At 44.8% G+C, this 144179-nt stretch overlaps 1 protein-coding gene and 1 pseudogene across 2 annotated transcripts; one reads left to right on the forward strand and one right to left on the reverse strand.

Annotated features, from left to right (window-relative positions):
* Positions 1 to 6909: 6909 nt before the first annotated feature.
* LOC147880053 (uncharacterized) lies at positions 6910 to 92331 on the reverse strand. Of its 2 annotated transcripts, XM_087372023.1 has the most exons (12): positions 92224 to 92331; positions 91940 to 92024; positions 91477 to 91599; positions 69304 to 69586; positions 25535 to 25653; positions 19600 to 19732; positions 19390 to 19466; positions 19074 to 19271; positions 18760 to 18949; positions 7658 to 7863; positions 7487 to 7572; positions 6910 to 7353 (listed from the first exon to the last, which is right to left on the reverse strand). In XM_087372023.1, the coding sequence occupies exons 2-12, from the start codon at positions 92012 to 92014 to the stop codon at positions 7224 to 7226; spliced, it is 1620 nt and encodes a 539-aa protein (XP_087228149.1). In that variant the 5' UTR covers positions 92015 to 92024; positions 92224 to 92331; the 3' UTR covers positions 6910 to 7223. The 2 variants fall into 2 exon arrangements, with proteins under 2 accessions (XP_087228149.1, XP_087228148.1); XM_087372022.1 differs by having other exon boundaries at positions 91940 to 92315.
* On the forward strand, positions 86483 to 89299 carry LOC147880054 (uncharacterized; annotated as a pseudogene).
* Positions 92332 to 144179: the final 51848 nt, after the last annotated feature.

Consider the following 144179-nt stretch of genomic DNA (forward strand, 5'->3'; position numbering starts at 1 on the left):
ACAACCTACAGTTGCCTTGTCGAGCACAGAGGCTGAGTACAGGGGTGCAACAATGGCTGCATGTGAGGTAGCTTGGTTGCATAAGCTACTTTATGATATGCATCAGTCTACAGATGGGCCACTTGTCATTTATTGTGACAACATGAGCAGTATACACTTGGTAAATAACCCAGTCTATCATGCTAGAACAAAGCACATTGAAGCGCATTTACACTATGTGTGAGAGAAGGCTCTAGTAGGTTTTATTGATCTAGTTTATGTCAGCACAGAGGATCAGATAGCTAACATATTCACGAAGGCATTCGGTGCAGAGAAGCTCGCAAGTTCAAAGACCTGCTTAGTGTGTAGGAATCGGGATTAAGCTTGAGGGAGAGTGTTGAGATATCAAGCTCCAATCGTGATATGCCAAGGTGACCCTTGTGCATTTGTCACCGACTTGTTAGTTGCAGATGCGGTTGGTACACCGCCCATGAATAATATGCATGACAGATATCTTCATGTACTCTAGTTAGTGGCTCAATTAGTATGCCACCTTAGTTAGCTGAGTTTGGTTTGAGACCCACATATAGGGTTCACCTATTCTTTTGTTCTTTTGGCTTTCACAACTAAGAAGAGGAAAACTCTTTTCAGCCTCCACCTTTGTGTATATTCTCCCATTGTGTATGTGAGAAAGCTGCAAGTGAGACTCCTTCCTTCGTCATTCTAGAATGAGCTTGGATCTCCAAGGAGGTACACTCTGGCTCAAATTTAATTCTGTATTTTTTGACCGTCCCAGAGCGTAGAGATAGAACTAAGGCGACAGGCGTTGGGATAGAACAAAGGCAACAGGCGTTGGGATAGAACTAAGGTGATAGGCATAGGGATAGAAAGTAGACATGTATCGACGGGATGGGATGTAGATGGTATATCCATGATTGTGGGGTTAGTGCTAAGGCTACGTGCGATGGGATGCTCAGGTCGACAGGATGTGATTATGGCAAGGATGTATGGCAACAGATGTGGGCTTGACAATAGGCCGATGGGTCTTTGGTGGGCATAAGCTCAAGACCATGAGTCAATACTTGTCAGACCGGCGGGATAGCAGATTTTGACATGTATTAATTAGGGCAACAGGTTAGATGGCAATCAACAGTTAGGTCATGGGGATAGGGGCTAAGCCAATGAGTCAATGAATTTTTAACCGAGGGGGTAGCACTATGGTAACAGGTTGGCGGGATAGCGCTGTGGCGACGACCCATGGGGATAGGAAATGTTTGACAACACCAATTGTTCCGACTTCTATTTGGTGATTTCTAGTGATTTTTGAGTTTTTGTTCTAAAGCTCTGACTATTTGTGGGTGCTATGCACTACCTAAACTACCTATGATAAACAAAAAGGAGCAAAAAACATTAACTTTTAGTGCATGAATGAGAAATTTCTACAAGTGGGGCTGTCCACCCTCACAAACCATTTTGAAATTGAGCTTCCATCCCCATTTTTTGGTGTTCTTGGTGGAGTTTACTATCATACACACCTTAGCAATCTTTTAAACTACCTTCCTATCACTTCAAAACACTAACAAACATAAAAAACAAGCTTCCCATGGTCAAAAATTATTTTCAAAAGAAAATGATATTTTTTCACCTTTTTTCCATCCACACACACTTCTTTACTCATTCCTCTCCTACAATTCCACTAACAAAGCTCCAAGTTAAGCTTGAAACAATGAGCAATGTATAGATGACGAGAGAAGGCAAATGCAATGCAAAAACATACCTTGAATTTCCTGGCAACATCAAAGATGTGGTCTCAACGGTGACTCACGTGTCGTGGGGATCTTGAAGGAATGCCGATGGAGCCTCCACTCCAAGCTACTCCTTGTGAGAGCAATGCAAAGCATGAGCTGTCCGCATGTGTCACTCAAGCAACTCCCCCGGATTATTGCAACATGTTTTCATGAGAGAAAGAGGGAAGGGGGAGAAGGAAGAAGAGAGAGGAGAAGGGAGGGAGAAGAAAAGATGAGAGTGAAGGGGAATGGAGTGGCAAACATAAAGGCACTACAAGGGAAACAAGAGCACACCCAAAGAAACTCTTAAAAGAGAAGAGGGAGCTTGTATTCCAAACTTGTGCATACAACAATGAAGACCAAAGTCAACCATTTGGCCTTTTATACAAGTCACCTTTTAAAGGGAGGGCTAACCCTTTTCCTTTTTGCACTCTCCCTCTCTTTACATTCACAAGGCTCTTGGGCCCATATGGTACCAAGGCATCTTCTCTATCCTTATCGTTCCTCTTTCTATTGCAGCTCTTGTAGTTATGCTTCTCCGTGTGTCAAAAATACCACTTTTGTTAACCATATAATAGCGCTTGGGACAATCCTAGAATTACGAGGTGCTCCTACCAAGGCTTTTGGGACAATCTTGGCATTAGGAGGTGCTCTTGCCTGAGTACCAAATAGCGCTTGTGTCAAAATCCATCAACAAAAAAATCATTCCACACAATATCGGTTAAATGTAGCTCTCATCCTAAGGGGGGACTGTGAGAGGGATTCTTTGATAGATCAAAATTTTTGGACAATTAATAACATGAGGGCAAAGGACAAAAGGTCTTTTAATATAGGAATCCATGAAGATCGATTGTATGCTCGGTCACTCTTCATCGCCTATGTAAGAAGTGTAGATCTAAATCTATTAAGTAAAGAAGATCCTTCCAAGTCTTTCTCCTAGTAAGGATTACTTTGATGAAAAACCTATCATCTAAACTATGCATTGGATGTCAATTCTAATAATGTTAAGGCCTCCCTTATCTTTAGTGTATGATGATAGTACTCTAGGCCGCCCTAGCTCTTGTGTCATGTTTGTCATCTAATTTAAACAAAAGGTAATCTCATACTAGTATCTTGAGCCAATGACCAATAGCAGGTGATAGACCATGTAGAAGCTAATAAATCCTAATCTACACAAGATCTCCAAAGGCTAATTCTCGAAGGTACTAGAGATCCAATATAGTAGATTCCTCTTCACACACACACACGCGCGCGCACACTTTTTTTTTGTGAAAAGATTTTGCTTTTATATGACAGCATCACAATCCCAAAGCAGGATGTGCTCAAGTATATCAAGAGAAGATATCAAGATATAACAAATATACATCATGATCAAAAGTCCATGTTTGCAAGCAATCAAAAAAAGGTTACTGCAAAGAGTGCCTGAAGAAAGAGTATAGGGGGAAAATGGGATCACCAAAGACTCTATGATTTCTATGTTTCCAAAGAGTCCATAGTGCCCAATATTGAACCTATACAAAAAACAAATCAAAACCATGTCTGTGTGGATGAATCCCAAATAACCAGAAAATTTCCAAAAGCAACATTGGAAAATCTGGTATGTAAACGTTGGCGCAACAATCCCAAAAAATCACATGTGAGGGCAATGCCAAAGAAGATGAGGCAATCAAAAAATGATTGCTACACAGAATGTTTGAGAAAAGGAAAAGTTAGGATCACACCAGACTATGATTTCGATCCTACCATACAGTCCAAAATGCCTAGTAACAAACCCAAAAGAAAAATAAATTGAAGCCTTGTCTTCAAGAGTGGATCCCAAAAAGCCAGAATTGTCTGCTAAAGGTAGTAGTAGAAAATCTAGCTCTCAAATACTACTGAAGAAGACCCAAAAAATCTCGGGTGTGAAACAATGCCTAAGGAAATGAGGCACGGATTCCAGTGGAGCCAAACATCTATGACAAATAGCATGAGCAGTGTGTCTACGTGCTAAGAGCTATCCTCATGGAAAAAACCCCAGCATCACCCCCCACAAAAAAACCTTTTGTCAAAGAGTAACTTTGGATCTTTAAAGCTGCCGCAATCTCTTCCTCCACCACTTTATTCGATGATTCATGTGCCAAAGTTGATTTCCCTTATCAAAAACCCAAGGTGGGGCCAAATGAATTTTTGCACAGTGATCAACCTGCTTCTGCACATCACTACCTCTACTTTTGGTTATTGGTAGCCCACCCAAATGGGATTTTCTACTTGGCAGTATTGATGGCAAGATAGTGACTCACATACACACACATTTTAAAGTTGTTTTTTTAATATCTTCTTGAGAGAGTTTTCAAAGGCTTTGGTTTATACTATAAATGTTGAGTGGAAACCAACTCTCTTACAAGGAGAATACTAGTATATTGCTAAAGTATACAGAGTCTTGTAAATAGAGAGGCATGATGCATAAACACAATTCAAACTTAAACCACAAGTATCTAAACAACAAAAGTGTAAAAAAGAAAAGATGGCAAGAAAGGAAACTACTCTTTGGTGCAAAACGGGACAAAAGCACATACATATAGCTGATAGGTCAGTCCTTGAAACATCAAAGCTGAAACAGTCAGTGAAGAGTTCTTGGGACTATTCAAATTTTGGCTATTACTAACTCTGAATCGTTAATATTCTAAATTCCAAATCACCAAATAGGGATGTTAAGATCATGCCTAACACTTAGCACACCTAGTAGGAAGCTTTGAAGAGATGCACCTAAACCTAATATAGGTAAAAGGATTGCATAGCCAAATGTTGAAGCATTAAAGAAAGAAATTTATGGCATCATAGTTCCTATGCAATCGACACAAATGTTTCAGCAAAAACACTTGGTTGGTTCTAATCTGGGTCCTCATTTTCAAGTTCAACTACAATTTCTCTCTAACATTGCAGACACTGTTTGACATAATTTAATACATCTCTAAAAATTGTTGCCACCAAAGGCCAGCCTATATGATTTTCTCGCCCGTAATGTTTTCTAAGGAATGGCCTAGTAATACACCTTGATGGACTTCTGACAATACTACTTGTTTTTCAAAATTAGGGACACATCTCCTAAGTACCTGCTCTGCTTCAGACCACAAACTTTTTCTTGATATTTAGATAAAGATTCTTAAAATAAATCATCATTCTGAAAAAGAAGCATTTAATCATATCACTTGTCTGAGTTCAATGGGCTGAATTTAAATAATGGTGCATCATGTAAGTGATTATATACACCTTCAAGCACTTCTCTTGATTCCAATCTGCGTAAATAATCTGCAATTGCATGTTGTCTTCTTGGGTATGAGTCATTGAGTAATCAAACTCTTATAATAGAAGAATCCATCTGGCTAATGTCCCTAATAGGTACCTCCTCATGAACTTTATGGGATGCTAATTCAACTATAAGGTGACATCTTTTTCTTGCTCTTTCGGGGATGCTTTGGCGCACCCCATAGCCCACCCGTGGAAGATTCTCCTTGTTTCCTCGTATGGCATTGACATCTGCATAGGATAAGTATAGTTCGAGTAATTCAACATTATCCAATCCATACATGCTATAAGAATTCATTCATAGGAATTGTCTCCAAGCCATCAAAATTGTTCGGCATAAACTCCACCAAACTGCTAAAACCCTAAGATGTCACCCTTTCTCTACTAGCACTAGACATATCTCATCGTGATCACCCAAAATGTCTAAGGTGGGGCCTAGTACTCTTCAAAAGTAGCATCAACATCCCAAGGCTAGTAATGGGAGGAGTCTTTCCCATTGTGTTAACATCTTACTCATGCAAGTTGCACAGAAGGTGCTATGGCGCATATGTACAAGAAGTATTGAGGTGGAATGGAGGACAGTATCGTTCAAGTGAAAAAAAAAAATCACGAAGTGCCAAGTCCTATGTGAAACAAAACACATGCTACATATCTACACAAAAATGATGGACTATAGCTCTGCACTCAATGATAAGCCAGTATGAAGGAAAACCACATTTGCCATGAACCGTAAGTAGAACACTTACACAGGCAAGCTAGTAGCTCTAGCCTCTTATCCTCTCCCATGCCACATTGACCAATCCCTTCTCCCATTGGTGGAATGTCCTTCCCAACTCCCACTGGTCATTGTGTTCCACCGCTCGGATCCTTGATGACCTTGGGATTTTGGAGCGGCTAGAAGCCCAGCAATGCTCCAGCTCTTCCATAGCATCATAAAACATCCATAGCCTGGCAGTGCACTTCCATAGCCCTGCAGTGCTCCGGCTCTTCCATAGCATCATAAAACCTCCATGTGCAGCTCTTTGTAAAGAGCTTCCACCATTGAGAATTGGGACAAGTGGATCCCTGGTGGTATCACTTGATAACTCGCGGTGGATCAAGTGCCCTCCAGTGCCAACTCACCTTGGATGTCACCAATCTTGTCATTGTTGTGATCTTTGATGTCACCATCTGCATCCTCGTCACCTCTTGGTCAACATCACCACTGATGTACCATGGGCTGCTTGGTCAGTCAGATGTACCAGAGTTTACCTGGTCACCTCAGAAGTACCATTGTTTGCTGGTGTACCTCGGGTTGCCTCGTCACCCCAGATGTACCGCCATTGCTTGATTACCTCAAATTGTTGCCTGGTCACCTCAGATTGTACCACAGGTTCATATATTATAACACTAGTGTTCCTTCCATTATCAACAATTATGAAGAAAGGAAGATGATGACATTGGACTTTTACTGAAGCAACCAGGTAGAATAGCAGCTTGCAGGGGATTTGAAGAGGCTAAATTACTTGTATGGCGGAGCGTTGTTCTACATTGAAAGAGAATGGCTATTCTTAAACAATATACATTGCTCAGTTTTAAATATGCAAATTATAACTGAGTTTGCTTCAAAGACGGTAGGAGTCAGAGAGGGGCAGAGCTGGCCTATGCACTGATTACAAAACAATTTATTTACTGATGGAAAATTAATGTGATTGAGGCTCTCCCCAGAATATATGGAAATAGCAAAAGAGGAAAGAGAAAGCTAAATTCTGTTTCAAGTATGGATAGGATACAGTGCAAATGGCGTCAAGGCGTTCAAGAATATGTGAATGAATGAACACTAAGATTATCATCCTACTGGAGATTGCACTTTCAGGTAAAGGCCTTCGCCTTCTCACCAAGCACTCGTATTGAGGAGCATTCATAGGTCCCATTGTACTATATATGGAAGACGCATGGGCTAGCAAAACATTCTAAGGATCCATTGATTTGTATTATGCCAGGTCAAGGGCCGTGAGCTGCAAACCTCTCTTGGGGAAAGCTTCCCACAACACACAGTCTATTTTCTTACAGCTAGTCTTTCAACTTGTTACAATTTCTTGGGGAGACCAAAATGAGGTGAATTTGGCAGCCTAAATAGAAAACATGTAAAATGAAATAAATTGCATTCATTAGCTTGTGTTTTAAGCTACTTTATAATGTTAAGGCCTTCAATGACATAGAACAGGATCTACATACAGACTGAATTAATTTCCTTTGGCCATCCTTGAAAGCCATTGCTAGAGTCGCATCCCATGCACATGTATCTGCATCTTCAGAGAAACTGGATTCGCAAAAAAACCAAAGCAAATGAGTCTTTATAAAGCAGAATATATTATATTGCAAAACTTGAAAAGATCACAGATTTCCTACCGAACCATAGTTTACAACAAATATTCGCAAGGATCCATTTCTACCTGGATGATTGTTCAATAGAATCTAGCATAGGGGTCAAGATTGATAAAAGGGTTTCATGTGCTTTGATCTCATTCTCAGCACCTACCTGCACAAATTAAGGAAACACAAAATTGTAGCAAATAAGTTTACGATCGCAATTTGGATAATTTTGATTTAATCTTTTGACTCACCACAGCATGCCTTCGGAGAAAGCACAAGTCTTCAGCTTCATCGTCCTCCAGAAGAGCAATCCGGATTGTCGCTAACAGACGACTTGGCAATCCAAACGGGCTCAGCTGAGTCATTGAGAACCAGCTTCCTCGTATCATGTGCGAGAACCCCAGATTTGACTTCTCAACCAGTGCATACCGCAGTGGAGCATCCGATAGATCGATATCTATTGAGAAAAGAGAAAAGGAAAAAGAAATGGAATGAAGAATCATAAATATCTGCAGTTGTTGCCATGCCAGCTTACAATGGTAGTATTATATAGTACCATCGTCTTTTCCATGTTCAAAACTTCAAAATTAGTAAAGATACACATTGTAACTTCAACCTTGAGGTAAAATGTCAAGAACTGTAGTATTGGCTTATTGAAACAGTTTTGGTAAGGTAAAATCACACATCCGAATGAACTCTGACTTGCATTTTATGGGACATTCCGGAAAAAATAAAGTCTTAGATCAAGTAGGTACACAAGAATTTTTCTAATAAGTAGACAGTGGGCTATTCAGAGAGGACCAGATTTGCAATTGAAAAGGGGGACTTACATTTTCCATGGACTGGAAACTCTGTACTGCATGAACTAAACCTATGTATATGCTTTTTGGTACATGCCTTAATGCCAAAAAATCATTTGTGCCCTGAAAAAGTTCTCTGATTTTCTGCAGCAATGAGAAGAGGGCCACTCGATGCTTTCTTATTTCGTCTTACCATGGGTTAAGAAACCTATGTTTCTGGCTCACTGCTTTGTTTCCTAAAAAGTGCTCTGGGAGTTCTGAAGTAGTGAGAGGAAGAATCATTTGATTTTTTATTAATTGTTCACCAGAAGATAAGAGGGATGACTGTGGGATTGTGGCACCTTTTTGGCTGTCTTGGATAGGATCAGGAACCCCATATGTTGATTTTCGCCTTGACTTGGTCGCATGATTCTCTGCTTTGATGTACTCTGTTTTTCTAAAGGTTCCAGGATTGCTCATGCCAGCCCTCTCAGCAGTCATACTTCCTAATATATTCCAAACTTTCAAAACTCTGAGCGTTAAGGGAACCTCTAAAGTTTTTTATCATACTGTGCTATAAGAGAGGCTGTTAGGCAAAAGGATCCAATCCTGGTGGATGCTGTTCTCCTATCGATCTACTACAACCTGCTTGAAATTTGCCTTCACCTCCCTCACCGTCTTCCTTATCACACCCCTTGTATCTCTTCACTTCTTTTCAGGGAGGTTTTCCAGCATGTGCCTCTATTTTCATCCATTACCCCTGCTTTGTTGAATTATTTCTGGGGCCCTCCTCTGTGGTCCCTTTCTGCTCCCATTCACCCCCCTCTATCCTTTCTGTTTTCCCATTTGCCCTTCTTTTCCTTCTCTATGCCTCCCTCTCATCACCTTTCATGTTTTCTCCATTCTACTCATTCTCCCCTCTGTCACCCCTTTGCCCCTGTCATTTTCTGTCTGTCAGAGACAATCTGTACCTGTCAGAAAACAACAGAAAAATCAGAAAAAATCACAGAAATGCTGAGTTGAAAGAATGCATGCCTTTGCACAGAAAAAGGAGAAAACATATGCATCTTGAGTGCTTTCTACAGTAGCCAGGAAAGGGGCAATGCAATTTTGGGGATTCTTGCATTGAGCTGACAGCCCGTCACTGGCACAAGTTGTGAATGCAATATACCTCTTGTTGAGGTATTTCCTCGACTCCTGTCTGTCCTAGCCTATCTCCTCCACTCCCGCATGCAATGGGAAAGGAGGGAAGAGGAAGAGATTCTGAGAAGGAAAAAGACAAACCTCAACAGGTGCAGGCGAAGCTTGAGGATGTCAACAGACGCCTCAACCGGAGTGGGCTTGGAGGGGGCTTGGAGGGGAGCCGAGCGATCCATAAAGGGTCTTCATCATCATCATCATCATCATCAGCCACCACAGCCATATCTGCTCCCACAGGAGTTGTCCCACCGACATCTACACCTCCGCCTAGAGGGCCTGCTTCAACCCTCCCACTGAAGTCAACTTCGACCTCGACTACCCCAATCAAATCCACTCCTTCGACACCCCTTCCCATGACAGTCGTCGTTTTTTTGGGGTCCTCCTCACCCGCTGCTCTAGAGACCCCAGCCGCTCCACCACCCATGTCACCCCCACAAGAGGTGAAGCAGGCAAGGCCACTGTTCTCGACTTTCCCATCCCCTCTCCCGCTCAGCCAGCCACCTCTCCCTCATACCACTCGGATTGCTTTGCCATTGACTCAGCCCCCTACCTCCTATCCGATTGGGACCATTGAGACCCCTGTATCTATACCTCAGGTATCCGCCATCTTTGCTCTGATGGCACGACCACCACCCACTATCTTGCCACACACCCCTACCTTTGTACCTCAGCCCTTTCAGTTTCAGCTAGGACAGGGTCTCATCGACCCACCGGACAAATGAGAGACTTTACTCACGGAGGTACATAGTATATGGGCCAGGAGGTGGAGTTGACAGGTTCACTCAGGACTTGGCTAAAGTGGTTCAAGAGCAGGCTCGTCATATCCAAGAGCAGGCCAATATCATCTAGGTGCTGAGGCAGGACATAGTTCAGCTCAGGAAGGAGTTCTCCTCTACTCGTACAGTTACAAGGAGTACACCGGTAGTAGAGGCCCAGATTGCAAGCATGCAATTTGTGATCGAGGAGACTTCCAGATGGGTCAACGTAGCCAAACGGGAACCCGCAAGGGCCACTGTTTTGGCTACCCTCGTGGAGCAACAACAGAGAGTCAATAAGGCTCTCAACATCAGAGTCCGTGGGATCCCACGCACTGAAGCTACGCCAATGATGTTAGATGCAACGGCTTTCGTGGCCACTACTTTGGGTGTAGCTGAGCACAGGATCAAGAGGGTGTGGAGGGTGGGGAGAGATCCCCACCGAGAGCAGCCCTTGATCATATGGTTCCATGACGCTCACGCCCGACTTTCGATTTTAAGACACAGGTCAGTACTACGAGATCAGTCAGGGATCTCCATGGATGAGGATGATTGGACATGTGATGTCCAAGATCTATGCATCCATGCTTGATTCCGAGATTAGCCGATTTGTGGAGTGTCGAGGACTTAGAGCAGCAGGACAGGCTAGTGTTTGACGTGATCATGGCACTATGGATCATATTCTCATGCTCACGGGTGTCATCGAAGAGGCGAGGGCAAGAAAACAAAGGGTCTATTGTTGCTTTGTGCAAGGCATTTGACACAGTCCCGAGAACCCACCTCATATGTCGCCTATAGGATTTGGAGTATGACCAAGAGATCATTTGGGCTGTCATGGCACTTTACCAGCGAGTTGCAGATAGAGCCCGGGCAGGGGCTGGGTGGACAGATGAGATCACGAGTACTATTGGGGTCAAACAGGGGTGTCCATTATCACCCACTACGTTTGGCCTTTACATAGATGAGCTCGAGACAATGATGCAGGCACAGGGGGGGGCTGGTTGCTCCCTCGCTGGCACATTGATCCGGATATTGCTTTATGCAGACGATGTGGCTCTTCTGTCTTCCTCTGCAGAGGGACTTTAGAGACACCTTGACGCACTTCAGTATTTTCGTGACTCCCATGATTTGAAGGTCAACCTGGGTAAAACCAAGGTTATTATCTTCAATACATCTCGAGCCGTCATGTGCCAGGAGCAGTTCACGTTTGATGGGTCTCTTGTTAAGATAGTTTCATCATATACATATCTGGAGGTTGTCTTCTCCAAGATGACTCTTACGAGTGCAAAGGAGAGACCAAGAGCCCCCACCATCCGAGTCCACAAGTCTCTGGTCACTCAACTAAGAGGCAACAAGGGATAGGACACCTCCGGGACCCAAAGAACACAACACGATAGACTCGCAACCCTTGCATGAGGGCTGAAGGCATATCCTCTTTACTATTTGACTTGGGGAGACCAAGCAACTAGAGTAATGGTAGCACTAGTCAAGACTCAAAGAACAAGCTAACTCCCAGAGGCTACAAAGGAGGAAAGGGGTCCAAATAAACTAATCAGGCCGAGCAACTATAACGCTCTACTACTGATTTCTTTCCTCAACGGTACCAGCCCTCACCGGATCTAGAGCCAATGTCATCCAAGATCATCTCTTCTATCCTTAGTTGACCGATGGAGTTGGTCCCATAGACAACATATATAGGTTCCATAAATTAGATGGTCAGCTAATAGGACGGCCCACCGACGGGAATGTTCCCTTCTTCCCTTTGCATCTATGTACTCTCCTGAAGCCATAGCGTAGTGTATTTCTCTATTGATATTGTAGTCTAATACATCAGCCTTTTGATGTGCATGAACACTTTAACTGCCCCTCCCCTTAGCCTTTATTGTATTTGGTTTTTTGAGTTTCATAGACCATTCGGTATTTAAAAGCCTCTATGTGTGTGTGTGTGTGTGTGTGTGTGTGTGTGGATTGGCAGTTTGATTGTGAGACTCCAAGGTACTCTTCATTTTCATTTGTGGATCTTTCTGCCAAGAAGTCCACGGCTTTAGATTCAGGACCATCGGCATCACTTTTGACATTTGAATAAGTCTCTTTCTTGGTGGAGAACTTCTCTTTGACGCATCTGAAGCAATACGCTACCTCTCAAGCAAAGAGTCTTCCTATGGCGTTGTTGTTAGAAATGACCCAACAGAGGGTACGCACAACGGAAGACTGATAGTAATGCCCAGGAGCTCACACAGTGTGGTGTGGGGTGTGGAATCACAAACTTCTTAACTTAATGTGCATAGAATAGATGTGCATACTCATAAATAGACAATAAACCAGCCAGATAAAAAATAATATATTTCCGTCCAAAGCTATGGACACAATACAAAAGAGAGAGATCCAGAGTCCCACCAATGGTGTGGTCCTCTTATCTTACCACAAGGTCCTTCTCCTATCTGCTGGCTATCTCTAGACTCGAGCCCGCGTGCTCCACCTCGAGCCCACGTGCTCCACCCGCTTGCTGTCTTTGCACCAGCCTAGGTGGGCAGCACTCTGAGCTAGGTCTGCAGCTCTACAGCCCACTTGAATCCTCCTGGATAGAAGCCCACAGGTGCCTATTCTGCAGCTCCTTCTGCTCCCTGAACTGCTGCTGCAAGTGGTAAGTTATGAGGGCACAAAGGCCCTCCTTATATAGGCCCAAGAGCCTGGCCAGCCAACCAACCCAGCAGCCCTAGAAAGAGCTGACTACTGGTCAGTTCAGCCCCCTGCCCCTGGCCCACCAAAACCGACCCCCTTGGGGTCAACCTACTGACCAGGCCGGGGGGTTTGCCAGCCCATTTGCTGGCCTCTGCTCCCCCGCCTTGCCACGTGGCCCTGCGCCACTGTTTGCCTCCATGCGAGGCCTGTTCCAGCCTGCTATGCTGGCCCGCCATGTGCTTCTAGTAGGCGCCTATGAGCCCGGCATGTATCGCCTCCTGCCACGTTACTTTCCAGGCCCCAAAGTGCTCCTGTTCCTGCTGATGTCATTGTGCCTCGTCCAGGGCTTGCTGCAGGTCGAGATCCTGACTGCAACCCTTGCCATCCGGGTCGTCTATTACGTGACTGCATCCCGCCATGAAGGCGCCTTGAGCTGCCTCTGCCAGGCCCTTCACTGGCACCTAGGTGCCATGCTTTTGTGCTTAGGTTCACCCCCCCCATGCTCTCCTCATATGGGGGCTTACAGATGGGGAGGTGACCATTCCAACACCCCCTCTCACCGACACATCCAGGCCCAATGTCAACACGTCTATGAAGATGCTCCAGTAACTCCCTGGTCGTAGTCCTCTAGAACTTTTCGATGTCGAAATCTTTTCCTAACTTTTCATCCAGTGGCTCCTGCTCCACCAGGTCTGGTTCCACTTCCGCACAGCATCCTGGTACACAGGTCCATCTTTGGTAGCACCTCCTGGCACCATCATCTTCCGTCACATTCCTGCCTTCGAACTCGAGCAATCCAACCGTCACAATCTTCCAGTTGTCCCCCTCATAATGAGTGAACAACCTGGAGTCTTCTAGGCACCATGCCCTTAGGGTCTATTTCAACCCGTCCTTCCTTTAGGCAAGGTCTGTAACCAATGAATATTTCCAGATAACCTGGACCATGAACTCTCGCTGAGTTCTCAAGTAGGTACTCTTCTGGCTTCAGTACTCTTTGTCCATCACCTTCTAGCAATCTGCATCCTAGATTTGAAGAAGCACCAATACTTCCCCTTCTTCCTTTGAAGAAGGCCAATTCCTTCCAATCTCGTATCACCTGAGACAAATGAAGAGCAGAGTCTCTCCACAGCATGCTATAAAGGCTCAAATGCAAAATATCAAGCACATACCAGACTGTTGTACTGCCTGTGTATTTGCCTTGAAAGCAAACCCTATACCTCATCAAGGCACCTACCAAGAGCTTGTGTAATCCTGTACTGTCCCCTTTTGAAGTACACCATCCATCTGACCATGAGACCCCAGGGCCTTCCATGGAATCCAAACTCATGTTAGTGTCAATAGCGACAAACCTGGAAGGTACCAAGTGCTCCATGCTGTCCTTCACCTTCACAAAGGCATCGGACTCCTTGTCGACCCACATCTCTATGTCAGACATCCTCACTGTGATTTCTGGATCAACATATCTAACACGGTAACACTCGGTGATGTCACCAGAAACAACTCTTTGATTACCACATTTGCTTTGGCCTCTCCCTCTGAATTTGAGTCGGACTCCTTTTTGTTTTTTTGATCTGCCTTTTTCTTTTTGCAATCCTTTGCAAAATGTCCTCGCATATCACACTAAAAGCACGTCTTCTTCTGCTTCCTCTTAGAAGTCTCCTCGTCTTCAGAGTCGTCTTTCTTGGACTTGCCACCGCTAGGCTTGCCCTTTCCTTTGCTAGCGTAATCCTTCACCAACATCGCCTTGTCATCTTTATCCTCGTTGTAGAGCTTCTCCCGAGCTTCCTCCTGTAGCAGTAATGGGCCCCACTCCTTAAATGTTAGAGGTTTTGTCCTCTGTCCTGCTATCACAGTCGTAACAAAGCTCTTGAAACTCCGAGGTAGTCTCCTCAGTACCATCAAGGCCAAATGGCATGAGTCTGTCTTCTGACCAACTGCTGCCAGCTGATCCCTCACCACCTTGACCTTCGTAAAGTGGCTATGTACCGTATCTCCTTCTTCCATATCAAGATTGTAGAGTTGATGCTGAAGAAGCAAAATCCGGGAGGTGTTGTCCGTCTCTTACAGATCCTTTAGAGTGGCCCACGCCTCTACTGACGTCTTGGCCATCTGGATATGTGGAAGAATAGAATCCGCCGTAGTCCCTATGATTAAAGCTAGGGCATGGGCATCTCTGTCTTCCCAAGCTTCGAGCTCCTTTGTATCTACTGCCATGACTATCTCCCCTTGCCTATCCACCATGTCCTCCAGCTTCACCTCCACTCCTGTGGTCAGCTTCCACAACTTCCGAGCCACAAAATGACTCCGGATCTTCACTTTCCAGATCGGGTAGTTGGTCCCGTCCAGTTTCCCAAACTCTCCAAAGTTAGCGATAGCGAATGAGAGAAAATTGGGGGAGGAGGAAGGGAGAGCAGGGGCTGAAGAGGCTGTAGAGGTCGACATCTCTGCTGTTTATACCACACAGAATAGTCAACCAAACTCAATTTCAGTAGACCAGAACTCTGAATGCACCTGACTGGAGTCACCCTCCTTCTCGCAAGGGCACAATCCTCCAGTCGTGGAAGTTGATTCCCAAGAGCTTCTGAATCAAGGTCGTCCTTCAGCAAGGTCCCTGCCTTCAGGCTCCCACACCTGTGAGCCTCCTACTTGGGCTCTGATACCATGTTAGAAATGACCCGACAGAGGGTACGCACAGCGGAAGATTGATAGTAATGCCCAGGAGCTCGTGGTGTGGGGTGTGGAATCACAAACTTCTTAACTTAATGTGCATAGAATAGATGTGCAGACTCATCAATAGACAATGAACCAGCCAGATAGAGAAACCACCAAAAATAATATATTTCCGTCCAAAGCTATGGACACAATACAAAAGAGATAGATCCAGGGTCCCACCAATGGTGTGGTCCTCTGATCTTACCACAAGGTCCTTCTCCTATCTGCTGGCTATCTCTAGACTCGAGCCCACGTGCTCCACCTCAAGCTTCTATAGACTATCCGTCCACATCCCTTCCACCTTGCTGTCTTTGCACCAGCCTAGGTGGGCAGCACTCTGAGCTAGGTCTGCAGCTCTACAGCCCACTTGAATCCTCCTAGATAGAAGCCAACAGGTGCTTGTTCTACTGCTCCTTCTGGTCCCTGAACTGCTGCTGCAAGTGATAAGTTATGAGGGCACCCTCCTTATATAGGCCCAAGAGCATGGCCAGACAACCAACCCAGCAGCCCTAGAAAGAGCCGACTGCTGGTCGGTTCAGCCCCCTGCCCCTGGCCCACCAAAACTGACCCCCTTGGGGTCAACCTACTGACCAGGCCGGGGGGTTTGCCAGCCCATTTGCTGGCCTCTGCTCCCCCGCCTTGCCACCTGGCCCTGCGCCACTGTTTGCCTCCATGTGAGGCCTGTTCCAGCCTGCTGTGCTGGCCCGCCATGTGCTTCTAGTAGGCGCCTATGAGCCCTGCATGTATCGCCTCCTGCCAAGTTACTTTCCAGGCCCCAAAGCGCTGCTGTTCCTGCTGATGTCATTGTGCCTCGTCCAGGGCTTGCTGCAGGTCGAGATCCTGCCTGCAACCCTTGCCATCCGGGTCGCCTATTACGTGACTGCATCCCGCCATGAAGGCGCCTTGAGCTGCCTCTGTCAGGCCCTTCACTGGCACCTGGGTGCCATGCTTTTGTGCTTAGGTTCACCCCCCCCATGCTCTCCTCATATGGGGGCTTACAGATGGGGAGGTGACCATTCCAATAGTTGTTTGGTTGGGACTTTACCACTTGGATTTTTTCTTGTTTGCTAGGCGCATCGCTTCTTCAGCTTGCCCACTTGTTCTCATTCACGAGAGATGGTCTTATCACGAGAGATGGTCTTACGTCTATTTTGGACCTGTCCTCTCGCCCGAGATTTCTTTTTCATATTGATGATAGGGCTTCGAGCTCGTTTTCCCTCAACTTCCTTTGGGAAGCAGTTTTCGTTGTTTGGAAGACATGCTCCCATCCGTGTCATTGTATCATGCTCGTAACATTCGACTGTATGAGCCCTACTTTTGAGCTCCTTTGCTTCGGTCTCTACAGGATGCTCATTCCCTTGGAGACCTTCCTCACGTACATACGTAGATGAATCCATGAACATTCCCGAATTCTCTAAAAACACAACATAGTGCAGTTTCAATCTCACGATAGTCACTCATAAGATTGAAAACCATAAACTCCATCACGCATAGCAGGGACTAGCTACTATGACATCCCCACTGACATCATCAGCGCCGAACAATGGGTGTAGACAATAGCATAAAAATATGCTCTCACACATACAAATCCACACACCCACAGATACTTGAGCATCCATTTATACAAAGTCTTCGTACTGAGTTTCTGTCGGCACTCCGGAGGTGAAGGGAAAACTCAGCCATGATGAAGGCTAGCACTAAAGGAGAAGGGTAATCAAACAGTAGTCCAAATCTCTTTAGTCAAGCCACAACTGCTTGTGAAGTCTAAACAATTTCATTTTAGTCTCTCCCAAACGAGCATCTAAATCCAGTTGATAGGGCAACGCACCAATTAAGATAGAAAGAATTATCGCATTACCAGCAGGCCGCAACTTGGACGAAAACTTCACAAGGTGAAATTTGCATGTCTAGATGAATCCAGGAACATTCCCAAACTCATCCTCTAAAAACACAACATAGTGCAGTTTCAATCTCACGATAGTCACTCATAAGATTGAAAACCATAAACTCCATCATGCATAGCAGGGACTAGCTACTATGACATCCCCACTGATTTCATCAGCATCCAACAGTGGGTGTAGACCATAGTATAAAAATATGCTCTCACACATACAAATCTGCACACCCACACATACTTGAGCATCCATTTATACAAAGTCTTCGTACTGAGTTTCTGTCGGCACTCCGGAGGTGAAGGGCAAACTCAGCCATGAGAAAGGCTAGCACTAAAGGAGAAGGCTAATCAAAAAGTAGTCCAAATCTCTTCATTCAAGCTACAACTACTTGTGAAGTCTAAACAATTCCATTTTAGTCTCTCCCAAACAAGCATCTAAATCTAGCTGATAGGGCAACGTTTTAAATCTTCCTCACGCACAATTGTAAGTTTTTTATTACTGTTTTTAGTTTTGGGTAGTAGGGACAGCTATGAATGTTATTTTCCTCTTAATGCATTCTATAAAAAGGCAAAGTGTGTGTTTGTCAGATCTCTATAATATGTAATGAAAGGAAACTACAAAACAGATACTGAAAAGGTACATCCCATAGATGGAGAGTGCAGAGGATCAGCACACAGGCATCTAGGCCCGTGATAAATGACACAAGCAGACTATTAAGCTAAGTATAAAGTGTATAAAACATTAAACTTTGGCCAAAAACCATTGCACCACTTTTGCAGACTGTATAGATATATTATAGCTTAGCTTCTCAAAAGACTTGTCTGTCCATTTCCACAAGGTGATGATGAAAGCTAACTTTTGGGAGTTGATTTGTATGAGAACGCACAAAAACTTCACATGAACAAAAACTTCCTAACATCAAACATCCTAATAAAGAGGTCTTTACTAAACCCAAACCTTAAAATGCTGGCCAAAAAATGAAAGAACACTTTTCAATATGCATTCTAAACATGCATGCTATTTGAACTTATTACTTGTATAAAAGTCTCTGTAGTTCTCCATCGTCCCATGAAGTGGCACATTGGATAAAAAGATTTGTTTTTATTCCTTCTTCCAAATATAACATTTATGCTTTGATTAAATGTCCTCTTGTACAACATATATGAAAATGATTATGCAAAGCTGTGGAATTGAACGACATTCTTGCCTAAATTTTCTTCTTTCGATTCAAATAAGTATAAATCAAACAGTTGAAATTGAAGAGACAAAAAAGAAATGAACAGGGTTTAAATAATGTTGTAGCTTAAAGCCAAAATAAATTGACTCCTACCAATTGGGACATTGTCAAATGGATTGTCACTGCCAAGCAGGAAGCCATAGAATGTCAACAGATGTGAATTTGAAAATGCTCCATAACTTAAAAAACACTGCTGCCCAGTTTTGCAAGGTCTAGCTGCGCGCAAAGTCAATTTTTTGCTTGTGGAGTCGACCTTGCTAAAATGAGTGATGTGAGGATACAGCTGCAGAACAAAATAGATATCCCTATCACGAATGAGTAAAATATCGATAACATGAGAAAAATCCAAATACAATTAAACAGCTCAGATGATCTCGCAACTGAATTTTACATAGATAGTGGCATACCCCATGATTCAAAAGTCCTGCCACAGGTACTAGGCAAGTTTTAATGGTACCATCTGGAAAGGCAATCTTTAGTCCATTGGAGTACCACAATTCACAGGCCCAAAGAAATAGCTCCCATGTGTAAGTCTTTTCAGGAAACAAAAGGGGATAAAGTGCAGTCAAGGCTGGAAAAAGAGTATTGTACTGCAACTGCAGATGCTGCATGAACCATTGCAGAATAAAGCCACAGTCAATTGGAGCAATACACAAAAGCATATTTTCTAGGAGCTTCAAGCTGACATAACAGAGCTTTGATGTGAAGTTGAACAAGATACACCTGCCTCGCCTGTAGTATCTCCTCGAGGACCATGGTACCATCAAGGGCTTTGAGGCCAGCAGGCCCAAAGCTCAAGCCTGCAAAACTAATTAAGTTAGACAAGCCTTATACAAGCTTTTTCGTCATCAAGGATCAACCCTTGCCTTGCATTGAGTCAAGTTCTTTCCAGTCACGTACAAACAAGACAGCGCTTTGGCATACAACACATACCAGTATTGAAAAATTCTGGCAAGGATGCAAAGTATGTTGCAAACTTTGATTGTGCATTATGCCGCTCTCTCATGCTCCAAAGCAAAGCCATAGTTTCACTACTGATCCCTTCCACATTTCTCAAAGCCAGAAACTGTGAACAAGAGCTTGTCAAGCTACACACTTTACTGAAAAAGTACAAAATTGTATCCATAGTGTAAAATCATGCAACAAAACAATGACAACAGGACAGAGGAGAGACCAAGGGAGAATGGTCGACAGGGATCGTAAAAATAAAACTTTCATGAACCTCCACTAAACTTTGATACTAAGGTGTAACCAACTTGATCTCTTTTTTTCTCCTCTCTGTTCGACCCTTCCCCTTTTCCCAAGTTGTTTGCTCTCTCCTTCCTGCCTGCCACTGATATCTTCCATCCGCCCAGAGTCTACCACCTGCTGCCTCCCTCCAAAAAGCTCATCTGATGACCCATGCTGCCCATCTGCTGCAGTATGTATCGTCTCCCTTCCTGCTCCTGGCCACCACCACTGGTTCTTGCTGCAGAACATGTGCACCCCCCATTCCTGTCAAGAAATTGAGCTGGAGAAGACTGGTTACCAGAAGAATAGCCCTTTGACACCAAAGAATAGGGAGTTCAAAGACCCCCCGTGAGGCTGCACAACTGGGATAAAAAGCCAGACTGAGCACCAGTCTGGAAGTTGGAGTTAGACCATACTATAAGCATAGGCTCTCACACATACATAACCACACCACTGTTGCAATCAAACGTGTTTGGTAAAATACCAAACACGTTCAAACATTTGGATGTTTCCACACACCACACTTTTTTTGCAGGTCCCATCAAAAGAGGACAAAATGTAATTTGGGGAATGGCAATTGCTACCTCTTGTAAATTTACTAAATGAAATTGAGGAATGATTGGTTGCTCCCAGACTGGCATTCGCACAGATCAGATAAATGGGTTTCAATGGACAACTAGGTGTCACTAGAAGCATCATTAGCATATTTGCAAATAAAAGCACAGTAAAATGTATATTGCCATGTTTCATTGATGAGGAACACTCTATAGTTGTTGGAATCAAAAATTAAATGGATGAGAAAACGCAATTGGAAAAGTATCCTTATGAAAGCATTGAACTCTCTTGTCAAAGCACCATTGCATTATTTCATACCGCACCTTTCTATATGACCTGGGGTTCAATGGCTTGGTTATCTCTTACTGGCCCACAGATGTTCTTCGAGGGACATGATACAGATCCATCTTTGATTGTACGGCGACACTCAGTGGAGTCGTGTTCCCTCCAGGATGTTCCCTTCACTCCTTTCAGAGCTGCTCATGCCTCAATAGACCCGTCTTGGGAGATTTTGGCTAGCATTGCAGCTTGGCATATTTGGAGAGCCAGATGTACAGAGGCGATGGAGAGTATCCAGGTTCACCCTTCCCAGACTATGGCCAATATTTGGACCGACACAGTACACACTCTAATGGCCATTTGGGCGAGCATGCATGGATCCTCCAGAGCAGCCACAGCCAAGAGAGTTACTTTTTTCAGAGTTTAAAGAGGATCTCCCTTCTTCTATGAGTCTCCTTCAAGGTTGAGATGGCCTTTTCAGCCTCCGCCTTGGATCTTTATTAGCTCATTTTGAGCTGAGTTTTTTCCTCATGCATTGCATGATGTACTCCCGCATTTGAGCTTGCTCTCACGTTTTTCTTTCATACTTAATGAAGTAATCTTCTTGAAAAAAACACCATTGTATAAGGCTAATAAAGTCATTATAAAACTGCAAAAAGGTGGTGGCTTCAGGGTGATCTAATCAAATATCTATGGCTTTGTGAATTGAAGAACTTAGGAAGTAGCTAGACCTCTATATGCAAGTCAACATGAGTGAGAAGTCTGTCTTGTTTAAGCATCTTCAATGAAAATGTGCAGTACATGCATGTGCAAAAAACATGAATTTTTTTTTTTGAATTTCCAAGCATTTGGAAAACATACCAAACGTTTTGCAATCGCTTGCTTTCCAAAAGTGTGGCGACTATGCTCCACATGCCCACACATATTTAAGCATCCATTGATACAAAGGTCTTCGTATTGAGTTTCAATCAACACTCTGGTGGTGAAGGGAAGACTCAGCCGTGACAAAGAGTAGCACAAAAGAAGAAGGCTATTCAAAAAGTAGTCCGCGTTCTCTTCATTTCAGCTACAACCGCTTGTGAAGACTATACAATTTCATTTTAGCCTCTCCGAAACGAGCATTTCCAAGCACAAGACAATCTATTTGATGATGAACAACACACCACTTAACATAGAAAGAATTTATCGCAATATCAGCAAGTCGCAACATGGACGGAAACTTCACAAGGTGAAACTTGCATGTCTGCTAGCAAGGTGGAAACATACATCTAAATGAATCCAAGAACATGCCCAAACTCATGCTTTGAAAACACAACACGGTTGAATTTCAATCTCATGACAGTCACAAGGTTGAAAACCATAAGCTCCATCATGCATAGGAGAGATTAGCTATTTTGACATAGATATATACCATAACATAAATATATCTTCTCACACATACAGATTTACACACCCACACATACTTGAGCATCCATTTATACAAAGGTCTTTGTGCTAAGTTTCTTTCAATCCTCTGGAGGTGAAGGATAGACTCAACCATGACAACAAAGGCTAGCACTGAAGGAGAAGGCTTATCAAAATTAGTCCATGTTATCTGCATTCAAGCTACAACTCCTTGTGAAGAATATATAATTTCATTTTGGTTTCCTAAACTAGCCTTTTGAAGCAAAACATGCTTAGACAGTGTAGCTGATAGGACAATGAGTTTGCTTGGGTTATGGTGGAAGCGTACTGCAATGGGGTGGTTGTGTCAACAGCTTTAATTTTTGGAATGTCTACTTTTTGGTTACATAAAGCTGCTCTTTTGTGGTGTTGCATGCATTAAGAGGGTGGTCACGTTGTGGCTCTAAGAAAAAAAATTCTCCCTATGTTTATATCCTACCATGATAGTGTTCTCATTGCTCTCATTGGTGTGCAAGTTCAATTTGTTGTGAGCGTATGGAGTCCACTTTTCTTTTGTGAAATGGTTTTTTTCACAATGGTGTATTTTTGTATAGAAGGATGGTGTCTGGACATCCTTGCCTAGACACGTGTATGGTGGAAGGGTCTTGAGGGCCTCCAATAGCTCCTCTGAACAGGGCATCTGCTAATTGCGAATGCACAAAAAGATCACTGTAGGAGCGGATGCCCAAACCGACTCCTTGAGTACAAGAACCCATGTAGACACCTCCTTTGATTGAAAAGGAGGACGTAGTCATCACAAGAATCTCCTGAGGTCCAAGCGGATCTTGCTCTCATCACATAGATATTGACGTTGGGTCCCTACTGAGCACATGCCAGTGGCCTAGAAAAACTACCTGGTCATCATATCCTCTTGTTACATCCAACGTGCTATGGAAGAGTGATAGGAGAACTCTATTCTATGAATGTGTGGCTAACAGGCTAGGTATTGCTCCCTAAGCCTCTCTATAGAGGTCGAATACTATCTAAATGCTCTCTCCTACTCCTAAAAAGATTGCCCGACTCTGAAGTGCCTGCGATTGAAGCTCAGCACCATCGCCTCCACTACCTAGTTGGCCCATGCGGAAGGAACATCAATCGCTGCCAAATCTTGGCTATGGCCTGCTAGACCTCCTTCTGGACCAATCATCGGGGATTCACACCCCTTCAAGGCCAGTCCACGACAAAGATGCTCCAAGTGAATAAGTGAAGCATAATCTAAAATTATCAAGCATCGTCATCCTTACCAAAATCCCCATGGCTCTGTCTATCGTCGCCCAATGCGCCCAGGTAAAATCTATCTAGTCTCTCAAGAAATCCATCATGCCATCAATGGAAGGAGTGGCTGAGGCTACTCTGAGGAGTCTAGGGAAGGTGTCTGGAGATTTGGTCTCCACAATGGACGAGCAGGGGTGTGTATATTCCTGTAGTCTAGACTCTGGCCCCAGACATGTTTGAACAAGGAGAGCTCATTGGAGGATATACGTAGTGGATTGGATCGAGGATGGGAGACTTCAAGATTGGGATCTTGAATGTGCATGCATATGCTTGCCCACAATAGTGACCTTCTTTCTGGAGTCGGCTTAATGAGAGCCTTCCTGATTGAAACTTTTGGATTGAATCTAGAATTCGAGAAGGACAAGCAGGGTGGAGGCTCCTTCTCAGCGATGTCTTTGTTAGGGCACAACACGTTAGAGTACCTCATCTTCACGATTAGTGGCTGAGATCCTCCTTGGAGTGAGAAAAGAAGACGAGACCATTGTCTAGTGTCCGAATCTGAGAACATGTGCTCCTGAATCATGAGGATGTCCTTGACTGTTGCACCCAAGCCCATTATACCTCTTGATGAAATACCAGCTGATGCAGAGTATTGACGTGCCCAGTCTACATGACCATGCATGTTTCAACTCACCACCATGATCAAACTCAAGGATTGAGATGGCACTATCAGCCTCAATCCTTCCTTTTTGGCTCTTGAGCTTTTCATGCATTGCATGTTGTATCCCGTATGTGGCTTGCTCTAATGGTTTTTCTTTAATACTTAATAGAAGTCTCTTTTTGCAAAAAAAAAAAAAACTCAAGAGGGGGGGGGGCAAACAAGGCCTTTCTGTGTGTACCGAAACAAGCTCGAATGGAAAACCATATAGGCCGATACTCCTTCGGAAGCTCTAGAAAATGAAGCGTCATTAGGAGCCATGGAACATGGTGTGTCGTATCCTATCATCCACTGTGAAACCATGATATTATGGTATAAAGAATACCAAATAAGGACCAAGGAAAATAGGACTCTACTCCACAAGGCCTAGGTAGTGTCGAGAGAACTCAACTGGAGAAAAAAGACCTCTTTGCGATCACCCTCTAACATTTGCCTGGATCCGGTGGGTGTGAGGCCAAAAATATGACCCAAGTTTTATTTTTTTTCCATGAAAGAGACTTCTATTAAAGTATGAAAAAAACCTGCCAGAGCAAATTCTCTTTCGGCGCCTCAAGTATCTCACGAAAGGCATAACTCTTCTTGGACTCTGGTTGAGTCATGCTTTCTGGATTATGTTGACTCAAATCTTGGGTGATGAAACACTATTAGCGGCTCTCCCTCAGACGGGCACATGCCTTACTGGATACTTCCTGGGAAATCCTGGCGAGCATTTTGGCGTGGCAAGTTTGGAGATCCAGATGCACAGTGGCTTTGGATGGCTCCCACATCCATCCTTCACACACATTGGCCAATATTTGGACAGATACTGAACACACATTGACAACCATTTGGGTGAGCATGCAAGGGTATTCCTGGGCAGCTTTTGCAAGGAGCACTGTTTTTCTTACTGAGTGGAGATACCCGTTTTCTTGGAGTCCTCCATAGGGTTGAGGTGGCACTTTCAGCCTCAACCTTAGATTTTTCCTAGCTCTCTTTTGGGGTGTTTGGTTTCTCATGCTTCACATGATGTATTTCTGACATGATCTTTGCTCTTGGAGTTTGTTTCATACTTTGTAGAAGTCTTTTCTTCTTTTTTTAATGATAACAATACAAAAGTCAGCGTCAAGGATAATAAAGCAAAATATCATAAAACTCTGTAACCTTTCTATCTCTACTTAGTACTATTTAAGCCATTGCTATGCTTGATAGTAGCTACAAGGCCAACAATATCATGTCTTATATGCTCACTTTTGCTTCCTTTTGGAACTATCAACACCCAACTTAGGATGGCATTAGGACCAAAAGCATTAACATTTTAAAAAATTTAACAGCATAAGGTTGATTAGAATTATTGGTGTTTATCATTGAACACACATTGTAAAACATACTTGGAATGTCATCTAGAGTTTCTTCCCGATTGATTGCAAAAAACAAGCAACTGATTCTTACCATGTCTGTGTTCACAACTGTATCTTCACATATTATAGCATGTTGGGGGATCTCTAAAATAATGTCACCTATTGATATTTCTTCAGCAGCTCTTGCACCTCTTCCAAACCCTTCAAACACTGCCAAAGGCATGGTTAAATTGTGGCGTTAAATATTTGTTATATTTAGCAAATTCCCATCCAAAAAAAAAAGGGGGGGGGGGGGTATAAGATCATTTTGTACCATTACTACAAAGAAAATGGAAAGCCCATACAATAAATAAAAATCACAACTTTGAGAAATTTTTCTAAGAATATTTGTGTAAGAGAAGCCCCACCTAAATTCGAAAGATTTTTCTCGATATCTCTAGAAAATCTTTGGGGCTCCTTTGATAGAAACCCTACATGTGTAATGTAATGCCAAAAGTCTCCCAATGTGCTCTCTCGGCATGTATCCATTGTAGATTCCAAGTCTAGGCTCATTGAGCATCCTGGCCGCATTGTCAAATAAGGGGAATGTCTTGTGGGGAGATGTTACATCGCTCCATCGACACTCTGGAGACAACCATGCCATCCACAGTGAAAGACTATGTGTACATCTTTGGCTGCCGATTGCTACCTCTCGAAGGTACTGGGAGCCACACGCTTCAGATTCCCAAGCAATCACCTCGTCAACTAACGTTTTGGGTAAGTCGTTATGCCAAATTGTAGTAGTGTGACCTAAAACTTCCAATGTAGACTGGATATCCAATAGAATTAAGAATATTGGTCAGCTTATCCCTTGCTCTTTGGTTAGTTGAGTCGACATTTGTGCGAACCAATTTGCATAATAGCTGATTCATTTGTCTTTAGCCATCTCATAGGACTGCATGATCATTTTGCCCTTATATTGAGATTATAAAATCTAGATCATATGTCTACCGTAAATTCATCTCAAACATAGATCGACTAATCTGATAGTTCATTGGTGCAATTGACAAGCCGTTATACCACCATGCGATTGCTTTATCATTTAGGTGTATGGAGAACAAATATACCTATCAATGCTTAATTTGGGAGAAGGAAAAATAAAGCTAAAATTAATTATGACTAGCAGCTCTGACATACATCTACAATGTGATCTTCTTCCAGAAAGATACTTAATGACTCTCTGTAGCTCGTTTATGGATGAGGAACAGTACGGTTTCCTATTACACTCCTTTTGACATTGCCAACTAGAGATCCCACTCCCTTTTGCTTCTAGAGCTAGAGAATCCCACTCTGCTGGCGTGTTCTTGGGTCCATTGATTTCTTTCTTCATGAGATTCCCATTCTAAAGGCTTTGCTTCTCTAAGGAAGGGTGGGGGTCTGTGTTTTGGGGCAAGGGGCAGTGCGGCAAGGGGGAGAAGGGGGGGAAGTTAATATAACATGCACCAAAGGTCCTATGCACAACACATACATGTCTACTCTTCACAGCAAAAGGCTTGCATGTATGCTAACTACTTACATCTTTATTGCTTATAGCCTTGGCAATCACCAAGTGTAAAAACGATACGAAAAGCCACTAAGGATGGAGATAAAGATTATTAGTTTCCCTTGGAATTAAGCCAAGGGGAGGCTGAACTAAGGAGCCAGCTTCTGCACTGAAAACTGAGTTGCTTTGTTGGACTGCTGACGAACGATTACAAGGCTGAGCCTAAATCTATTGTAGGCTGTTGATGTAGACAGAAACCATGTGCTACTATTGACCAAGCAGCAGCACTGATTAGAGAATTCAAATCTACAGTGAAGGACAAGCACTGATTAGAGAATTCAAATCTAAAGCCCTACGACTCTCAGTCTTAAACTAATGTAATGAAGGCTACACAATGATAATACTAGATTATAGATATAACTAAGAGCTACTTTATGCACTCTCTAGGAGATACCTTGTGCACTCCCTCTCTCCTTGGAGATGTAGTAGTTTTCTTTTTTTGGATGTGTATTTTGTCTCATAGGCCTATGAGGCCCTCTACATACATTAATACAACTTTCTTTCTCTCTCTGTGTGCAACAGAAGCTATCCTTAGTATTCCTCCTCGCTGCCAATCCTCACAAGATCCAGAGCCATTGTCAGACAAAGCTGCTCTTGGCCATGTGCATGTATCGTATCTGGCGTGTGCTTTAAGTGCACAGAACTAGCTCAAGAAATTTGGGAAGGCTTTGGGCTAGGCAAGCGATTCTCGGGTTGAGTTGCAAAACGACTCGATTAGGGTTCAAATTAGGGTTTTTGATATTTTTCAATGCACTGGACTTGAGCCTATATGAGGAGCCCATGGGTTCAATTTTCAGTGGTTCATGTTAGAGCAAGTTCAGCTCTTCCTTGCCGGTCTGGATCTTGGATCGTGTTGTAGACGTGCACCTATTTCCTAGCATAGCCCAAGACCCAACAGCTGATCCAAGGCCCATGGGGCGCTACTTGGTGGTATATGGCCAGCTGGTTGGGATCTGATTAGGAGATGTGCCAGCAGCTCAACTCGTGGCTCAGAGGGGACATCCCAAGTTTCTCGAGTCTTTTCCTCCCAGATGTCATGGTTGGTGGTAAGATAACCTGCACCCATCTTTGTTGTTTCCATGGTTGTTCCTTTGTGCTTGTTTTGCAGGTTCCGGTTTTCAGGAGCCTTGGGGTCGTGTCAGTGGGTATCAGAGCTATTCTTGAAAGTCAAGTTTCTATACAAGGAAACGTTGGCCAGGGTCTCCTAGGAAATTCACAATTTTGTTGACTCACTAATTTGAACCCTAATCGAATTCTCCATAGGCTCACTCAATTTGTCTATCAATGTCTAGGGAAATTTTTGTTTTTGAGTAGAAAATTTGGATTTTAGTACAAGATTACCCTGAACAGGGAAGGTGGAAAATTCGTGTTTCCAGTAGAAAAGGGTGGAATTTCGTTTTTGAATTGAAATCAGCCAAGAAACGTAGGGGCAAGAGCTTGAATTCGTTTAGGAAATCTGATCCAAGACTGCCAAAGGGAAGGCGAATTGTTGTAGGCTTGTGAATTCCAATTTCTGGAAGGCTATTTGTGGTTCAATGTTGCTGCGCATACACTGGTAGAGTTACCATTCACCTTGGGAAATTATGATATACAACATTAAATTCAGTCAGCAACTTCTTTAATTCCATTTGTTCAAACACACTTAATTCATTCTTGTCATCGTGAATAGAGACAACAAATGAAGAAAGTGAAATCAATGAGAAGATGTTTTCAATATACTTTGTTGTTGCATAGTAGATATAAAAGATCGCTAGGAGGGATGAACATCATCACACTATGATCTTTCCAACCAATCTGGACCGTGTGGGTTTTAAAGTACTCAATCCTCCTTGACCCAAACCCCCGGCTTCTCTCTACCGGATCTTGGAGGCATTGGATCTACAGTGGAGTTCCCATTAGGTATTTGCAGTGGGACCCTGTAGAGTGGAAGTGGATTGACGCAGGGCATCGACAGAAGAGCATCCCGTTGAAGGATAAAATCTGTATATATTTTTCTCCACATAGATTGTGCATGAGGGTAGACACTGAACACATGATAGTGTTAATTTGCGGGTTGTGTGTGAATAAGCCAATGTAACTGGCTGCACATGTAAAAGACCTTTTTGTTTTGAGCTTGAAAGACTAAGAGTTTTTTTGCAGGGACTTATTAGGGAAATGATGAAATGCAATGTGGTTGTACCAAACTTCCAGAGCAAGGTGGCCCAGTGTGTGGTCAAGTGAAATGTTTTTGGGGTCATGAAAATCAAGTCATGAAGGTTTAATTTTATTTTCCTGAGTCAATGTGTACTTGGATGTTACCCATGTCAAGGGGCTTTTCATTTCTGTGTACGGGGGAGCATGTAAGCTTTGATGTGCATGCTAATGTGTGTGGGAATTGTGTGACTAAAGGTCCAAAATGTGCATCTAATGTGATTTGGGGGAAATGTCTTGAGAGTGGTAAAATGTCACTGGTGAGGTAGCTGGACTGATTGAGAAGGCATCGTGCTCATACATGTGGCTATGTAATAGAAGAGGGAAGCTTCTGGTTGATGAGCGAGCATGGTACGTGGAGTCTTGGGCTTGCAGATAAAGGAGAAGAGGGACGAGCTGTACAGGGAGCGGATGCGATGGTGGGAGGCTCCGAGAGTGAAGAGGAGGAAGCAGTGCAAGGATCACAGCGGTGTTGATTGAAGGGCTCCACTGTAGGAGAGGGATTCCGTAGATGAAAGAGGCTGTGTGTGTGCATAAGCGAAGGGCTGAGCGCCTATGAAGAATACGGGCTAGTACGTGGTGAGAAGGGAGCTTTGGAAACAAGCGTAGCCTTGCATCGGATGGCGTGCATTGATTGAAGGCTGGAAAGAGCCGTACGGCTGGTACGGAATCCGAAGCGTGGGTTTTGTACGGGCTGCAGTACGTGGTTGTACGGGTTGTAATTGTTAATTAGTACGGGCTGGTAGTACGGTGCCTTCAGAACAGGCACGTACGGGTCATTAAAGATGTCTTCTACGAGTTGTACGAAAGATGGTCGTCATTAAATCCAGACTGTACGGACTATTGTGTGGTGTATGGGCATGCTGTCGTACGTATAATTGTACGACTGCTTGTACGGTGAATATATCTGCAGGTTTACAGATGATGGTACCCACCAGTTCTTCTTTTGAACAACTTGTGGCCTAGGGAGTAGTGCTGGCCATTGAGCAGTGGGCTGTGGGTTCATAGTGTTCTGAGGCTGACTGCTTTCTGAGTTTTTTTTTTTAAAGGAAAAGTGCAGTTCTAAGTTCAATTTGTTTCGGGTTGTGTAGTCTCTCCCCTCTTTCAAAGAGTCTGGGTGTGTTCTAGTCAGATTGTGTGGGAGGTTGACTTGTTACTTACGTGCTCTGGGTACCCACTCTGAAAATCGGTGCATAAGCTCTACCTTGAGAGCTACCACATTATAGTACTGATCCCGGAGAAGTCCTGAAGATACGATTTTGTCTCTAGAGTTGGATTCTGAAGAAGTGGATATGATTGTATGGGGTCAGCAATAAAGTACTGAGTCATTTTGCGTTTGTCTGAGGACAGTCCTGTGTTTCTTTTTTTTTCATATCATTGTTATGGCGATCCTGCTAGGGACAGAGTCTTTGTTTTGGTGAGTGAAAGTCCACCCAAGTCAAGGAGTACTCAGTGATCTTGGAAAATGGCTCAAGAATTTGCAAGATTTTATGGTTTACCCAATGAAGACCCCGAAAAGTTTATTGAGAGTATGGAGTTCACAGCTCTCATAAAAGACAGAAATGCACCCTAGTGTTGCTGCAAATTTTATTTTTTTGCTTAATGGGAGAAGCCCGTACATGGTTGCAGGAATTTCAGGCCAGTTTTCAAAATGAGCAAGGAGAACGCAGGAATCTCACTTATGGAGAGGTAAGAAGTGGTTTTTTAGCACAGTTTGCATGTACCAGGGATGCAGATGGAGTATGGAGGGAGTTATGTGCTTTGTATCAAAGGAAAGACCAAACTGTGGATGATTATGTGAGTAGATTTATGGTCATGTGGAATAAATGGCAGTCCATTCTTTTGCCAGAAGTACCACCTCGTGTCATAAAGAAGGATAGATTTATTGCAGGATTAAAGCTTGAGATACGGGTGAAGGTTGAGGTGAAGGACCTGCCAACTTTTGAGGAAGCCCTGAGAGTGGCTAAGGAAAAAGAGAGGAAGCAAAGAAGGATAATTCAGTTGGAGTATGGCGTGCCCGTTGCTCCTTCTGTTATGGAGATGCTTGTGCAGAATGTAATTGAGCCAGTGAGGCCAGAAGAAAAGAAAGAGGGATCAATGAAGGATGAAATTCATGAAATGGCTGAATTAATGAAGAATCTCAGTTTAAACCTTATGGCAGGAAGAGGACGAGGTCGGACTCCAGGTGGTAGAGGAGCAGGTAATACATCCAATTCAAGTGTTCAAGCACCTTTGCAAGGCGGGAGAGGACGGGGAGTGTATGCTCCGTATGTGCAATGCTTCAATTGTCTAGATTGGGGACATTATAGTACACAATGTGATAAGCCCTCCAGAGTTGGCGGTGATGTGTACCCACTTCCTTCAAATTTAAATGATAGGTTAACTGATCATGGAGTGGAGATAAAAGAGCCTGGACCTTCAAGTAGTAACGGAGTAAAGAAGGTTTCTTTTGAAGATAGAGGGAAAGGTAAGTTTGTCAGCGTGCTTGGATTGGAAGAGAGGGATTTGGATGTTTTGCCTCTTGGGAAGAGAGACAGGGATGAAGAAGGAGAGCCAAGTGTTAAAAAGAGTAAGCAGGTTGAAGATGTTGTTACTTACCAGAGGAAAAAGGTAAGGAAGCCCAGACAGAAGCACAGAACAACTGATTATCCCTTGGGAAAGGAGCACGCAGAATATGATTTGATTGCTGATTTGTCTAACAGAAAGGTGGATATTACTTTTGCACAGATGGTTGGGCTCTGTCCAAGGCTGAAGAGAGAATGGAGGAAAGCTGTAAATCCAGGTAAGAAGAGAGTTGTGCATAAAGTAGCAAAAAATATTATGTCTATTTCAGAGCTTCCTGATATTTGCCCTTCGGTGGAGGCATGGCATAAAGGATATAAGCTTGGAGAGGCATACATTGATGGAGGTGCCCAGATATGTGTGATGACTCAATCTTGTGTTGAGAGGTTGGGTTTGGAGGTTACTGATCCTTCTCACTTCCGAATAAGAATGGCCAACCACGCCAGAGTGAAGAGTTTGGGGGTAGTGAAGGATTTGGATGTGGAAGTCTTCAATGTGCATTGCAGAATAGATTGTCATATTATGCCGGCAGGTATGGGTGCTTACCCTCTCATTTTAGGTAGACCTTGGTTGAGAAAAGTGGGAGCTATTCAAAATTGGGGGAAGGGAATAATCTCAATATATACATCTAATGGTAAAAAATTCAGTTTTGATATGGTAAGTCGTGCTGAGATATCAAGCCCAATCGAAGAAGAAGAAAAACAGAGTGAGACCATGAGTGAAGAAGAAAGTAGTATTACTTCTGACAGTAATGAAGCTCAGGTTGCTTTCATTGAGGGAGTGAATTTTTTGGGTACAAAGGAGCAGGCTGAAACCGTACATCAGTTAGAAGAGGACAGATTTGAAGCAATGGAGGAGTTTATGCAATCTAAAGACGCACCTGTCTCAACACAGGAATTAGTACAGCAAATGATTAATCCAGATCTTACTCTGAAAGAAAAGGAAGAGTATTCAGCCATGTTGCGCAGGTATCCCTATTTATTTATCACATCGTATGAAGAGATTAGAGGGTTTAAAGGGAAGCCTTTGAAGATTGAATTAAAAGAAGATGCAAGGCCGGTATTTCAGAAAATGAAAAGATTGAGTCCTGAGCAAGTGAGGGTACTTCGAGAGGAGGTGGTCAAGTTGCTTAAGGCTGATATAATTTTTCCCATTGTTCACTCTGACTGGGCCAGCCCTGTGGTTATCGTACCAAAGAAAGATGGACGATGGAGAGTATGTGTTAATTACAAACCGTTGAATACTATGACGAAGAGTAATCACTATCCTCTCCCACATGTGGATGACATACTGGATAAGGTAGCCGGCGGTCATGAGATGTATAGTTTATGTGATGGGTATTCGGGCTATTATTGCTCCTGAAGACCAGACAAATACAACTTTCATTACTCCCTGGGGCTGCTTTTCTTATAAGAAGATGCCTTTTGGTTTGAAGAATGCTCCCTCGCATTACCAGGAGAACACAAATGAGGTACTTGCCCCTTTTCTTGATAAATTTTGCAAGGCTTTTATTAATGATATTTGTATTTTTAGTGATCGGAAGGATCATTGTTCCAAACTGGATCAACTACTTGGGAGAATTGATGATAGTGGAGGACAACTTAATCCCAAAAAATGTAAGTTGGCACAGCCAAGTATTAAAGTATTGAGTCATGTTGTTTCTGAGAATGGAATAGAGCCAGACCCTGAGAAGATCAAAGCATTGGTTACTCTAGCACCTCCAACAGAGACAAGGCAGTTGCATACTTTCTTGCAAAAGGTTAAGTATCTTTCCAGATTCATTTCTATGCTTTCTCAAGTTTTGTATCCATTACATCAAGCAGTGAAGAAGGTGCCTTTGCAATGGACAAGTGAATGTGGAGAGGTTTTTGAAGCAGTCAAAGAGATTGTTGGAAGAGTGTCAAGTGTTAAAGCTCCTGATTTCGAGAAGACTTTCTATGTCAATCCTTCAGTAGGGCCAGATGCATTGGGAGCCATTTTATTGCAGCAGGGAGAGCAATCAAGGTATATGAGGCCTGTGTTTTTTGCTAGTAGGGTAAAAACTGAAGCAGAGAAGAAGTATTCAGCTGCTGAATTGGTATTAGCCAGCTTTGTATTTGCATGTAGAAGATTTTGGAATGATTTATTGCCTCATTCTTTTGTGGTACTTACCAGTTGTACTCTGTTGCCACAACTTGTGAATGGTATTAATTTTTCACGAAGTATGGTGAGATGGGTAACAGAATTACAGGAGTATACTTTTACTTTCCTGGCAGAGAACTCAACCAGAGCAACCCTGGCCGATTTGCTTACTTACAAAGATACTCCTATTTTAGTCAACGAAGTGGAAGATCATACTCAGAGAGTGCAGGAAAAAAGTTTAGAAGACAGCTATACCTTGTTCTTTGATGGTTCTTACAGGAAGAGTATTGACAAAGCAACCGGTGGAATGGTTGTCTATGATCTTGATGGCAAGGTAATTCGGAAATCAGGTTTTCCCTTGAAGGTAAGCAGTAATAATGAAGCTGAATATGCTGCTTTAGCTGAAGGCTTGCAATCATGTTTGAAGATGGGAATAAAAAGACTGATCATAAAAGGTGATTCAATGCTGGTTGTAAAACAGATTCTGGGGATGTGGAAGATAAAGCATGAACATTTAAAGAATTGGGTTAGCATTGTTAAAAAGTTGCTCAGACATTTTGATGCATGGTTGTTACAGCATGTGGACAGAAACTTAAATCATGAGGCACATGATGCTGCTTGTGGAGAGGAAAATGTTCAAGTGTGTGTAGTAAAAGTTCAAGAACCTTTGTACAGAGGGAGAGAGTATCTTTCGAATGTGGAGGCTTTCTTGCTCACAGGAAAAGTGCCAGAAGAGGTTCCGAAAGAAAAGAGGTATAGATTTATTAAGACTTGTGAGCCTTATTGTCTAATTGACGATGTTTTGTATATGAAGGGTGCAGATTTAGTCTTGAGAAGAATCCCATGGCAAGCTGAGATCATGCATGTGCTTGAGGCAAATCATGAGGGGATTTGTGGCGGACATTTCGCATTCAAGACAATGCTAAGAAAGATACTAATGGAAGGGTATATTTGGCCCTCTCTATAGAGAGATATAAAGCATTGGTGCAGATCCTGTTTACAATGCCAACAGATGGGAAGAAGAGTGTTACATCCAGAGTTGAGAAATCTCATCATAGCATACAACATATTCGAGAAGTGGGGGATTGATGCAATCGGTCCACTTCCCATGACTTCAGGAGGAAAGTGTTACATTCTCACTGCGGTAGAGTATCTTTCGAGATGGGCAGAAGCACGGGCAGTTGCTTCAGTCAATGCTAAACAAGTGAGCAAATTCATATATGAAGATATATGTTGTAGATTTGGAATGCCTCTGGAATTGGTAAGTCATAAGGGGCCTGGATTTAGGAGTGAGTTGGTTGACTTGTTGTGTGATAAGCTCAGAATTAAACAAAGATATGCTACTCCTTATTATCCTCAGTGTAACACTAAGAATGAATATTTCAACGGAGAGTTGATTAATATGATGAGTAAGATCATGAAGATGCATGGGAAAAGCTGGGATCAAGTTGTGCCACAAGCATTGTGGGCTTACCGAATAGCAGTCAAGGAAGGTACATAGTTTTCTCCTTTTCATCTTGTATATGGAAAAGAAGCTATGTTGCCATTGGAAGTAGAAATTCCAGCTTTGAAGTTGCTCATGAAAATGGATGAAGAACCTAACACCGAGTATGAAAGAAGGTTGGTTGAACTACAGGAAGCTCAGCTTGATAGAATGAAGGCAATTGAATACTATGCTCAAACTCAGGAAAAGAATCAAATGAAAGCTAATCTGAAGTATAAGGATAAGAACATCAAAGAAGGAGACTTTGTATTAAGATATGACAGTAAACTGGATAGTACTTTCAAGACTAAATTTGTGACAAAGTGGGTGGGTCCTTTCAGTGTGTTTAAGAAGTATTCAAATGGATCTTATCAGTTGAGTGATTTGGATGGAAGTTTGCACACCAATCGAGTGAATGGGTACCGGTTGAAGAAGTATGTGATAAGAATAATGCAAGTGTCAACATGTGGACCAGTTGTGATGGAAAAAGATGCATCCAGTGAAGTTCTGACTGAAGATATACTTACTGCAGTGCAATTTATGTTGGCTTCAAGCTGTCAAACATGAATGTTTGCAGCTTTTTGGTTGGGCTAATATGATAGGATAAAATCTGTATATATTTTTCTCCACATAGATTGTGCATGAGGGTAGACACTAAACACATGATAGTGTTAATTTGCGGGTTGTGTGTGAATAAGCCAATGTAATTGGTTGCACATGTAAAAGACCTTTTTGTTTTGAACTTGAAAGACTAAAAGTTTTTTTGCAGGGACTTATTAGGGAAATGATGAAATGCAATGTGGTTGTACCAGACTTCCAGAGCAAGGTGGTCCAGTGTGTGGTCAAGTGAAATGTTTTTGGGGTCATGAAAATCAAGTCATGAAGGGTTTTTTAACTTTATTTTCCTGAGTCAATGTGTACTTGGATGTTACCCATGTCAAGGGGATTTTCATTTCTGTGTACGGGGGAGCATGCAAGCTTTGATGTGCATGCTAATGTGTGTGGGAATTGTGTGACTAAAGGTCCAAAATGTGCATCTAATGTGATTTGGGGGAAATGTCTTGAGAGTGATAAAATGTCACTAGTGAGGTGGCTGGATTGATTGAGAAGGCATCGTGCTCATACATGTGGCTACGTAATAGAAGAGGGAAGCTTCAGGTTGATGAGCGAGCATGGTACGTGGAGTCTTGGGCTTGCAGATAAAGGAGAAGAGGGACGAGCTGTACAGGGAGCGGGTGCGATGGTGGGAGGCTCTGAGAGTGAAGAGGAGAAAGCAGCGCAAGGATCACAGCAGTGTTGATTGAAGGGCTACACTGTAGGAGAGGGATCCCGTAGATGAAAGAGGCTGTGTGTGTGCATAAGCGAAGGGCTGAGCGCCTATGAAGAATACGGTGATGTGAAAAAAAAAGAAACACGAGACTGTCCTCGGACAAACACAAAAAGACTCAGTACTTTACTGCTGACCCCATACAATCATATCCACTTCTTTAGATTCCAACTCTAGAGACAAAATCGTATCTTCGGGACTTCTCTGGGATCAGTACTGTAATGTGGTAGCTCTCAAGGTAGAGCTTATGCACCGACTTTCAGAGCGGGTATCCAGAGCACACAAGTAACAAGTCAACCTCCCACACAAACTGACTAGAACACACCCAGACTCTTTGAAAGAGGGGAAAACCTACACAGCCCGAAACAAACTGAACTTAGAACTGCACTTTTCCCCAAAAAAAAACTCAGAAAGCAATCAGCCTCAGAACACTATGAACCCACAGCCCACTGCTCAATGGCTAGCACGACTCCCAAGGCCACAAGCTGTTCAAAAGAAGAACTGGCGGGTACCATCATCTGTAAACCTGCAGGTATATTCACCGTACAAGCAACCGTACAATTATACGTATGACAGCAGGCCCGTACAACCACACAGTAGTCCGTACAGTCTGCATTTAATGACGACCATCTTCCGTACAGCTCGTAGAAGACGTCTTTAATGACCCGTATGTGCCTGTTCAGCCTGTAATCAAGGCACCGTACTGATCGACGATTACACCCCGTACAACCTTGTACTGCAGCCCGTACAACACCCACGCTTCAGATTATGTACCACCCGTACGGCTCTTTCCAGCCTTCAATCAACGCACGCCATGCGATGCAAGGCTATGCTTGTTCCCAAAGCTCCCTTATCATCACGTACTAGCCCGTATTCTTCATAGGCGCTCAGCCCTTTGCTTATGCACACACACACAGCCTCTTTCATCTACGGAATCCCCCTCCTACAGTGAAGCCCTTCAACCAGCTAGCAGTTGCGATCCTTCCGCTGCTCTCTCCTCTTCACCCTAGGAGCCTCCCACCATCGCACCAGCTCTTCGTACAGCTCGTCCGCTCTTCACCGACTCCTCCTTCTTCTTCTTTATCTGCACGCCCAAGACTCCACGTACCATGCTCGCTCATCAACCAGAAGCTTCCCTCTTCTATTACGTAGCCACATGTATGAGCACGATGCCTTCTCAATCAGTCCAGCCACCTCAGCCTAATCTGCCACCTCACTAGTGACATTTTACCACTCTCAAGACATTTCCCCCAAATCACATTAAATGCACATTTTCCACCTTTAGTCAAACAATTCCCACACACATTAGCATGCACATTAAAGCTTGCATGCTTCCCCATATACACACATGAAAAGCCCCTTGACATGGGCACCAGAACACATCAAATTCCCATAACATATAAGACCACAGTGACTCTGGAAAATATAAAAAAACCCTTCCTGACTTGACTTTACATGACCCCAAAAACATTTCATTTGACCACACACTGGACACCCTTGCTCTGGAGGTCTGGTACAACCACATTGCATTTCATCATTTCCCTGATAAGTCCCTGCAAAAAACTTTTAGTCTTTCAAGTTCAAAATAAAAAGGTCTTTTACATGTGCAGCCACTTACATTGGCTTATTCACACACAACCCGCAAATTAACACTATCATGTGTTCAGTGTCTACCCTCATGCACAATATATGTGGAGAAAAATATATACAGATTTTATCCTATCATATTAGCCCAACCAAAAAGCTGCAAACATTCATGTTTAACAGCTTGAAGCCAACATAAACTGCACTGCAGCAAGTATATCTTCAGTCAAAACTTCATTAGATGCATCTTTTTCCATTACAACTAGCCCACATGTTGACACTTGCATTATTCTTATCACATACTTCTTCAACCGGTACCCATTCACTCGATTGGTGTGCAAACTTCCATCCAAATCACTCAACTGATATCATCCATTTGAGTACTTCTTAAACACACTGAAAGGACCCACCCACTTTGTCACAAATTTAGTCTTGAAAGTACTATCCAGTTTACTGTCATATCTTAATACAAAGTCTCCTTCTTTGATGCTCTTATCCTTATACTTCAAATTAGCTTTCATTTGATTCTTTTCCTGAGTCTGAGCATAGTGTTCAACTGCTTTCATTCTATCAAGCTGAGCTTCCTGTAGTTCAACCAACCTTCTTTCATACTCGGTGTTAGGTTCTTCATCCATTTTCATGAGCAACTTCAGAGCTGGAATTTCTACTTCCAATGGCAACATAGCTTCTTTTCCATATACAAGATGAAAAGGAGAAAACTGTGTACCTTCCTTGACTGCTATTCGGTAAGCCCACAATGCTTGTGGCACAATTTGATCCCGGCTTTTCCCATGCATCTTCATGATCTTACTCATCATATTAATCAACTCTCCGTTGAAATATTCATTCTTACTGTTACACTGAGGATAATAAGGAGTAGCATATCTATGCTTAATGCTGAGCTTATCACACAACAAGTCAACCAACTCACTCCTAAATCCAGGCCCTTTATCACTTACCAATTCCAGAGGCATTCCAAATCTACAACATATATCTTCATATATGAACTTGCTCACTTGTTTAGCATTGACTGAAGCAACTGCCCGTGCTTCTGCCCATCTCGAAAGATACTCTACCGCAGTGAGAATGTAACACTTACCTCCTGAAGTCATGGAAAGTGGACCGATTGCATCAATCCCCCACTTCTCAAATATGTTGTATGCTATGATGAGATTTCTCAACTCTGGATCTAATACTCTTCTTCCCATCTGTTGGCATTGTAAACAGGATCTGCACCAATGCTTTATATCTCTCTGTAGAGAGGGCCAAATATACCCTTCCATTAGTATCTTTCTTAGCATTGTCTTGAATGCGAAATGTCCGCCACAAATCCCCTCATGATTTGCCTCAAGCACATGCATGATCTCAACTTGCCATGGGATAATTCTCAAAACTAAAACTGCACCCTTCATATACAAAACATCGTCAATAAGACAATAAGGCTCACAAGTCTTAACAAATCTATACCTCTTTTCTTTCGGAACCTCTTCTGGCACTTTTCCTGTCAGCAAGAAAGCCTCCACATTCAAAAGATACTCTCTCCCTCTGTACAAAGGTTCTTGAACTTTTACTACACACACCTGAACATTTTCCTCTCCACAAGCAGCATCATGTGCCTCATGATTCAAGTTTCTGTCCACATGCTGTAACAACCATGCATCAAAATGTCTGAGTAACTTTTTAACAATACTAACCCAATTCTTTAAATGTTCTTGCTTTATCTTCCACACCCCCAGAATCTGTTTTACAACCAGCATTGAATCACCTTTTATGATCAGTCTTTTTATTCCCATCTTCAAACATGATTGCAAGCCTTCAGCTAAAGCAGCATATTCAGCTTCATTATTACTGCTTACCTTCAAGGGAAAACCTGATTTCCGAATTACCTTACCATCAAGATCATAGACAACCATTCCACCGGTTGCTTTGTCAATACTCTTCCTGTAAGAACCATCAAAGAACAAGGTATAGCTGTCTTCTAAACTTTTTTCCTGCACTCTCTCAGTATGATCTTCCACTTCCTTAACTAAAATAGGAGTATCTTTATAAGTATGTAAATCAGCCAGGGTTGCTCTGGTTGAGTTCTCTACCAGGAAAGTAAAAGTATACTCCTGCAATTCTGTTACCCATCTCACCATACTTCGTGAAAAATTAATACCATTCACAAGTTGTGGCAACAGAGTACAACTGGTAAGTACCACAAAAGAATGAGGCAGTAAATAATTCCGAAATCTTCTACATGCAAATATAAAGCTGGCTAATACCAATTCAGCAGCTGAATACTTCTTCTCTGCTTCACTTTTTACCCTACTAGCAAAAAACACAGGCCTCATATACCTTGATTGCTCTCCCTGCTGCAATAAAATGGCTCCCAATGCATTCGGCCCCACTGAATGATTGAGATAAAAAGTCTTATCCAAATCAAGAGCTTTAACACTTGACACTCTTCCAACAATCTCTTTGACTGCTTCAGAAACCTCTCCACATTCACTTGTCCATTGCAAAGGCACCTTCTTCACTGCTTGTTGTAATGGATACAAAACTTGAGAAAGCATAGAAATGAATCTGGAAAGATACTTAACCTTTTGCAAGAAAGTATGCAACTGCCTTGTCTATGTTGGAGGTGCTAGAGTAACCAATGCTTTGATCTTCTCAGGGTCTGGCTCTATTCCATTCTCAGAAACAACATGACCCAATACTTTAATACTTGGCTGTGCCAACTTACATTTTTTGGGATTAAGTTGTCCTCCACTATCATCAATTCTCCCAAGTACTTGATCCAGTTTGGAACAATGATCCTTCCGATCACCAAAAATACAAATATCATCAATAAAAGCCTTGCAAAATTTATCAAGAAAAGGGGCAAGTACCCCATTTGTGTTCTCCTGATAATGCAAGGGAGCATTCTTCAAACCAAAAGGCATCTTCTTATAAGAAAAGCAGCCCCAGGGAGTAATGAAAGTTGTCTTTGTCTGGTCTTCAGGAGCAATTGCAATCTGAAAATAGCCCGAATACCCATCACATAAACTATACATCTCATGACCGGCTATCTTATCCAGTATATCATCCACATGTGGGAGAGGATTGTGATTACTCTTCGTGATAGTATTCAACGGTTTGTAATTAACACATACTCTCCATCGTCCATCTTTCTTTGGTACGATAACCACAGGGCTGGCCCAGTCAGACTGAACAACGGGAAAAATTATATCAGCCTTAAGAAACTTGACCACCTCCTCTCCAAGTACTCTCACTTGCTCAGGACTCAATCTTTTCATTTTCTGAAATACCGGCCTTGCATCTTCTTTTAATTCAATCTTCAAAGGCTTCCCTTTAAACCCTCTAATCTCTTCATACGATGTGATAAATAAATAGGGATACCTGCGCAACATGGCTGAATACTCTTCCTTTTCTTTCAGAGTAAGATCTGGATTAATCATTTGATGCACTAATTCCTGTGTTGAGACAGGTGCCTCTTTAGATTGCAAAAACTCCTCCATTGTTTCAAATCTGTCCGGTTCTAACTGATGTACAGTTTCAACCTGCTCCTTCGTACCCAAAAAGTTCACTCCCTCAATGAAAGCAACCTGAGCTTCATCACTGTCAGAAGTAATACTACTTTCTTCTTCACTCGTGGTCTCACTCTGCTTTTCTTCTTCTTCGATTGGGCTTGATATCTCAGCATGACTTACCATATCAAAACTGAACTTTTTACCATTAGATGTATATATTGAGATTATTCCCTTCCCCCAATTTTGAATAGCTCCCACTTTTCTCAACCAAGGTCTGCCTAAAATGAGAGGGTAAGCACCCATACCTGCGGGCATAACATGACAATCTATTCTGCAATGCACATTGAAGACTTCCACATCCAAATCTTTCACTATCCCCAAACTTTTCACTCTGGCGTGGTTGGCCATTCTTATTCGGAAGTGAGAAGAATCAATAACCTCCAAACCCAACCTCTCAACACAAGATTGACTCATCACACATATCTGGGCACCTCCATCAATATATGCCTCTCCAAGCTCATATCCTTTATGCCATGCCTCCACCGAAGGGCAAATATCAGGAAGCTCCGAAATAGACATAATATTTTTTGCTACTTTATGCACAACTCTCTTCTTACCTGGATTTACAGCTTTCCTCCATTCTCTCTTCAGCCCAACCATCTGTGCAAAAGTAATATCCACCTTTCTGTTAGACAAATCAGCTATCAAGTCATATTCAGCCTGCTCCTTCCCCAAGGGATAATCAGCTGTTTTGTATTTTTGTCTGGGCTTCCTTACCTTTTTCCTCTGGTAAGTAACAACATCTTCAGCCTGCTTACTCTTTTTAACACTTGGCTCTCCTTCTTCATCCCTGTCTCTCTTCCCAAGAGGCAAAACATCCAAATCACTCTCTTCCAATCCAAGCACGCTGACAAACTGGCCTTTCCCCTTATTTTCAAAAGAAACCTTCTTTACTCCGTTACTACTTGAAGGTCCAGGCTCTTTTATCTCCACTCCATGATCAGTTGACCTGTCATTTAAATTTGAAGGAAGTGGGTACACTTCACCGCCAACTCTGGAGGGCTTATCACATTGTGTACTATAATGTCCCCAATCTAGACAATTGAAGCATTGCACATACGGAGCATCACTCCCCGTCCTCTCCCGCCTTGCAAAGGTGCTTGAACACTTGAATTGGATGTATTACCTGCTCCTCTACCACCTGGAGTCCGACCTCGTCCTCTTCCTGCCATAAGGTTTAAGCTGAGATTCTTCATTAATTCAGCCATTTCATGAATTTCATCCTTCATTGATCCCTCTTTCTTTTCTTCTGGCCTCACTGGCTCAATTACATTCTGCACAGGCATCTCCATAACAGAAGGAGCAACGGGCACGCCATACTCCAACTGAATTATCCTTCTTTGCTTCCTCTCTTTTTCCTTAGACACTCTCAGGGCTTCCTCAAAAGTTGGCAGGTCCTTCACCTCGACCTTCACCCGTATCTCAGGCTTTAATCATGCAATAAATCTATCCTTTATGACACAAGGTGGTACTTCTGGCAAAAGAATGGACTGCCATTTATTCCACATGACCATAAATCTACTCACATAATCATCCACAGTTTGGTCTTTCCTTTGATACAAAGCACATAATAACTCCCTCCATACTCCATCTGCATCCCTGGTACATGCAAACTGTGCTAAAAAACCACTTCTTAACTCTCCATAAGTGAGATTCCTGCGTCTCCTTACTCATTTTGAAAATTGGCCTGAAATACCTGCAACCATGTACGGGCTTCTCCCATCAAGCAAAAAAATAAAATTTGCAGCAACACTTCGGGTGCATTTCTGTCTTTTATGAGAGCTGTGAACTCCATACTCTCAATAAACTTTTCAGGGTCTTCATTAAGGAAACCATAAAATCTTGCAAATTCTTGAGCCATTTTCCAAGATCACTGAGTACTCCTTGACTTGGGTGGACTTTCACTCACCAAAACAAAGACTCTGTCCCTAGCAGGATCGCCAAAACAATGATATGAAAAAAAAAGAAACGCAGGACAAACGCAAAATGACTCAGTACTTTATTGCTGACCCCATACAATCATATCCACTTCTTCAGAATCCAACTCTAGAGACAAAATCGTATCTTCAGGACTTCTCCGGGATCAGTATTGTAATGTGGTGGCTCTCAAGGTAGAGCTTATGCACCGATTTTCAGAGTGGGTACCCAGAGCACATAAGTAACAAGTCAACCTCCCACACAATCTGATAGAACACACCCAGACTCTTTGAAAGAGAGGAGAGACTACACAACCCGAAACAAACTGAACTTAGAACTGCACTTTTTCCCAAAAAAAAAAAACTCAGAAAGCAGTCAGCCTCAGAACACTATGAACCCACAGCCCACTGCTCAATGGCCAGCACTACTCCCTAGGCCACAAGCTGTTCAAAAGAAGAACTGCTGGGTACCATCATCTGTAAACCTGCAGATATATTCACCGTACAAGCAGCCGTACAATTATACGTACGACAGCAGGCTCGTACACCACACAGTAGTCCGTACAGTCTGCATTTAATGACGACCATCTTTCGTACAACTCGTAGAAGACATCTTTAATGACCCGTACGTGCCTGTTCAACCTGTAATCAAGGCACCGTACTACCAGCCCGTATTGATTAACAATTACAACCCGTACAACCACGTACTGTAGCCCGTACAAAACCCATGCTTCACATTCCGTACCAGCCGTACGGCTCTTTCCAGCCTTCAATCAATGCACACCATCCGATGCAAGGCTACGCTTGTTCCCAAAGCTCCCTTCTCACAACGTACTAGCCCGTATTCTTCATAGGCGCTCAGCCCTTCGGTTATGCACACACACAGCCTCTTTCATCTACGGAATCCCTCTCCTACAGCGTAGCCCTTCAACCTTCACCCTTATCTCAGGCTTTAATCCTGCAATAAATCTATCCTTCTTTATGACACGAGGTGGTACTTCTGGCAAAAGAATGGACTGCCATTTATTCCACATGACCACAAATCTACTCACATAATCATCCACAGTTTGGTCTTTCCTTTGATACAAAGCACATAACTCCCTCCATACTCCATCTGCATCCCTGGTACATGCAAACCGTGCAAAAAAACCACTTCTTACCTCTCCATAAGTGAGATTCCTGTGTTCTCCTTGCTCATTTTGAAAACTGGCCTGAAATTCCTGCAACCATGTACGGGCTTCTCCCATCAAGCAAAAAAATAAAATTTGCAGCAACACTTCGGGTGCATTTCTATCTTTTACAAGAGCTGTGAACTCCATACTCTCAATAAACTTTTCGGGGTCTTCATTGGGTAAACCATAAAATCTTGCAAAATCTTGAGCCATTTTCCAAGATCACTGAGTACTCCTTGACTTGGGTGGACTTTCACTCACCAAAACAAAGACTGTCCCCAGCAGGATCGCCAACAAAATGATGTGAAAAAAAAAGAAACACGAGATTGTCCTCGGACAAACACAAAAAGACTCAATACTTTACTGCTGACCCCATACAATCATATCTACTTCTTTAGATTCCAACTCTAGAGACAAAATCGTATCTTCAGGACTTCTCCGGGATCAGTACTGTAATGTGGTAGCTCTCAAGGTAGAGCTTATGCACCGACTTTCAGAGCGGGTATCCAGAGCACACAAGTAACAAGTCAACCTCCCACACAAACTGACTAGAACACACCCAGACTCTTTGAAAGAGGGGAAAACCTACACAGCCCGAAACAAACTGAACTTAGAACTGCACTTTTTCCCAAAAAAAAACTCAGAAAGCAGTCAGCCTCAGAACACTATGAACCCAGAGCCCACTGCTCAATCGCTAGCACGACTCCCAAGGCCACAAGCTGTTCAAAAGAAGAACTGGCGGGTACCATCATCTGTAAACCTGCAGGTATATTCACCGTACAAGCAACCGTACAATTATATGTACAACAGCACGCACGTACAACCACACAGTAATCCGTACAGTCTGCATTTAATGACGACCATCTTCCGTACAGCTCGTAGAAGACGTCTTTAATGACCCGTACGTGCCTGTTCAGCCTGTAATCAAGGCACCGTACTACCAGCCCGTACTGATCAACGATTACATCCCGTACAACCTTGTACTGCAGCCCGTACAACACCCATGCTTCAGATTCCGTACCACCCGTACGGCTCTTTCCAGCCTTCAATCAACACACGCCATCTGATGCAAGGCTACGCTTGTTCCCAAAGCTCCCTTATCATCACGTACTAGCCCGTATTCTTCATAGGCGCTCAGCCCTTTGCTTATGCACACACACACAGCCTCTTTCATCTACGGAATCCCCCTCCTATAGTGAAGCCCTTCAACCAGCTAGCAGTTGCGATCCTTGCGCTGCTCTCTCCTCTTCACCCTAGGAGCCTTCCACCATCGCACCAGCTCTTCGTACAACTCGTCCGCTCTTCACCGACTCCTCCTTCTTCTTCTTTATCTGCAAGCCCAACACTCCACGTACCATGCTCGCTCATCAACCAGAAGCTTCCCTCTTCTATTACGTAGCCACATGTATGAGCACGATGCCTTCTCAATCAGTCCAGCCACCTCAGCCTAATCTGCCACCTCACTAGTGACATTTTACCATTCTCAAGACATTTCCCCCAAATAACATTAAATGCACATTTTGCACCTTTAGTCACACAATTCCCACACACATTAGCATGCACATTAAAGCTTGCATGCTTCCCCATATACACACATGAAAAGCCCCTTGACATGGGCACCAGAACACATCAAATTCCCATAACATATAAGACCACAGTGACTCACGAAAATATAAAAAAACCCTTCATGACTTGACTTTACATGACCCCAAAAACATTTCATTTGACCACACACTGGACACCCTTGCTCTGGAGGTTTGGTACAACCACATTGCATTTCATCATTTCCCTGATAAGTCCATGCAAAAAACTTTTAGTCTTTCAAGTTCAAAATAAAAAGGTCTTTTACATGTGCAGCCAGTTACATTGGCTTATTCACACACAACCCGCAAATTAACACTATCATGTGTTCAGTGTCTACAGATTTTATCCTATCAACGGGCTAGTACGTGGTGAGAAGGGAGCTTTGGGAACAAGCGTAGCCTTGCATCGGATGGCGTGCATTGATTGAAGGCTGGAAAGAGCCGTACAACTGGTACGGAATCTGAAGCGTGGGTTTTGTACAGGCTGCAATACGTGGTTGTACGGGTTGTAATTGTTAATCAGTACGGGCTGGTAGTACAGTGCCTTGATTATAGGCTGAACAGGCACGTACGGGTCATTAAAGATGTCTTCTACGAGCTGTATGGAAGATGGTCGTCATTAAATGCAGACTGTACGGATTACTGTGTGGTGTACGGGCCTGCTGTCGTACGTATAATTGTACGGCTGCTTGTACGGTGAATATACCTGCAAGTTTACAGATGATGGTACCCGCCAGTTCTTCTTTTGAACAGCTTGTGGCCTAGGGAGTAGTGCTGGCCATTGAGCAGTGGGCTGTGGGTTCATAGTGTTCTGAGGCTGACTGCTTTCTGAGTTTTTTTTTTTTAAGGAAAAGTGCAATTCTAAGTTCAGTTTGTTTCAGGTTGTGTAGTCTCTCCCCTCTTTCAAAGAGTCTGGGTGTGTTCTGGTCAGATTGTGTGGGAGGTTGACTTGTTACTTGCGTGCTCTGGGTACCCGCTCTGAAAATCGGTGCATAAGCTCTACCTTGAGAGCTACCACATTATAGTACTGATCCCGGAGAAGTTCTGAAGATATGATTTTGTCTCTAGAGTTGGATTCTGAAGAAGTGCATATGATTGTATGGGGTCAGCAATAAAGTACTGAGTCATTTTGCGTTTGTCTGAGGACAGCAGTCCTGTGTTTCTTTTTTTTTCATATCACCGTTCTTTCATTACACAGTCAGTAATGCCAGGAGATTCCAACTCAGTAGTAGAGGTTGGAGACCTTCCAGAGTTCCTCATTGGGAGACATTTGATATCACCACGGATTTGCAGAGGTGCTTCTGGAAGAGACTCTCGAAATCCCATAGGAATGGAAAGATCACTCTTTTCTTTTGGCTTTCTATCCATGGTGGGATTGCAGTGAACCTTTGGAGAACCAAGTTCGGAGCCGACCCTACTTGCCCTCGTTGCCTCTCTGCTTTGGAGACTATTCAGCATTGCTTATGGAATTGCAGAGAGGCGAGGATAAATTGGATGGCGATAGCCAAGATTTTCAATCACTTTGCCCCATTCTTTATGACATGGGGCTCAGTGGCTTGGCTTTCTCTTACAAGGCCTCAGGTATTCTATGAGAGACTTGACTCCTCTTGGGCCATTTCGATTTGACGTCATCAGGTTGAGTCCTGTTCTTTGGATGTAATTCCACACCTTCCTTTTGCTGCTGCACATGCCTCTGTGGATACCTCTTGGGAGATTCTAGCGAGCATAGCAACCTGGCATATCTGGAGAGCCAGATGCACAGAGGCATTTGTAACCGGCCTTCAGTTTCCTAAAGGGCAGTAGACTATAACTTGCATTGCATTTTCATTACTCACAGCCACATTGCATCAATTCCAACCACTTAACTTTAAACAATACCACTTAGAAACAACTGGAGAAATAACTGGATGGAGGCTAGAGTGCCCCTGCTCAATGAAATCAAATAAGACACCACACTGGCCCCAAACACTTGGCGCCCCTTCCGGTATTTATTTATTTCTTTAGGAATGAAATTGGTACATACAATAAGGGCTCTCCCTTGTGCTCTGCCCCACGGGCAATTCCACTGTCCAAGCCAAAACCTTGGCTATAGCCTGCATTCCATCCTAGTGCACACACTAGTACCCAAGTGCCAAGGCAAAGCTAAGGCATGCACCATTTGTCCATGACCAACTGTGAAAATATCCAAGCATTCCACAAAGACTGTAACCAACTGTTAATGACCAGGCATCCAGACACTTCCCAAAAATCTCCAAATGCAATCACGTGCAAAGGATAGCGACAAGAGAACTCAAACCAGCTTCAACTGACTTCAATCCAGCTCCGAAACACCTCCAGAAGCAACACATCCAGCGTTGAGGCTAGCAGGAGTAACAGGCAGCTAGGGGAGGGAAAGGAAGAGAGGGATTACGAGGTCGAATCAGAGAGAGAGAAAGAGCAAGAGGATCACGGGCAGGAGAGGAAAGCGATCAGCCAGCAACCTGCCTTGGGGTGTGTGCAAGAAATCGTACGATCAACCGCACAACAGCCCATACAATCTGGAAATCCATCCATACAAATAGCCAAAGGTTGTACAATAGTCGCAAGTGCTGCATACAACGTGCAATTATGGCCTTGGGATTTGTGCAACATGAGAACACTCGTGCAGCCTGCGTCGAATCGTCCATACAGCAAGAAAAACAGCCCCGTACTGCAATTAACCTTGGAAATACGTGCCAAATGATCCGTACAGCAGCACTTATGGCCCGTACAGTTCGTAGGGGGCCTTCAATGAAGTGCCTGCAGTCCGTACAGCCGTACGGGCTGCCTCGAAATGCGTGAAACTCGAAGAAATGCGAGCAGGGGAGCTTTGGAAAACGTGCCAAACCTTTTTCCTTCAAAAACATAGGAAAAACATCTCGTAACGTTGAGGAGAGGAGTAAGGAAAGGAGAGGTGGTAGGTAGTGCATGAGGGAATGCCTCGTGGCCCCCTCATTAAAGCTCTAACCCTTGCAAACCAATGGAACATTGGTTTGCCCCTCATATTAAAATCCTAACCCCTTCTAACCAATGAAACATTGGTTTCCTTGGGCCTAACTTTAAGACCCCTCTAAACCTTGCCTTGCCCCTAGCAAGTAGGCCTAGTGTGTGCACCTACGAACTTCTGGGAAGTGTCTCTTCCCCTAGGCTAGCCCCCTAAGCCAAAGTTAGTCACGGTTCATAACTTCACGTCCCCGTGACATACCCTCCTCTTGAAACAGCAAACTATTAAGTTTGCTGCTATAAACATAAACCACTAGCAATGATGATATGGTCTAGGAGAGCGTGCGAGTCCATCCATATATCAATGCATCATCCGTGTGGAGTGACTAGTACACTCATCATAGAAGTCCCGTAGCAGATGTATTGTCAACAAACAATACCTCGGGTGAGACATATAGTGTCACCAAGCGACTTCTAGATACCGTGAGCATGTCTGTTGACAAGGGGGTGGAGAAACTACCCCCCTCTTGAGCATCAGGCAATGCTCCAGACCTATGCTCTGCTGAGCCTGAAGGAGCTACAACCGAAGTCAGCTCAAAGCACAACAACTGAGTTGACTACACCACTCTGAGTGAAATCTCCTAGTTCACTCGCCTCCAATAACTTGAACCACACACACATCACAATAATGGAACCTAGGAACATAGATCCCGGTACTCGAAATCCTTTCAGACTTGCATCACCGCAAGCTGAATCGGTTCAGCCGATCTATGCTAGACTTGGATCCTTGTCTCATGGTTCAAAAAAAATTTAAAAAAAACAACTAGCATGTACTAAATGGATTTACTGCTCGAGCCATGCCGGGCAACAAGAGCATCCAAAATAGGCATCTGATACATGGATGTGCTGCTCTAGCCATGCCGGGCAACAAGAGCAATCCAACAGTAACAAGGACTACTTATTCTGCACTTTACCATTCAGCCTAGAAGAGGAGACTCTCCATCTTCTGACTGGTACAAAAATCAACAAAACTAGCAGGGAAGAACCATCCTACAAATCACCATTCAAAGCTAGCACGGAATAAACATCCTGCAAACAACAAAGCAGCCTAGAAAGAGGAGACTCTCCAATTTCTGGCTGTTACAATTATTCATACCAATATTACTGCTTTCTACCAAAAAAAAAAAAATCTCCTAGCGCGTGTGGCTGTCCTTTTTCACTTCATGTGCTCCCATAGGTTGTTTCCGTTTATGATTGGGGCAATCTTTGGCCTGATGGCCCTCTTCTTTGCAAAGGAAACACTTTCCAACTTCAAATAGGGCTTGCCGTTCCTCAGGAGACAATCTCTCTCTGGTACTCGGCTTACTATCAAGTCGCTGGTCCACATCAAACTTGACTTTGGTCGTCTTGGCAAATTTCTTCTTCGTGAAAGACTCATCCTGTTGCTTACCTTTGAATCCTGGAGTCATCCCTTGCATGAGAGCATAGGCTGTAGTAGCATTCTCAATGAGCTGAGAGATGTTGGAGACCTTTGTCTTGGCACAATAGTCACGCAGTTCCTTTGGCAGCCCACAACAATACTTTTCCACCTGTTCAGACAATGATACAGTCCTATACGAGCTGACTGGCAATAAGGTCTCCCAGAACTTTTTGTTATACTCTTCAAGATTCTTACAGTTTGCGGCATCCAGCTTATGCCATGCTGTCATTATATCCGCTTCAAAAGTGGTGGTGAGCCAAGCAGATGAGAAAACTTGCTTGAACTCAATCCAAGTGTTAGGGGCTTTACCCTGCAAAAGCAAATTGGTCCACCATTGCAGTGCGTTACCCTTCAAGAAGGTGGCTGCCTTTCGTACCTTGGAAGACTCTGTGAAATGACCACCGGAATAGGCTGCATCAAACTCTTGCACAAATGTCAGAGCCTTCAATCTATCCTACATCCCATTGAAGGTTTCAAACTTCACAGCTGCCCCTCGTAATCTTTCAGCTTACCTTTGGGAGTAAGATTATCATAAACTGGGGGCTGTAAATACCGTGGAGGCATCGTGGATCCCATATTCTGTAACATATCGCCTGTGCCCATGGTGGGGTTGACCATTCCAGATCCCATTCCTTGCATCTGTGGCACACTCCAAGTGTTGCTTATCATTCCTGGCATCCTTGTCTGCATCCTGGGCTGCATCCCTATGTTTGCATACATCATATTGGCATTTGCAGGGGAAATTCCACCCTCCATATGCTGCTGCAAATTCTGCATTCCTGGCTGGAAACTACCCAAGTATGTACCAGGCATACTAAGCCCTTCGGTGGGCTGTCCCACCATTGACTGAAAAACCGATCCTCCGCCAAAATATCATGGATGCTTCATGGGCTGAGGAAGGACTTGCTGTCCTTGGTTAACTGAATGAAAAGTATTGACATTACTCGCTATAGGGATGACTGTGGGCATCTCTGGTGGCTGTCTACTGAAAGATAAATGCCTCTGAGTCGTCTTATGCTTGTCTACTTCTTCTCAGCTGTCTTTTTGCTTCCAGGGGGAGCATTACCACCAGCATAAGCTTGCATAATCGCCATGAAAGTCTGTTCCAGCTGTGATAGGGCTCCCACTGCACTTTGCATTTGTAATTGAAAAAGGGCATTGCGATCAAGCTCCTCTGTCTCATCCACCTCGTCCTGCGAATTCTCTGTGGCATGCTCCAAAGAAACATGCTGTCCCTCATCATTTTGCTCTTCTTCACCCTCACTGGTATTGTGCTCCTCATCAAAGCTGTTTGTTTCCTAGAGTTAGTCAGTAATCTCTCGCAATGCGACATGATTGTTGATGGTATGGCTATAACACAAATGCAATGGGGCTTTCTTCACCCAACACTCCCAGGGCTCACCTCTGTAGGAAGATGGTGATATCCCGGCAATGGAACCACTGTACTGGCCTTCAGTTTCCTAAAGGGCAGTAGACTATAACTTGCATTGCATTTTCATTACTCACAGCCACATTGCATCAATTCCAACCACTTAACTTTAAACAATACCACTTAGAACAATTGGAGAAATAACTGGATGGAGGCTAGAGTGCCCCTGCTCAATGAAATCAAGTACAAGACACCACACTGGCCCCAAACACTTGGTGCCCCTTCCGGTATTTATTTATTTCTTTAGGAATGAAATTGGTACATACAACAAGGGCTCTCCCTTGTGCTCTGCCCCACGGGCAATTCCATTGTCCAAGGCTATAGCCTGCATTCCATCCTAGTGCACACACTAGTACCCAAGTGCCAGGCATCCAGACACTTCCCAAAAATCTCCAAATGCAATCACGTGAAAAGGATAGCGACAAGAGAACTCAAACCAGCTTCAACTGACTTCAATCCAGCTCTGAAACACCTCCAGAAGCAACACATCCCAGCATTGAGGCTAGCAGGAGTAACAGGCAGCTAGGAGAGGGAAAGGAAGAGAGGGATTACGAGCTGGAATCAAAGAGAGAGAAAGAGCAAGAGGATCATGGGCAGGAGAGAAAAGCAATCAGCCAGCAACCTGCCTTGGGGTGTGTGCAAGGAATCATATGATCAACCGCACAACAGCACGTACAATCTGAAAATCCGTCCATACAAATAGCCAAAGGTTGTACAATAGTAGCAAGTGCTGCGTACAACGTGCAATTATGGCCTTGGGATTCGTGCAACGTGAAAGCTGTCGTGCAACCTGCATTGAATCGTTCGTACAGCAAGAAAAACAGCCCCGTACTGCAATTAACCTTGGAAATACGTGCCAAATGATCCGTACAGCAGCACTTATGGCCCGTATAGTCCATACGAGGCCTTTAATGAAGTGCTTGCGGTCCGTACAGCCGTACGGGCTGCCTCGAAATGTGTGAAACTCGAAGAAATGTGAGCGGGGGAGCTTTGGAAAACGTGCCTAACCTTTTTCCTTCAAAAACGTAGGAAAAACATCTCGTAACGTTGAGGAGAGGAGTAAGGAAAAGAGAGGTGGTAGGTAGTGCATGAGGTAATGCCACGTGGCCCCCTCATTAAAGCTCTAACCCTTGCAAACCAATGGAACATTGGTTTGCCCCTCACATTAAAATCCTAACCCCTTCTAACCAATGAAACATTGGTTTCCTTGGGCCTAACTTTAAGACCCCTCTAAACCTTGCCTTGCCCCTAGCAAGTAGGCCTAGTGTGTGCACCTAGGGACTTCTGGGAAGTGTCTCTTCCCCTAGGCTAGCCCCCTAAGCCAAAGTTAGTCACGGTTCATAACTTCACGTCCCCGTGACACATTGGAGGGAACTCAAGTTCATACCTCGCACACATTGGCTAGTATCTGGACAGACACCATACATACCTTGATGGCCGTATGGACGAGTATGCAGGGAGACTCCCATGCAGCCTGAACTAGGAGGGCTTCTTTCTTCAAGGAATGGAAGGATTCTCCTTTCTTCTCTGAGACTCCTACAGGGTTGAGGTGGCACTTTCAGCCTCGGCCTTGGTCGTTTTCCACCTCACTTTGAGGGGGTTTATTTAACCTCATAATTGATTTCATGATGTATTCCGCTTTGAGCTTGCTCTCGCGGGTTTTTCCTCTTACTTAATAGAAGTCTCTTTCTTGGGGGGAAAAAAAAAACCACTCAATCCCAGCAGCAAGTCTACATGATCTAAGTCCATAACATAGCATGTCAAAACATTATTGTAGGCTTGAATCTTGATTGGAAGATTCTCACCCTTGCAATCCCAAAACTGCTTTGTGGCCGGAAGTTGCACCTCATAGGTGTAATCACTAGGTGTCGTGGTCAGGCTCAATTTTTGCACAAATTTGTAATTCATAAAATTGTGTGAGAAAAACCTGCTCAGGAGGATATCTGGGAGCTAAAGGAGGTGGAGAGTACCCTAGAGATGCTGAAGCTGAGGGTAAAATTCTCTCCAAAGATGGACAGCGAACTCGTGAGGAATATCGGGTTTTGGGTATCTACGTGTCTCGTGAAACACAACCTAGAATGTGCGGAGGAAGTAGTGTAATTGAGGTGCCTCATGCAGAAGATATAGGATGTCGTCCAAGTCACTGGAAGGGCACGTGACACAAAAGACCCACGATGCAAAGCTCCGAAGTGGGCTGGTTGTGCAATCTGAACACGATATTGAGTGATAGGTGATGCCTGTGGTGACCTTGAAGGTATTGGGGCATTACTAGGGGTTTCCATGTTTTAAAGAAAGGGCTTTCATTTGCTGTAATTTGATCATAAGCAGCAAATATCAATATGAAAGATAATCCTTTGAAAAAGAGTATGGAAGGAATCCACCTGGCATAGGTGCAGCACTACCAATTAGTTGCATAGCAAGGCCTGAGAATCATGTGTCCAGAGGTCCATCGATTGATTGTGCAAATCCACGTTGAATGGTGAGGCAGAAAGAGGCGCCGGACGAGACTTTCAAGGCTGTTTTAGGCGTGGCAAAGTTGCAGAATAGGGCAGGTTGCGTCGAACCTGGCGCTATCTCCTATGTTGAAATCTGCGCTGTGTGCTGCGAACTGTCGGAGAGCAGGGCTGGCCTGTCTGAGAGTGATCAGAAAAGCAGCAACAGCGGCTGTTCATGGGCAAAGGTAGCATGAGAAAATCAGCGAGAGCCAGGCTGGTTTGGTCGTGGAAGATAGGCAGCCAAGGTTGCTGATTTCAGGCAGGTATAGCGGGATGAGCAGGAGAATACGGGCGTTGCAAACTGCTCCAAAAGGTGCAGTCGAAGTCCACAACCTGCTTGCAGAAGAAAAGGCGAAATCTGTATGGCTGTTTTTGGAGCGGAAGAAAAGACGTGAAATCGCAATTCATTTTCGCCCCTTTTTTTGTCTCTTGCTGGTTGGTGGTTGCCAAAAATTAAAACGTGGGTTCAAGGAACCCTTGGGTAATCTAGGGTTAGGCCTTGAATGTAGTGTCTATAGTGTCATCCATACTGTTGGGCCTCTCTTATATAGGGAGTGAAAAGTCGAAAAGGTGTGTACTCCAAAGTGTATGTGCATGAAGAGGTGTGTACCCCTTGTGAAGGGTGTGACCCTTGATGAGAGGGTACATTACGAATGGTACTGTCTCTTCAATAGAATGTGTCTCTTGTGAAGGGTTGTGCCTCATAGGAAGTGTCCCGTCGAAAGGGCATACCCTTCGACAAGTGTCCATTCATCAAACCATCCATAAGTCTAAGGTATAGAAAAAGGAATACGTCACAGATTGTGACAGTAGTGACCCTGCTCGCCACAATGGTTACAGGACAGATTCACCTTCAAGACCTCGCAATCCACATCGGACTTGTTTTCTAAAGACTTTCCTTTAGCATTATTGTTGTTGTTCTTCCACTGTCGCCTGTGGGGCGGAAGGCTTCCGATCCTCTGCCTTGTGGAGGGTTGTTCGAATTGCTCATCTTGGTCCAACACCATCGGCACAAGCTCGTCCCACGTGAGAGTGTTTAGTCTCCCACTAGTAATCAGGGATAAATAGAATGTTGAGTACTGCGGGGAAAGATGGGACAGTAACGTGATGGCCATTTCCTCCAACAATCTCTCTTTCCCAGCTTGAAGGACCTCATGTTGAAGGCTTGCAGCTTATCAATGTTCTCCTGCATGGTTGGTGGCTTCGCAGGGTTCAGCACTTGCATTTGCACATCCAAGGAGACGTACTTCATGGTATCCATTATCGAGAGATGCCAAATGCTCCCATGTTCCTTCGGCAAGGGGAGTTAGGCTACCTTTGTCTCTGATACCATGTCAAAGTACCCAGCAAAAGATAGCATGTGGAAGAGAGATGCAAGAATGTGTCTAGACAGACAATACTGTTTTTAGAGAGAGAAGATTCTGCACAGCAAACTGCAAAGATTGCAAGAAGATATGTGGGGAAAACCTCTGCTCTTTGCCGCTGAGAAAAACCACAACTTGGAAGACCACACCCTGGAAGATTCCAAACTCAGCCTGAAATTGCACCTGCAATATTTGTGGAAAAATGCCCTATTTATAGGAGGGGTAGCTGGCTGACCTAACTCAACTGGGTCTCGGTTGGTTGGTCTTCTAACCCAACCTGGTCTGGTCGGGTCACCCAACCCTGGTCAGGTCAGCTGACACAATCCTTGGGCTGGGTGGTTGGCTGCCCTAACTGTCTGCAACCAGCTGCTATTCCTGGCCTAACTGTGGCCCTTAACAGCCCTCTGCCAGGCCCTAACCAGGCTCCTCTCTTTCCAGCCCCTAACCACACCTACATACCTTGGTTAAAAGCCCTAGCACAACACCCAACTAACTCCGTATTTTTCAGAAAGAATCTTCCACTATCCTTGAGCAGGCACACCCACAAAGAAGCCCTTGCTTTCTATAGCACACAAGAGATGCCCTTGTCCCATCGTGTCCTAGCTCGTCCTCTCAGCCTGCTTGCTGATGTGTATCTCGAGAGAAGACCCATATACTTTGGCCATTGGAAAACCATGATGGTCCGGTAGTTGCTTACATCCATGGGTATGATGGTGGTTGTGTCCAAGGACTCCGGAATCTTGTGCAACAAGCTTCATTGAACGGCTTGCTAGAGTTGGAGCAAGTACCTCCAACCAATCGGTTAGGAGTTTTGTCGGGCTCAGAGCGACAGAGTTGGCTAAGCGCCTTTTTGCACACATATCATACCACCTATTCTCAAATTCTCAAATTTAAATTGTGTTATGCAAATGTGTGTTGTGGTGTGATATGGTACCTCAGCCTCTCCTCCACAGTGCATGGCGGGCACCTCAGCCTCTCTCTCTCTCTCTCTCTTTCTCTCTCTCTCTCTCTGTGTGCTCGCTGCTCTCCGCTCCAGCCCGCCCGCTCGCTACCACCCTGCTGCTCCGCCTCCCCTCCTAGCTACTCCGCCTCCCCTTCTACCCATTGCCCACCTCCCCCCCTTGCTGCTCCGACTCCCCTCTTGCAGCCCGCCTTCACAGCTCCCCCCCCCCCCGCCTTGCAGCTCCCCTGTCAGCCCTCCCTTGCCACTCCGCTCTCCACCCTCTTCCACCTTCTGCCTTACAGCCCCACCATTTCTGCCCCCAGGACTGGGTGTGTCTCCTGTCGGGGGGGGGGCTCATGCTCCTACTCCTGCACTAAGACCTACATCGAACACGGGACCAGCCAGGAAAAATGGGGAAAGGTGGCAAAGATACGGATAAAGCCGACAAGAAAGATGACAACAAAAACAAGAAACAAACACAACTGAAACTCGAAGATGTGAACACACGCTACAACCGCAGTGGACTCAGAGTCGACAGCAAAGCAAAGGCGGAGTCCACCTTAGCCTCAGCCTCAGCTTCAGCTTCAGTGTCAACCTCAGCCTCCGCCTCAGCTTCAGTCTTAGCTTCCGTCTCAGCTACATTCTTATCCTCAGCTTCAGCGCCAGTCTCAGCTTGAGCTTGAGCTTCAGCATCAGCCTCAGTTTCAGTTTCAGCTCCACTTCCATCCACAGCCTCTACATCCGCAACTACAGCCACTGGCACTGATATACCCCTACCCATGATATCGATGGCTACACCCTCCCCTAGGATAGAGGGGTTGTCACTGACACCATCTTTTCCATCTCTCCCTTCTACTCCCGATACAGTTTCCTCTCCGATTATGACACCTACTTTGGAGGGGTCATACACTGTTCCGCACTACTCGACCTTGTTCTCCCCTCTTACTCTTAGTCAGCCCACGTTCCCACATCTTGCTGGAATCGCCTCCTCCAGGCCACTATCATCTCCATATCGCACCCATCTCACCCAGTCATCACCCAGCCTCCAATCTCATCCCCACACTTTCATGCCACAGTCCTTTCAGTTTCCACTAGGACACGGACGAGCTGACTCATTAGAGGCTTGGGAGACCTTGTTGATGGAGGTACATAGCATTCGAGAGCGGAGATGGAGCTGTCACCCTTTGCACAGGAGCAGACACGCTTCACCATGGGACAGGCACGTCTCATATAGGAGCAGGCTCAAGCTATCCGAGACTAGGGTGATCCTATTTAGGGACTCAGACAGGAGATTTCACAGCTCCGACAGGAGGTCACTGCTATATGCACAGTCCCAGGAAGCACCATAGTAGTGGAGGCACAGATTGCGAACATGCAATCTGCCATTGAGGAGACATCCAGATGGGTCGACGTAGCCAACGGTTTCATGACGCTCAGGCACGACTCTCAGCTTTACGTCATAGGTCAGCCTTGCGAGACCAGCCAACGATCTCTATGGATGAGGACCTCACTCCACTACAGATTGAGGAGAGGCGCTTCCTGTTGCAGCAACGAAATCAGGCCCACAAGGAGGGGAAGTGGGTAGTAGTACGTGATGGATGACTCCTTACAGACCCCCGTCTGGAACCCACCTCCTCTCCCACCTAGGGGGGGGGGGGGGGGTTCTATGAGACTCAGATATCCGAGACCCTACCCTGTACCATCTGGAACTGTAATGGTACCTTATGGTCGAAACCAGGGAATTTCTCGAAATCCTACACGGGTCACGACATCGTCTTTTATATAGAGGCACATCAGAGTCCAGAGCGCCCACTACCAGTAGTCAGCGGGTATATATGGGCGTCTGCCTACAGAAATGAGATGAGGGGTTCGAGGGGTTCGAGGGTCAGGAGGAGTCGCAGTCCTTTACAGATCCACACTTTTGGGGGCCATCTCAGTAGAGCAGGGAGATACACATTCCAAGTTCCTCTAGATCCGGATTCAACACATGGACAGCCGGGATCTGTTTATTGTTGGTTGCTACTTCCCCCCTAAGACCTCCCACTTTGCCAAAGATATTCGAGGCGAGGATGAGACATCCCCATTTCCTGCTCTTTATCAGTCCATTGTTGACTTCTCTAGCCACGAAGAAGTCCTCCTAGTTGGGGACTTCAACACGAGGACAGGCGCTCGTCAGGCACCACTCCTTGACTTCAAGGATGATTCTATATATATATACCTTTGTAAGACTAGAATAAGTCTAATGATTCTACTCTACTACCAGACATTGACCTTGAGGAGGCAGGTATGCTAAGGGTTTCGGCTCACAAACGAGGACCTTTCACATCCTATGAGCAGGCCCTATTAGACCTCGACAAAATACATGATCTCGTTATTTGTAATGGTCTTGACAGATGGCCTCAGGTGGTTTCACTTGCTTTCCATATGAGGGAGGCTCCAGTGTTGTGGACTACATCATGGGATCCCATGCCTTCACATCTCGCATCACTGACTTTACTGTAGTACCTCTCCCTCCAGGGGCTGATCACACCTATCTTTTCTTTAGCATTTCTACTCCCCTTCACGCAGCACTCTCCACCCCTTTTAGCTCTTACTCCACCTACCATGATATACTCTTTGATCGCAATCACTCACCTACTTACTCTCGCCGTCTATACTTACTTCTCGCCTACATTGACTTTATACCCATATTAGAGGACTGTGCTACCCTAGCCACCCGCTCACTACACGAGGCTGCTCTCCACGCTTTCCGCCACCCCACCCGCTCCACCCGCCCACCACCCCCTGGGACCGTACCCTGTAATAGTTGGTACGATGATGAGTGTAAAACTTTACACCATCAGCTAAGATTCAAAACAAAAAATAGTCTTCCGAGCGAACCAGAGACGCGACGCGAGTACCGTCGACTGGTACGCAGAAAGAAACTAGACTTTGTTCGCCAGAACAAGGAGGAGCTACTGAACATTCTGTTCAGTAACAACTCTAAGGACTTTTGGCGGAGATTTCTAGAGGAGCAGTCCCCCTCACCACTCACTGACACTCAGGTGTGGTTTGATTGTGCACACACACTCTATGATATCCCAAATCAACCAGTCCCTAACCTGTCACATATGCCACGTCCCACATCCTGCACCCTCTTCACTAGGGAGGGGGTAAAGGATGCTGTAATGAAACTTCATAATGGCCGAGTGAAAGATCATGAGGGACTATGCACTGAGTTCATTGCATATGGGATTAACCTCCTAGCCCCGATCTTAGCAAAGCTATTTAATGAAGCTGTTTGTTTGGGGAATCCATGCACTTAGACCATCAACACTATCTCACCCATTCACAAGGCAGGGGATCCCATGAGCCCGGAGAACTATGGGACCATTATGATTGGACATGTCATGTCCAAAAAATATGCATCAATGCTGCATTCTGAGGTGAGCAGATTTGCGGAGTGTCGAGGACTTAGAGCAGCGGGACAGGCCGGATTCAGACGTGATCATGGAACCATGGACCGCATTCGCTCAGATGTATCATCAAGGAGGCAAGGGCATGGAACCATAGAGTTTACTGTTGCTTTGTGGATTTCCGCAAGGCATTTGACACGGTTCCGAGAGTCCGTCTATGGTTCCTACAGGATTTGGGTTACAACCAGGAGATCATTTGGACTGTCGTGGCACTTTATGAGCATTTCACGCAGAGTCCGGGAAGGATCTGGGTGGACAGACGAGATCATGAGCACTATCGGGATCAAACAAGGGTGCCCATTATCACCTAACTTGTTTGGCCTCTACATTGACGAGCTTGAGACAGTGATGCAAACACAAGGGGGGGTAGGTTGCTCTCTTGCGGGCACACTGATCCGGATATTGCTTTACGCAGATGACGTGGCTCTCTTGTCTTCCTCGACAAAGGAGCTCCAGAGACACCTTGACACACTACAGTCCTTTTGTGAGTCTCATGATTTGAAGGTCAACCTAGGCAAAACTAAAGTTATGATCTCATGGGATCCCCTGCCTTGTGGATGGGTGAGATAGTGTTTTTTTTTTTTTCCCCAAAAAAGAGACTTCTATTAAGTAAGAAAGAAACCCGCTAGAGCAAGCTCTGTGCGGAAATACACCATGCTAAGCATGTAATAAAAACACCTCAGAGGAATGAGGTAGAAAGGAACCAATCTCAACCCTGTAGAAGTCTCAGCAAAGAAGGGAGAGTCTCTCCAATCTCTGAGAAAAGTAACTCTCCCGGAGGAGGCTGCTCGAGATGATCCTTGCATGGTCGCCCAAATGGCCATCAGAGTGTGTATCGTATCTGTCCAAGTACTGGCCAAGATCTGAGAAGGGTGAACCTGAGAACCCTCCAAAGCCTCAGTGCACCTGGCTCTCCAAATGTGCCATGCTGCAATGCTAGCTAGGATCTCCCATGGAGAGTCGACCGAGGAGTGAGCAGCCCTAAAAAGAGTCGCCGGAACATCCTCTAGAGAGCACGACTCCACAAGGTGTCGTCGGATGTGAAGAGCCCAAGAGGAGTCAAGTCTCTCAAAAAATACCTGGGGCCCTGAAAGAGTAAGCCAAGCCACTGATCCCCAGGTCATACTTGCAATCCCCTTCCATATGATTCTCGCCTATCTGCAATCCCATAGGCAGTGCTGTACTGTCTCTAAAGCAAAAAGGCAGCGAGGGCAAGAAGGGTCAGCTCCGAACTTGGATCTCCAATGGTTCACTGCTATCCCACCATGAATAAAAAGCCAAAAGAAGAGAGTGATTTTTCTATTCCGGTGGGATTTCCAGAGCCTCTGCCAAAAAATTCTCTGCAAGTCAGCAGAAATCTGAAAGTTCTCCCAATGAGGAGCTCTAGTAGGCTTCCAACCCCTAGAGCTGAGCTGGAATTTCCTGGCATTATTGACCATGTAACGAAAGAAGGGGATGCCCTTCTCTCGGTGCCCTTCATCTATCCATTCCCATTCCCCAAGGTCCCACTGCAAAAACTTAGTTGGGACACCTCCATAGAGCCACAGCCTCCATGAGCCAAGGGCGAGGAGAAGCGGGTCAGGATCCAAGTACCACTGTGAAAGAGAGCCATGCTCCATGAAGCCCACTATCCTGACTGGCTGAAACGGTACCTCCAACAAGATATCGTCTGTGGATCTGGACAGCCTACCCCACGAAGAAACATCAAATACTAAGGCATCCTCATGTGGGTCAAGAAAAGCAATCACCTGTAAAGGAACTCGCAATCTGAAAAATGTCCCCATCCAGGTGGAGCAAGTAATAGGCATGTCATCTGTGTCCACCCAATCCAAGGGCAAGGCTGCATCAATCTGTTGGACTCTCCCTGCACTCCCTCTGAGATGAAGAACCATCTGGGCCTGTTGGTCTGCAGGAAGCTTCCTGAAGGCTTTCCATGCTCCCACTGTAGATGCAGGGCCCCTCTCCCATCTTGGCCACTGCATGTAAGGAGAAGCTCCAAGTGGTCTGCCAAGCTCATCCAAAATCCTGTCATTCCACAGTATAGGCTGCCTTTCAATCTCTTCACGGGTGGATGGGGGAATCCTGCGAAGAGTACTCCTGAAGCTGGCCCATGCTTTCAGGATAGCAACCATAAGAGGGGAAGAGGGAGACCTGAGGTGGGCTGTGGTGAAAACCCATCTAGTACTGTGTGTCCAATCCTCTCCTAAAGTGGGCGTGCGAGACTGTATGCATCTAATAAAAAATTCCTTCCAAGGCTCTTGTCCTGGCATAAGCCCTCTCACAACGAACTTGCAGAGTAAAGCTCTGCACTGTAGATCTCGGTCGATGATATTCAAACCCCCTTCTCTTGTAGGAAGAATCAAGGTCTCCCAAGCCACCCTGGCTGTAACATCAGTTGTGCCATCTAGACTACTCCATAAAAAGTTTCGTAGAGGCCTCTTAAGCTGAGTGATACAATCCCTAGAGTGGCACCAACAAGAGCATACAAACCATGCTGTGGCTAGTAGAACCTGGTTAACCACCACCAGCCTGGAGGCCAAGTCAAGTTCGGCTGAGCTCCAGAAAAGGAGCTTTCTTCTGATGCTTTCCAACACCGGAGCAAACTGTTGTGAGGGAGAGATGCCCACCCCAACCTGGCAGCCCAAATATCTAAAGGAGAAGCCCCTCTGTACCCAAGTGAAGCCAATATCATTACCCCAATCCGGGGTGTCATACTCGCAAATCCAAAAACCACTGGATTTATGCCAATTAATGCATGCACCTGCAGCTTTGCAAAACAAATCCAAGGCTGTCCGGAAGGAAGTGAGTGTCTTGGGGGAGGCATCCAAAAAAACAGCCGTGTCATATGCCAACTCACTATCCAGGAGCTCTTCTTCCTGGCGGATAGGAAGCCTCAGCCCATAAATATCAGCTTGAGATCTAATGTAGATACTCATAGCTTCCGCCACAAACATAAAAAGAAACGGGGCAAGAGGACCTCCCTGGCTGACGGATCTCGAAATCTAAAACCTGTCCCCTCTTACCCCCCACAATGAGCAACTGGCTAGGGGCTGATCTATAGAGAGAGGATACTCCTCTAATCCATGCATCTTAAAAACCAAAGCGAGATAGAGTACCCTCTAAAAAATCCCAGTCTACTCTGTCGTAAGCTTTCTCAAAGTCCAAGAGTAGAATGGCCAATCTCTGGCGGCTCTGCATGGCCCATTCTGAGGCCTCCCAAAATGAGAAAATATTATCAAAAATACTTCTGCCATGCACAAACCCTGTCTGCGTGTCATGAATCAAATCTGGAAGAAAAACCTGTAGCCGCAGACTGATGGCTTTCGCCAGAATCTTGTAAAAAGTGCCCAAAAGAGTAATGGGTCTCCATTGAGACACAAGATTCCTATTACCCTCCTTTGGGATGAGATGAATGAGACCATCTATAAGTGAGTTCGGCATCTCACCAGAGTCCCACATGCCCTACGGGCTGATGTAATGTGATCACCAATCTGCTCCCAAAAAGTAATAAAAAAGGAGGGGGTAAGTCCATCTGAACTTGGGCACTTGCCCTTGTGAAGGGCAAGTAATGCAGTCTTGAATTCTGCATTGGTGAAAGGTGCATCCAGAGAAACATACATCTCATCCTTCACCAATACAGGGATACACTGCCAAATAACCTCTCTGGCATCATCAATGGCCTGTGTGCCTGGATCTCCAGTAAGAAGGGATGCAAAAAAATCTGAAGCTACACACATGACAGCATCAGGATCTGACTGTAACACCCCGTCTGAGTCAACAAGCTACGAAACACTATCTCTACTATGTCTGGGCCCATGAGTAGAGAAAAAGTGTTTGTTGACCCTGCCACCCATCTGAATCCAAAAGGATTCCCATGCATGAAAGGCATACTCTGCTCTCTGATCCAACAATGTCTGCAAATGAGCCCTTGCTGCAGCAAGGCGCTCCTGAATCCAAGCATCTGTGGGCCTCTTCTGCTCTTCCCTCTAAAGGGACGCTAACTGCTGGCGTATACCAATCTCACATCTGAGAATCTCACGTCTCCTAGAATCAACGACTGAATGATAATAGTCACTAATTCCGGATAAGGCTGCAGCTACCTGAGATGGATGGACAGCTCCACCCTGTATCTGAGAAACCCAAATCTGTAAAATATCCTCCGTGAGGCTCTCCTCTGCATAAAAAGCATCCAAAATCCTGACACTGGCAGAGCGTCCTCTCCGATGAGGCTAAGAATCTGCAACACCACTGGAAAATGATCTGAGGTGGAAACCCCAGTAGAAATGCATACAGATCCTCCTTTGTCAAGTGCCCAATCATCTACATAAAATCTGTCAATCCGTGCATGAATGGGCATGTGTATTCTCCTGTTCGACCAAGAGTACAAGAGTGACTGTGGCATAATATGAAAGGCATCATCCAACCAAGTGTCTCTGCCACTGAACTGAAAGAGAAAAGCATCCCAGGCTGCCCTCTCCACAGAATGAATTCCACCCTGTCTGCCTCCCTTTTTGTCTGAAGGCAACTCAACCATGTTGAAGTCGCCACCAATGATCCAAGAATCTGCAATGGGGGCCCAAGAGAGTAACTCCTTCCAAAACGAGATCCGCTCCCCTTTGTTGTTGGGACCATAAAGATTGAGAAGACCAATCTTACGCCCTCCAATCAAAATAATCATCCATTGAGCTCTAGAAGGGGAGATAATACCATGACCAGCAACCAAGGGGAGAATAGAAAGAGACACCGAAATGCAAGTACCTCCCCTTGTGCCCATAGCAGGCGACCAGAAGGTATGTCCGGAAAGCAGTTTGCCAGACTTAGAGCAATCACTGGCATCTAGCTTGTGTTCCTGGATAAAAAGGATATCAATAGCACCTCCAGTGACGCCTGAATGAAGCTGGTTCCGAATCAGCTGCCTACGGCGACGGTGTGGAACTCCGCCTAGGCCCTGTATGTTCCAGCTGACTATCCTCATCGACAGGAGGATGCACCCGACCTAGTAGAGGAGACCAGCTTCCCCTGGGCCGAAACACTCCTGCTGAGGGCAGGAAACTCAACAGGTGAAAGGATCCCCACACTTGCTGAAAGGGAGGCCCTATCAGAAGGAATCCCAATGACCGGTACCCCTAAGGTGGAGGGCACAAACTCCTCATCATCCATGAAAGTCGCCGAATCTGCCAGTGCCGAAAAAGAATTCCTGATAAGCAAGTCTGACCGAGGAGTGCGAAGAAGACCTGCACTCGTGGAAGATGGAGGAGAAGGACCTGCCAGGCCTCTATCTGCAAAACTAGAGCTGGGGGTTGAGGACGCCTGTGGCTGGGGTAAAGAGGAATCAGGAGCCCTCATCTGCGAAAGAAAAGGTATGTATGATCAGCCCCTGGGGGGAGAGGTGCTACAGTGAAGTCAGTAATGCGAGATGTGAAGACAGGGGATCCCATGATGTAATCAACAACACTGGAGCCCCTCCCATGAAGAAAGCATGTGAAACCCCTTGAAGCAGGCCATCTGTCAAGACCATTATAGATAATGAGATCATGTATTCTGCCTAGGTCTAATAGGGCCTGCCCATAGGATGAGAGTGAACCTCGCCTGTCAGCCGAAACCCGTAGCATACCTGCCTCCTCAAGGTCAACATCTGCCAGTAGAGTGGAATCATCTCTGAAATCAAGAAGTGGTACCTGACGGGCCCTTGTCCTCAAGTTGAAGTCCCCCACTAGAAGAACTTCTCTGTGGCTAGAAAAGTCAACGATGGACTGATAAAGGGCAGCAAATGGGGATGTCTCATCATCACCTCGAATATCTCTGGCAAAGTGGGAGGTCTCCGGGGAGAAGTAGCAAACTGCGACAAACAGATCCTGGCTGTCCATGTGTCGTATCCGGATCCAAAGAAATCTGGAATGTGTATCTCTCTGCGCTACTGAAATGATCCCCCGAAGTGTGGATCTGAAAAGGACTGTAACTCCACCTGAACCTCGAACTCCTCCTGTACCCCTCGTCTCATCTCTGTAGGCAGACTCCCATGTATATCCGCTGACTATTGGGAGAGGGCGCTCTGGACTCTGATGTGTCTCTGTATAGAAGACTATGTCATGGCTTGTATAGGATTCCAAGAAGTTCCCTGGTTCTGACCATAAGGCACCATTATAGTTCCAAATGGTGCAGGACACGGTCTCGGATATCTGAGTCTCATAGGCCCCGCTTCCCAATGTAGGGGAGGGGACAGGTGTCCTACGGGGGCCTGTAAGAAGTCGTCCCTCTCGTACCACTGCCCACTTCCCCTCCTTTCGGGCCTGATCCCGCTACTGCAGCAAAGAGCGCCTCTCCTCAACCTGTAGAGGTGTGAGGTCCTCATCCATAGAGATCGTTGGCTGATCTCGAAGGATTGACCTGCGTCATAGAGTTGAAAGTAGTGCCTGAGTGTCATGAAATCGTATGATCAGGGGTTGCTCTCGGTTGGGATCTCTCCCCACCCGCCATGCCCTCTCTATCCTGTGCTCAGCCACACCCAGGGTAGCGGTCACGAACCAGTCGCATCTACCATCGGTGTAGCCTCAGTGCGTGGGATCCCGCGTACTCTGATGTTGAGAGCCTTACTGGCTCTCTATTGCTGCTCCATGAGGGTAGCCGAAACGGTGACCCTTGCGGGTTCCCGTTTGGCCACATCAACCCATCTGGAAGTCTCCTCGATAGCAGATTGCATGCTCGCAATCTGTGCCTCGACCACCGGGGTACTCCCTGGGGCAGTGTGTATGGCTGTGACCTCCTGTCGGAGCTGCATGATATCCTATCTGAGTCCCTGAATAAGACCCGCCTACTCCCGAATGGCCCTAGCCTGCTCCTATATGATGCGGCTCTGAAGCGGACCTGCTCCCATGCGAAGCGAGCTAGCTCCATCTCACGCTCACGAAAACTATATATCTCCGTGAGTAGGGTCTCACGGGCCTCTGGTGTGTCAGTCCACCCATGTCCATGCTGAAACTATGGTGACTGTGGCATGAAAGAGTGGGACTGAGTCCGAAAACTGGACGGTGGCTGAGTGAGGAACGGAGATGACAGTGGAATGGATGAGGCAGTCCCAACGGGGTGTGGGAGGGTGGGCTGACTGAGAGGGAGAGGGGAGAGTGAAGAGTAATGCGGCACAGTGTATGACACCTCCGAAGTAGGGGTCATAAGTTGTGGGAGAGCTGTAACAGGAGAAGAGGGAAAGGGAACAACAACTGGCGCCATGGGCATGAGTATGTCACTGATCGTAGATGTAGATGGAGCTGAGACTGGAACTAGAGCTGGGCCTGAAGCGGGGACTGAACTTGAAGTAGAGATAGAGATAGAGGGTGAGGTTGGAGCTGAAAACGAAACTGACACTCTAGCGGGAGTTGAGGTTGAGGTTGAGGTAGAGATAAAGGCTGAAGAAGCTAAGGCGGGTCCTACCTTTGCCTTGCAGTTTACCCCGAGTCCACTTCGGTTGTAACGTGTGTTCACATCCTCCAAATTCAGTTGTGTCGTTTGCTTTTTTTTGTTGTTGTTATTTTCGTCTTTCTTGGCGCTGTCCCCCGTTAATGTTCAGTCGGGAGCGGGAGCACCGGTTCCCCCCCCTAGAATGGGAGGCACGTCCAGTGCGAGGTGGTGGAGAGGTAGTGCAAAAGCCTGAAGTGGACAGGCAGCCAAGAGGTGGAGAAGGAGGAGAGGCTAAGATGGTGAGGGTTTTTTTTTTTTTAAAGGTGGTTGTGGTTTCCTCTTCTTTTTTTTTTCCCCCCCCAAAAAAAAAAAGAGAGGAGGGAGGGAGGTAGCTGAGTGAGGGGGTAGCGGGGAGCGAGGGGTGGTTGAGGGGAGCGAGGGGCTGAGCGGGGGGTAGCGGGGAGCGAGGGGTGGTTGAGGGGAGTGAGGGGCTGAGCGGGGGGTGGCAGGGAGTGAGGGGTGGTTGAGGGGAGTGAGGGGTGGTTGAGGGGAGCAAGGAGCGAGGAGCGAGGGGCTGAGCGGGAGCGAGGAGCGAGAAGGGGGGGTGCGGGTAGCGAGAAGGGGGGTGCGGGTGGAGGAGAGGCTAGCGGGGAGCAGGGAGGCTAGCGGAGAGCGGGGAGTAGGGCTGAGTGGGGAGCGAGGGAGCGGGGAGCGGAGGAGCTAGTGAGGCTAGTGGGGAGCAGGGAGCAAGGGAGCGGGGAGCAGGGCTCAGCGGGGAGCGAGGGTGAGTGAGAGTGAGCAGGGAGCGAGGCCCTTACACACTCATTTTAAATCACTGCATGATTTATAAGCCATCCCCATGCTGTGACTGATAAGCATCTTACAACTGACTGTAATTTATAGAATTGTCTAAACTTAAATAATATAAACAACAAACAAAGACCAGCATTATAAAACTACAGTAGTACTTCGAATCTATGTTACCACAAAACGAAACTCTCCTTTCGATAAGGAAATCACATTACAAGTAAGATGCCATTGCACGTGCAGCGTAACAAATTCAAAGGTTGATCAAAGTAAAACTCTTGATTCCACAATATATTCTTCTCCAACACTAAATTAGCAAAGAGGAGGCTTGCCTCAACATTGGGCCTCTTTGAAATTAACAGATTGAGATACACAAACATAAGTGCAGTTCGGTGCCAATTTAACTGATATAAGAGAACACCAGAGAGTGCTGAAGGACCTGCTACATCTAGCTTGCTTTTGATACCCTGACTTGTTGCCCATCTCAAAAGCATGATCTCTTTATCACCTGGACATGGGATGCCTGGTCTCAAAATATTTCCAGGAACTGGAAAAGAATTGAGCTTGCTTAAGACCATATCTTTCAAAGCTTTAAGTGAGTCTTTAGTTTCCACAGAACCATTGAGCTGGCAAATACTCCGACAAACTAAGTGAAGGGCCTCAAGTTCATTTCTAGGACTGAAAGGACCATCTTCGTCTTCCTCTGTAAAGTACCACTCAATCTGCACAATCCATAAAGTTCCTTTGCTCTCTCTGTCTCTCTCTCTCTCTCTCTCTCTCTCTCTCTGTGGAGTGTGCAAAAATAGGAAGGTTTCCAAAAATTTCATACTTTAGTACCTCCAAGAATTTGTCTTTTAAAGCTGGTCCTTAGAAACCAGTGTATGCTAAAGGAGATGGGCACAGGCAAGCTGCTAGATCTTCCGGTAGATCAGCTACCATGGGCACACGACAATAGATACTAATACAAAATACCAGTACTATTATGAGAAGATAAACCCCCATTCTGAGAGTATCACAGAAGAGTCACTCAAATGCACTTGCAGCCACCTATCTGTTAGCAAGAAAAACATGCCATATCATTGATTCACACCAGCTTACATGGACGACAAGGGGAGACTGGTAGATAGGGAGACAAGACACACGGTTGCATGAAACGGCATTTCGGTGCCCAAAAAAGGAAACGCTGAAATGCCTTCGTTTCCGAAATGGCAAACCCTGTTTTTTTTTTTTTAACTGAGCAAGGCTTAGCGGTGGTTGTGCCTCGTTTCGCCTATTTCGCCTCTCTACTCTTCTACTTCATAATGGCCGACGAAGCATCATGAGGGGCTATGCACTGAGTTCATTGCATACGGGATTAACCTCCTAGCCCCGATCTTAGCAAAGCTCTTCAATGAAGCTGTTTGTTTGGGGTTTCCATGCACCTGGACCATTAACGCTATTTCACCCATCCACAAAGGCAGGGGATCCCATAAGCCCGGAGAATTACATGACCATTATGATTGGACATGTCATGTCCAAGATTTATGCATCAGTGCTTGATTATGAGGTCAGTCGATTTGCAAAGTGTCGGGACTTAGAGCAGCAGGACAAGCTGGATTTCGGCGGGATTATGGGACCATGGATCACATTCTCACACTCAAGTGTATATCGAGGAAACGAGGGCAAGGAAGCAAAGGGTTTACTATTGCTTTGTGAATTTCTGCAAAGCATTTGATACAGTCCCAGAAGCTCGCCTCCTCCGATGCCTACAAGATTTGTGAGCCCGACCTCCATGGGAGTTACTGCTGTCCTGCAATCCTCCATCTGAAGTCTCTTCAGAAGTTCTCTGCAATATTTCTCCTGTGAAATGAAGATCCTGTCTTTGGCCTGCTTTACTTCTATCCCAAGGAAGTAGTGTAATAACCCAAGGTCAGTCATCTCAAACTCAGACATGAGTAGCTCCTTGACCTGAGAAATCTTCTTGACATGGTCACCTGTCAAGATAAGATCATCAACATAGAGGATGAGTACCAATCGCAACCCCTTCTCAATGAACAAGTAAAGGTTTGCCTCAGAAGGACTCTGACTTAGGCCTATCTTCTGAAAGAATACATCAATCCTTTGGTACCAAGCTCTGGGGGCCTGTTTCAGCCCGTATAACGCCTTTTTCAACCTGCAGACCTTTAATGGGGACCCTAGATCTTGAAAGCCCGGTGGCTGCTCCACGTATACCTCCTTCTCCAAGGTTCCATTAAGGAATGCGGACTTCACGTCCATTTGAAAAATGGGCCACTGGAATTGGGCAGCAAGGGCAATCACTGTCCGAATAGTAACCATGCGAGCTGTGGGAGCAAAAGTTTCATCAAAATCCATGCCTTCAGTTTGAGCAAAACCTTTGACCACTAACCTTGCTTTATACTTATCCAAGCTGCCGTCTGATTTGTATTTAAGTTTGTATACCCACTTAGTGCCGATGACTTTCCGTCGCGGGGGCCTGGCCATTAAGTCCTAGGTATTGTTCTTCAAGATAGCATCCATCTCTGCCTGCATGGCAGCCTGCCATTCTGGATTGTCCTTCGCCTCCTCGAAGGTCCTTGGCTCGTCAAGCTGAGCCACCAACGCAAAATTCACAGATGGGGTCTTTTAAAGACGTTGGGACCAACACAATCCGGAACTGCTACTCTCAGGTAATTCGGTGACCCGGGAGTCTTCCAATGTCCTTCGGTACCATTGGGGCAACCTTTTTTGCTTCTCAGTGGGAGGAGGAACTGGAACTAGATGTGCTTCTGGAACATCCTGCTCTTTCTCAGTATCTTGTGGAACATTAGCTTCTGATTTTGCCACCTCTTGGATGATCAACCTGGGGCGGGGTGGGTTTGGGGTTGAATAATCTCCTCCTACTCAATCTGAGGCTCCTCCTGGGGTTCAGGTTCCTTTTCCTTGAAGACAAAATCCCGACTAATAAGGATCTGCTTCTTTACTGGGTCGAAGAGTCGATAGGCCTTGGATTCTTCGCTATACCCAACAAAGATACATTTTCTGCTCCGGGAATCAAGCTTGGTCCTGTCTTCCTTGTATACATGCACCCATGCGTTAGAACCAAAAATGCGAAGATGAGTGATAGAGGGCTTCTTACCATAAAATGCCTCATGTGGAGTCTTGTCCTTGACGGACCTTCGTCTTGGTCCTGTTGAGAATGTGTACGGCTGTGTTGATAGCTTCACTCCAATAGGCTTTAGAAAGGTTCCTCCCTCGGAGCATAGCAAGCCATGTCTCTGTGGTGGTTCTATGCTTCCTCTCAACTATCCCGTTTTGCTGAGAAGTATGTGTTGTGGTGAGTTGTCGCTTGATCCCATGCTTGCGACACAATGTGGTGAACTCATTCGAGGTGAATTCTCCCCCCCTGTCTGTGCGGAACGTCTTGACATCCTCCCCTGTCTCCTTTTCAACTCTGGCCTTCTAGTCCTTGAACTTCTCGACAGCCTGTGACTTTTTAGCCAAACAATATACCCAGGTCATTCTACTCAAATCATCCACAAAGAGAAGTGAGTACCTGGATCCTCCCCACGATGCTGTAGACATTGGGCCACAAATGTTGGCATGAACCAACTCAAGTGGTTTGCTGGCCTGAAACGAGGGCTCTTATGGGAACTTATCCCTGTGCTACTTGCCTTCTAGACAAGCCCTACAGACACCATCCTTGTGTGTAATTGGTGGAAGTCCATCCACCATCTCCGACTTTGACATTTCAGCCAAGGTTCCATAGCTGACGTGACCGAAGCGCTCATGCCAAAGTTTGGACTTTCCGTAGCCTTCATGAACCAACATTGCATTGAGGCGGTACAGTCCGTTCTCTTCAACTGCTTGAGCCACCATCTGTCCATTGGCTTTGGATGTCACGGTGACCTTGCCATCTTGAAAGAGAACTACCATGTTGTTTTTGTCCACCTGACTTACAGACAGTAAGTTCTTGCAAAGGTTGGGTACATAAAGTACTCCAGAGATATCCTTCTCCTCACCTGCGGTCGTAATGAAAGGAATGCTCCTATGCCCTTCACAGGACATGTCCAGCTATCCCCGACAGAAACTTTGGAATCCAGGTGTGTACTTTCCATGGTTTTGAACCAAGTTCTTCTATTGGACATGTGCTTGGAAGCACCGCTGTCAACATGCGAACCCTCTTTACCTTCACTGACTGCATATGCTAAACAATGTTCATTGATTCAAAACCACTGTCCAATCGTCACATTGGCAGAATCATTCTTAGGCTCTTCTTTGTTCCAAGATTCTCTCTTCCGCTTCTGATCTGCCTTCTTCTTTCGGCATTCTTTGGCGGAGTGGCCAAGCTTTTCATAGTAAAAGCACTTCATTTTCTTCTTTCGATCAGCCTCCTCTGACTTCTTGAACTCCTTTGGCTTGCCTTTTCCAGGCTTGTCTTTGGCCACTAATGCCTTCTCGTCGGTTTGCCTAAAGAGTTTCTCTCAGGCCTCCTCCTAAAGTAGGAGTGGGCCAAGCTCCTCAAAGGTGATTGGCTTAGTCAGTTGACCCACAGTGACCGTAGTCACAAAACTTTTGAAACTCCATGGCAACTTGTGGAGTGTGAGCAACGCCAATTGACTCGAGTCCACCTTCTAACCAACTGCTACGAGTTGGTCCCGCACGACTTTCACCTTTGTCAGATGGTCATACACACTATCACCCTCATTCATATCAAGATTATAAAGCTGATGCTGAAGAGTAATGATACGGGCTGTATTATCGGTTTCATACAACTCCTTCAGTATGGCCCACGCCTCTGAAGACGTCTCTGCCAACTGGATATGAGGAATCACAGCATCTGCTATCATGCCAATTAGCATTGCTAAGGCTTGAGCATCCCTCTCCTCCCATGCACTGAGTTCATCCGCATCTGCTTCAACTAAAACTTCACCTCTTTTGTCCACAATGTCCTCCGGTTTCTCCTCGGTCCCAATCAATATCTTCCACAGCTTCCGTGCCAACACATTGCTTCGGATCTTGACTTTCCAAATTGGATAGTTCGTTCCATCGAGCTTTCCAGCTTCACCAAAATTGGGAATAAATGAAGAAGGAAGATGACTCGAGAAGGAGGAAGGACGAGTAGTGGGTGTAGAGGCTTCTGAATATCCATCTCGGTGAATAGCAAACTGAAAAAACTGAAGCAAAAAAGATGTACTGACCTCCTGTGCTAGCCTAAGCTGAAAACAGAATCGCCTTTCTGCCAAGGGACTCCTTCCTTCAGAGAGTGCTTTGATGAAGAAGAGTTGAGAGCCTATGGCTCTGATACCATGTTTTAAAAAAAAAAAGGGAATGAATCACTCAAACCTCCACCCAAGATCTCTCCAACTCTTACACACTCAACTCAGATAGATGATCACAGATGTGCAAAACTAACACTCAGAAATATAAATGGAGAGAGAGAGAGAGAGAGAGAGAGAGAGAGAGAGAGAGAGAGTAATATCATCCACTGGATGGTGGGCAGAAAATGGCTCCAAGGGAGCAATACAAAACTCAGCGGAGTGCTGGAGAAAACTGATGGACTCTCTCTCACAAACTAAACCAGCTGTGAGTGCTAAACACAGCCTTGGAGAAAGAAAGAAAGAAAGAAAGTTTATTAAAGTCTTCGGGAGACCGTGAAGGTCTATGAGACTAAAGATAACTGATACAATGAGCATAACGGTGGCGGTCTCAAAACGGGCCAGCCAACCGTTTCTACAAAAAAGAGGTTATGAAGGACGGTGTGTCTAGTCTTGATACAAAAAATATGTGTCTACCTTCAGTTTATGCACTTGATGATGGAATGACTGAAGGAGTGGGCCTTTTATAGGCACTGCCCATGCCCCTTGAGTTGACCGACCAGCAGGTTCGGTACCCTGTCTGGTGGCCGACCAGGTGGGCCCTAGAAAACCGACCTGGTCGGTGGCCCTGGTTGGGCCGACTTGGCCTGCCACAGGCCCCTATTTAAGGGTGCCCTGGGCAGCCAGTCTGAGCAGCTACAGGACCCTCCAAGTGAGGCCTAAGGCCCCTGTTTTCTTGCTATTGCAGGCAGCGACCAGCCCGTGTGCTGGTCACCTCTTTCTGCCTCTGTTTCTGGCCTGAGTCACTCTCTCCCAGCCCCCGTACCTCTCACTACCCCTTGTCCCCTCAAATCAGGGGCTCACAGGTGGGCACGGTGAGTTTCTAACAGGGAAGGCGAGAGAGGTGGGAGGAGATGGGAAGGAGGCGAGAAGGCAATGAGAGGAGGCGGAAGAGGAGCAAAGGGGAGGAGGAATGGAGGCGGGGTGAAGGCAGAGCAAAGGGAGGTGAAAAGAGGCGGAGAGGTGGCGGGAGTAGAAGCAGGCGGGGAGGAGGGGGAGAAGAGGTAGAGAGGAGGCAGGATGGGGCAGAAGCAAGGAGGAGGAGGAGGGAGGTGGAAAGTGGCAGGGGGGATGGGCAAGAGAGGCGAGCAGGACGGGGCAGCAAGAACAGTAGGCTCAGAGGCTCGTTCAAATGCCCTACATCGATAGTTATGCGGGATTGGGTGGCTCCCAAAATTGGAGATGTAACTGTTGTGGCATAAAGCAAAACCAGGTCCGTCACATGGGTGAAAGACCATACAAAGGGTGTTCCCAACAAGGATATAGGACCTTGTGAGTTTGTATCTCTTATTGTGAAAGTTGGCCTTCGAGAATGGAAGCGTAACCGTATGGCCTTAACAAATGAAGAAGAGGCCGAGGCCACAGAGCCATTAGATGATGCTAGTACATTGGGTTCAAAGAGAATTCGAGAGGCATCAACAGCATCGAGCGTGAGTCCAAGTGCTACGAGGACACCCTGGCCACATGGATCATGTCGTGTGGATGCTAGTGTGGCAAAAAGAGGCTCATTACAAAGGTCTAGCATTCAAGCACGCATGCAAAAGCAGGCAGTTAAGGAGGCCACTAGTAATGGCAGCAATTGTGGGTGAGATGTTAGAAGATGAGCTCCCAAAGATTGTGTGGACACCTTGTGCCTCACATTGCCTTGATCTTATAATTGAGGACCTAGGAAAGATAGCTTGGATTGGTGACATTTTCTCCACTGCCCGTAGTATCGTGAAGTTTGTCACAAAGAGACCCAAAATCCTCAGTATCTTTCGGGCCTACAATGACCTCAAGCTACTGAAAGTTTGCTTACATGTTCATAGCGGTGGAGAGGCTCGTGCGAGTGAGCAGATAAAGGACCGCCTGCTGATCAAGAACTATCTGCCGGTATTGCATAAGGATTGTCCACTACACTATGCTTTAGGGTGGAAGACCCCTGAGTGGATGATGGATTTACAGTGGTAGCTACTGATGAGGAGAGGGACTGTGAGCAAGCTATGAGAAACTGTTGATGCTATAAAAGCATCTGCTCTCAGTCTCGCCTGCGCTGGACCTCGTATGCTGCCAAGTTGGTACGATGTTTGATCGATGCGTGGACGCCTCAAGGCGTTCCTGTTCCAACAGAAGCTGAAACGTTCCAATGTCATTGCACCCTCCTTTGTCTTCTTTTCCTGCTCGGGCTTAACAAAAAAGAGCTGATTCTGCTCAAGGAGATGATCCTGCTCCTTGAACACTTGCCTAATATCTACTATATTGGATGGGTCTATGATGCAAGACTGGTAGACCTCCATCAACTGCTGCAACAATGACTGTTAGGGGAAAAAAATCCTCCCTAGCCTGGCCCCGCAAGATATAAACGCATACGGGTCAAGACGGGAGCTGACCCGATGCGCGATGGAGGAGACTAATGGAGTATGATACTACCACTAGTCTGGGATAGGGACAAAATACAAAATTACTATCGAGGTAGGCACAAAATTAAAAATTAAAAAACATCCAAAATATGCTTCCTCCTTTGCTAACTAAGTCCCCATTGCTCATCTTTGCTGCCAGAAGTCATCCAACATATTTCAGATGAGAAGGAACCGTGCTGCTCTAATACCAATGTAGCATGTGGGGACTAGCTGTGCGGAAAATAGATGAACATACAAGGAAGAACTCAAGCATAGACACACCAAATATCTCCTAACTATAGTACACTGCCTTATTTTATATTGATGGCCCAAATGACTTGACTATTGTTGTACATGATTGCCAAATCGGAATACAAAAAACTGCATTGAGACCACTACCCTAACTGCGACATGTGGGAGATGGAGCTATGCTGCAGAAATAGGACACCCAACCTCAACCATATGATGGCAAAAAGGCGTTATTGGAGGCTGGTAGCTGAGTGCTGAAATGAGGGGCAAAGCCCTCCTTACATAGGGGCTGGAAAGGCCTATTTTGGCAGACCCAACCAGCCCTAATTGGCCGACCAGCCAATCGGCTGGTTAGCTGGGTTGTTCGGGCTGTTAGGGACTGACCTGGAGGGGGTTGAGGCTGCCTATAAAAGGCACCTCACTTTTGATGCTTGTTTCTGCCCTTTGGAGACATACTACATGGATGTCTTGGACCCTAAATCACACCACAACATACAAAATTCATACATAAACTAAAGATTGCAGCAATGAGCTTTAATAGTAATTTAGTAAATACTAAATAATTAATTGAGTTTCTCCTCCATACGTGATGGACCAGAAGCACTCAAAGGAAAACTTTACCATGGCGCACAGCAGCCTAAAGCAAACTAAGACTCCTACGGCTACAGCATCAACTAAGAGGCAGAATAGAATGAGAGGTGGAATTGGTTCCACCGCCCCATCCAATGCGATGACACATGATTGCATCCTTGATGACACGCTCAAGACCATGTTGAGGATTCATCTCAATGTCATGTGTTATCATATGTGCATAGCACTAACACATAGAGTGTTAAAAAGCACAAGGGTTGAAAACCCTAAAAGGGGCTTGTATATATTCATTATTTCCAACTAATTCTTGATACATCTCAGAGGGCTTTTTTTCTGCACAATTCCACCTAACCACGACATACTAGAGTGCTCACTTCAATTCCCTCTCTTTCCTTTGTGGAGCGCCTCTCTAGAAGTCTCCCCCATGCCTAGTGCATGCCATGTGGACTCTTTTTTATGCCAAGTGTCATTTCCAAGGCCTTACCCTTTTAACCCCTCTTGGCATCCCTCTGAATGCTAGACCTATTTTGCCTAGGCATTAATTCACGTGTCCACCTATGCACTGTCAAGCCCTCTTGGTCTCCCGCCTCAGGCTTACGCAATTATGGTTGACATAACATTCCCTTCCCCTTAAGAATGGTTTGCGTTCTCCAAAACAAAATTAGGAAACCTCCTCTGGAGATTGCTTATCATTTCCCATATTGAACTCTCTTCAGTCTATCTTCCACTTAACTAGACATGACATACGGAGGATTCCACTCTGCTCCAGTCCTTTTCTTGTCATTGTTACATCCAGATGTATTTGATTATGTATGATCACACTTAGGATTCAGCACGGGTGATGATGCTCGTTTCAGTAGCTCCACCCTTACTGTGATTTGTATCAGGTTTTCTTTCAGTCTCATAGACCCATCGGTCTTCCGAAGACTCTAATAAAATTTCTTTCTTTCTTTCTAGTTCAGGTGGTAAAGATGCAGGTTCAATGAGTTCAACTAGGACTTCATTTCCAATGCGATTATCATCATCTCCTAATTTTCTTTTTAGCCTACTAACTTGAAAAACTGGATATACTCTACATCCCTCAGGTAAGGCTAATTTGTAAGCAAGTTCTCCAATTCTCTTGAGTATTGTGACTAGTCCACAATACCTAGGAGACAACTTCGGCCATTTACCTATCTTTAGAGATTCTAAAGATTCGGGTACCTTTTAGGTTGACTTTCTCATTTACTTCAAACTCCAACCTTCTACAGTGGGGATTTGCATAACTTCGTGCTCTACCCTAAGCTCTTCTTGTGCTATCTTTAGCTAACTTAAGCATTTGATTCATATCTTCAAGAACGTCTTTGGCCGCTTGAACCTTCTCTTTTTCGAGTCCCACTGCCATTGGGACTCTTGGTTGAAATCCATACATCATTATGAATGGACTAAAACCTGTAGCTGAATGTTTGGCACTATTATATGCAAATTCTAATATGAACAAATATTGTTCCCAATTAGTTTGCTGTTTACTTACATATGCTCGAAGCATTTCTTCAATACCCTTTCAATTTGACAATCACTCTGTGGATGATCCGCGGTGCTCATACTCAATGAAGCTTCTAACCTCATAAACACAGCCCTTCAAAAATGGTTGTTAAATTTGCTATCCCGGTCACTAACAATACCGACTGGTAGCCCATACAATCTATAAATATGCTCCACAAACAGCCTAGCTAATTCTGGAGTTTTAACATCTTCGTTGACAGGAATAAAATGAGCCATCTTGGTCAACTAATCAACATTTACCCACACAGAGTTGTGCCCCTTTGTGTCCTAGGTAATCCCACAATAAAATCCATGGAGATGCTTTCCCATTTGCCAAATGGAATCTCCAATGGGTGTAGGAGACCTCCTACCTTAAGGCATTCAGCCTTATTGACCTGGCATTTTTGGCACTTCAATACATAATCTTGGACATCCTTACCTATTCCAGGCCAAAAGAATTACCTTTTCAGAAGTGCATATGTCTTCTGAATTCCCGGTAGTCTAGCACTCGAACTATCATGACATTCAAAAAGAATTTGGCGCCTAATGTCATCGTTATCTGGGACATACTCTACCCTTGTAGAGCAGATAGCCATCCTCAATAGTATATTTTTTCCACTTAAGTCCTTTATCACCAACCTATGGTGTGTCACCATTTCCATGTGACTCCTTAGTGAAATCCTCTCGATTAGTTGGATCCCTATTTCTAGTTGCTTCCATATTTCAGAAAAGTGATGATCAAATTAACATTTTCCTTTTAAGGACTCTAGGAAATCATTCTGAAATTTGGTAAAACTCAATTCATTAACAATTGGCACTCGGCTAAGAGAGTCTGCTACCACATTGAACTTCCCCTTCCAATATGTCAATTGTATATAAAACTCTTGCATTAATTCAACCCATCTAGCTTTTCTACCTTTAAGCTCTAGCTGATTGCAAATTCACTTAATGCTCTCTTGATCAAAGATGATTGGCCCCATACGAATAGTAACTCCACTTCTTCAAAGCATAGACTATAGCCTACAGTTGCTTCTCGTATGCTGAGTAATTCCGTTGGGCACGATCTAACTTTTTGCTTTCAAAAGCTATTGGTCGACCTTTTTGTAAAAGTACCCCGCAACAGTAAAAGTACTGGCATCTATCTCAACCACGAATGGTTCATTAGGAACCACTACCTTTAAGACAAGAGCTACTGCTATAGCTACTTTTAATTTTCTTTTGAAGTTCATCCCATATGAAAGTGCTTCCCTTCCCCTTAAGCTGGTCCGTCATCGGAACAGCAATCTTAGCGTAATCTTGGATGAATCTCCTATAGAATCCAAACAAGCCTAAGAATATCTGTAATTCTTCTAGGTTTGTAGGATGTGGCCATTCCAATATGGCCCTTACTTTTTCAGGATCCATACGAACCCCTTCTTAGGATATTATATGTCCCAAGTACTTCACTTATTTTGCAAAGAATTCACATTTTGGATTCTTTAGCAAAGAGTGAATTATCTCTAAGCAGCTGGAATATTTTTTGCAAATGTTCCAAATGTTTTTTTTCTGGTTTTACTATAAATAAGGATATCGTCTAAAAATACTACAACAAATTTTTCTAAATATGGCCTTAAGACACTATTCATAAGTGTCATGAAAGTTGTTGGAGCATTTGTTAATCCAAATGGCATTACTTTAAATTGATAATGCCCATACCTAGTACGAAATGATGCCTTATGAACATCCTCTTTCCTAATTTGTACTTGGTGATATCCTGACCTTAAATCAATTTTAGTGAAATACTTTGCCCCTTGTAATTGATCAAAGAGCTCATCAATGCGAGGCACACGTTACTTATTTTTCATGGTGATTTTATTTAATGCTCGGTAATCTATGCATAAGCGCATAGTACCATCCTTTTTCTTTACCAGTAAAACTGGTGCAGACCAAGGTGAGCTACTTGATTGAAGTTGGCCCTTCCTAAGGTATTCAGTTAATTGTCTTTCGACCTCAAGCTCCTCTGTTTGACTAAGCCTATATGGGGGTTTACAAACAAGGGTGGATCCATGAATCAAATCTATTTTATGATCTACTTCTCTCTCAGGGGATAAACCATTAGGCAAATTGGACGGAAAAACATCTTTAAATTAAGCATTAAATCATTGGAAGAAGATTTATACTTTTTAACATTATCAAAAACAATGTTACTTCTTTCCAATGCAAAAGACAAAATCACCAATAAAAGTAAGTTCATAGAGATATACCTCACATTCTTCTTGGTGTAGCTCTGAGCAGGCTGCTAACCACCCTACCATGGCATCTACAGGATGCGATCCCGAATCGGAAGATGTCCCCTCCGAGCCACGAGATGAGCTACCGGCGCACACTCCCAACTAGATCCTAACCAGCCTAGTGTCCCATACCACCATGTGACGCCTAGGGGCCTTGGATCTACTACAGGGCCTTGGGCTACGCTAAGATGCAGGTGCGCGTTTGCGACTCAATCCAGGATCAGACCTAGCACCTGGGAACGAGACTTGCTCCCATCAGCTCCCTGAGAACTGAACCTCTGGGCCCCTTATATAGACTTAGGCCCAATGTGCCAAAAATAGCGAAGATCTCTAATTGGTTCGTACCCTTGCCACTCAACCCGAGAATCAAGCCTGCCTAGCCCTAAGCCTCCCCAAGCTACCTGAGCTAGTCTTGTGTACCCCAGTACACGTAGATACCAATACGTGCACATGACATAGTTTCACTCCTCTAAGAACTCACTCCTGAGTTCGCTAAAAAACCCGGGAATGTCCTTTGGAGGTTAGGTAATGTCCCCAATGTTGCATCCTCCTCAACACAATCCTTCCACTTGATCTTGTATTCCGTGATAGTTCTATTACGAATCTGTCTTTCACAAAATTCAAGAATACTCTCAGGTTCATGTGGAATAAAAGTCAAATCTGTAACTTCTATTATTTCTTGAGAAGAAACAAGTTGATCTTCCACACCCAGAAACTCTTTCAATCTACTAACATGAAACACTGGATGTACTTTAACATCATTAGGCAATTCTAGTTTATATGTAACTGGTCCAATTCTTTTAATAATCTTGAACGGACCACAGTATCTGGGGGATAATTTCAGAACCAAACAAGTACTTAGGCTCTTGGATTCCTTGGGAATATGTAAATATACCATCATCCGTTCAGAGTACTCTCTGGGTGAACGATGTCTATTGGCATAAAATATGTCCCGATCTTGGGCACTTCTAATAGACTCCTTGGCAAACTGTAACATTTCTTGCATTTCTTGCAAGAATGTCCTTGCAACATCATTTTGAATTTCCTTGAACCCAACCATAACCTGTACCACAACCGTTCAGAGTACTCTCTGGGTGAACGATGTCTATTGGCATAAAATATGTCCCAATCTTGGGCACTTCTAATAGACTCCTTGGCAAACTGTAACATTTCTTGCATTTCTTGCAAGAATGTCCTTGCAACATCATTTTGAATTCCCTTGAACCCAACCATAACTGGTGACTTAGGTTGAAACCTGTACATAAGCATAAAAGGATTGTAACCAGTATTTGAATACTTTGCACTGTTATAAGCAAATTCGATCATGGGGAGATAATCTTCCCATGAAGACTCTCTTAGAAACATATGCATGAAGCATATCTTCAACCAATTGGTTGACCTTCTCTGTACTGCCACCATCAAATTTAGCATGATCTGAGAAACTCATACTTAGAGTAGTTTCCAACTTCTCAAAAACAAGTGTCCAGAAGTTACTTGTAAACTTAGAGTCCCTGTAACTGACTATATCAGAAGGCAAACCATATAGCTTAAACAATTGGTCCACAAACTCGTGAGCTAATTGAACAGCTGATACGGTCAATCTAGTAGGTAAGAATCTAGCCATCTTTGTCAGACAGTCAACTATGACCCAAATGGGGTCATGACCCTTGCGCATTCTAGGTAAACCGGTAATGAAACCCATGGAAATACTTTCCCATTTATTACTCCAGGATCTGCAATGGCTGTAATAAACCCGCGCTTCTAAGGCGTTCTGCCTTAGTAACGTGACAAACCCAGCAACCTACCACATAGTTTTCAATAAATGCACACATATTAGGCCAATAGAAGGTATGTTTCACAAGAGACAAAGTCCAATGTATACCTGGATGTCCAGCACTAGGAGCATCATGACACTCCTAGAGAATCTTGGATCGAAGATCCGTAATATCTGGCACACATATCTTTCCATTTCGGAACAGCAAGCCATTCCTTATCATCCTTTTGACCTCCCGCCGCATATACCGTAGGTGGCACAATTCCTGAGTCTTGGTTCCATGGAGCTCTCATCCTGGACTTTCCGCCAATAAGAACTCAAATGACTATCAGTTGCGCAAAGCCCCCTCAAGGATTGAAATAGGTCTGAGGATATTTCCGTAAATGACATTGCATTTACAAACTTGACTCGACTTAAGGCATCCGCCACACTATTCATCGAACCCTTTTGATAATGTATTTCAAAATCAAAATCTTGCATTAACTCTACCCATCTAGCCTTTCTTCCCCTTAATTCACACCCGTCACACACATACTTAATTGACTGATGATCTGTCAATACAAGAAACTTCGAACCATACAAGTAGTGTCTCCAAAACTTTAGAGCATACACAACTGCGTATTGTTCTTTTTTCTAGTGTGGGCCAACGATATTGGGTGTCGTCTAGCTTTTTACTCTCAAAAGCTACAAGTCTTCCCTCTTGGAATAAAGCTGCCCCAATCACAAAATCACTCGCGTTGGCCTCTAAAACATAAGGCCCGGGTAATGCCAGAACAGGGTTTCAAAAGCCTTGTTCAATGCATCATTCCAAGAGATCGGCTGGGTAGACCAGCGTCCACGACCTTTCAGAATGTTGGTCAAGGGTGCCCTAATGTTCGAATAAGCATGCACAGACTTCCGTAGAAAAACCGTGAATCCTAGGAAAGAACGAAGTTGTTTCACTGTCTAAGAAATGGGCCATTCCAAAACCTTTTGGATACGATCTAGACCAATGCTGATACCTTCACAAGAAATCTTGTGTCCTAAGTAAACGATCTCTTTCATAAAGAAATCACATTTGCTCATCTTGGCATAGAGCCTATGCTGTCTTAGAATAACTAAGACAATCCGAGGTGTCCAATGTGATCCAATGTGATCTAAGCAGGAGCATTGGTTAGGCCAAAAGGTAATACAAGAAACTCGTAGTGGTCATACCTAGTTCGGAAAGCAGTTCTATCTATGTGTTTAGCATAGATATGGATTTGGTGATAACCTGTACGCAAATCAATCTTAGTGAAGTACTTCGCTCCAGCTAAACGGTCTATCAAATCATCGGAACGAGGAAGAAGGTATCGATTCTTAATTGTCACTTTATTCAATTGTTTATAATCTACACACATTCTCCACAAACCATCTTTCTTCTTTCTTAAGAGGACAGGTGCACCCCAGGGTGATTTACTTGGGTGAATATAGCCCATACTCAAATAATCTTGTAGCTGTGAAGCTAACTCATCCTCCTCAAGCTAGCTCATCCTATAAGGTGGAATACTAATAGGTTGGCTCTAATACCAACAACTGACACGACCCCAACACTCATGAATCCTCTGATCTACAAGCAAACACAAGAACACACCAAATGTGACCTCAGCTTCCCCCACCTTGAGTCTGAGCTGCTCCCCCAGCTCAGCTCAGGGGGTAAAAGCAGGCAAGGAGGTTCTGCAGTTCAGGCCAATTTGGGAGAAAAAAAGGTCCCAGCCACCGCTCCTGCCACCTTGACTCGAGTAAAGAGACTATCAAACCCTTCCATCACCAGAGAAAGCAGAGCAAACTTGCAATAGGACTAGACCCACAGAAAAAAAATTATTTTCTACAGCAAGAGCTCAGAGAAGTCAAGCTTCGACTTGCCTCCTTGGAGAGGAAAGTCCTTGACATGGAAAACAATGGAAAGTGACATAGCAGTTTATCTAATGAACAAGATCCGCATAGCTCTTTTGCAAAACATGACACTAGGAGAGGCATTCACTGGGGTTAAACCCTTTGTCAATCACTTAAGAGTATTTAGCTCTCTTGCTTTTTCTCATTTTTCAGATGCACTAAGGAATAATTTGGATGTCAAGTTAATCAATTGCATCTATACAAGGTATGCAAAAGAATCAAAGGCATACATGCTATATAATCCAATCAAGTAGAGGCTAGTTATATCCAAAGATGTTGTCATTGATGGGGCTTCATCGTATTTTGATAATATGACTACATTTTCTATACCCACTCAGCCCTAGTTTCCAATGATACAAAGGATTTGTTTGTTGTGCTTTAATGTTGAGTGATAATGTAGCAGCACCTGCACTGCAATTGGTATCCGTGGTGATATGGCCACTACCCAGCTCAAACCCATGAGGCATGAAATTACACCAGCAGCAGACAATAAAATCAATACTTGGGACGCGTATGGGGAGGTAAAAGAACAGGAAACCAAGGCTTCCAATGCTCTGAGTTTACACATAGGGGCTGCCTGAGGGCTGGTGTGCCAGAGAAGGAGCATGGCAGAAAATATTGATTTCATTAAGGAATAAATCCCCCAAATTGCATGGGGCTCAGATTTGTGTCCTCCGACATGGGGCACAAGCACGAGCAGTATTCAATGACAAATGGCAAGGGCCAGACTTCTAAGCAACCTAATAAGCTGAACAGTACTGGGATTTGGATCTTGGAGGAGCTCACCACGACTCAGCTCAAGGCAAAAGCAACGGAACTGGCTAAAGTAAAGGGTGCTCGGAAGGAAGAAAATTGAGCTGTCCGTGGGGAAGGGAAGGCCTTAATCAGAGACTTGAGGCCTAGACCCAAAGACACTCAGCCTTAAACTGATGTGAATGAAGGCCGCCTATCTTTATGTTAGACTATAGTTAGTTTATAATAATCTCGGAGTTGCTCACAGGAGATACCTTGTGCACTCCTTTGACAATTTGGTACTCAGATGTAGTAGTCACTCTTTTTTCCACTTTGTCTCATGGGCCTGCAAGGCCCTCTGAAGACATAAATCTCTCTCTCTCTCTCTCTCTCTCTCTCTCTCTCTCCATCCAAGTTCGAGGTATCCCCCGAGCAGATTCACTTACCCCCCTCGTGGAGGCGACTGCTTTCGTGACCTCTACCCTCGGCCTCGCCGAGCATCGAGCATGCATGGCGCACGAGATGGGATCCCACACGTCCACAGCCACTTATCATCCGATTCAGGGACACTCAAGCTCGACTTGCAGCACTCAGGTAGCGCGCTACACTACGGGACCACCCTACCATTTTCATGGATGAGGATCTCACACCTATGCAAGTAGAGGAGCGGCGCACCCTACTTCAGCAACGAGATGCAGCCCGTCAAGAGGGGAAGTGGGCTGTCGTTCGAGATGGCCGCCTGCTAGTTGGCCGCCTGCTAGTTGGCCCCCGCCGCCGAGCCCCACCAGGCACTCAAGACACGGTAGCAAGCTCCCCCCCCAAATAGGGAGACATGGTCTATGAGATTCAGACTCAACACACAGTACCCTTGGCATGCACCATATGGAATTGTAATGGTACCCTATGGTCTGACCCTGGGAATTTCTCAGAGTCATACACTGGACGTGACATAGTTTTCTATACAGAGACACACCAGAGCCCCGAGCGCCCTCTCCCCTCAGTTAGTGGCTATACCTGGGAGTCAGTATTCCGTGAGGAGACCAGAGATACTGGCGGGGTCCGAGCCTCAGGCGAAGTTGCAGTACTCTTCCGTTCAGCACTCATTAGTCTGATATCCATGGTCAGACGGGATGTTCACACCCGTTACCTATGGCTCCGCTTTCGACGCCCTTCCACACGCGACCTTTTTATTGCAGTCTACTACTTCCCCCCTGAGACGTCACACTTCGCATGGGTGCTACGCGAGGATACGGGGATATCCCCCTATTTAGATCTCTACTGAAACATTGTGGAGTTTTCCAGACGCGGAGAGGTCCTCCTAGTTGGGGATTTCAACGCAAGGACAGGCACACATCAGACATCCCTCTTGGATCTCCACTCAGATCCGGTCCTATTGCCTGAGATGGACATAGAGGACTCGGGCTTCCCCCGCTCCTCGGCCGACAATCGAGCCCCCGTTACTCCATATGAGCAGGCTCTTTTGGATCTTGGACGTATACATGATCTAGTCATCTACAATGGACTAGTTTGGTGGCCCGCCTCCTCTGGTTTCACATGTTTCCCACATGGCGGAGGAGCCAGTGTCGTCAACTATATTTTGGGATCTCCTGCTTTAGCCTCACAGATCACTGACTTCCGTACCGCAGCCTTATCCCCAGGAGCCTACCACGCTTACCTTTTCTTTCATCTCCTTACGCATCGAGCCCCTTCCAGCCACACTTCGCACTACACCACCTATCATGATATACACTTTGATCATAACCTCTCCCTGACTACTCAGCCCACCTAGCCTCTCTCCTCAGACACATAGACACCATACCCTCTCTAGATCACTGAGCCGCCCTCATCACCCACTCTCTCCACAATGCAGCCCGCCACATCTTTCCTTACGCTACTTGGTCTACCCGCCCCCCACCCGTTGGCTCCACCCCTTGCAATAGCTGGTATGATGACAAGTGTAAAGCCTTACGCCGCACACTCCGACTCACGACCCAGCAAAATGCTAGGGCTGACCCACACCTCACTAGGGAATATCGCCGCCTAGTCCGTCGCAAGAAGCTAGCCTTCCTGTGCCAGAATAAGGATACGCTACTGAACATCCTATTCAGTAGCAACTACTAGGATTTTTGGAGGAAATTTCTAGAACGCCGATCCCCTACCCCCCTCACAAACACATATCCCTGATCAGCCCCCTCCTGACCTCTCCGCCACCCCCCGCCCCACATCTTGCACCCTTTTCACAACCCAAGGAGTCACCCACGCAGCGCTCAAGATTCACAATGGCCGAGCCAAGGATCATGAGGGCCTATGCACAGAGTTTGTCACCTATGGTATCAAAACTCTAGCCCCCATCCTGGCAACTTTATTCAATGAAGCTGTCTGCCACGGATTCCCCAGAGCCTGGACCCTGAACACTATCACACCCATCCACAAAGCAGGAGATCCCGTGGATCCAAGGAATTACAGGACTAGCATGATTGGACATGTTATGTCCAAGATATATGCATCAGTGTTAGATGGTGAGGTCAGCACTCGCGCAGAGATACGAGGCCTTAGGGCATCTGGATAGGCCGTTTTCAGGATGGATCACTCGACTTACGATCACATTTTTACATTTCGAGGGATCATTGAGGAGGCCAGACACAGGAGACAAAGGGTATATTGTTGCTTTGTGGATTTTCGCAAGGCATTCGACACTATTCCTCGTGCCCGCCTTGTCAGACACTTGCAGGAGTTAGGTTACGACTCGGAGGTTATATGGGCAGTAGTAGCTCTCTATGAGAGGATGACGGGCCGGGTTAGGATTGGTACCAGCTGGACCACAAAGATCACGACCACTATAGGGGTCAAACAAGGATGTCCCTTGTCACCGACTCTATTTGGCCTCTACATCGACGAGCTCGAGACCACCATCAGGACACTCGGAGGTGCAGGCTGCTCTCTTGTGGAGGTTGTCATCCAAATTCTCTTATACGCAGACGATGTAGTACTACTATCCTCCTCTGCTATTGGTCTTCACAGCGACACCTGGATGGACCTCAGATCTTCTGTGATACCCATGACTTGAAGGTCAACCTTGGGAAAACCAAGGTAATGATCTTCAACACCTCCCGACCCGCTATGCACCAAGAGCAGTTCCTCTTCACCGGCGACCCTGTTGAGATAGTCGACTCCTATACATACCTGGGCGTTGTATTCTCAGGCCCGATCTTCACGATGCGCCCAGCCATGCAGGCCAGGATCAGCCGAGGCTATGCCGCTCTTGCCAGACTGGAGCGACAGAGCTACCACTCACTTTCAGGACCCGCGGACCAAGTCTCTTCTTTTTTATTCCTTGGTCCGCCCAACAAGCATGTACGGCAGCCCATGGTGGGGGGCCGACCTTTCAGACACAGAGTGGGCACGCATCGAGCGCCTACAGATACTGATGTTTGCTCGAATGATCCGCAGCAAACCATCGGTACCTCATCAAATCATCTTAGCAGAATTCAGCGCCTCACCAGTACAGCTTGATGCCGCCTTCCAGGCTATCACTTATCTACACAGGGTCACAGACTTCAGCTCCTCTTCCGACGGTCGCCTCCACCTACCCTGGGTAGCCTTATCCTCCTCTATGGCCTTATCCGCTGATGGGGACCAGCGATGTTGATATAGACGCCTTTCCAGCTGGTTCACCCGACTGGGCCTCGACATGGACCGGTTGCCTCCTTTTCAGTATAGCCTCGACGCTCCACCATCCCCTTTCTCCCCCATTGACCAGGAGGTCAATCAGATCATTCGAGAGGACCTGCTCCAGCTTCACACCTGGAGGACTTGGTTTCTTCACCCCGAGCTTCCTGTGAAGCTCGATTGCTATCGCCGACACTGCCTCCAGATCTCACAGGAGGGTTTCATCACGCCCCCCACTTATACACAGATTCATCTACCGCATGCGCTCCGGATTTCACTTGGCCAGTTTAGGGTTTTGTCACACCGATTATGGATCGAGAGCCTCTGTGATTGGCCTCTAACGATCACCACAGGCATATATATATATTTGTATCTCCCCCCTTCTACTCCATTTTTTGTGCCATTTTTTGCATCATCTGGAGATAGATACACATTTTTTGTACCAGGACTAGACACACTGTCCTTCATAACCTTTTTTGAAGAAACGGTTGGCCGGCCCGTTTTGAGACTGCCACCGTTATGCTCATTGTACTAGTTATCTTTAGTCTCATAGACCTTCACGGTCTCTCGAAGACTTTAATAAAACTTCTTTCATTCTTTCTTTCTCTAAAGACATGGTAATGATATGCCCTTACTATGCACACATTAGGTTCTCTCTTCTTGAGGGACATAACAGACTGGCTGATTTGCTACATAAGGCGTCACCCTCAGCTTTAGGAACATTTGTATCTAAGCTTTTCAAGCACAGAAACTCACCTAGACATAAAGGTAGTTTCTCTTATTACCCTCCCCTTTGAGGGAAGAGTCTTTATGTATGTAAGGTTTTGTATTGTTTCAGGTCCCATAGTCCGATTGTTGGTCTTCAGAGGACGATAATATATTCTTCTTCTTCTTCTTCTTCTCTGTATCTCTCTCTCCATCAAAGAGAGGAGATGATACGAGTGATGGAAGCGAGACAGGAGAGAAAATGGGCTGCATACAAAGATGGCAAGGTATCACATGGGAGAAGTCAAAAAGGACAAAGAGAGAGGCAGAGAGCACATGACAATGTCGAGCCTACCAGATGGGGACAGAGGGCAGACTAAGTCTGGCTGTTTGGAATTGTAATGGCGCCTTTTGGTCTGATCCAGGGAAACATATACAGACAAAGACGTCATCTTCTACACTGAGACACAACAACTATCTGTGAAGACTAAACAAATTCATTTTAGTCCCTCCCAAACAAGCATTTCCAAAACAGCGCCTGCATAGCATGTCACTTGGCAGCCTTGAAAACAATTGAGGGATGCAATAGAGCTTGCTATAACTGTCATGGGAATTTTTGGTGCTAAGTTAGGAGCAAGGCAGGTCTGGATAGCATTGCAGAGGGAGTAGCCCACAAGCCGTAGGGGGGCTGACGAACGGTGGAAGGGACAAGCAGAGGAAATGAGCAATGAGGTGGTGGAGGGAAGGAGGGGCACAGTATTGGGCATCAAGGAAGGTAAGCAAGAGAGATGACCTGTATCCAGTCACAGCATTTGCTTGCTGATGAGGCATACTAGTTGTAAGCTTGAACAATCTCCAGAGGTTTGAGAAAGGTTTTGTTTGTAAATTCTTTTCTCTTTGGATATCATCACCATTTGCAGTGGTGCTGCAGGCCTAGGCCTAGATGCCCACCCACGACAAGCTTTTCATTGGCTTTGTTGGTCTTCTCAAACCACATCATTTTTCAGGCCCATCTGCCCACCAACCATTGGTGTGGATAGGACTAGTAAGCTCAGAACCAGCTTGGGATGCACTTTTCCAAATGCAGTGCCCTCCATACAAACACAAGTCCTCATTCAATCAGTTACTGACTACGTCTTGGCAAGATTACTCTCATGAGAGGTTCATCTTGTTGAACACATGCTTCGTACCTTTTCGGTCATTGGTTTCTTTTATTATGCTAATTTTGGTATCTTGTCACAATTCTTAGGATTAATCTCTCCCTCGCCCTCTCTTTCATGTACAATATTTTTTTCTTGCTCCATAGACCTTTAAACTCCTTCAAAAAATTAGCTCAGTTTTTATCCCCTTGATTGTTGTATAACCATCACAAGACCGAGAGGCAACATCAAACGAAATTACACTGTCAGGTAACTTATTTTTCAGATTCAAGATCGTGCAAAGTTAACTTACCTCGTTCAGATTCAAGATTCGTGCAACCTTGAGCATGGCATCTACAAGCTGATAATGTTGCTCGTCCGATTCAAGATTTGCTATTGTGAACACAAACGTAAGGCCCTTCTGTGCCATTAGTTCCTACATGTCAAAACAACGTGCTCCTATGAGGTAGCAGCTTCACTTTGCAAACATATGAACAAGTACAATACACGCTAAATAATAAACTACACACATATTGCATCTTCATGGACACAATTGATCTCGTTTTGCATTAGGGGCAAAAATTGTTAACAATGGTGCTGTGATGCCATCGATTCCTTAAATGAGCTAAGTATGTCGTGTTTTTGTCCTTATCCTGTAGTTCTTTAAATGTTATACGATCATGTTACCAATCCTCCTCCAATTAAAGTGTTAATAATCATGTATGCTTCGCCAGGAAAACTGCACGAGAGAAGATAACGCATTAATGCATACATACATGCTTCTCAGTACACAAGGGGTCATCAGATGCCGGTGCAGGAAGTTGGATAATCGTGCACTGTGACAAATCCATTGAACTGAAACTGCCGGCCACCGAGAGAGAGAATTTGCAAGCCAATTAGATATTTAAATACTCAAGGCATTGCTCCAATCTTTTCCTAGAACTGTAACACAACTTGGGGGGGGAAGTTGATTGTGTGCAAGATTCAAAAGTGAAAGACAAATTATCAGCTCGGGGAGCAAATATACAAGCAGCTCACAACTGGTGGTCAGTCAACATACTTGGATGCACCTTTCACCTAGCTTGGTGCATCACAAATAGAAACACCATTATCTTCAAAACTTGACTCATTGTGCGGTCTTTTCAAGCAAGAAATGTTATAAACAAGGGCGCACAAAGTACACAAAAGCACTCGCTCAAGAGCATAAGGAATTTAGGTCTTGAGAAATTACACTTAGAAAAGTAGAGCTGTCTAGTCCCCCCCAACCCCTTCCTTTGCATTTTTTTTTCTCTTTTCCTTGCAAATCTTAGCAAGCAGTAGGGTGCGTCACCGGTGCTATTTAGAAGCCTGGGTTGTAGCAATGTCCAAGAAACTTGGCCTTGCTTTGTTCGTTCACTGCATCCTCTGGCACTAGCTCTAGCATTTGCACCCAAAACGAATCATTGAGTTAGCTAGTCTTTCTGTAGTTGTATTGAAAGTAGCTTAAGTGGATAGCTTTTTTGATGACATCAGTGGCAATAATCACGACATGGGATAAACGAAAGAATGTCCAAAGCATTTGATGCGCTCAATGGCTATATATGAAACGTGGTGCTTCTAGAGGTTGAGAGAGCTACTCTAAGTAAGAGGAGTTGTTTTGAGAAGCAAAACATTGTGCAAGGTGCTCCTAATTTGCTCTAAAAGATGGCAGTTTTGCTGGGAATTTATAAGCAATGTAAATAGGTTATTCCAAAGTAATTGCTTGCCATCGAAATATGGTCAAGCTGAGATGCATAAATTGTTGGTGTTGTTTTATCCACTAAATGTAGTTTACTTTGCTCCATAAGCTTTGCTAATTGCTCTTGCTCGAAAGCTTTGGCAAGCATGTCAATGTTTAAATCCACTAGCATAAACGTTGGGTACCTCGGTGGCTTTTGGTCTAGTATTTATGTCGATTGAGTGCTGCAAGAAGATGCCAAGGGCACATGGCCCAATTTGATACATTGCTATTACAAGCATTGATTACCTTGGATTTGGCTGAAAATGTACCGCAATTATTTCAAGTCCAACTACCATGATTGTTCTACTCAAAGTCAATAAAATCCCTCACTTTGATACATTGCTATTACAAACATTGATTGCCTTGGATTTGGTTGAAAATGTACCACAATTATTTCATGGCCAACTACTTTGATTGTTCTACTTGAAGTCAATGAAAGCTTGTGCTTATACATGGCTGATATGCCCATCTTATCAAATACTGTAGTTGCAACAAATCTCTTTGTATTGTTGTATTTTTAGGGGTTTGGTGTCTTGGTTTTGTCAAGGTAGAGCAAATTTGATGCTTGGAGATTGTAATCTGCGTTTATGGCTAGATAATGCTTGTAGAAAGCATGTGTTCAATGACTGGATGATGATATGCGTTTAAGCCCCTTTTTGCAAGCATGGCACATCGAATTCCCAAGCTGCCGTAGTAAGGAGTCTTTCCATTTCAGTTGCCACAATTGAATCTGCATGAAAATTCCTATTGTTCAATGGCCTTAAAAGGTAAACGTCTTCTTTAGCTCGCAGTCTTGAAAGTATTGTGTATGTGATGCCATGCTATGATCGACTAGTAGCGTCCAAGCACAATGCTTCTATCAATAAGCCTTGAGCACATTGTAATGTTCTTGTTGATGCTATCTGGACTAGGTACCGTGTTTGAGAGATTGTGTAGTTAGTGTTACTCCCTTTTTGTTTCCTTACTAATTAGAAGTATTGCAGTCAAATGCTATTTGATATGACTTTCATGTAGATGCCTTGTTAGCTAATGTGTGTGCTCGAGCCCCTATGCAGCGGTTGGAAAATTGCACGCACATAATCGTGAGTGAATCATACCTTATTGTACCTTGAAGTGCCCATTTGCCCCATTCACAAGCCCATCCATTGCATCGCAATTTCCTACACACACCTCAACATGTTTTAATTTTATCTCTCTATGAAGCCCAATAGTTCTACTAGGGTCATTTAACAATGTTAGCATGACACGGCAGTTGTGATTACCCATGTCTATAGCATGGAAAATGTAAGTATCACCTTTGGTTTATTGGAATATAGATTTATTATGTGCACATAGCAATTTGTTTGTGTAGAACAAGTGAGGCAATGTCAAGTCTAGTGGTTGGTTACAACAACAGATAGAGTTGATTGTGCTAAAGTCTTGTTGTTCTTGTGCATTTGCTATGAATTTATTCAAGATAAAGTAAACAGTAGATCGTCTTGTCACATCACAGTTATGAGATGGTAGCATTTTATTTGTTCTTTCTAGAAGATTTGCAATAATGGATTTTGTTGCTAAAAAACCCACCTGTCATGCAAAGGAGGGCAAGTTGCATGTTTCTAACATCTAATCCTCTAAAAGAGATGCTATGGACATGTTTGATGGCACTCAATCATCTATTGATGAAACTAAATTCTTTTTTCCAACTAGTGGTCAGTTAGCGTACCGGCTAAAGCTTGGATGCACCTTTCTCACAATGGAATGATCATGTTTACCTAGCTTGCTGCATCATGTTCACCTCTTGCCTTTGCATATCCATGCTTACAACCCATACATAGCATTCAAGTCCTCTAAATAGAAACACAATTATCTTCAAAATTTGACTCATTATATGGTCTTTTGAAGCAAGACATGTTCTAAACAAGGCACAAAACCATTCGCTCAAGATCATAATGAATTCAGGTCTTGAGAAATTATGCTAAGAAAAGTTGTCGGAGTGACATGCGTCAAGAATTGTCTAGCCCCTCCCCCCCCTTCTGTTGCTTTTTTTTTTCTCTTTTCCTTGAAAATCTTAGCAAGAATGGGGTTTGGTCACTGGTGCTATTTAGAAGCTTGGGTTGTAGCAATGTGCAAGAAAGTTGGCCTTGCTTTGTTCCTTCACCACATCCTTTGGCACTATCTCTAGCATTTGCACCCAAAACGAATCATTGAATTAGCCAATCTTTCTATAGCTGTATCAAAAGTAGCTTAAGTGGATAGCTTTTTTGATGACATCAATGGCAATAATCTGGACATGGGATCTGGACATGGGATAAGAAAAAAACACTCACCACTGTGAAGCATGAGGTGAATATGTTCTCTCAACAAAAGAATGTCCAAAGCCTTTGCTGCACTCAATGGCTATACCTAAACGTATACATAGCAAATTGCTTACATCTGCTTCTAGAGGTTGAGAGAGCTTCTCTAAGTAGGAGGAGTTGTTTTGAGAAGCTTTAAGAAGCAAAACATAGTGCAAGGTGCTTCTAATTTGCTCTGAATGATGGCAATTTTGCTAGGAACTAATAAGCAATGTAAATAGGATTGTGATCAATCCAATATGCTTTGGTTGTTCCAAAGTAACTAGCTTGTTGCCATGGGAGCATTTGCCCAAAGATGGTCAAGCTGAGGTGCATAAATTGTTGTTGGTGTTTTATTCACTAAATACGGTTTATTTTGCTCCATAAGCTTTGCTAATTGCTCTTGCTTTAAACCTTTGGCAAGCATTTCAATGTTTAAATCTCCTAGAAAAAGCGTTGCGTAATCAATCGGCTTTTGGTCTAGTATTTATGTCAAGTGCTGCAAGAAGATGCCAAGAGCACCATGCCTCAATTTGATACATTACTATTACAAACATTGATTGCCTTGGATTTAGCTGAAAATGTATTGCAACATTTCAAGGCCAATTGTTGTGATTGTTCTACTCGAAGTCCATGAAAGCTAGTGCTTAGACAAGAGCGATGTGCCCATCTTATCGAATGTTGTGATTGCAGCAAATCTCTTTGTATTGATGTAGTTTGAGGGGTTTGGTGTCCTGGTTTCATTAAGGCAAAGCAAATCCAATGCTTGGAGATCGTAATCTCTGTGTTTACGTCTAATAATGCAACTGTAGAGAGCATACATTCAATGACTACATGATGATATGTGTTTGAGCCCCTTTCTACAAGCATGGCACGTCAACTTCTCCAGGTGACATAGGAACGAGGTTATCCATTTCAGTTGCCACGATTAGATCTACATGAAAATTCATATTGTTCAATGGCTTCAAGCTTCAACAGATTATTTTGTTGCTAGAAAACCCACCTATCGTGCAAAGGAGGCAACTGGTACAAGTCACATGCTATTATTACATCTAATTCTCTAAATGAATGACATGGACATGTTTGATAGCACGCAATCATCTGTTGGTGAAACTGAATGTCTTTTTTCCAATAAGCAAAATTTATCTAAAATAATGGTTTGGACATCTACGTAATGTTTTGTGAGCTTGTCTAATCTATCAACCACATTAATTCAGGCATGCTAATGTAATTTTTGGGTATGGCTAAGGTAGAATGAAGGTAGTACCATTGATATTGTATGCAGTTTTCCTTGTGTATGCCATTTTAAAAATTTTAATCTTTAATGGATCAAAGTTGATGTTCTTGTTGTATAGACGCATTAGATATTGAACGAGAGTGTGTATAATTGTTGTCTTGCTAGTTCCAACCCACAAGTAAGAAACATGTAGATTAGTTGTCCTAGATTGTTTTATTTTTTCCAAATTATATCATCAAATATATGCCTTTGCTTAGCATTTAGCATTTCTATTTGTGAGTAGTGTTCACTCAATGAGCAGCTCTTTTATTGGTTACAAAAGCTAGAAAGTCCCAGCCATGTTTTCTTCTTGGTCTTTTCTTGTTGGGGGAATGAAATGTCTATTGGATGACCCTCTCAGCAATTGTGGTATGCAACGTCTATTATGTTAGATGGGTCCATCAATATAGCACTATGAAATGCCTCAGCCTTGACATTGTTATATGAATCTGCATCCATTTCATCAACTTTTTGCTCAATTTTTTGCCAAGCTTTAGCATTTTGGTCATTTGAACTTATGCAAAATTTGCCTTTTTTGCACACTTGAAAACTTTAATCCAGATTCCTAAGGTAGGATAATTGCCAATGTCTCGGTTGCTTGTTTCAAGCACTCCTCCATTTTTAAAAATGGAATATAAAGCATTAGTTGTTCTTTTTCCAGGTCACCACGCTGATCAAAGTGCAAGAATTGGATTGCTTGTGGTTTCCTCTTTTTCATGTTATACTCAGATACAAACTCAGCAAGGGATATCAAGTTGAGAGTCTCTAGCCATTGCATGTAACGGTAGCTCTTGAAGCACATAATATCAGCTGACTCATCCAGTAGCATTTGCAATATCTTATTAGGCTTCAATACTACTATGCGTTGTTGTATGGGTGATGTATTTATAAACTATGTTGTCTTGGAGGCATGGTGCAATAGTAGTGAAAGTATTGTGTAAATTTCTTATTGTGCTAATATTTGTTGTAAGTTTAGAATTACAGCCCTCATCTTTCTTGTGCGAGCAATTGCATCATTGTTTTCATTTGCAGGGTTTCTTAATTATGTCATGGAACGTCTTTGTAATTGTATTATCCACGTTTGTGAGATATGATGAACAGGTATGCAAATGTAGCATATGTCTAAGATGGATTGAGAATCAATGTTTGCATGCCAAAATGGTTCCAATGATTTAGCAAATGGATTTTTCCAAGCATGGGTTGGTTTTCTTTTCAAGAATAGTGTCTATCATCTTAGGTTTGCTCACAAACATTCAATGTATTTGTCCTTGCTAAGTTGTAGCCTTGCTAAGAATTTTTGCAAGTTCTATGTTTTGGACTTGAAGTCGGGCCATTTAGCTCTCTATCTACATTTGTTAAGCTAGTTTTAGGTTTTTTAATCTTTACTTGTAGAGGTTCTAAAATAGTCAATTCATCGATTAGAGGCAAAGCAAAATAAAATATGCATATCGCTTTTTGCTTTTTCTTACATGTGCGGGTATGTTTATGATGATATGCTAGTTGCAATGGCTCGGGAAGTAGTGTGCTACCAAAAGAAATATATTCATCAATGAAATTTGTTATTGCTTTGTTTGTTTCTATGCCAAACACAGGAGCTCCTTCAATCCATAGCAAAGCATGGTCATATTCACTCCCATGGCTTTGAAATTCAGTTGCAAAGTAGTAGTCCTTCACTTGTTCAAACAATATTTTATCTGCTTTTAAGAGCCTCCTTATCCCTTTTATTATGGTTGTAATATCATGCACAAGTTTTGGGATTGTCATGGACTAGTTGTATCACTACGAAAGTGTCCATACAAGGACTCCGCCGAGGTTTGTGTAGTTCTTTCAATGCATCAAGAAAGGCTGCCCAAAGACTCTTTTCACTTGTGGATGTCATAAAGGAACTAATTTATGGACCATTGCAAATAGCTTTGTCCATTGATGTTGCATTTAATGTGGAGACGTTCTAACACTTTCAAGTTCTTGATAACCAATATCTAATTTTAAGAGTAAACATAAATTTGGTATACTCTTAACATATTTGGTGGCTATGGGTCTGCCATTTAGTTGTGCTTTCCATATTCAAATCCATAATGAGCTAGCAATGAAATGTATCACCACCTTTATTACCATGAAAAACGGTTCTGGATATGCAATCAAATCGATGATTTCTATGTAAAATTTTGCAAGTCTAAGCATTTTTTTGGTAGCTAAGCATATTTAGTGTAAGTTCATGCCTTGGTTGTCCAAAGAAGAGCATTGGATATTTTAGCTCTTCAAAGTATTTATCTCTATATATACACTCATTGGTTTTTAATTTTCATTCGGAGCCATTGCAATAACAGCTAAAGTAGCATAAAAAATCTCATTTCCATCAACATCTCCATAGACCAATGTGTCTATAAAGGGGTACTTGCTATCTTTTTGCTTCTCTAAGCTTGCATATTTTTCACTTGGCTGGAAATGTGACCCTTCTTTATCTTGCTGGGTTTTCATCCAAAGCTAGAAATGTGGAAGCCATAATCATGAAATTGAGCTGTGGTCATGCTTGTATAATGGTGCTTCAATGGGCGATGTGTGCTTTCATCACTAAATTTAGTCAAGCATTACCAATTGTTGCTTTTATTATGTGTTCTATTACGTTGTAGTTTAATGAATGTCCTTAGCTTGCCCAAATTGATTTTTTGATCATCCCAATGGTTGAATAGTTGTGTTTTTTAATAGTTTATTTATGTTCTCAGCATACTACTAGCTCATTGAGCAAGTTTCAAACTAGCCCGCCGGCTAAACCATCCACCACTGGTTAAACTAGGCCGACTGGTTGAAACAATCATGTTTTTAAATAGTTTGATTTATGTTCGTAGTGTGCCACCAGCCCATAAGTTGGGTTCAAAACCCATCCCAATGGACAAAACGTTTTCTAATATTAGTTTAATTTATGTTCTTAGGTGCCACTACCCCATGGTTGATGATGTTTGTAGCAACGTATTTCTATAATTTAAATTATGTTATTTATGTTTAATTATAGTATAGCTAAGAAATATTACCTTCCAATCAGTCAAAGGATATTTGAGCACGATAAGCCCTGGTACCTCAAGAAACTCAAAGAGACAATGATGGAAATGTGTGTTTTCCAAAACACATATGGAATTTGACCTAGCATGGCAATCTTTGAATAACTTGATATGCAATCAAGCTCAAGCATTGCTTCAGGGAGGTACATTGCTATAGGTGGATTCATGCTACAGCATCATATCGTGGACATAGATGCCCATAGATGAAGCCATTCTAGAGCATTGCATCATGGAGATAGATGCCCATGTCTCATAGATTAATGCTCAGTTTGCAACCACTTGGATCCATGTCATGCAAGGGAGGCAAGATCTGGTAGCCTAAGGGTTGGGAGCAATTCAATCAACACGTCTATCCAAATGAAATCAAGAAATATAACCTTGTTTTGTTTAAAATATAAGAGATTTTGGAAAGCAAAACAACCTTGTTTTGTTTAAAAGGAGGAGATTAGAAAATGTTCATGTTGAAGAATCAAACACACTCAACTGAGGAAGATTTTAGATCACTTTGTTAAATCCATTCCACAATATGGGCATCATAATGTCATGCCTAGCTAGCAAGACAAGTGATTTAGGGTGTGCCTTGCTAGCTGTCTCCATGGCACAATTATCTATGTGCTTAAAAAGCACCAAAATAAGTGATAAAAAAGTTCCAAAAAAGTTCTAAAAAAGCACCAAAATGATATTAAATAACACAAAATTGAAAAAGTGCTCAAAAAAGATTTAAAATAATCCTAAATCCTATTGAATCACTTAACTTGTATATCCATTGTGCTAGTTGCAATTTGTCCTATACCACTTATATTTTACAATTACCACAAAGGTTGTAGTTGACCCTAAAACATCTTGCATAAAGGGAAATTATGTTCTCATTAAATAGCTTGTATAAGGATAATTGTTTTCTCTAGCAGGCAATTGTTCTCATTGCTAAACATACAAGAAATTTGGTAGAATGGTCTTGGAAATGGATGATGGCTTAATGTTGTTAAACCATCAGAATGGCTTAGCCTTGGGCTTCTTCCTCCCTTAATTAGGGGGTTGCCTCTTCCCTTCATCAGGGCATAGGTGGCATGGGTGCCAGCATTGCATCTTCCCTCCATCAAAACTCATGCTCTTTCTTATTGTGGCCAATGCACATGTAGCTACTACTTTCTTTGGATAGATAGCTACTTGGTAGGCACAGTTGTTGTCTCCATGATATAGGACATGGTGGTGCCAAGAAGGAGGATTAGGAGTAGTTCTCTTTTACTTTTGGATTTTTTGGACCTAAGTTCTTCAATATGTGTGATAGATTTTTCTTTTGGCATCTCCCCATTCGTCTCACTAGGGTAGAAATATATGATTTGTAATTTTAGATCTCGACTTTTTAATATAAACCCACAATTGTTTAAAAAAAAGTGTGTGTGGTGTATAAAATTTAGTGCACGAGACAAAGTGTGAAAAAAAGGCAACAAAAACCACCTCCCTCTTTGAGAGGGTATAGGCACATGACCCTTGGTGTGGTATAACCTAGCTCTGATGACTTTTAAGTGTGCGGCCCAATGACTACCCCATGAGCCAGGTCTTGATGTGGGGCTAACCATTGGATCTTATTTAAAAATTACATGAGACAAACTGCGTGGAAACAAAATGATAAAAGCAAGAGATTCTAGGGACTATTAACCCTTGGAGTGGTCCCATCTAGCTCCGATGCCCTGTAAGCACAAGAGCCTATAGGCTATGCCATGGCTTTAGCTAATGATAGGAGCTTACTTGAAAATATTAAAAGTGTAGCAAATTAAATTTTCCAAAAATGAGAATATTATTTTAGATTTTCAAAGTTCAAATCAAAACAAAATTAGGAAATAAATTTAATGTAAATTTATATTATATTATATTTTTAAACATAAATAAGAATTATGAAATAATTCCATAACCTTTTAATTTTAATTGAAAAGAATAAGAAATAACTACATAAATCTCCATTTATGTTTAAATTTAAAATAACCTCTAATTAAATTGAAACTTTTAAATTCTAAATCATTATTTTAATTTTTTATCTACTGTCTGAGACACTACCAGCCCAGTCAGCATCTGTGTATCCATGTACCTGTAATGCACACCCAGCTTCATAAAACAATCCATAATGCAATGTGGACTTCACATACCGCAGTATGCGCCTAGCCGCATCCAAATGTGGCTTCCTCGGTGCCTGCATAAACTGACTCACCAGCCCCACAGCATAGCTCAAATCTGGTCTGGTTATAGTCATGTAAATCAAGCTACCTACTATGCGCCTGTACATAGTAATATCTTCAAGAAGCTCACCTGACTCTGCATTGAGCTTCACATTCTGCTCCAATGGAACAGAGATAGGCTTACAGCTTGTCATCCCATATTTGGACAGCATGTCCAAACCGTATTGCCTTTGCAACAGCCATATCCCACTCGGGGATCTAATAACCTCAATGCCCAAGAAGTAACGCAACTCTCCCAAATCCTTCATCTCAAATTTTTGCTTCAATAGCGCTTCACTTCATTAATGTCTGCATCACTATCACCTGTAATAATCAAGTCATCAACATAGATGACTATAAGCACAATCCCTCTGTTTGTCCTTTTCACATAAAGTGAAAAATCTGAGTTGGAAATCTGAAATCCAATAGTGACAAGATATTGCCCTATCTTGTCTGACCATGCCCTCGGCGCCTGTTTTAAGCCATACAAGGCTTTGCGCAACCTGCATACAAAATTGGGGTGTGCATTATCCTCATAACCTTCTGGCTGCATCATATAAACCTCTTCCTGCAAATCACCATGCAAGAAGGCATTTTTCACATCCATCTGATGCAAAGACCATCCCTTTGCAGCAGCCATAGCAATTACTGCTCTCACGGTTGCCATCCTTGCAACTGGGTTGAAAGTTTCCTCATAGTCAATTCCATATGTCTGTGCAAAACCTTTGGCAACCAATCTTGCCTTGTACCTGCTAACAGACCCATCAGCATTGTGCTTTACTTTGTAAACCCACTTGCAGCCAATAGCCTTCTTATCATGAGGCAAAGGCATCAAATTCCAAGTGTGGTTTGCATCCAAGGCAGCCATCTCTTCATCCATAGCTGCTTCCCAATTTTTATGCCCTGCTGCATCCTCAAAACATGTGGGCTCTGGCTCCTCTAGAACCTTGACCATATAAGCATAGTGATGTGCTGTATACCCATCATATCTCAGCCTATCAACTGGATACCTAATACGAGTGGACCTCCGTACAACTAGATCAGTTGCAGGCGTCTTTAAATCATGCCTGCTTTTCCTTGCACCAGGTGTAACAACAGAAGGAATCCCAAGTTCCTCATCAAGGCTCATTTCAGAGCCGCTTGACTCTCCATCAACATGAGAGCTACCAGCAGACACATCAAATACTGGAGCATGGTCCACTTTTTCTTTTCCCTTATGTGATACCTGCACAACACTATCAGGACTGCCATGTGACGATTCACTAGATCTCAATCTCCCTGTCCATGCATTAGATCCACTAGTAGAGGACTCTCTGGGTCCACTCAAGGCTTGAGATTGCTGCTCTGCATTTATTGCAGCATTCCCATTTCTAACACCTGCATCTCCTACCATAACAGTTGGTGCATACCAGCTGCTCATTTCATCAAAAACAACATCTCTGCTCACTTGCATTTTGCGGGTGGAAGGGTTATAACAGCGATACCCTTTCTGGTGTTGAGCATATCCAATGAAGATGCATTTTTCTGCCTTTGGATCCAGCTTTGTTCTCTTCTCATCAGGAACATGAACATAAGCTATGCAACCAAATACCTTCAAGTGAGAAATATCTGGTTTTTAGCCTGTATACATTTCTTCAGGCGTCATGCCATGGACAGCTGCAGTGGGGGTTCTGTTCATAATATAAACAGCAGTTGCTACTGCTTCAGCCCAAAAATAATCAGGCATGTTTTTCTCATTTAGGATCGCCCGTCCTACTTCTGCAATATGCCTGTTCTTCCTTTCTGCAACCCCATTCTGCTGAGGGGTAGACCTGCATGAGTACTTCCTTTGAATTCCCTGTTCTTTCAGATATTCACAAAATTCTTCTGAAAAGTACTCTCCCCCTCCATCAGATCTCAGCACTTTAATATGCACACCTTTCTCTTTTTCAACCATGGCCTTAAAAGCCTTGAAATGGCTGAACACTTCACTTTTGTGCTTCATAAAATAAATCCACACCTTCCTAGTGTAGTCATCAATAAACGTCACATAATAATGGCATCCACCAATAGAAGCAGTTTTGGTTGTCCAAACATCTGAATGGATCACTTCCAAAGGTCTTCTGCTCACCTTAGCATTTTTGGGAAATGCATGTCTGGCCTGCTTACCCATTTGGCATGCTTCACATACCTTTTGCATTCCCTCAACTCTGAATTTAGGCAAACCTGCAACAATGTTTTTCGTTTGCATAGATTTCAGCCTTTGTATATTCACGTGCCCAATGCGCTTGTGCCATATCTCAATATCTGCAATGACACCTCTCCCATGCGCAAACATAGCAGCTTTCACCTCAGGCATATCAACATCCAAGGTGAACATTCTTCCATTTTTGTTGCCTTTCGCAACCAAGCGGCATTTATTTTTCAAGTCCTCAACAAAGCATCCATCAGGATTAAATCTAACCTGCAGACCTTGCTCAACCATCTGGCCAACTGAAACCAGGTTCTTAGTGATTTTTGGAACATGAAGTACATCTGCCAAGTACTTCGTTTTGCCATCCTGCATAGCCAATGGCACTTTACCAACCTGCGTAATTGGGTGCGCAGTATCATCACCTGTTTCAACATAACCTGGCTTATCCAAATTTCTAACATCATGAAACCACTCACCATGACTGGTCATGTGGTTAGAGGCACCTGAATCAACATACCAAACATCATTGCAAGCTGCAGCATCTCCTGACATGGAGTTAACCATATGCTGCATCACAAAAAGGTGCTCATTTCTGTCGTCACCATGCCCACTTGATGATGCATAGTTGCTTTGCTGCAACTTCCCACTTTTGATGTCATTCTGCTTTTTATAGCATGTATTCTCCTTGTGTCCAGGCTTTCCACAATAATAGCATTCTGTGCTGCTATTTACTTGCTGGTTCCTTTGCCATGAACCACGGCCTCTTTGGCTCCCCCTGCCTCTAGAACTACCACGTCCTCCTCCATAGGACTGGTTTTCCTGTTGTTGCTGTTGGTTCTGATTTCCTGCACGGCCACCAAAACGGCCTCTTCCTCTACCTCTGCCTCTACCTATATTCGAGTAGAAAGCAGTCTCTTGAGAAGTTGAGGTGGCTGAACCACCATTCCTTTGCTCTTCACTCAGCAAGAGAGCAACGCCGGCAGCAGGCACAATGATAAATTAGGGATTGATCCATGCACTGGCAGCTTGGTGTAAAGAAGAGTTGAGTCTTTGGGTAGTTTTCGACTATAACAGTGGAGTGGTGATTCTTAATGCTTTCAACTTCTTTTGCTATGCAAATGATGAAGATTACAATATCTTGAAGCTTTTATGTGCACTTTCTATTGTGAGAAGGGTGATTCTAGAATGCATGTATACACAATGTTTTCATGGTGCTGGTTGGTCACTTATTTTTGAAGATTTTGTTGAGGATCACATTGTGGAGGGTTTTCAACAAGTGGTTATGCATAATCAGTTGGTCTTGGTATACTAAGGCTCTGTGGGATCTTGTTCGGATCTTGTTTGGGATATTATTTGGATCTTGGTGTGTCCTTTTTGTGTTTCATCATGGTGAAGATTCCAGTGTTTTGAGGGACCCAAGGGGAAGACCCAGAGTCTTATCTTCGGGATTTTGTTCGAGGATGCCGGCTTTCTGGATGGTCCATGAAGGATCGAGCGGAGATTTTGCCTGATTTTCTTGAAGGTGTAGCCTTGAGTTGGCATGAGACCTTGCCGGACTCTACCAAGGAGGACCGGGACCAAGTGGTGGCAGCAATGAAGCAAAGATTTGGGGCAGTGGAGTCGCCAAATGCTTTGATGTTGCAGTTGGACCGGTTCTGTCAAGGAGAGGGTGAGTTGGTCTGCATTGGCAATCCGATATGAAACTTTATGGACAAAGTATGAAAGGGCAGCTTTGCGAGCTGTGGCATCTGGGTCATCGGCCCCTCAAAGTCTCTCAAGGATGGAGCACTTAAAGATGAGCAAATTTGTTATGGCTTTGGAGCCTCGTCTTCGCTCAAAAGTAATGAGTAAAGATCCAACAACATACGTGGAGTGCTTCGCATTGCAACCAAGAAAGAAGCTTCTCTAAATATCGAATCCTCTTTTGTGTCTTCAATAGCTTCAACTTCTAAGGTGGAGATAATGGGCGCTCTTCAGGTACCAAAGTCCTCTGAGTTAGATCATAATATCTCCCAATTGATGGCAGAGTTTGCTGATTTGAAATTGCATTTGGTTAATGCACGACAACCTAGAGCACCAAAGAGTGAAGATAGGCCTCGAGATAGGAGTGGGGTCACTTGCTATGAATGTAATGAAAAAGGTCACTATCACCTCGAGTGTCCTAGATTGAGAAAGAAAGAAGAAAAACAAGTATCCTTGTTAGAAGCTTCTTCAGGGTATGAGGAAAAAGAGGTAATGATGGCTAAACGGGGGCGTGGTAAAGCAAAAGAAGAAGAAGAAAGCAAGAAAGAAGTAGATGAGGAACATCAGGAAGAGAAACACCGTAGTAAGAAAAAGAAGGCATCTAGAAGGAGAGTTAGCCAGAAAGTGCCATTCCTATTGTTCAAAAGGTAGATATAGATGTTGGTGATGATGTACCTATGGTTGATGTGATCATTGATGGTCAAGTGATTTCTAATGTGTACATTGATGGAGGTGCATCGATTAATGTCATGAGTGAGAAGACCATGATAGATGCTGATTTAAAATACTCTAGTACTACCTCTCCTTATCGCATCAAATTGGCTGACAACACTAGGGTTAAGACCTTGGGAGTTGTGAAGAATCTAGAAGTGGATGTATGTGGAATTTCTGTGCCGACTACTTTTCAGGTGATCCCTACCAAGCCAGATGCACATGCCTATCCATTGATTTTGGGAAGGCCTTGGCTACGCAAGGTGAAGGCTGTTCAAAAGTGGGATACTGGAGAATTGATTTTGCAGGGAAATGATAAGAAGGTGCGCTACAACATCAGAAGCCGCAAAAAGGAAGTTGTCAAGGAGGAGTCTTCAACATCAGAGAGTTCAAGCTCTGACTTAACCGATGAAGAAGAAGAGACAGGGTGTAGCTCCGAGGAGTCCAACTCAGAGGGTGAGGTGGAAGGAGTGGCCTTTGGTCTTTGTCTTGGTGCTGATCGGGATGAGTCAGGAAGGAACAAGGTGGTGGTGCAGGAAGATCCTGTAGAGACACTTCATGTGGAGGATGTCGAGCACACTAAACGATGCCAATGCAATGAAGAGCTTCTTTTGGTGATTCTCTATCAGGTAGTGAGAAGCTCCAGTACTTGGATATGCTAGATGATTTTCCATGTCTCTTTGCAACAAGCTATTCACAGGTTCGACCAGTCTCTCTTGTGGAGCACAAGATTGAGTTGTAGCTAGAAAGCAAGCCAGTTGTGCAACGCTTAAGGCGATTGGGGGTGATCCAAGCTGAGGCACTAAAGAAAGAGGTAACACAACTACTTGAGGTGGGATTCATCTTTCCTGTTGATGATTCAGAATGGATATCTCCTATAGTTGTCACACCAAAGAAAGGAAATAAGTGGCGAGTTTGTGTGGACTTTCGTCCTTTGAATGCATGCACTAAGAGGGATCATTTTCCTTTGCCATTTCAAGATGAAATACTAGACCAAGTAGCAAGGCATGAGATGTATTCTGTATGTGATGGGTATTCTGGGTACTTTCAAATTCGTATTCGGGAGGAAGATCAAAAGAAAACATCATTTGTCACACCTTGGGGAGTTTTTGCTTACAGAGTGATGCCTTTTGGGTTAACCAATGCACCAGCTACATTTCAAAGGTTCATGAGTCGTCCTGGAGCCTTACTTGGGAAAGTTCATAAGGGTGTTTTTGGATGATTTTTGCATTTATTCTCGGCGCATAGATCACATGGAGAAGTTAAAGATGGCCTTAGCTAGGATTGATGAAGCAAAAGGGTGTCTAAATCCTAGCAAGTGTCATTTGGCTCAAACAAAAGTAGTCTTGTTGGGGCATATTGTGTCTCAAGAAGGCCTACAAATGGATCCTGACAAGGTTCAAGCAATCATGGCATTGCCAAGTCCTGAGAGTGTCACTGGTGTTCGCAGAATTCTAGGAAAGAGCAAGTATTATCAACGCTTTTGTGATGATTTCACAGAGATAGTGCATCCCATGAACTTGTTGACAAGAAAAGGAGTTTCTTTCCAATGGGGTGTGGAGCAACAAGAGTCTTTCCAGCTACTTAAGGAGGCCATGAGTAAGGGCCCAATATTGAAGCCCCCTGATTGGTCTCAAGACTTTTATGTAAATCCAAGTGTATCTTTGCATTCAGTTGGTGTTGTATTGCTACAAAAAGGAGAGGCAGGTAGAATGCAACCCATCTATTATGCCAGCCGATAGCTTATAGATGTGGAAACAAGGTATGAAGAAATGGAGCAGCAAGCTCTCTCTTTGGTGTTTTCTGTCAAAAAGTTTCGCTCCTATTTATTACCTCGACCATTTTTCTTCCTTACCTCTCAGTCTGTATTAGCATATCTAGTTCACAAGCCTAATCCTGGGGGGAGATTTGCAAAATGGTTGTCAGAGCTTCAAGAGTTCTCTTTCTCTTTTGTCACTGAAAATACCACTAGGTCCACTATGGCAGATTTGCTCACAGGGCGGGAGGATCTAGGAGAAGAAAAGAAATGTAAGGAGAACATTAAAGATGAAAGGGATACACCACCAACAGCTTTTGTTTTGTATTTTGATGGGGCTTTTAGTCCTTCATGCCAACAAGGAGCCGGGGGGATAGTCTTGATGAATCCTGAAGGTCAAGAGGTATGGGCAAGAGGACAAGAGCTTCCAGGTATCACAACTAACAATGCAGCTGAGTATAATGCTTTGATTCTTGGTTTGGAGGGTTGTCTTCAAAGTCAAGTTAAAGAATTGGAAGTAAGAGGAGATTCTCAGCTTATTATAAAGCAAATGCAAGGGCATTACCAGACAAGAAGTCCTCATTTGAAGGAGCTTAATCAAAAGGCTATGGCACTATGTAGTCAGTTTGATTTTTGCAAGTTTGTTCATATAAACAGAAAACAAAATCAAAAGGCAGATGAGTTAGCTACTAAAGCCATTGTAGTACAAGACCGGGGGGTGGTTTCTTTGGTAGACACTGGATGGCCAGAACTGCAAGATGTTCAGAAATATGTGGAAGAAGGCATGTTTCCTCAAGGGTTAACTCCACAACAGAAGCAGAGATTAGTAAGGAAGGCTTGTCCCTATACTATTGTTGATGACATTCTTTATAAATTGGGAAAAGATAAGGTGCTCCGTCAGGTGGTCCATCCCATGGAGACTAGGAGAATCCTAGAAATGTGTCATGAATGCTCTGGTCATTTTGCTTCAGCAAGCACAGCTAGGAGAATTCTTAATGCAGGATACTTTTGGCCACGCCTCCATAAGGATGTATATGAATGGTGTCGAAGTTGTAAAGTATGCCAAAAGTTTGGAAGGCGACAGTTGATTCCTGGGCCCTTGAAGCCTATTCCAGCATATGGACCATTTGAGAGGTGGGGGTTGGACTTTGTGGGACCACTCCCTCGCTCATCTCAGGGCAAGCATTATTTATTGGTGGCCACAGATTATGCGACTCGATGGGCAGAGGCCAAGGCCACAGTTAATAGCAAGGCAAGCACAGTTGCAAAATTTCTCTTTGATCAAATTTGTTCACGCTTTGGTTGTCCTTTGGAAATTCTCACTGATGGAGGAACCTCTTTTAGAAATGAACTAATTGAAGATGTGGTGCATAAGCTAAAGATAAATCATAGCATGTCCACGCCATACTATCCTCAATGTAATGGCTTGGTTGAGAAAACAAATGGATTGTTATGCAATTTAATGGGAAAGCTTGTTGACACCAAGAAAAGGCATTGGGATAGGCACTTGGCAGAAGTTTTATGGGCTTACAAAACCACACACAAGCTAGCTATTGGGTGTACACCATTCCAACTAGTGTATGGAATAGAAGCCATTTTACCCATCGAATTGGAGATACATAGTCTTCGCACAGCTGTTGCAAGAATAGAAGGACAGGAGGATGCCTATGCTCAACGTTTGGTACAGCTAGAAGCCTTGGATGAATGCAGATTACAAGCCTTACAAAACTTGGAATCTTCTCAAAGAAGGCGCAAGGCCCGTTTTGACACCAAATTATGCAAGACGAAAGATATTGCAGAAGGAGATTTGGTAATGAGATTTGATAGCCGTCTGGACAAGCGGCTAGACAAAAAGTTTATCGGCCGATGGGAGGGACCATATCGAGTCAAAAAGAAGTTCACGAATGGAACCTTTCAGCTTGAGGATGTTGATGGCATGGTGATACCCGGACGCACCAATGAGTATCGCCTTAAATTCTTCTATGCTCGACCACCTTGAGGGCCAGTAGACCCTCTCTGTACTAGAGAGGATCTGCTGGGGGGGGGAAGATGTGACGCCAAAAATTGATATTTTTAACTTGGCATTGATATTGTTTTTCTCTATGTTTGATAAGAGTTTGAGTATCAAGTGATAGCCTAGCGGCGCTCACTTATTTCTATTTTCTATGATATTGTATGGGATTGAGAGGATGAGTGGAATGGCTCATTGTAAATACCATAGGTATGAATTATAAATACCTTGGTATGGGGTGAGAGTTATTTGTGTATGGGATATTATGAGTTTTTTAGAAGATAGAAAGAGTGAGTCATATAAAGAGGTGGGCTCATGTCCATGTGTTCCAATAATATAAGAGAGGCCACATGCCAAGCGTGTGGAAGGCATGTGGAGGAGTGTGAAGTCAAGAGGAATCCTTCTAAAACTCCTATGTGGAATAAGGAGGATGTGGACATGTGGAAAAGAGAGGGTCCCTATGGGCTCCATGTGGGGAGACTCTTGACTTTCTCAATATTTTAAGAGTCTTGAGCATCTTTTGATGGGACACATGGCAAGAGTAGCCAAAAAGGACATGGATGGTGACATACGTGCTTATGTGATTGATGGGGAAAGGAATCTACAGGCAGCAATTGTAAATGGGTGAAGGAGGGTAACAAAATCTCTATAAAAGGAGCCCTCCTCTCCCTTGTTCATCACAATCTCTTCCACCCTTGGGCCTTATGTTGCTGTAGTTCTAGTCTCCCCAAGCCTCTTCCATGAACCTTCTCTTCCTCTTGTAGATATTCTCTTATGTAGACTCTTGAGTCCTTCTCTCTCTAGTGTAGGGGAGGGGGTGGGTGTGGTGGGTGTGCTGATGTTCCGGGGCTGGTCCTTGCCTCTTCCTCGACTGTGTCCATGAGGTTGCGGATGTCCTCGTATTTGGATTTATATCTGTGGTAGCCAAACCTGTAATGATCACATCGAGATTTGAGAGCAGCATTTTTAGCTTGCAGCCCATGGAAGTTGTCCTGCAACTTGGAATGTGAAGCTTGGAGATGGTCCTCCTCCTCGAGAATCTGCTTCATCTGACTCCGCACCACCTCCACCTGTTGATCCACAGTATGCTTATCCTCAGCCAGTGAGGTGTATCTGTCCTGTAGGGCTACAAGCTCCCTCTGGATCTGAGCCTGTTGGGCTGAATGATTGTCCTCCAAAACTTTCTTGTTGATTGTCCACTCTCCCTCCTTTGCTACAAGACATTGTTGAAATTCGTCCTGTTGAGTTTTCCACGCAGCCTCCCTTGCCTGTAGAGTTGCTCCCCACTCCGCTTCTTTCACCTGCAATGTTGTATCCCATTCTTTATGCATGCTGGCTACCTGCTTCTCATGTTCCAAGCGGAGGTGTTGCTTCTGTGACAGAAGCTTGCAAACTTGACCCGTAGTATTAAAGAGGGAGGCACCCATCTGAACAAAGCTGTCATCTATAATGCGCTGAGCCATATGAAGAGATCTTTTAACCCATGCATACCTGTCCCGATAGGTCATTCGGTCAGCCATGTCAATGAGTTCACCATATTCCTCGAAGGCTGCTTTCATCCCCTCTTGCTCTGGGTCCTCGAGAGCTGCCACTGGAGCCAGTGTGTCGATGTCTAGGTAACAGCTTGGAGCTTGGGATACTTTCTTGATGGAAGCGATTGTCTCTTGCAAGGGAAGTGTGAAAATTTGGTCCAGGTCCTCCTCCTCCATGCAAAAAGGAGACCGCTTCCGCTTTAATGCATACAGCAGCTGTTTGTGTTTCTGGCTCTGTTCCTCTATCTGGGCCTCATGGGTGAATAGATCTCCTGAGGAGGATGTGAAGTAGGTATTCAACATATCATTTTGAGGAAGTGGAGGACAATCCGCTTGAAAAGGTATCTTACCCCCAGCAAAAATAACCTCGCCAGGTCGAGTTTCCAGTAAGTCATGTTCAGCAGCCTCCATACTTGGTTCAGGGGTCAGCCGTCGAGACACCCGGGGTGGTGTCTTCGCATCACCAGTGGCTCCCAAAGTAAGATTCAAGTTCAATAACCTGTGTCGCTCTGATGCCTCTCCATCAAGATGTTCCAAGGCAGAGGTGCCTGCTACTGTAACTTCTGTCGAGGGATCCCCCTAAGTTGGGGGGCCAATGTGCATATCTTTGCAGCCTACTGACCCTGATGAGATGATCGGAGGGGGAATGGTCAGGACTGCGGGGGAGGTAAGTGGTAATGTCATGCCATGGTGGGTGAGACCTAAGGAGGGCAGGGAAGTGACCAGGAGAACATCATCAAGGAAATCAAAATCTGCCTCGAAGGGGATGGATGGAGAGGCGATGAGCAACGGATGGCAAAGCTCCAGAGGCTGGCCCAAGAGGGGATGGCTCAGAAACCTGTGCCACAAATGTGGGTGGAGCAAGAGTGGGTATGGAGACTGGAGAGGAAGAGAGGACAGAGGCTGATGCAGCAGAGGCCGAGGATGCTGGGGCCGCACTAAGGGCCAGTGGAGCTGATCTCAGGTGGGGGATCATAGGAGCGGAGGATGGGCGGTGAGGAGAAGATGAAGTATGTGAAGGTGGAGGAAAGAGTGCAGGCATTGTAGCCCGCCACTGGTGTAAGAGGTAGGTGAGGTGAGGTCCACAAGTACAGGTGTGTGTGCTTCTGCGTGTGCGATTTCGAACAGTGGCCCAGAATGTTGAATAAAAGAGGGATGCAAAATCATACTGAGTGATGGTGAAGAGAGCATTGAGAGCAGGATGGATACCTTTCGTGATGTAGTAATGCCCGGGTGCTGAATAGAAGCGAGTGAAGAAGTAGCATGTGATCACTGCTTCTCTGCTTCCACCTTCCAAAACCTTTTTGCAATCATATCCCCTCCTCTTGGGTTTGCACTGTGAAAGGAATGAAAGGAGATGCGGTGAATCGTCGGAAGGAGGCTGAATAGGGAGAGCAGGGAGCCCCATGTACTGTGAGACCAAATTGGGTGTGAGAAGCTGCCTGGAGCCCATGAACTCAAAAGTGTCTGTGACAGAGTCATAAGATATGATGAATCCTGTACACAATTCCACATCCACAGGAGGGAAGATGACCTTGTCGAACTCAGTTAGACCCAGGGTCTAGATCTCAGAAGATGTCAATACTGAGGATAGTTTGAGGTTTGGATCAAGAAGAGGTTTAAACATAACCCGAATGTGGGAGAGAGGAGGGGTGGTTATCGAAGGGCTCTGTATCTCTGTTGGCCCACCCGACCCTTTTGAATGTGGTCTTCATGCAGAGGGGGTGTAATCTGAGCCCCCATGGTCGAAAGAAGAGGCACTAGAGCTCTGAGAGTGGAAAAGAGCCCCCTGCTGCTATCTTGATTATGGTGGCTCTCCATCTGAGATGATAGTGATGTCCGGACCAAGATGGGGATGCATCACTGATGAAGACGGCCCTGTTGATGATGAAGTCAGCCCTACCGATGAAATTGGCCCTACCGATGAAATTGGCCTTGGTGATGAAGTTAGCTCTACTGATGAAGTTGGCCTTGCTGATGGAGTCGGCCCAGCTATAGAGGTTGTAGGCATGGGTGAGGTCATGTGCACTGCAGAGGCTACCTGAGACTTCATGGCGGTATAGAAAGGGATGAAGAGCTTATCTCGAGGCAACTGTGGCTTATACTTGGACTTCTTCTCGAGCATGAAGAAGAAACAAGAGGTGAAGTAGGAGCTAATGATGAAGCAGGAAGGGGAGCTGATGATGAAGCAAGAAGGTGAGTGATGACGAGGCAAGAAGGGAAGCAGGAAGGGAAGGGAAGCTGATGACGAGGCAAGAAGGAAAGCAGGAAAGGAAGGGGAGCTGATGTTGAAGCAGGAAGGTGAGTGATGACGAGGCAAGAAAGGAAGCAGGAAGGGAAGGGGAGCTGATGATGACGAGGCAAGAAGGAAAGCAGGAAAGGAAGGAGAGCTGCTGTTGAAGCAGGAAGGTGAGTGATGATGAGGCAAGAAAGGAAGCAGGAAGGGAAGGGGAGCTAATGACGAGGCAAGAAGGAAAGCAGGAAAGGAAGGGGAGCTGATGTTGAAGTAGGGGGTGAGCTGATGACAGGAAGGTCAAGAAAGGGATGGAAACTGATGACAAAGTAGGAAGGGAGATGATAACAAGAAGGGGAGTTGAAGCAGGAAGGTGAGCAGATGACGAGGCTAGAAAGGAGTTGGCTAGGTGATAACAAGGAGGGGAGTCGATGACGAGGTCCAAAGAGGAAAGCTGGCGAGTTGATAGTGAGGAGGGGAGCTGATGACGAGGTCTGCTGAGAAGGGAATTAGCAACCAGAATCAAGGAGAACGTAAGAGGAGAGAGATGGAGCTGGAAAAGATAGGACACAATGGAGAGGTGGCGCAAAGTGGAAGGAGAGAGGTGACGTAGTGGGTTGGAGTTGGCCCAGGGTGGTGCAGAGTGGAGATGGCAGAGGATGTGGATGTGGGCATGGAGTAGGAAGCTGGCAGGAGAGAGGGAGTGGGGCATGTCCTAGCCCATCAGCAGAGTAGGGGAGATGGCGCAGGGTGTGGAGGTGGGCAGGGAGCAGGAAGCTGGCACAATTCACTAGAAGAGGGGCTGCCAGGAGGTGGAGATGCAATCCAAGGTAAGATGGTGAAGCAGGGAGAGCTGCGTGCAGTAGGAGGGGCTGCTGAGATGGGGTTGCGATCCAAGGCCAAGGCTGCCAGGAGGATGCGCTGCAGATTTCATTGCAGATCTCGTTGATGGAGAAAGCTGCAGAAACATTCGTTGATGGAGGGAGGGCTGCTATCGCTGGTGGAGGGGAGGCTATAGGAGAAATCGCCGAGGGAGGGAGAGGGGGCTGCTAGCTTGATTGAAGGGGCTACAGGAGAATTCGCTTTGGAGGGAAGGCTACAGGGGAAATCGCTGCGGGAGGGGAGGCTACAGGAGAAATCACTGAGGGAGGGAGAGGGGGCTGCTATCTTGATGGGAGGGGCTGTAGGAGAATTTGCTATGGAGGGAGAGCTGCAGGAGAAATCGCTGGAGGGGAGGCTGCAGGAGAATCATTGAGGGAGGGAGAGGGGCTGCTATCTTGATGGAAGGGGCTGCAGGAGAATTCGCTATGGAGGGAGAGCTGCAGGAGAAATCGCTGGAGGGGAGGCTGCAGGAGAATCGTTGAGGGAGGGAGAGGGGCTGCTATCTTGATGGAAGGGGCTGCAAGAGAATTCGCTATGGAGGGAGAGCTGTAGGAGAAATCGATGGAGGGGAGGCTGCAGGAGAATCGCTGATGGAGGGAAGGGAGCTGCAGGAGAATTCGCTATGGAGAGAGAGGGGGCTGTTGTCATTAAAGGGGGCTGCAGGAGAATTCACCGATGGAGGAAAGGAAGCTGCGTGGCTTTGTTGGAGGGGGGGACAGCCATAAATACACAAGCAGAGAGAGCCAAATTTAGGAAAGTAAGCCAAAAATAGCATGAGTGGGCTGTAAGATGTGATGAATGAGCTGATCCCAACGATCCACGTTGAGTTTAGCCAAATGCTAAATACAGCACTGGTCAGAATTGGGAGGTGAGGTGAAGGACCGACGCTAAATTTGGTAGCTAAATATAGCCTTGGTGGGAGGTGGTAGGTGAGAGAAAAAGTGGTGTGGGCAAGACGAAATATTTGAATCAAAAGGGTGGGAAAATCGGAATTTGAATTTTATTTTCTCCTGTATAGGCCATTGGACGAGTGCGTCATAGGGGTGAATGAGGCTGAATGAGGCTGAAGGAGGGATGAACCAAGGGTGAACCAAGGATGAACAAGGGATGACATTGGTGTGCCCATGGATGACTGAGGGGTGAACAAGGAGTGGCAAGGAGTAAACTAGGGTGAACAAGGGGGGAACAAGGCGTGACATAGGGAGGACCATAGGTGACAGAGAGTGAGCTTGGGGGTGACATAGGAATGAACAAGGGTGAACTAGGAGTGAACAGGGTGACCTAGGAGTGAACATGGGTGACAAAGAGGTGAACATGGGGGGTTGACATAGGAGTGAACAGGGGTGACCTAGGAGTGAACATGGGTGACAGAGAGGTGAACATGGGGAGTTGACATAGGAGTGAACAGGCGTGACCTAGGAGTGAACAGGGGTGACCTAGAGGTGAACATAGGTGACAGAGAGGTGAACATGGGGAGTTGACATAAGAGTGAACAAGGGTGACCTAAGAGTGAACAGGGGTGACCTAGGAGTGAACATGGGTGACATAGAGGTGAACATGGGGAGTTGACATAGGAGTGAACAGGGGTGACCTAGGAGTGACCTGGAGGTGAACATAGGTGACAGAGAGGTGAACATGGGGAGTTGACATAAGAGTGAACAGGGGTGACCTAGGAGTGAACAGGGGTGACCTGGGAGTGAACATGAGTGACATAGAGGTGAACATGGGGAGTTGACATAGGAGAGAACAGGGGTGACCTAGGAGTGAACAGGGGTGAGCTGGAGGTGAACATAGGTGACAGAGAGGTGAACATGGGGAGTTGACATAGGAGTGAACAGGGGTGACCTAGGAGTGAACAGGGGTGACCTGGAGGTGAACATAGGTGACAGAGAGGTGAACATGGGGGTTGACATAGAAGTGAATAGGAGTGACCTAGGACTGAACAGGGGTGACCTGGAGGTGAACATAGGTGACAGAGAGGTGAACATGGGGAGTTGACATAGGAGTGAACAGGGGTGACCTAGGAGTGAACAGGGGCGACCTAGGAGTGAACATGGGTGACATAGAGGTGAACATGGGGAGTTGACATAGGAGTGAATAGGGGTGACCTAGGAGTGAACAGGGGTGACCTAGGAGTGACCAAGGGTGACCTGGAGGTGAACATAGGTGAAAGAGAGGTGAACATGGGGGGTTGACATAGGAGTGAACAGGGGTGACCTAGGAGTGAACAGGGGTGACCTAGAGGTGAACATGGGTGACAGAGAGGTGAACATGGGGAATTGACATAGGAGTGAACAGGGGTGACCTAGGAGTGAACAGGCGTGACCTGGAGGTGAACATAGGTGACAGAGAGGTGAACATGGGGAGTTGACATAGGTGTGCACAGGGGTGACCTAGGAGTGAACAAGGGTGACCTGGAGGTGAACATAGGTGACACAGAGGTGAACATGGGGGGTTGACATAGGAGTGAACAGGGGTGACCTAGGAGTGAACAGAAGTGACCTGGAGGTGAACATGGGTGACAGAGGTGAACATGGGGAGTTGACATAGGAGTGAACAGGGGTGACCTAGGAGTGAACAGGGGGTGACCTGGAGGTGTACATAGGTGACAGAGAGGTGAACGTGGGGAGTTGACATAGGAGTGAACAGTGGTGACCTAGGAGTGAACAGGGGTGACCTAGGAGTGAACAAGGGTGACAGAGAGGTGAACATGCGGAGTTGACATAGGAGTGAACAAGGGTGACCTACGAGTGAACAGGGGTGACCTGGAGGTGAACATAGGTGACAGAGAGGTAAACATGGGGGTTGACATACAAGTGAACAGGGGTGACCTAGGAGTGAACAGGGGTGACCTAGAGGTGAACATAGGTGACAGAGAGGTGAACATGGGGAGTTGACATAGGAGTGAACAGGGGTGACCTAGGAGTGAACAGTGGTGACCTAGGAGTGAACATGGGTGACATAGAGGTGAACATGGGGAGTTGACATAGGAGTGAACAGGGGTGACCTAGGACTGAACAGGGGTGACCTAGGAGTGAACATGGGTGACATAGAGGTGAACATGAGGAGTTGACATAGGAGTGAACAGGGGTGACCTAGGAGTCAACAGGCGTGACCTGGAGGTGAACATAGGTAACAGAGAGGTGAACATGGGGAGTTGACATAGGAGTGAACAGGGGTGACCTAGGAGTGAACAGGGGTGACCTAGAGGTAAACATAGGTGACAGAGAGGTGAACATGGGGAGTTGTCATAGGAGTGAACAGGCGTGACCTAGGAGTGAACAAGGGTGACCTAGAGGTGAACATAGGTGACAGAGAGGTGAACATGGGGGGTTGACCTAGAGTGATTAGGGGTGACCTAGGAGTGAAGAGGGGTGACCTGGAGGTGAACATGGGGAGTTGACATAGGAGTGAAGAGGGGTGACCTACGAGTGAACAGGGGTGACCTAGGAGTGAACATGGGTGACATAGAGGTGAACATGGGGAGTTGACATAGGAGTGAACAGGGGTGACCTAGGAATGAACAGGGGTGACCTAGGAGTGAACAAGGGTGACCTGGAGGTGAACATATGTGACAGAGAGGTGAACATGGGGGGTTGACATAGGAGTGCACAGGGGTGACCTAGGAGTGAACAGGGGTGACCTGGAGGTGAACATGGGTGACAGAGAGGTGATCATGGGGAGTTGACATAGGAGTGAATAGGGGTGACCTAGGAGTGAACAGGGGTGACCTGGAGGTGAACATAGGTGATAGAGAGGTGAACATGGGGACTTGACATAGGAGTGCAGTGGGGTGACCTAGGAGTGAACAAGGGTGACCTATAGGTGAACATAGGTGACAGAGAGGTTAACATGGGGGGTTGACATAGGAGTGAACAGGGGTGACCTAGGAGTGAAGAGGGGTGACCTGGAGGTGAACATAGGTGATAGAGAGGTGAACATGGGGGGTGACCTAGGAGTGAACAGGGGTGACCTGGAGGTGAACATAGGTGACAGAGAGGTGAACATGGGGAGTTGTCATAGGAGTGAAAAGGGGTGACCTAAGAGTGAACAAGGGTGACCTGGAGGTGAACATAGGTTACAGAGAGGTGAACATGGGGGGTTGACATAGGAGTGAACAGGGGTGACCTAGGAGTGAACAGGGGTGACCTGGAGGTGAACATAGGAGTGAACAGGAAAGACCTAGGAGTGAACAGGGGTGACCTAGGAGTGAACATGGGTGACATAGAGGTGAACATGGGGAGTTGACATAGGAGTGAACAGGGGTGACCTAGGAGTGAACAATGGTGACCTAGGAGTGAACAAGGGTGACCTGGAGGTGAACATAGGTGACAGAGAGGTGAACATGGGGGGTTGACATAGAAGTGAACAGGGGTGACCTAGGAGTGAACAGGGGTGACCTGGAGGTGAACATGGGTGACAGAGAGGTGATCATGGGGAGTTAACATAGGAGTGAACAGGGGTGACCTAGGAGTGAACAGGGGTGACCTAGAGGTGAACATAGGTGACAGAGATGTGAACATGGGGAGTTGACATAGGAGTGCATAGGGGTAACCTAGGAGTGAACAAGGGTGACCTAGAGGTGAACATAGGTGACAGGGAGGTGAACATGGGGGGTTGACATAGGAGTAAACAGGGGTGACCTAGGAGTGAACAGGGGTGACCTGGAGGTGAACATGGGTGACAGAGGTGAACATGGGGAGTTGACATAGGAGTGAACAGGGGTGACCTAGGAGTGAACAGGGGTGACCTGGAGGTGAACATGGGTGACAGAGAGGTGAACATGGGGAGTTGACATAGGAGTGAACAGGGGTGACCTAGGACTGAACAGGGGTGACCTGGAGGTGAACATAGGTGACAGAGAGGTGACCATGGGGAGTTGACATAGGAGTGCGTAGGGGTGACCTAGGAGTGAACAAGGGTGACCTGGAGGTGAACATAGGTGACAAAGAGGTGAACTTGGGGGGTTGACATAGGAGTGAAGAGGGGTGACCTAGGAGTGAACAGGGGTGACCTGGAGGTGAACATGGATGACAGAGGTGAACATGGGGAGTTGACATAGGAGTGAACATGGTTGACCTAGGAGTTAACAGGGGTGACCTGGAGGTGTACATAGGTGACAGAGAGGTGACCAGGGGGAGTTGACATAGGAGTGAACAGGGGTGACCTAGGAGTGAACAGGGGTGACCTAGGAGTGAACAAGGGTGACAGAGAGGTGAACATGCGGAGTTGACATAGGAGTGAACAAGGGTGACCTACGAGTGAACAGGGGTGACCTGGAGGTGAACATAGGTGACAGAGAGGTGAAAATGGGGGTTGACATACAAGTGAACAGGGGTGACCTAGGAGTGAACAAGGGTGACCTGGAGGTGAACAAGGGTGACCTGGAGGTGAACATAGGTGACACAGAGGTGAACATGGGGGGTTGACATAGGAGTGAACAGGGGTGACCTAGGAGTGAACAGAAGTGACCTGGAGGTGAACATAGGTGACATAGAAGTGACCTGGAGTGAACAAGGGTGACCTGGAGGTGAACATAGGTGACACAGAGGTGAACATGGGGGGTTGACATAGGAGTGAACAGGGGTGACCTAGGAGTGAACAGAAGTGACCTGGAGGTGAACATGGGTGACAGAGGTGAACATGGGGAGTTGACATAGGAGTGAACAGGGGTGACCTAGGAGTGAACAGGGGTGACCTGGAGGTGAACATAGGTGACAGAGAGGTGAACATGGGGAGTTGACATAGGAGTGAACAGGGGTGACCTAGGAGTGAACAGGGTTGATCTAGGACTGATGAACATGGGTGACATAGTGGTGAACATGGGGAGGTCACATAGGAGTGAATAGGGGTGACCTAGGAGTGAACAGGGGTAACCTAGGAGTGAAAATGGGTGACATAGAGGTGAACATGGGGAGTTGACATAGGAGTGAATAGGGGTGACCTAGGAGTGAACAGGGGTGACCTGGAGATGAACATAGGTGACAGAGTGGTGAACATGGGGAGTTGACATAGGAGTGAACAGGGGTGACCTGGAGGTGAACATAGGTGACAGAGAGGTGAACATGGGGATTTGTCATAGGAGTGAACAGGGGTGACCTAGCAGTGAACAAGGGTGACCTGGAGGTGAACATAGGTGACAGAGAGGTGAACATGGGGGGTTGACATAGGAGTGAACAAGGGTGATCTAGGAGTGAACATAGGTGACCTAGAGGTGAACATGGGGAGTTGACATAGGAGTGAACAGGGGTGACCTAGGAGTGAATAGGGGTGACCTAGGAGTGAACATGGGTGACATAGAGGTGAACATGGGCAGTTGACATAGGAGTTAACAGGGGTGAACTAGGAGTGAACAGGGGTGACCTAGGAGTGAACAAGGGTGACCTGGAGGTGAACATATGTGACAAAGAGGTGAACATGGGGGGTTGACATAGGAGTGAACAGGGGTGACCTAGGAGTGAACAGGGGTGACCTGGAGGTTAACATGGGTGACAGAGAGGTGATCATGTGGAGTTGACATAGGAGTGAACAGGGGTGACCTAGGAGTGAACAGGGGTGACCTAGAGGTGAACATAGGTGACAGAGAGGTGAACATGGGGAGTTGACATAGGAGTGCATAGGTGTGACCTAGGAGTGATCAAGGGTGACCTGGAGGTGAACATAAGTGACAGAGAGGTGAACATGGGGGTTGACATAGGAGTTAACAGGGGTGACCTAGGAGTGAACAGGGGGGACCTGGAGGTGAACATAGGTGATAGAGAGGTGAACATGGGGAGTCAACATAGGAGTGAATAGGGATGACCTAGGAGTGAATAGGGGTGACCTGGAGGTGAACATAGGTGACAAAGAGGTGAACATGGGGCGTTGGTCATAGGAGTGAACAAGGGTGACCAAGGAGTGAACAAGGGTGACCTGCAGGTGAACATAGGTGACAGAGAGGTGAACATGGGGGGTTCACATAGAAGTGAACAGGGGTGACCTAGGAGTGAACAGGGGTGACCTGGAGGTGAACATGGGGAGTTGACATAGGAGTGAACAGGGGTGACCTAGGAGTGAACACGGGTGACCTAGGAGTGAACATGGGTGACATAGAGGTGAACATGGCAAGTTGACATAGGAGTGAATAGGGGTGACCTCTGAGTGAACAATGGTGACCTAGGAGTGAACAAGGGTGACCTGGAGGTGAACATAGGTGACAGAGAGGTGAACATGGGGGGTTGACATAGGAGTGAATAGGGGTGACCTAGGAGTGAACAGGGGTGACCTGGAGGTGAACATGGGTGACAGAGAGGTGATCATGGGGAGTTAACATAGGAGTTAACAGGGGTGACCTGGGAGTGAACAGGGGTGACCTGGAGGTGAACATGGGGAGTTGACATACGAGTGCACAGGGGTGACCTAGGAGTGAACAAGGGTGACCTGGAGGTGAACATAGATGACAGAGAGGTGAACATGGGGGGTTGACATAGGAGTGAACAGGGTTGACCTAGAGGTGAACATGGGTGACAGAGAGGTGATCATGTGGAGTTGACATAGGAGTGAACAGGGGTGACCTGGAGGTGAACATAGGTTACAGAGAGGTGAACATGGGGAGTTGACATAGGAGTGCACAGGGGTGACCTGGGAGTGATCAAGGGTGACCTGGAGGTGAACATAGGTGACAGAGAGGTGAACATGGGGGTTGACATAGGAGTTAATAGGGGTGACCTAGGAGTGAATAGGGGGGACCTGGAGGTGAACATAGGTGATAGAGAGGTGAACATGGGGAGTCGACATAGGAGTGAACAGGGCTGACCTAGGAGTGAATAGGCGTGACCTGGAGGTGAACATAGGTGACAGAGAGGTGAACATGGGGAGTTAGCATAGGAGTGAACAAGGGTGTCCTAGGAGTGAACAAGGGTGACCTGCAGGTGAACATAGGTGACAGAGAGGTGAACATGGGGGGTTGACATAGAAGTGAACAGGGGTGACCTAGGAGTGAATAGGGGTGACCTGGAGGTGAACATGGGGAGTTGACATAGGAGTGAACAGGGGTGACCTAGGAGTGAACAGGGGTGACCTAGGAGTGAACATGGGTGACATAGAGGTGAACATGGCAAGTTGACATAGGAGTGAATAGGGGTGACCTCGGAGTGAACAATGGTGACCTAGGAGTGAACAAGGGTGACCTGGAGGTGAACATAGGTGATAGAGAGGTGAACATGGGGGGTTGACACAGGAGTGAATAGGGGTGACCTAGGAGTGAACAGGGGTGACCTGGAGGTGAACATGGGTGACAGAGCGGTGATCATGGGGAGTTAAGATAGGAGTGAACAGGGGTGACCTAGGAGTGAACAGGGGTGACCTGGAGGTGAACATAGGTGACAGAGAGGTGAACATGGGGAGTTGACATACGAGTGCACAGGGGTGACCTAGGAGTGAACAAGGGTGACCTGGAGGTGAACATAGGTGAGAGAGAGGTGAACATGGGGGGTTGACATAGGAGTGAACAGGGGTGACCTAGGAGTGAACACGGGTGACCTGGAGGTGAACATGGGTGACAGAGGTGAACATGGGGAGTTGACATAGCAGTGCACAGGGGTGACCTAGGAGCTCCCTAGGAGTGAACAGGAGTGACCTGGAGGTGTACATAGGTGACAGAGAGGTGAACATGGGGAGTTGACATACGAGTGAACATGGGTGACCTAGGAGTGAACAGGGGTGACCTACGAGTGAATAAGGGTGAGAGAGAGGTGAACATGGGGAGTTGACATAGCAGTGAATAGGGGTGACCTAGGAGTGAACAGGGGTGACGTGGAGGTGAACATAGGTGACAGAGAGGTGAACATGGGGGTTGACATAGAAGTGAACAGGGGTGACCTAGGAGTGAACAGAGGTGACTTGGAGGTGAACATAGGTGACAAAGAGGTGAACATGGGGAGTTGACATAGGAGTGAACAGGCGTGACCTAGCAGTGAACAGGGGTGACCTAGGAGTGAACATGGTTGACATAGAGGTGAACATGGGGAGGTTACATAGGAGTGAATAGGGGTGACCTAGGTGTGAACAGGGGTGACCTAGGAGTGAACATGGGTGACATAGAGGTGAACATGGGGAGTTGACATAGGAGTGAACAGGGGTGACCTAGGAGTGAACAGGGGTGACCTGGAGGTGAACATAGGTGAGAGAGAGGTGAACATGGGGAGTTGACATAGGAGTGAACAGGGGTGACCTAGGAGTGAACAGGGGTGACCTGGAGGTGAACATCGGTGACAGAGAGGTGAACATGGGGAGTTGTCATAGGAGTGAATAGGGGTGACCTAGGAGGAACAAGGGTGACCTGGAGGTGAACATAGGTGACAGAGAGGTGAACATGGGGGGTTGACATAGGAGTGAATAGGGGTGTCCTAAGTGTGAACAGGGGTGACTTGTGGAGGTGAACATGGGGAGTTGACATAGGAGTGAACAGGGGTGACCTAAGAGTGAACAGGGGTGACCTGGAGGTGAACATAGGTGACAGAGAGGTGAACATGGGGAGGTTACATAGGAGTGAACAGGGGTGACCTAGGAGTGAACAAGGGTGACCTGGAGGTGAACATAGGTGACAGAGTGGTGAACATGGGGGGTTGACATAGGAGTGAACAGGGGTGACCTAGGAGTGAATAGGGGTGACCTAGAGGTGAACATGGGTGACATAGAGGTGAACATGGGGAGTTGACATAGGAGTGAACAGGGGTGACCTAGGAGTGAACAAGGGTGACCTGGAGGTGAACATAGGTGACAGAGAGGTGAACATGGGGGTTGACATAGGAGTGAACAGGGGTGACCTAGGAGTGAACAGGGGTGACCTGGAGGTGAACATGGGTGACAGAGGTGAACATGGGGAGTTGACATAGGAGTGAACAGGGGTGACCTAGGAGTGAACAAGGGTGACCTGGAGGTGAACATAGGTGACAGAGAGGTGAACATGGGGGGTTGACATAGGAGTGAACAAGGGTGACCTAGGTGTGAATAGGGGTGACCTGGAGGTGAACATGTGGAGTTGACATAGGAGTGAACAGTGGTGACCTAGGAGTGAATAGGGGTTACCTAGGAGTGAACAAGGGTGAGAGAGAGGTGAACATGGGGAGTTGACATAGGCGTGAACAGGGTGAACAGGGGTGACCTGGAGGTGAACATGGGGAGTTGACATAGGAGTGAACAGGGGTGACCTAGGAGTGAACAGGGGTGAACAGAGGTTCAACCTGAGTGACAGAGAGGTGAAGAGGGATTAAGGAGAAGTGTGTGTCAGAGAAGGCAAGGGCTGTTTCCGTCTTGCCAGAGAAAGAAAAACTCAGTTTTTATTAGTCTCCCACCAAGGAGTGCAACTGGGCAGAGAGTAGAAGCTTGACAGGGTTAGGAAAGGGAATACATTGTTATTGTTGTTTTTTTTTTGTTTTTGAATAAATAGAAATTCAACTAATAGGAATGGAAATCCTTATCCAAAGAGAGAGAGTCAATGTGGATGATACGTCTTTACCCGTGAGCCATTCACAGGTGCTGGTAACTTCTTGCCCTCCAAGGTGGCCAAATAAACCCCTCCACTGGGAATAATCCTTGTGATAAAGAAGGGCCCTGTCCAGCCATTGACAAATTTGGGTTTATGCTTCAGGAACTTACTGGAATATAACAAGACCAAGCTGCCAACTTGGAATTCCCTCTTCCTGAGAATTCTATCATGCCATGCCTTCTGCCTTCTTTGCCAGACTTCCTGAGCAAGGATCGCTTCACGATGATGTTCATCCAAGGCTTCAAGATCCCATAATCTCTCAAGTGTGCATGCCTCCAAGTTATCATCCATCTCTACCATGACCCTAGTGGTCTTCATGTGGAACTCATAGGGCATAACCGCCTCCAAGCCATAAACTAGCTGGAAGGGTGAATATCCAGTGCTAGCCTTGTATGCTGTTCTGTAAGCAAAAAGAGCAGCTGGTAGTAGAATATCCCAATCTGCCAAGGAATGAAGGCATAACTGAGCCACAATATGAGACATGGTTCGATTGGAGCTCTCGGCCAAACCATTGGCTCGAGGGTAGTATGAACTAGAGGTTTTGTGAACAATTTGCAGTTGGGTGATGAGGTCAGTGATGACATCATTGAGAAAGTGGGTACCTCTGTCACTCATCAATTCCACAGGACATCCAAACCTAGAAATGATTTGATCATACAAGAATGAGGCCACAACTTGAGCAGTGTAGGTCTTCACTGCCTTAGCCTCCACCCATTTAGTGCCATAATCGGTAGCAATCAGAGCATACTTGTTCCCTCTTCGAGTTGCAGGAGAGATGGGTCCAACAAAATCCAATCCCCATCTATAGAAGGGTGGTACAGGGCTGGATGGCAGAAGGGGAAGGTACTCCCGTCGAGTAGGCTTCGGCCCCCCTCTTTAACATGAGTCACAGCGGCACACATAAGCATAGCAGTCTTGGAATAGCTTTGGCCACCACAACCCAGAGCGCATTATCTTTCTAGCAGTGGCCTCTGGTGCCATATGACCTCCCCCCATTCCTGAGTGAGCCTCTTGAAGGATGGCTTGTGTTTCGTGAGGGAGCACACACCTCCTTAAAATGTGGTCCTTCCCCAATGTGTACAGCTGACCCGTGATCAGTTTGAAAGGAGTAGCCTGAACAATCTGCCTCCGCTTTTGTGCTGGAGTTAATCCCTTGGGGAACTCCCCTGTAGACAGCAAGTGTACAATGTTTGCATACCATGGGGGAGAGCAATCCACAGCAAACAGGCAGTCATCTTTTGGTACTGTGGTATCGACACGGAAGAGGCCCGCATCTAGAAGGTCATCATCAACTCCTATGGCTGCTTCACCTGAAGAGATCCTTGATAAGTGGTCTCGTTGGTTTGTTCAGTAAGTACTTGAGAGCTTGATGATCAGTAATGATGATAAACTTACTACCCAAGAGATAGTGCCGATACTTTGTCACGGCATAGACCATGCCCAAGCCCTCGCGTTCAGCGGTGCTATAGTTTCTTTCTGCTCCATTGAGTTGTCTGCTTGCAAAGTACACAGGTAGGTCGAGTTTGTGCTCTTCATCTGGTTGGGCCAATATCGCCCCAATCGCCAGCCCACTTGCATCTACATGCACATGAAAAATGACATCCCATTGAGGTTGCCGCAAGATGGGTGCCTTTACTAGACGATCCTTGAGGTTGTCAAACACGAGTTGTTGAGGTGCCGACCAGTTGAAGGACTGCTCTTGCCGAAGGAGTTCCGTCAACGCCACCGCTATGTCGGCATAGAACCTTATGAATCTTCTATAATAACCCACATGTCCCAAAAAAGACTTGACTTCTCTGGGTGTGCGAGGAATAGGCAAGGTCAATATCACTTCCACCTTTGTTGGGTCCGTGGTCATTCCCTCAGCTAAGACGGTGTGGCCAAGGAGGACCCCTTGCACGGCGAGGAAGAAGCATTTGTCCGGATTCAAGCACAACCTAGCTTCTCTACAGTTATCAAAAACCCACCTCAACTTACTCATGTGATCAGTCTGAATAGCAGGTTCAAGGTGAGAAGCATTCTTACCATTGAACACAGAGAAGTCATCCAAGAATACCTCAAGGAACTTTCTGATGTTCTCTTGGAAGAGTTTGATGACAAGACGTTGAAACGTGGCCAGTGCATTGCATAGACCAAAATGCATTATCCGGTAAGCATAAGTTCCCCATTGGGTGATGAAGGTAGTCTTTAACTGATCTTGCTCTCGCACCCGAACTTGGTTATACCCACGGTATCCATCCATGAAGGAGTAGAGAGCATGACCAGCTATGGTTTCTAGCACCTTGTCAGTGAAGGGAGAGGAAACCTATCCCGACGCGTGGCGGTATTCAAACTCCTATAGTCGACACAAACTCGGAGTTTTCCAGTCTCTCTTTTGGGCACCACTACGATGCCACTAAGCCATTCGGAGTAGTCAATAGGGTAGATCAACCCTGCTTGCTCCATCTTTTGAATATCAGCATGGACAGCCTAGCCATAGTTAGGATTCATGTGATATGGTCCCTTGATCACCAGCTCTGATTCCGGATATAGATCGATGCAATGTTCCATGAACTCAGTGGGTACTCCCTTTAAATCCTTATATGACCAGGCAAAGACATCAACATACTCTTGAAAAAAATTAGACAATGCAGCAAGGAGATAGTCATGTTCCCAGACCCAACTGGCTACCTTAAGATGTCGTGGTTGGTCTTCTATCCCTATGTTCAGATACCTCCAATCCCTGGCATGGTCAACTTGAGGTATGCTTCCTGATGTGGAGTTGTTCGGTTCTTCTACTCCCACTGCTGGGTGCACAGGAGAATCATCTAGAGAAAAATTCCCCACTACTTCTTCCATCCAAGAGCTTGGATAGGACGGTTGGGTGTGTTCTAGAAATGGTTGAAATGTAGAGGCAGCACTTGGGCCCATTCTCTTCTGTCCTTTTTGTGCTTGCTTGAGCATTCCTCTATATGGTAGTCCAACCACCTCGTATGTAGTTTCATGAACCTCCTATGTCGTTGGGGGGTCAGCTTCTGACATATATAAGTCGAGTAGAACAAGGTCCGTGACATCTTCTTCTCCTTGTATGCTGTGGGCTTGCCTTGAAGGTCTGAAGTTCCAGACTCCAATGTGAATGTGGACGGCTCCTTCAAATTGTTCGGTCTATTGACCCCTCCTAGGTTGGTCAGGTTGCACAATGGATTCAATAACCCTTCCAAGAGTCATTTCCGGTACCGCCTGCCTTTGAATGACATCAGTAAGTAGGTGGTCATCCTCTTCTTCTGCAGATCCATGAGTGTCTTCTCCAATACCATCATTGTGCTCAGCCAGCCCATGATCTATGTGGTCATCTTCTTCTTCCATAGATTCATGAGTGTTCTCTTTAGTACCATCATTATGCTCTGCCCGCTCATCATCTTCTTGCATAGTATCCTCTTCCTCCTCTGTTGTGACCCCATGGTCATTTTCTTGGTGTGAGGCATCCATGTCGTGTGCCTCCATTGCTTCCATTGCTACTTCATGGTTTTGTCTTTGAGTCACCCTGGTGGCCTCCCCACCACTTGGTCTGGTACTTGCGGACATCATTCACTGATACATGTGGGGATTATTAAGAAGACCAAAAGGCATCCGTTCATACATGAGATCAGCCAAACCAGGTGGTGAAGAGGCTTCCTGGCTCACCTCTTGTGCATTCCGTGAAGTACCAAGATGGGCTTCAGGATCCTCTTCTGGACACAACTCCACCATGTTGATGGCTAAGGATCCCAGGGCCCCCATCCAATCCAAGATGACAGCTTCTTCCTCATCTGGTCTAGCATGTTCAAACAAGTACGTCAAGCTCTCACCATCATCTCATGCTGCTGTTACATAGGTTTCACCTTGGAAGGGTGAGTCCTCCACATAGGCCAACTCTTCTTTCTGTAGGGGCCAATCCCCAAGTGCCCATCGCTCCTCTTCCACCCCTTCTTCTTCTTCAAAATCCTCTTCCCCAAGTTCCACAGGTCGGTGACGGGCCCTTCCAGTAACCATGTCTATTTCTAAGGATGTGGATCCCAAAGATAGTCAAACTTCATCACTTGACCAATCTTGAATGGCCTTTGCTGAGTGTAACCATGGTCTACCAAGGAGAGGATAAGTCTGCTCACCCTCCATCATATTAAGTACAACAAAATTGGACAAGAATGTAACTCCCCCAATCTTCATGTGAACACCTTTGACAGCCCCCATAGGCTTCACCTTGCGTTGATCCACCATGCGTACTTGAAAATGTATGTCAGTTGTTAATTTCAAACCCAATTGTTGAAGAGTACCTCTCGGCATGATGTTTACTGCTGCCCCACCATCCAAGAAAACATCTTTCAGCTCCACCCCATTGATCTCCACTGCGAGCTTGGGACTTTGTTCACATGTGAGGGTAGCATAGGCTGAGCAATTGTCTAGTGTTACTCCATCTTGAACTGTTATTGTCTCTGGTGTGGGTCCGCCCTGAACAGATCCCCTTTGGCACCCTCCTGGCATGCAATTCAAAAATGCAATAGTCTGATGCTTGATATGTGGAGACAATTGTCAGAGTTGTTGTAAGGTGATATTGGGCCTAAAATCCATCAAGTCATCCATCAAAGAATAGGGTTGGACAGTAGCAACAACCTTTTGTGCCTTCAACCACTGAGCTTCTGGCCGAGGGTCGAAGCTCACACGAGGGAGAGGAGGTGCCTCTGGATTCTCAGTCAATATTTCTTGTGGTGACTCTCCCATCACCCATTTCCCCTTTTCTTGGGCACTACTAGGCTTCATCCCTTTTTCCTTCTCTTGCTTCATTGTGCTTCTTGAGTGGAAGGTGGATGGGCCTACCTGCGACTGTTCACGTTTTTGCCCTGAAGTTGTCACTTCTGTTGCCAACCTCACTATTTTGGACTTGCGGGAAGGAAACTGAGGTGTGACGCCTTCATCTTCAGAACTAGATTGAAGATCTTTGGTGACACTCCTGACCACCTCCTGATACCTTGAAGGCATAGATTGCTCACTTGGATTATGAACATGGTAATTTGCCTATTAAAATAGGCGTGGGATGGCAAATCACCTTTTCCCACGTTCTTCTCTCTCTCTCTCTCTCTCTCTCTCTCTCTCTCTCTCTCTCTCTCTCTCTCTCTCTCTCTCAAGTAAGCATCTATTTGCACCATGATCATCCGCAACATTATGCTCTTTTGATGGATGTCGATATTTTACACACACTAGTATAGTAGAGCTAGCACCACTTACAAAAGCACTTACAAGTTGCAAGCCATTTCAATGCTTTCCAAGTTCCAACATGGAAACAATACATTTGTAATACGATCGAATTTCTTTAACATAACTTCTAATTGGCATGACGTCAATCAATTAATTTTAAATGGCACAATTTTCAATCAGTTACAATACCACCATGGTCAACAGTGTCAATACTATTTCAAGCTTGTGCAACTCTATGCATCACTTCATCCTCATTATCTCTAGAGCTTGCTTTGGCTTTGGCTTCCAATGATGGGAGGATCATGCAATAGGGCTGGGAGATCACAATTTACCCACTTGGCTAGATCTCCATCATTACTCTCTCCCTTAACATCATTCAACTCTCTACCATGTGTATAAACATATACCAAATTTTCTGCTCTTTTTGTCTTCAAGTTATTTCTTGTGATAGAATGTACAAAAATGTAATTACTCCATGGATGAATTACTACAAGGCTGGGATAGCACTTTCAAAGCCAGTGTTTGCAAATGAGGTGTTGATGCTCCACACTCTTCCCACCATCTCCATGCAGGCATCTCCGTAGCAAGGTCTCGTATTCTTGTATATGCAAAGAACCCTTCCCTATTTTAAAAATTGGATAATTCCCTAATAGCTATAGCATATTCAGACATGTATCTTCAAAATCATCCCAAGAGATTATGCCAAGGCTGCATTCCCTGTTCCAATTTCTCGAATGATGCTCCCACCATTGGGGATCTAAAATATGACTAGCATAGTGAAGGTCATTGTGAGCATGGATCCATCACTTTTGAAACATCTTATGAAAAGTGACACAACAATTGACACTATAGCCACCGCCACCACTTGTGGCTCTTCTATTTTCCTTCAACATGTCTTGCTTAGCAATCCACCAAGCCATGTAACCACTACCCAAACTTGGACCTTTCACATCTAGTTTTTGGATCGCAAACCATACCGGTCGCATCAGCTATTTTCTTCCAAAAGCCAGCATTTTGACTAAATTCCTTCATCTCCGTAAATTCAGCACTGGCTTTTTGTGAAGTTGACTCAGCTATCCATTTGTGAGCTTCTACACTGAATAATGTCTCTGTTACAACTCCTTGTAGCTTGAGCAACCGATCCAACATTATATAGTTAGCTCCAAAACGTGTTTTGTTAGGTTTCAAAAACTCTAGTGGATGTTCAATAGGTTGGTGGTTTTTGAATATGCCCAACAATCTCTCAGTGGTGCTTAAGGAAGTGCAACACCATTCTTTGTCCTTCATCTATAGAGGCTTTGAACCACGGGGATTTGCTGATTTATACCAATCCTCAAGCACAAGATCAAGGCAATGGCAACAGCACAATGATGTCCAAATGGTTAGATATTTTTTATTTATAATTCTTCCAGCTTTCCTACAACTCTTTGTATTCTTGGTGATTATCTGAAAAACATTATAATGCCAAACATCCAGAATTACTACCTCCAATTTTTTAGCAATGTATTCACCTATATTGGCATGGCCACTTGTGTCAATGGATTGAAGAAAGGCCTCTCCCTTAAATTTCACAACCATGATATTAATCAGAGGCCTGTTGGTGACATTTTTCCATCTATCACTAACAATGGTGGAGCCTCTTCGCTCATTGACCATCGTATACTACTTGTTGCATCTCTTGTTTCATCCTCTCACAATATGCATCCAAGTAATTATTGTGGACATCATTGTAACATGGCATCGTAAAACCTAGAGCGCCCTTGCTACAAATGCCATGGATCTTTTCCAATGTGGATTTTGAACCATGCTTAGCGGATACCTGATGCCACAAATAGCCTCCAAAACATCTTCTTGTGCTTTCTCTATATTTTGTAGTTTGAATGAATCTTCCAATGTTATTTGTTGCGGTCATGCACACAATTGTGAATGAACCACATGACTGCCTTGTCCACTCTCCATATACATCATAGAGCAGCTTGCCATCTGTTTCATCGAGGCCAAACCACTACTTTGAGGTGTCACCGATTGCAAAGAACCATCTACATCTACAGATTGACTAGCTTGAGGTGTGAGTATATGATCATGCATGGATTCATGAGGCTAGGATTGGTGTGCTCAATTTGTGGTGTGCAACTATATCATCCACCTAGCTGCTCATACTTTTAGGCATTTGTCTACCTATAGTGGTGATAACTCTCTCAACTCCTAGCCCCTTGCATTTTCCAATTTGTTTGTGGGCATCACCCAAGAAGTGCTTTTGCATTCTTGTGCCAGAGCCTGAGTACTCCTCATGACAAAAGTTGCATTTCCACTTCTTATTAGGCAACATCATAACATAATACCGAGCGTTTGTTGGGTTTCTTCCTCGTTTCTATAGAGCCATGCTTGCAATCAAGGTTGTAAGAGAGAAATGCAAAATTTTATATAAGTAATATGTGCATTCATATAAAATTAATTTGTTCTAGTTTCTACCATCTCATTTAGCTTTTAGGACACATAACAATATTTGTACTTGTTTGCAATTCTATGTTTAAAATTCAATGTGGCTATTTGGAACACTAACTTAGTGCACATGCAAGATTGCTAGACCTCGAGAGTGAAAGAATCTGACTATCTTGGCCCCTCCCGATGTAATTGGAAGACTATGAACGCGGTAATCTATCTGTTAAAATAGGCATGAGATGGCAAATCCTTACCCACATTCTTCTCTCTCTCTGTCTCTCGTAACCATCTAATTGCATGATGATTATCTGCAACATCATACTCTATTGTTGACGGATGTCGGTATTCCACACACACTAGTGCAATATCTAGTGTTACTTACACAAGCACTCACAACAAGACAAAGCACCTACAAATGCGTACACAGACACGTTTACTCAACTAAAAAAAAACTTACAGGCATGTCTATTTGCACATCTAGAGACCCTCATCTAAAGGCATGTCTATATAGTAGACAGATGCACCTATAGACACGCATATAATAGATGCTCTGCTAGAAAATTTAAAAAACAGACAGACGCATCCTTAAACGCATTTATAGATGCATTTATAGACGTGTTTATAGACGCATTTGTAGATGTGCAAATAGATGCCCCTTGAACAGACAGACGCATATATAGACGCATTTGTAGATGCCCTGATAGACGCGTTACATAATATTTTTTAAATTTTGTGTGCTCGAACAGAATGCTGTGTATGTTGTGTATGCTATGTAGTTACAGGAATCCCATTTCCACATTGTGTAATTCAATTCTTACAGCCAACCGCATTTTAATTAGCACTCTTGCAAGCACGTCTATAGCCAACAATTACAATTCCAAATAAAACATTACAACTCCAAAACGTTTAGTTCACAAGGCATTAATTGATAGAATGTTGCACAAGAAAATCGAAAGCCAAAAAAATAAAAAGAGTGCATATTAATTCATAGCTCAAAAGTGCTTGTATGTACATATAGCACGAAGCTAAGCCACATCCTATGGCTTCAAGTACCAAAAATAAGAGGAGTGTATATACAAGAGACATGAAGCCAAGCGAGTGGCTTTAAGTACAAAAAAGAGTAGCTAGCACTACTTCTATGACTAATCTAAGTTCTCCATGTCCTCGCTCCCTTCTACGCTCCCTTCTATGCTCCCTTCTTTGCCTCCTTCTTCCTCGTCTTCTTCCTCATCTTCTTATGCAAGGGCCTGTAAACAAGGGACAACATATATCAATGTATGAAAAATCAAATCTTTACTTATAATATTGACATTATTTAATTACTTTCAAATACCTCGGGGGGCAGTCCAATAGCCCGGATATACTACTCCTTAGTAATCAACCCGTCATTATAGAAGTGCCTCCATGTATCTCCTCTGTGATGGTGGCAGTGGTATGTGAAGATTGTGGGAGAGAGGGAAGGAGTCTCACTTGCGGCTTTCTCACATGCACAAATGGGGGAATACACACAAAGGTGGAGGCTGAAAACAGTTTTTCTCTTCTTAGTTGTGAAAGCCAAAAGAACTCTAATACAAAGAAAATAGAAGAACCCTATATGTGGGTCTCAAACCAAACTCAACTAACTAAGGTGGCATACTAACTGAGCCACGAACTAGTGTAGATAAGGATAGCTGTCATCCAGCTATTATTCGTGGGCAGTGTACCAACCACATCTCCAGCTAACAAGTCGATGACATAAATGCACAACAGTCACCCTGGCATATCGCGAGTGGAGCTCGATATCTCAACACTCCCCCTCGAGCTCAATCCCAATTCCTGCACACCAAACAAGCAGGTCTCTAAACTTGTGCAGCTTCTCTGCGCCCAATGCTTTCGTGAATATGTCAGCTCCCTGATCCTCTGTGCTGACATAAACTAGATTAATAAGACCTAGTAAAACCTTCTCCCGCACATAGTGATAATGCACCTCAATGTGCTTTGTTCTAGCATGAAAGACTGGGTTCTTTGCCAAGTCTATACTGCTCATGTTGTCACAATAAATGACAACTGGCCCATTCGTAGACTGATGCATATCATAGAGTAGCTTATGCAACCAAGCTACCTCACATGCAGCCATTGTTGCACCCCTGTACTCAGCCTCTGTGCTTGACAAGGCAACTGTAGGCTGTTTCTTGCTGCTCCAAGTGACTGCAGCACTCCCAAAAGAGCACATATCCACTGGTAGATCGCCTATCAGAAATACTACCAACCCAATCAGCATCAGTGTATCCATGCAACTGTATCTGAACCCCAGCCTCATAAAATAGTCCATATTGCAATGTGGACTTCACATCCCTGAGTATGCGTCTAGCCGCATCCAAATGCGGTTTCCTTGGAGCCTGCATAAACTGACTTACCAACCCAACAGCATAGCTCAAATCTGGCCTGGTAATAGTCATGTAAATCAAACTTCCTACTATGCGTCTGTACATAGTAGGGTCTTCCAGAAGCTCACCTGCATCTGTGCTCAGCTTCACATTCTGCTCCAAAGGAACTGAAATAGGCTTATAGCCTGTCATCCCATATTTGGACAGCATGTCCAATCCATACTGCCTCTGCAAGAGCTGTATCCCACTTGGTGATCTAATCACCTCAATGCCCAAGAAATAACGCAGCTCTCCCAAATCCTTCATCTCAAACTTCTGTCTCAATAGCATTTTCACATGAAGGATATCTTCATCACTATCACCTGTGATGATCAAATCATCAACATAAATGACCAGCAGCATAATCCCTTTCTCTGTTTTTCTCACATAGAGTGAGAAATCTACCTTGGAAATCTGAAAGCCAATAGTGACAAGATACTGTCCTATCTTGTCAGACCATGCTCTAGGTGCTTGCTTCAAGCCATACAAGGCTTTCTTCAACCTACAAACAAACTCAGGATGAATAGCATGAACATAACCTAGTGGCTGCTCCATAAAGACCTCTTCTTGCAAATCACCATGAAAGAAGGCATTCTTTACATCCATCTGATGTAAAGACCATCCCTTTGATGCAGCCATAGCAATGGCTGCTCTTACGGTTGCCATCCTTGCAACCGGGCTAAAAGTTTCTTCATAATCAATGCCATATGTCTGTGCATACCCCTTGACAACTAATCTTGCCTTGTATCTATTCACAAAACCATCTGCATTGTGCTTGATCTTATAAACCCATTTACAGCCAATTGCATTCTTGCCTTTAGGCAAAGGCACCGATTCCCATGTAGCATTAGCATCCAAGGCATCCATTTCTTCATCCATGGCTTTCTCCCATTTTTCATTTCCCATGGCTTGCTCAAAACAAGTGGGTTCTGGTTCCTGTATCACTTTGACCATATAAGCATAGTGAATGGCTGTAAATCCATCATATTTCAGCCTATCCACAGGATACCTAACCCTGGTAGACCTGCGCAAAATAGGCTCACTTCCAGGTGCTCTCAAAACATCCCTGGTCTTCCTTACTCCAGGTGTAACAACAGAAGGAATACCCAACTCATCATCAATGCTCTGTTCTGAGCCACTGGATTCACCATCCACACAAGAGTGACCTGCATTCACATCAAACATGGGCTGATCTACCTTCTCTTTTCCTTTTCGTGATACCTGCGTACCACTCTCTGCATTGCTTTGAGGGGATTCTCCTGATCTCAATCTGCCTGTCCATGGCGAAGTATGTGAACCACTGGTAGAGGACACTCCAAGTCCACTGATATTTTGTGATTGCTGCTGTGCATTCTGTGCATCATTACCATTTTGTGCATCTACATCAATCATCACATTTATTGGTTTATACCAGCTGCTCATATCATCAAAAACAACATCTCTACTCACTGTGAACTTACGTGTAGAAGGGTTATAGCATCTATACCCTTTCTGTTACAGAGAATAACCAATAAAGATGCACTTCTCAGCTTTTGGATCCAACTTGGACCTCAACTCATCTGGCACATGGACATAGGCAATGCAACCAAAAATCTTCAAATGAGAAATATCTGGTTTCCTACCAGTATACATCTCCTCTGGCATCATGCCATGTATTGCTGCAGTGGGAGTCCTGTTCATTATATACACTGCTGTAGCAACTGCTTCAACCCAATAATAATTTGGTAGATCTTTTTTATTTAGCATAGCCCGAGATACCTCTCCAATATGCCTGTTTTTTCTTTCTACAATTCCATTTTGCTGTGGGGTATGACTGCATGAATATTGCTGCTTTATACCATGCTCTTGCAAGAACCTTGCAAACTCATTTGAGAGGTACTCTCCCCCTCCATCTGACCTTAGGCATTTTATTTGCAGGCCTGTTTCTTTTTCAACCATGGCTTTGAAAGCTTTGAAGTGCCCAAACACTTCACTTTTCTTTTTCATAAAATACACACAGTTTTCTGCTGAAGTCATCAATAAATGTGAAAAAATAGTGATAGCCTCCAATAGATGCAGCTTTTGTAGTCCACACATTAGAGTGGATTAATTCCAATGGCTTTTTACTCTCTTGAACATGCCTAGGAAAAGGTTTCCTTGCCTGTTTCCCAAATTGACAGGCTTCACAAACCTTATGCATTTCTACAACCTTGAATTTAGGCAATCCTGCAACAATATTTTGGGCTTGCATTGATTTAAGTCGCTGTATATTAACATGACCAATGCGTTTGTGCCAGATATCAATATCTGCAACTACACCGGTCCCATGTGCAAACATTGCTGCACTCAATTCAGGCATGTCCGCATCCAACGTAAACATCCTGCCCTTCTTCTTTCCTTTTGCTATCAAGCGACCGTTATTTTTCATATCCTCAACAAAGCATCCATGAGGATTAAATCTAACCTGCAAGCCCTGCTCAACCATCTGACCAACAGAAACCAGGTTCTTGGTGATGTTCGGGACATGAAATACATCAGACAAGTATTTCTTTTTCCCATCCTGCATAGACAAAGGAATTTTGCCAATCTGCACAATAGGATGTGCAGTATCATCACCAGTCTCCACATATCCTGGTTTTTCCATTTTCCTTGCATCTTGCATCCATTCTGCATGACCTGTCATGTGGTTTGACGCACCTGAGTCAACATACCACACATCATTTCGTTCTTCTGCACTTGTCACAGAATTGGTCATATGTTGCACCATAAATAGATGCTCATTTCTATCATCACCCTGCCTACTAGAAGATGCATAATTGCCTTGCTGCAATTTTCGAGTCATAATGTCATTCTGCTTTTTATAGCAGTCCTTAGCCATATGACCCATTTTGCCACAATAGTAGCATTCAACATTGCTGTTTGCATTTTGGCCTCTCTGCCATCCACCACGGCCTCTTTGGCTCCCCCTGCCTCTAGAGTTACCACGTCCTCCTGCAGAGGACTAGTTTTCTTGCGTTTGCTGCATTTTCTGATTTCTACCATGGCCTGCAGATCGGCCTTCTCTACCTCTGCCTCTACCTCTGCCAGCATTTGAGTAGAAGACAGTTTCTTTTGAAGTTCCTGCTGAAGAAGATGCACAACCATTTCTCTGCTCTTCAGAAATTAGAAGAGCAATCAGCTCCTCAAAATTAGAAAATTTTTCACGGACGGCAATGGATGTCCGGAACTGTGCATAATCCTTTCCTAGACCATTCAAGGTCATAGAAACCAAATCATCATCATCCACTGGCGACCCAATGGAAGCAAGTGCATCTGCAATTTTCTTCACTTTCATGTGGTAGTCATTTATGCTCATGTTTTCTCTTTGCACATTGTGCAGCTCTTGCTTGAGTCCTGCTTGAGCTGCATTTTCCTGGCTTGCGTATTTGTGCTGTACATTTTTGCCAAAGTATCCCATGCCTCCTTTGGCGTACTTGCATCCTGAATATGCACAATCATGGAGTCCGAAATACTGATAGACAGCCAGTACATAACTTTCCTCGCTCTCTCATGCCATCCTTTGAATGCCTGCATTTCCTGTTGACTGGGAACATTAGGAAGAACAGGTTCTTCTTCATTTCCTGTAATGAACTCCCAATAGCCTTTTCCCATCAAGAAATTCGTCATTCTAAACTTCCATGCCTGGAAGTTGTTCTTGTCAAGCTTTTCAGTGACAATCTGTGAAAGAGAATCAGATGCCATTATAGAACACTACAAAATATTCTATCACTGCAAAAAACACAGCTTTTGCCTCACACGGGCAGAACTGCAAAACTGACGAAAGTGGTATTTCACCACACAGTCACTTCTTAGTGACGATTTTGCATCAACAGGCAACAGGCATGAATTTGCAACTCCCAATATCTCTGCACACAGGCATACGATGTAATTTCTGCGGCAACTTTTCACCGACCCGCAGAACAGTGGTCGCACAGCAAAAACAGGGCCTTTTTTTGAGTGCCTGCAGAGAACTTCCGTCTCCAAAACGGGCCCTGAAATGACCTCAAATCAGAAAAATAACGTCATTTAGGGCTTTGCCCTGTCCCGCAGCATATACTGCGCTCTCGCCACACCGCGAAGGGCGTCTCAATCTGAGACAGTGCACTCTTGCACTTCTGGCTGTGCTACCTGCAGAGATTTGCTCCCAAACTCGAAATAAAAAAGCAACACTGGTCCTCTTACCAGGACACCATGAACTTGGCTTGCTTTCTTAAGCTCCTTACCACGAACAAGGCTCTGATACCATGTGAAGATTGTGGGAGAGAGGGAAGGAGTCTCACTTGCGGCTTTCTCACATGCACAAATGGGGGAATACACACAAAGGTGGAGGCTGAAAACAGTTTTTCTCTTCTTAGTTGTCAAAGCCAAAAGAACTCTAATACAAAGAAAATAGAAGAACCCTATATATGGGTCTCAAACCAAACTCAACTAACTAAGGTGGCATACTAACTGAGCCACGAACTAGTGTAGATAAGGATAGCTATCATCCAGCTATTATTTGTGGGCGGTGTACCAACCGCATCTCCAGCTAACAAGTCGGTGACATAAATGCACAACAGTCACCCTGGCATATCGCGAGTGGAGCTCGATATCTCAACATGGTAGGCTATCTCGATAGGAGTAGTTACCTGCCCACGATATCAAGCTGCAAGATGACACAATTTGCGGAGGGATTAGTACAAAGAAACGACCTCCTAATAAACTACATAAACAATATAATTTGAGATCAATACTTACAAATGGGTCCTCCCATGATTCAACACCCCCTGCTCCAAAATGCACACTTCCATATTGCTCCATTTGGATCCTTCGTGCCTCCACGTGCTACAGACTGGGTTCCTCCCTCGCTCACTTCATTGCTTTCTTCCACTCATGCTTGTGAGTGGTGTGGGGTGGGCCCCTTGCTGGTTGACCTTCCTTGAGCCTAGCAAGCTCCGCTAGTGCTTGCCTCTTAAGCGAAGATCTTTTATTGCCAAGTATCATTACAATCTTTGACTTGGCCCATTTATCTGTGAACTAAACATTGGAGGGGTTAGGATACCTAGAGCGAACAGCAGCGAGGGTCTCATCAGCCAAGCTCTGTGGATGGTCTTTGTAGTGAATAAAGCAATCTCTATAATTGTTAGCAATTACAGAGTGCATGAAGGCCATGATGTCCTTCCCCTATGCATCCATCAAGATGCCTCCTGTCTGAGTGATGTCATAGTAGATCATACCATCACCCGGAGGCATGTCTAATCATCTGAATCATCCTCGTCCCCACCACCACCCCTTCCAAAGCACTGTGCCATGCATCCCTCACCGCTCTCCCTGCTACTATGCCTACTACTGTGTCATGTCGAGCTAGTACGCTAGCCACTCGTAGCTGGAGAAGCGACTCTCGACTGCACAGGACTACATGGACCACTCGTAGCTAGAGAACCGAGTCTCGACTCCACAAGAGTATGCCAATGGCTCTACGAGGCAAAAGGGCCTCCTAGCAGCATGGGGGAAGGGGCATAGGATGGCATGGGGAAAGGGGCTCGGTTGTGTAGCTGACTGGGTTGTGTTGACTCCACTGGGGTAATCTCAATTGGTGTGGGGTTGGGGTGGTTTGGAGTCTGTAGTGCCAACTCCTGGGGGGTGTTTAGAGTACCCGTCATGTAGCTGTATAACTCCCCAAGACTAGGAGGGTGCCCCAAAAGGTTATATCACTCCCGAAAGATGGTCTCCTGAAGATCAAGTGAGCCTGAGGAGCTTCCTGGCCACATGATGAACTGGAAAAAAGAAAAAAAGAAGATTACTGATGAGCTAAGAAGAGAAAAAGAAGAGAAAAAGAGAGAAAAAGAGAGAAGGAAAGAGAGTAGAAAAGAGAGGAAAAGTGGGGATAAAAGAGAGTGGAAAGGAGATGAAAAGAGAGGAGAAAAAGAGAGAAAAAGTGGGGATAAAAGAGAGGAGAAAGGAGAGGAAAAGAGAGGACAAGAAGAGAGAAAAAGTGGGGATAAAAGAGAGGAGAAAGGAGAGGAAAAGAGAGGAAAAGAGAGGATTAAAAAAGAGAGGAGATAAGAGAGAAAAATTACCATGAAAAGAAAAGGAAAGAGCGGATAAAAGAGAGTAGGAAAGAGAGGAAAATAGAGGAAAAGAGAGGAGAAAAAAAGAGAGAAAAAGAGAGGAGATAAGAGAGAAAAAGAGAGATGAAAAGAGAAGGAAAGAGAGGATAAAAGAGAGAAGGAAAAAGAGAGGAAAATATAGAATGCAATCCCTTTTTTCAATCATGCTTTCCCTTTCCATCATTCATGCAATCCCCTTCTTCAATCATGTAATCCCTTTCCATCATTCATGCAATCCCCTTCTTCAATCATGCAATCCCTTTCCATCATTCATGCAATCCCTTTCTTCATTCATGCAATCACTTATTTCCATCATTCAATATGCAATCCTTTTCTTGGAAGTGGAAGTGGAAAGGGAAGAGGAAAGAGAAAGGAAAGGAAAGGGAAGGGAAGGGAAGGCAAGGGAAGGGAAGGGAAGGCCAGGCTAGGGAAAAATAACAAAACACGTATATCTTCACGTATAACAGTATGTCTATAGACGTGGCTATTTTGTTTCCAAAAATAGCACGTCTATAGACACGCTCTTAGACGCGCTTTTAGATGTGCTTTTAGATGCATCTATAGATGCACTCCGACAGATGGACTATTCTAAAAACTCAAAAAGAACATGCGCCCAACACAAAAGCACAACACTAGTACCAAAAACATTTGTTTCTTGGATACAACAAAGGACGAATCCAAAGAGAGCAACTTTCAAAGAAGATCGATTGTAAAGAGACTTACCTTGGATAGAGGTACGGAAGCTTCTTGTCCTTCTTCAAAGCTACTTCACTTTCTTGTCTTCCTTGTTCACCCTTTGCTTCTCTTTCTTCTCTTCCTTGTTCACCCTCTTCTCTTGTGTGCTTGGAGATGATTGTGTAAGCCTGGAGATAAGTGTGGGTGCTTGGAGATAAGTGTGGATGCTCAGAATTGTGTCTATTAATAGCAAAGCAAGCCACGCGACACTAAAAGTATGTGAAGAAAGGCAAGCGTGCTAAAAGTAGTTTTGAAAACCACATCTATAAGCGTGTCTAAATGCACGTTTAATTGTGTGTTTGCAACATAGAATAGATGCGGTTTTAGATGTGCACCATAGAACAGACACGGTACTAGATGCACCACAGAGTTTTAAGATTAAATATTTGATACAAGAGCAAATTGTTTGGGTTGTTTATTTGTAGGATGTCTTCATCTTCAACAAGTAGCTCTAGTGAGGATGAATCCCTCCGTATACACCATCACGAAATGTGGTTGGAGCAAAAAATCAAATGTATGTGTGGTTGATGTCGAGGAAAGATGTATCGTGCATGCAGGATTACACTCAATCACATCTCAAAGTATGGAGAATAGAATGCGACCATAGACATGGTAAGTGTTAAAGAGTTAAGGTTGATTGAGATACCTATGGGTGTTTATATGTTTGAGTTATGATCTTATTTTAATTTGATACAAGATGCAGTGCCACACCTGCATATGTTGCACCTCTTACAATGTATAGCCAGTGATATTGGCGAATTATAATCTTCCACCCTTTATGGTGATTAAGAAAGGACATGTTATGTTATCCCTTCTAATTCCAGGGAAACATAAAGTCAAAAATCTTGATGTTTATTTGGACCCTTTGATTGATGAGCTATAGATACTTTGGAGAGGTATCGAGGTTCATGATGTAAGCAGGCCTCCCTCATCATGAGACTTCAACTTTAAAGCAGTCTTGATGTGGACGATGCATGACTTCCCAGGCTATGGCGAGTGTTCAGGTAAGCATTGCACTTCTAACTATGAGTAGGCAAAGGATGTGGCACCCTAAACCCACCTTCAACTCTTAATTGCAGCTATTGTTCAGGTCTCACTACATCGAGTTATCATGCATGTCATGTTTGTGGTCCTTTGCTTGTTGCTTCATGGGCAAATGCATTGAATAAGGTCATCTATGAGAATCACCATCGATTTCTCCCACCTAATCATCCTAGATATGTTGCCCCTTGGAATTGCATGGAGGTAAGATATGATAGATTGTGGATAGTCTGACGCACAAAGATGCAACACAAAGACTACGCAAAGGAGAGCAAAAGTGCTTGTGTGGTGATATATGTCGAGCTCTATGGTGTTTAGAACATCAAGTTTTGACAGATTGTGTCTCATTATTACATGATTAAGGTGATCATTACACCTAAATAAATTATGGCTAGAGCGCGAGTCCATCCAAAATTTGAAATATTTCCTTCTAATACATCCCGTTGTGGCCCCAAAATTGTCCCTAAAATAGTTTTGTAATTGGATGCACCTAATCGTGCATTGACTCTAAACCTTGTTGCTTGGTCTTTTCTAGATATTTACATATTTCTCCACCAATGTTGCATCATTCCCTTTAATCTAAAAATTTATTGATGCCACTCCCAGCTGATTGAGAGCACCAAGACATGACAAGTTGATTGAGAGCACCAAGACATGACAAGAGATGTGACTAGAGCACCAAGACATGATAAGAGGTGTGAATATTGCAAGCTTGCAATGCCACTAATGCAATTATGCCATCAATTCAAGATTGGCGACAAAGATTTAAAGGGAGCAATTACTCTATTTTGATGCTTCAGGGCATTATTTCAGATGTTGACAAGAGCTCAAAGTGGCTTTGTGAGAGGATCGCTTGTTTGAAGTTACGGTTTAGGATTTACATAATT

Source organism: Dipteris shenzhenensis, chromosome 33 (genome assembly GCF_047967505.1).
Source record: "Dipteris shenzhenensis isolate YYH24624 ecotype China chromosome 33, Dip_SZ_1.0, whole genome shotgun sequence".
Taxonomy (NCBI): domain Eukaryota; kingdom Viridiplantae; phylum Streptophyta; class Polypodiopsida; order Gleicheniales; family Dipteridaceae; genus Dipteris; species Dipteris shenzhenensis.

What these genes read in the sequence shown, in the direction of transcription:
- LOC147880053 (XM_087372023.1), bottom strand. Translation starts at nt 92,014, where the DNA reads ATGGATTTGTCACAGTGCACGATTATCCAACTTCCTGCACCGGCATCT. An exon ending in CAGTTGTGAACACAGACATG is followed by an intron (nt 19,733 to 25,534) that starts GTAAGAATCAGT and finishes TCTTGTTCACAG; the next exon opens with TTTCTGGCTTTGAGAAATGT. An exon ending in TTCTCCGAAGGCATGCTGTG is followed by an intron (nt 7,573 to 7,657) that starts GTGAGTCAAAAG and finishes TAATTTGTGCAG; the next exon opens with GTAGGTGCTGAGAATGAGAT.